Source organism: Tachyglossus aculeatus, chromosome 13 (genome assembly GCF_015852505.1).
Source record: "Tachyglossus aculeatus isolate mTacAcu1 chromosome 13, mTacAcu1.pri, whole genome shotgun sequence".
Classification (NCBI taxonomy): domain Eukaryota; kingdom Metazoa; phylum Chordata; class Mammalia; order Monotremata; family Tachyglossidae; genus Tachyglossus; species Tachyglossus aculeatus.
This window is the reverse complement of record NC_052078.1, coordinates 23,442,880-23,569,314: the sequence shown is the minus strand read 5'-3', so window position 1 is coordinate 23,569,314 and position 126,435 is coordinate 23,442,880. Positions and strand designations below refer to the sequence as shown.

The 126,435-nt window shown below is 46.3% G+C and overlaps 4 protein-coding genes across 6 annotated transcripts; 2 read left to right on the top strand and 2 right to left on the bottom strand.

Moving 5' to 3' along the window:
* The first annotated feature begins 16,128 nt into the window (after positions 1 to 16,128).
* On the top strand, positions 16,129 to 65,779 carry RUNDC3B (RUN domain containing 3B). Its single transcript, XM_038755555.1, has 11 exons — positions 16,129 to 16,229; positions 26,922 to 27,037; positions 31,870 to 32,003; positions 33,019 to 33,104; positions 37,364 to 37,453; positions 39,735 to 39,815; positions 47,372 to 47,540; positions 49,233 to 49,390; positions 53,680 to 53,826; positions 59,057 to 59,175; positions 63,566 to 65,779. Exons 1-11 carry the CDS (start codon positions 16,129 to 16,131, stop codon positions 63,709 to 63,711), a joined length of 1,347 nt encoding a protein of 448 aa, XP_038611483.1. The 3' UTR covers positions 63,712 to 65,779.
* Positions 65,780 to 66,742: 963 nt separating this feature from the next.
* On the bottom strand, positions 66,743 to 86,035 carry SLC25A40 (solute carrier family 25 member 40). Its single transcript, XM_038755556.1, has 11 exons — positions 85,932 to 86,035; positions 82,962 to 83,079; positions 81,324 to 81,383; positions 78,985 to 79,091; positions 77,481 to 77,548; positions 76,782 to 76,906; positions 73,550 to 73,723; positions 72,151 to 72,260; positions 71,150 to 71,222; positions 70,119 to 70,199; positions 66,743 to 68,186 (listed from the first exon to the last, which is right to left on the bottom strand). Exons 1-11 carry the CDS (start codon positions 85,932 to 85,934, stop codon positions 68,071 to 68,073), a joined length of 1,035 nt encoding a protein of 344 aa, XP_038611484.1. The 5' UTR covers positions 85,935 to 86,035; the 3' UTR covers positions 66,743 to 68,070.
* A 7,062-nt stretch (positions 86,036 to 93,097) lies between these two features.
* Positions 93,098 to 119,811, top strand: DBF4 (DBF4 zinc finger). 3 transcript variants are annotated; one of them, XM_038755964.1, is made up of 12 exons: positions 93,098 to 93,166; positions 100,799 to 100,977; positions 103,034 to 103,213; positions 107,890 to 107,940; positions 110,409 to 110,478; positions 110,607 to 110,683; positions 112,303 to 112,333; positions 112,638 to 112,683; positions 113,910 to 114,038; positions 116,078 to 116,180; positions 117,336 to 117,460; positions 118,552 to 119,811. In XM_038755964.1, exons 1-12 carry the CDS (start codon positions 93,136 to 93,138, stop codon positions 119,492 to 119,494), a joined length of 1,965 nt encoding a protein of 654 aa, XP_038611892.1. In that variant the 5' UTR covers positions 93,098 to 93,135; the 3' UTR covers positions 119,495 to 119,811. The 3 variants fall into 3 exon arrangements, with proteins under 3 accessions (XP_038611892.1, XP_038611891.1, XP_038611890.1); XM_038755963.1 differs by lacking the exons at positions 93,098 to 93,166; positions 100,799 to 100,977 and having other exon boundaries at positions 103,039 to 103,213; positions 112,641 to 112,683; XM_038755962.1 differs by lacking the exons at positions 93,098 to 93,166; positions 100,799 to 100,977 and having other exon boundaries at positions 103,039 to 103,213; positions 112,578 to 112,683.
* Positions 119,812 to 120,830: 1,019 nt separating this feature from the next.
* LOC119936196 (proline-rich protein 2-like) lies at positions 120,831 to 125,663 on the bottom strand. Its single transcript, XM_038755656.1, has 2 exons — positions 125,579 to 125,663; positions 120,831 to 121,438 (listed from the first exon to the last, which is right to left on the bottom strand). The coding sequence occupies exons 1-2, from the start codon at positions 125,661 to 125,663 to the stop codon at positions 120,831 to 120,833; spliced, it is 693 nt and encodes a 230-aa protein (XP_038611584.1).
* Positions 125,664 to 126,435: the final 772 nt, after the last annotated feature.

Sequence of the window (126,435 nt, the reverse complement as noted above, 5' to 3'; positions counted from 1 at the left end):
GCTAGGGGCCAGATCGGAGTGAGGAGGTACCCTGCTTCCCGACCCCCAATTCCCCTCAGCACTTCCATTCCCCGCTGCGAAATTGGCCTGGAAGCTCGCTGTGGGCTGGGAATGGGTCTGTTCTATTCTACTGTGCTCTCCCAGGCGCTCAGTACAGTACTCTGCACACAGCAAGCGCTCAATAAATGCGGCTGACCCAGTGGGCTGGCTGAAACTGCTGAACCCGTGAAAGCCGCCTCCTCTCTGACCAGGGAGAGAGAGGAAGTGGTGAGGTCCTACGACAGACTCTCTGAAACCCCTGGGCTCATTCATTTCAATCTTTCATTCAATCATTTGAGTGCTTACTGTGTGCAGAGCACTGTACTAAGCGCTAGGGAAGTACAAGATGGCAGCATATAGAGTCGGTCCCGACCCAACAACGGGCTCACAGTCTAGAAGGGGGGAGACAGACAACATAACATGTGGACGGTTGTCATCAGAATAAATAGAAATAAAACTAGATGCACATCATCAATAAATAGAATAGTAAATATGCACAAGTAAAATAAATAGAGTAATAAATCTGTACAAACATATATACAGGTGCTGTGAGGAGGAGAAGGAGGTAGGGCGGGGGGATGAGGAGGAGGAGAGGAAAAAGGGGGCTCAGTCTGGGAAGGCTTCCTGGAGGCTCAAGGCTTAAGGCCCCCTGACAGTGTTTGCAGAAGCAACAGAGGTTATCGTGCAGCCTGAGGCCGGAAAACCTCAGAGTAAAAGGAACAATCATTATGGTACCTGATAATGACGATGAGAGTAATAATATCTGCGAGAAGCAGCATGACTCAGAGGAAATACCACGGGCTTTGGAGTCAGAGGTCATGGGTTCAAATTCCTGCTCTGCCAAGTGTCAGCTGTGTGACTTTGTTAGTCAGTTAGCTCATCCGTAAAATGGGGATAAAGACTGTCTGCCCCCAGTGGGACAACCTGATCACCTTGTAACCTCTCCGGTGCTTAGAACAGTTTTTTGCACATAGTCAGCGCTTAATAAATGCCATCATTATTATTATTATTATTGTTAACTGTCAGCTGCGTGACTTTGGGCACGTCACTTAACTTCTCTGTGCCTCAGTTACCTCATCTGTACCTTCTAGACTGTGAGCCCACTGTTGGGTAGGGACCGTCTCTATATGTTGCCAACTTGTACTTCCCAAGCGCTGAAGTACAGTGCTTTGCACACAGTAAGCGCTCAATAAATACGATGGAATGAATGAATGAATCTGTAAAATGGGGATTTAAACTGTGAGGCCCCCCCGTGGGACAACCTGATCACCTTGTAACCTCCCCAGTGCTTTACACATAGTAAGCGCTTAAGAAATACCAGTATTATTATTAATAATGATGGTACTGGTTAAGCGCTTACTACCTGTTGTCCAAACTAGCATACTCCAGCAGAAGCGGCATTGACTGCATTTTCCCTAAAGGCTTAGCACAGTGCTTTGCATATAGTAAGAGCTTAATAAATGCCATTATTATTATTATTACTGGCATAACCGACTCCATTTTGTGCAGGGTATGGGAGGAATAGGCGCCGGCCTGGCGGAAGATCCTGTAATCGAAGAGGGCTGACACTGATCGAAGCGGCTAGGCCCTGTCTGAGACGACCCCATCCTGTGTGGGCGATGTCTCCTGCTAACATCTCCTGTTAACAGGGTGCCAAAGTTTCGAGCAAGCGGGAATCCTTTGTGTACCTCATCATCATCATCATCATCATCAATCGTATTTATTGAGCGCTTACTGTGTGCAGAGCACTGTACTAAGTGCTTGGGAAGTACAAGTTGGCAACATATAGAGACAGTCCCTGCCCAACAGTGGGCTCACAGTCTAAAAGGGGGAGACAGAGAACAAAACCAAACATAGTAACAAAATAAAATAAATAGAATAGATATGTACAAGTAAAATAAATAAATAGAGTAACAAATATGTACAAACATATATACATATATACAGGTGCTGTGGGGAAGGGAAGGAGGTAAGATGGGGGGGATGGAGAGGGGGACGAGGGGGAGAGGAAGGAAGGGGCTTAGTTTGGGAAGGCCTCCTGGAGGAGGTGAGCTCTCAGTAGGGCCTTGAAGGGAGGAAGAGAGCTAGCTTGGCGATGGGGAACCAAATTAAATGGGGTACCTCCGATGGGGAACCAAATTAAAGGGAAGAAGCGGCTGTGAACGGGCGAGCAGTCAGTTTTCCTACCTCTACTGCTCTATCTGAACTCATGTCTCTGGGTTTTATTTCCTATCTGTGTCACCACCTTGGGTTCTCGAACCCTGCGGCCGATTTACACCGGTTAACTTATGAATGTGTTGCCAACTTGTACTTCCCAAGCGCTTAGTGCAGTGCTCTGCACACAGTAAGCGCTCAATAAATACGATTGAATGAATGAATGAATGAATTTTGCACCCTACTTGTCGATAATAGGTATATACTATTATATACCTATATATATATATAGGGTGGAGGAGAAGGAGAATATGTTTATACGTATTTATTACTCTATTTTATTTGTACATATTTATTCTATTTATTTTATTTTGTTAATACGTTTTGTTTTGTTGTCTGTCTCCCTCTTCTAGACTGTGAGCCCGCTGTTGGGTAGGGACCGTCTCTATATGTTGCCAACTTGGACTTCCCAAGCGCTTAGTACAGTGCTCTGCACACAGTAAGCGCTCAATAAATGCGATTGAATGAATGAATGATAACTTTATGTGCCAAGCACTGTTCTGAGCACTGGGGTAGATACAAGGTAATCGGGTTGTCCCACGTGGGGCTCACAGTCTTCATCCCCGATTTACAGATGAGGGAACTGAGGGTCAGAAAACTGACATGACTTCCCCAAGTACACACAGCAGACAGGTGGTGGAGCGGGGATTAGAACCCAGGTCCTTCTGACTCTCAAGCCCATTCTCTATCCAATAGAGAAGCAGCGTGGCTCAGTGGAAAGAGCCCAGGCTTTGGAGTCAGAGGTCATGGGTTTGAATCCCAGCTCTGCCGCTTGCCAGCTGTGTGACCTTGGGCAAATCACTTAATTTCTCTGGGCCTCGGTTACCTCATCTGTAAAATTCATGCATTCACTCATTCAGTCATATTTACTGAGCGCTTACTGTGCAGAGCACTGTACTAAGCACTTAACTACAAGTCAGCAGCATATAGAGACGGTCCCTACCCACCAACGGGCTCACAGTCTAGAAGGGGGGGACAGACAATAAAACAAATCATGTAGACAGGTGTCAAACACGTCAGAACAAATAGAATTAAAGCTATATGCACATCATTAACAAAATTAATAGAATAGTAAATATGTACAAGTAAAATAGAGCAAAAAATCTGTACAAATATATATACAAGTGCTGTGGGGAGGGGAAGGAGGTAGGGCGGAGGGGGTAGGGCGGAGGAAAAGAAAAAGGTAAAATGGGGCTGAGGGCTGTGAGCCTCCGTGGGTCAGGGACTGTGTCCAATCCAACTACCTTGTATCTACCCCAGCGCTTAGTCCAGGGTCTGGCACATAGTAACTGCTTAACAAATGCCACAATCACTATTATTTATTTATTTTTTCATATTTATTGAGCGCTTACTGCGTGCAGAGCACTGTACTAAGCGCTTGGGAATTACAAGTTGGCAACACATAGAGACGGTCCCTACCCAACAGCGGGCTCACAGTCTAGAAGGGGGAGACAGACAGCAAAACAAAACATATTAACAAAATAAAATAAATAGAATAAATACGTACAAATAAAATAGAGTAATAAATACGTACAAACATATATACAGGTATATATATTATTATAGTGGGGTGTGAGTAGGGCTAGGCATAGCATTCATTCATATTTATTGAGTGCTTATTGTGTGCAAAGCATTGTGCTGAGCACTTAGCGCTGGGCTACTGGCCCAGGATCGTTGGTAGCCGGGCACTGAGCTCTGAAACTGAGTTCTGTCCCTGCTGCTATAGGAAGGACAGTGGAAAAGAACAGACATTTACTGACCTGAAGATGATGGGTGTGTTTCGTGGCAGGGAAATTCAGGGCATAAATTACTCACCAACATACCTTTGGTTTATAATCTGTTTTATTTTAGTATCAGATATGTTTCAAAGGCCCTGTAACTTTTTCTAATCACTAAACTTTTGTTATACCTATAACCCCAGGCCTAACCCTGGCCCTAACCTTCATCTTAAATCAAATGAAGAGGTCCCTGACAGGGAAATGCACATCCCAATCGATCAATCAAATTTACTGAATGCCTGCTGGGTCCAGAGAACAGTACTAAGTGCTCAGGAGAGTCTGAAGGACCTAAATAAACATAATTGCTGCCTTCTGACAGGAGAGACAGGTAAGATAACATATCTAGGAGGAAAAAGAGAATGGGAAGATTGATAAGATAACCAGTGCTTGGCTAGTGTAATACCCAACTTGATAGTTACTAAGTGCCACTGGTGGTTTTGAATACGATAATTATGGTACTTGTTAAGTGCTTATTATGTGCCAAGCACTGTGGTAGATACCAGGATAGACAAAGTCTCTGTTCCATGTGGTGTTCACACTTCAATCTCCATGTTACAGATGAGGTAACTGAGACCCAGAGACGGCAGGCGACTTGCCCAGGGTCACACAGCCGACATATGGCAGAGCTGGGATTAGAACCCAGGTCCTTCTGACTCCCAAGCCCGTGCTCTAGCCATGTTGCTTCTCAACTAATAATATTTGCAAATACTCAGTAGGCGGGAGAAGATGACATGGAGAGAAGAAATATCAATCAGGGAAGACCTCCTGGTGGAGCTGGGGTTTCGGGAGGATTTTTGTAGCTGGAGAGAGCTTGGGATCTGGTAAGGGAAGGGAGTCCCAGGCAAGGGGAAGGAATCCTCCTCAAATCCTACAGATAATTACTTTCCCCGGCTTCAAAGCCTATTGAAGGCACCTCTCCTCCAGGAGGCCTTCCCTGACTAAGCCCTCCTTTCCTCTTCTCCCACTCCCTTCTGCGTCCCCCTGATTTGCTCCCTTCACTCATCCCCCCTCCCAGCCCCACGGCACCTATGTCCATACCTGCCATTGATTTATTTCTATTAATGTCTGCCTTCCCCTCTAGACTGTAAGCTTGGTGAGGGTAGGGAATATGTCTAGTGTTATGTCGTACTCTCCCAACCGCTTAGTACAGTGCTCTGCACACAGTAAGCACTCAATAAATTCGATTGAATGAATGAATGAATGAAAAGTAGTAGCAAAGGTTAGAAAGGAGGCTTGCTTGGAAGAAGCACAGTGAGGAACTGAGAAGAGTGAGTGAAAAGGTAAAAAAAGTAAACATCGGGTGGGGGGGGGCTGAAAAAGCACATGTTGGATCCACAGTAATAATAAGTCTAGTATTTGTTAAGTGCTTACTATGTGCCAAGCCCTGTTCTAAGCGCTGGGTTAGATACAAGGTAATCAGGTTGTCCCACATAGGGCTCATAGCCTCAATCCCCAGGTTACAGAGGAGGTAACTGGGGCCCAGAGAAGTGAAGTGACTTGCCCAAGGTCACACAGCAGACAAGTGGCAGAGCCGGGACCACAGTACTGACCACAATGTGGACGTGAATAGACACGTCTTTCCCCATCCCGTCGCATTTGCTGTTTGCAGCCTGGGTATTGCTTTCACTTTTGACTCTTTCTCACGACCCTCTGACCGCTTCTGCTCATCCATTCTCTCATTTAATTGTATTTATGAGCGCTTACTGTGCGCAGGGCTCAGCGCTTGGGAGACTACAATAGATCATCAAACATATTCCCTGCCCACAACGAGCTCACAGACTAGAGGGAGGGACAGACATTAATATAAGTAGATGGATCAATAAATAAATAAATGACAGATATATACAGATATAGACATATGTGCCGTGGGGGAGGAGAGAGGATGAAAGAAGGAGCAAGTAAGAGCGGCGCAGAAGGGAGTGGGAGAAGCGGAGAGGAGGGCTCAGTCAGGGAAGGCTTCCTGGAGGAGATGAGCCTTCAAGAAGGCTTTGAAGTCGGGGAGAGGGCGGTCCAGGCCAGAGGTAGGATGTGGGTGAGAGGTTGAAGGTGAGATAGACAAGATCTCTACTCTCTGAAGTGCTCAGTACAGTAATAATGATGGCATTTGTTAAGTGCTTACTATGTGCAAAGCACTGTTCTAAGCACTGGGGGGATACAAGGTGATCAGGTTGTCCCATGCGGGGCTCACAGTCTTAATCCCCATTTTACAGATGAGGTAACTGTGGCTCAGAGAAGTTAAGTGACTTGCCGAAGGTCACACAGTAGACATGTGGCGGAGCCAGGATTAGAACCCACGACCTCTGACTCCAAAGCCCACGCTCTTTCCACGAAGTCACGCTACTTCACGCTCAATAAATCTGGTTGAATGAAGGAATTCAGTTCCCACGGCACCGCTTCCGTTCTCCTCTCTTGCCTTGCCCCACGAAGCCGGGTCGAGGGGAGCCAGACTTGGGAATGAGCACGCAGACTTCATTTCCAAGATTCTGTGGTTTGGGAGAGTTGAATCACCGAGATCTTCCTAGGATGGGACCACAAGGAAAACTGGCTGCTATTGAGCACACAGTAAGCGCTCAATAAATACGATTGAAGGAATTGTCTGTGTTGCTCCTGTGAAACCCTTTTAAGCATTGATTCGTTTCCTCTTGCGTTTGGCTTGCCCGATTTTTTCCACAGCTGTTATCCAACCTCTCCCTCTCCTAACTTTGCGAAATTGTGTCGCCGTGACGGCTGAGTTCAGTTTCTTAGTGGAGAGAGCGTGGGCCTGAGAGTCCGAAGACCTGGGTTCTAATCCTCACTCCGCCACTTGTCTGCTGTGTGACCGCGGGCAAGTCGCTTCACTTCTCTGGGCCTCAGTTACCTCATCTGGAAAATGGGAATTAAGACCTGCTTTGATGTGTAAATATCTGTAATTCCATTTATTTTCATTGATGCCTGCTTACTTGTTTTGATGTCTGTCTCCCAGCTTCTAGACTTTAAGCCCAGAGTGGGCAGGGATTGTCTCTCTTCATTGCTGAACTGCACTTTCCAAGCGTTTAGTACAGTGCTCTGCACATAGTAAGCGCTCAATAAATACGATTGATGATGATGATGATAAGCGCTGAATCAATACTATCGATTGAATGATAAGCAGCGTGGCCTAGTGGAAAGATCCCAGGCCTGGCAGTCAGAAGACCTGGGTTCTAATCCCACTTAATTTCCCTGTGCCTCAGTTACCTCATCTGCAAAAGGGGGATTAAGACTGTGAGCCCCATGTGGGACAACCTGATTACCTTGTATCTATCCCAGTGCTTAGAACAGTGCTTGGCACAGAGTAAGCACTTAACAAATACCATCATCATCATTATTATTATTATTATTATAAGTATGATTGATTGGTGTTCAATGAGTCAGAGTCATAAAGTTCCAATCACTCTCTCTCCCATCACAACTTAAGCCTATTCTGTCTTATTCCAACCAATCTGTGCATATAAAGCTTTCAGAGACTCAGCTTCAGGCTAAAGCCCCTTATTCCTTTCCTCAGAAGATGTATTTTCCTTCCTTTAATTGTTTCTGTTGCTTTTCTTTGGCCTCCCTCCAGTTTCTTGAAGTCCTTTGTGAAAGTGCACAAATCAAATCGGGTCCTTTCTTTTCTTGTTCCCCAAAGACACGCAAAGTAGCCTCGAGTAGCTCACCTTAGAAGGCTTTCCTCCTTCTGGGTCACCTACCATTTGCCCACGTCATCATCATCATCAATCGTATTTATTGAGCGCTTACTGTGTGCAGAGCACTGTACTAAGCGCTTGTAAAAACATTGGCAGATTCCAGAGGGGGCTGGACCCAGCCATGGATGAGTGGATCATGATGTGCCACATGAGAACATTTTTTTAAAAGTGGTATTTGTTAAGCACTTACTATGAGCCAGTCACTGTACTAAGTGCTGAGTAGATTCATTCATTCCTTCGGTCGTATTTATTGAGCACTTACTGTGTGCAAAGCACTGTATTTGAGAGAGTACGGCATAACAACGAACAGACACATTCCTGCCTACAAATCAATCGTATTTATTGAACGCTTACTGTGTGCAGAGCACTGTACTAAGCGCTTGGGAAGTACAAGTTGGCAACATATTGGCCTACAAAGAGCTTACAGTCTAGAGGGGGAGACAGACAGTAATGTAAATATATAAATAATAGATAAATAAATAAATTACAGGTATATACATACGTGCTCTGGGGAGGGAGGGTGAATAAAGGAGCAGAGTGGGAGAAGAGGAGTAGAGGGCTCAGTCAGGGAAGGCTTCCTGGAGGAGATGTGCCTTTGATAAGGTTTTGAAGGGGGGGACAGCAACTATCTGCCTGATACGATACACTCTAATCATCATCATCAATCGTATTTATTGAGCGCTTACTATGTGCAGAGCACTGTACTAAGCGCTTGGGAAGTACAAATTGGCAACATATTCTAATACTCGCTAATCAGATTGGACGCAGTCCTTATCCCACATGGGGCTCACGGGACTTATCCCTGTTTTACAGATGAGGAAACTGAGGCCCGGAGAAGTGAAGTGACTCACCTAAGGTCTCACAGCAGGCGAGTGGTGGAGCAGATATCAGAACCCGGGTTCTTCTGAATCCCAGTCCCGGGCTCCAATCCGCTAAGCCGCGAGAGGGACAACGATCCCTAAAATACGAGGAGCGGGGTCCAAGAGGACAGCCGGCTCAGAGTTTCCCTAGATTCATTCAATCATATTTATTGAGCGCTTACTGTGTGCAGAGCACTGTACTAAGCGCTTGGTTCTGCTCCCACAGGCACAATCCCGCCCAGGATGAATCTCTGAGCCAGGAAGAGCACCTGGAGGATAGAGCCCAGGCCTTGGAGTCAGAAGGACCTGGGTTCAATTCCCGGATCCTCCACTTGCCTGCTGTGTGACCTTGGGCAAGTCACTTCACTTCTCCGGGCCTCAGTTTCCTCAACTGCAAAATGGGAGTTCAGTAGCTGTTCTCCCTCCTACGTAGACCGTGTGCCCCATGTCGGGTAGGGACTGTATCTGTCCTAATTAATTTGTATCTATCTCAGTGCTTAGAACAGTGCTTTACACATAGTCTCTCCGTTCCCTAGACTGTAAGCTCATCGTGGGCAGGGAATGTGTCTGTTTATTATTTTGTACTCTCCCAAGCACTTAGTTCAGTGTTCTGCACCCTGTAAGCACTCAATAACAGTGCTTGGCACATAGTAAGTGCCATACAAATACCATAATCATTCATTATTAATAAATATGTTTAAATGAATGAAATAATGCTTAGCAAATATGAAAAAAAATGGAATGACACAAATTATGGTGTTATGTTCTTACATAATCCAAATAGGAATTAAATCCTTTTCCCTCCTACCTAGACTGTGAGCCCCATGTGGGACCTGATTATCTTATAGCTATCCCAGTGCTTAGCACATAGTAAGCACTTAACTAATACCATAATTACTATTATGACATGAAAATAATATTATAAAAAGAAAGATGACTAATTTTAGCCACACTTTGGGTTTTTTTTCATAAAAATATTAAAAACTTGGCTTTCGTTAAAACAGTCCACATAATTTGCCACCATCATGATATTGTTCAAATCCATGCTTATCAAGTCTCGATTCAAGAGTAGACTGCTTTTTAATTGCGTTAGCAACACGATGCTCCTGGATTAAATGTCCAAATGGCAGTGAAATTTGACCTCGGGGTCATAACTGATCAGAGTTGGTGGATCTGGAATTTTAGCCCAGTGTCTGGGGAAAGATTACGTGTCAAAGTTCAGGTCACAGAGAGTTTTAAGGCTGCAGGCTTATCAGGCAACAATAAAGGTTGTTACGTGATTTAGATCAGTGAAAAGAGAGGAGGAATTCAAGGTGCAGAGGGGACTCAGTTAAAGGAAAAAAAGGCCAGCGCTTTGATGAAAGATTATAAGTGTAAGAGTCACTTCATATTTAATAATGATGGTATTTGTTAGGTGCTTACTATGTGCCAAGCACTATTCTAAGCGCTGGGCACTGTTCTAAGGTGTAGACTGACTTGACAGATTTATGTCAGGGTGTCACTTAGGCTTCAGGGATGAGGTTTCCCACCCTAATCAATCGATAAGGTTAAGCAAGGAGCACTTAGGACAGTGCTCGGCACATAGTAAGCACTTAAATATCATAATTATTATTACTGTTATTATTACTATTAAATGTCTCATTCAATCGGATTTATTGAGCGCTTACTGCATGCAGAGCACTGTACTAAGCACTTGGAAAGTACAATTTGGCAACAAATAGAGGCCATCCCTACCCAATGAAGGGCTCATGGTCTAGAAATGGTTGACACATCCCAAAATTTACACTCATCGCCCTTGCTATCAAGTCATCTATTACTACCGCGGCCTTTGGACACTCTCTCCCATCTTCAAGGCCTTATTAAAAGCAGGTTTCCTTCAAGAGGCCTTCCCAAAATAGCCCGCATTTCCACTTCTTCCAATCCCTTGAGCTTGAATTTGCCCCCTTTATTGAACCCTCCCCTCAGCCCTTGTGTACGTACCCATAATTTATTTATTTATGCGAATGTCCATGGGTTCTAATCCCGCTCCCCAGTTTCTATGCTGTGTGACCATGGGCATGTCACTTAACTTCTCTGTGTCTTGGTCACCTCATCCGAAAAACAGGGATTGAGACAATGAGCCCCATGTGAGACATGGACTGTGCCCTTCTTGATTAGCTTCAATCTACTCCAGCACTTAGTACAGTCCCTGGCACATAGTAAGCGCTTAACAAATACCATTTAAAAAAAAGATTATGGGAAGAGCCTCAGCCACATTACAAAGACTTCAGGATAGATTATTTTTTAAAAAATTGGTATTTGTCAAGCACAATACCAAGCCATTCAGGTTGGACACAGTTCCTGTCCCACGTGGGGCTCACTGTCTTCACCCCCATTTTACAGATGAGGGAACCGAGGCACAGAGAAGTGAAGTGACTTATCCCAGGTCACACAGCGGACAAGTGGCTGAGCCAGGATTAGAACCCAGGTCCACTACCTCCCAGACCTGTGCTTTATCCACTGAGCCACGCTGTTTCAATATTTACTTCGGTGGTGGGCCCCAGCGGTGGTGAGAAGTTATTTCGTTGGGGAGTCCTAAGCAATTCATTCGTTGAATCATTCAATCGTATTTATTGAGCGCTTACTGTGTGCACAGCACTGTATGAAGCATTTGGGAAGTACAAGTTGGCAACATATAGAGATGGTCCTGACCCAACAACGGGCTCACAGTCTAGAAGGGGGAGACAGACAACAAAACAAAACATGTGGACAGGTGTTAAGTCATCAGAACAAACAGAAGTAAAGCTAGATGCACATCATTAACAAAATAAATAGAACAGTTAATATGTACAAGTAAAATAAACAGAGTAATAAATCTGTACAAACATATATACAGGTGTTGTGGGGAGGGGAAGGAGGTAGGGTGGGGGGGGGTGGGGAGGAGGAGAGGAAAAAGGGGGTTCAGACTGGGAAGGCCTCCTGGAGGAGGTGAGCTCTCAGTAGGGCTTTGAAGGGAGGAAGAGAGCTAGCTTGGCGGATGGGCAGAGGGAGGGCATTCCAGGCCCGGGGGAGGACGTGGGCCGGGGTCGATGGCGGGACAGGTGAGAACGAGGTACGGTGAGGAGATTAGCGGTGGAGGGTGCGGGCTGGGCTGGAGAAGGAGAGAAGGGAGGTGAGGTAGGAGGGGGCGAGGTGATGGACAGCCTTGAAGCCCAGGGTGAGGAGTTTTTGCTTGATGCGTAGGTTGACTGGCAGCCACTGGAGATTTTTGAGGAGGGGAGTAACATGCCCAGAGCGTTTCTGCACAAAGATGATCCGGTCAGCAGCGTGAAGTATAACTGAAGTGGGGAGAGACAGGCGGATGGGAGATCAGAGAGGAGGCTGATGCAGTAATCCAGTCGGGATAGGATGAGAGATTGAACCAGAAAGGTAGCGGTTTGGATGGAGAGGAAAGGGCGGATCTTGGCGATGTTGCGGAGGTGAGACCAGCAGGTTTCGGTGATGGATTGGATGTGAGGGGTGAACGAGAGAGCAGAGTTGAGGATGACACCAAGGTTGCAGGCTTGTGAGACAGGAAGGATGGTAGTGCCGTCTACAGTGATGGGAAAGTCAGGGAGAGGGCAGGGTTTGGGAGGGAAGATAAGGAGTTCAGTCTTGGACATATTGAGTTTTAGGTGGCGGGCAGACATCCAGATGGAGATGTCCTGAAGGCAGGAGGAGACACGAGCCTGAAGGGAGGGAGAGAGAGCAGGGGCAGAGATGTATTTTTGGGTATCATCAGCGTAGAGATGACAGTTGAAGCCGTGGGAGCGAATGAGTTCACCAAGGGAGTGAGTGTAGATAGAGAACAGGAGACCAAGAATTGACCCTTGAGGAACCCCTACAGTAAGGGGATGGGAGGGGGAGGAGGAGCCCGTGAAGGAGACTGAGAATGAACGGCCAGAGAGATAAGAGGAGGACCAGGAGAGGACGGAGTCTGTGAAGCCAAGGTTGGATAGCGTGTTGAGAAGGGGGTGGTCCACAGTCTCGAAGGCAGCTGTGAGGTTGAGGAGGATTAGGATAGAGTAGGAGCCATTGGATTTGGCAAGAAGGAGGTTATTGGTGACCTTTGAGAGGGCAGTTTCCATGGAGTGTAGGGGACGGAAGCCAGATTGGAGGGGGTCGAGGAGAGAGTTGGCGTTGAGGAAGTCGAGGCAGCGGGTGTAGACGACTCGTTCAAGGAGTTTGGAAAGGAATGGTAGGAGGGAGATAGGGCGATAACTACAAGGGGAGGTGGAGTCAAGAGAGGGTTTTTTTAGGATGGGGGAGACGTGGGCATGTTGGAAGGCAGAGGGGAAGGAACCAGTGGAGAGTGTGCGGTTGAAGTTGGAAGTTAAGGAGGGGATGAGGGAAGGGGCGAGAGATTTCATAAGATGAGAAGGAATGGGGTCAGAAGCACAGGTGACTGGAGTAACACTTGAGAGAAGGGAGGAGATATCTGAAGATACTACTGGGAAGGATGGGAGAGTAGCGGAGAGGGTTGAGAGCAGGAGGGTTGGAGAAGTGGCGTTGACTCATTCATTTCATGGAAAAGGTTGGAATAGTTTGAAAGGTCATGCGGGTTCTTATACCAGTCAGTCTCACCATCTCTGTAGATAAAAGAGGCCTTGTGGGGTTTTCTTTTTTGATCTGGAGGAAGCTATCTGATGGAAGGCTCTCCTCTGGAGTTAGGACACTCCCTGCTGCGTCATTATGAACCGGGCTGACAGTAGGGCTTTGAAATTGCATGATCTCACGGCAAGGTCTCAGCAGTCCCCCCTGGCCTAGTTTCTTGAGCAATCCAGGGCAAGGCCACATGAAGGCTGTTGGAAGGGCCCCAGAGGAAATTTCCCTTCTTTCCTCCTCCCCCTCTCTTCTCCCCTTTCAACTCTGGCTTCCCTAAGTCGTCATTTTCTCTTCTCCCTCTCCCTTTCTCCATCACCCTGATTTGCTCCTTTTCTTTCCCCCTCCACAGCCCCACGGCACTTGTGTCCATATCGGCAATTGATTTCTTTATATTAACGCCTGTCTCCCCCTCTAGACTCTAAGGTCACTGTGGGCAGGGAATGTGTCTACCAACTCTGTTACATTGTACTCTCCCAAGCGCTTGGTACAGTGCTTTGCACACAGTAAGTGCTCAATAAATATGACTGATTTGATTGATTGGCTCTGGTGAGGGGGTGCAACTGACAGGCTCCGTAATAATAATGGCATTTATTAAGCGCTTACTATATGCAAAGCACTGTTCTAAGCGCTGGGGAGGTTACAAGGTGATCAGGTTGTCCCACATGGGGCTCACAGTCAATCCCCATTTTACAGATGAGGTAACTGAGGCACAGAGAAGTGAAGTGGCTTACCCAAAGTCACACAGCTGGCAATTGGCGGAGCCGGGATTTGAACCCCTGACCTCTGACTCCAAAGCCCGGGCTCTTTCCACTGAGCCACGCTGCTTCTCTACCCTGTTCCCTGTTCTCCTTCACCCGCAGACTTTGAACCCTATATTTGTTTTTTTCTAGCCCAGCACTGATTGCAATACTGTCTTTTCACTAAGTATAAGTACTTACTATGAGTATTTAGTAAGTATGAGTACCTAGAGAAGCAGCGTGGCTCAGTGGAAAGAGCACGGGTTTTGGAGTCAGAGGTCATGGGTTCGAATCCTGACTCCGCGACATGTCTGCTGTGTGACCTTGGGCAACTCACTTAACTTCTCTGAGCCTATCTCATCTGTAAAATGGAGATTTTATAGAGCCCCACACGGGACAGCTTGATCACCTTGCATCCACCCCGAGCGCTTAGAACAGTGCTCTGCACATAGTAAGTGCTTAACAAGTGCCATTATAATTATTATTATTATTATTATTATTACGTGCTTACTACTACTTACTGTAGTAAGTAGTCTGCTTTTTTTGTTGTCTGTCTCCCTCCTTCTAGACCGTGAGCCCGTTGTTAGGTAGGGATTGTCTCTATCTGTTGCCGAACTGCACTTTCCAAGCGCTTAGTCCAGTGCTCTGCACACAGTAAGCGCTCAATAAATACGACTGAATGAATGAGTGGGGGGGGTCAGAGGGGGAGAGAGAGGACAGAGAGGGGGGACTGGGGGGAGGAAGGGTGGGGAGAGGGGGAGAAAAAGGGAAAGGAGGGACGGGGGGAAGAGAGAGGAAGAGAGGGGACAGAGGGGAGGGAGAGGGGGGAGAAAAGGGGAAAGGGGGGACAGGGGGAGATGGGGGGACAAAGGGGAAAGGGGGAGGGAGAGAGGGGGAGAAAAGGGGAAAGGGGGGCCGGAGGGGGAAGAGACAGGACAGAGGGGGAAGAGAGGGGGAAGAGGGGGAAGAGATGGGGACAAAAGGGGAAAGGGGGAAGAGGGGGGGAAGAGAGGGGGAAGAAAGGGGAAAAGGAGGACGGGGGGAGAGAGGGGACGGGGGAGAAAGGGGGAAGGGGGAGAAAGAAGGAAAGGGAGAAAGGGAGAAGGGGAGGGAGAGAAGGGGAGAAAAGGGGAAAGGGGAAAAGAGGGGGAAGAGAGGGGGAAAAGGAGGACGGGGGAAGAGAGGGGACGGGGGAGAAGAGGGAGAAAGGGAGACGGGGAAGGGAGAGAAGGGGGGAAAGGGGGAAGAGAGGGGACAGAGGGAGGGCAGAGGGGGAGGGGGGGGAGGGAGAGAGGGAGAAAAGGGGGAAGGGGGAACGGAGAGGGGACAGAGGGGGAGGGAGAGAAGGGAAGAAACGGGAAAAGGGGGGGGGGCCGGAGGGGGAAGAGAGGGGACAGAGGGGGAAGGGGGGGAAGAGAGGGGGAGGAAAGGGGGAACAGAGGGGGGAAGAGAGGGGGGAAAAGGAGGACGGGGGAAGAGAGGGGACAGAGGGGAGAGGGGGGAGGGGGAAAGGGGAAAGGGGAGAAAAGGGGAAAGGGGGAACAGAGGGGGAAAGAGGGGACAGAGGGAGGGCAGGGGGGGAAGGGGGAGGGAGGGAGAGGGAGAAAAGGGGGAACGGAGAGGGGACAGAGGGAGGGGGAGGGAGGGAGGGGAAGAAACGGGAAAAGGGGGGCCGGAGGGGGAAGAGAGGGGACAGAGGGGAAGGGGGTGGGAAGAGATGGGGAGGAAAGGGGAAAGGGAGGATGGGGGAAGAGAGGGGACAGAGGGGGGGGGAAAGGGGGGAGGGGGAGGGAGAGAAGGGGAGGAAAGGGGGGACAGAGGGGCAAAAGGGAGGACGGAGAGGGGACGGCCACCAGGGCATCGGGGACGGCGGCGCTCCGCCCAGCCCACTCGGCCCGTCTGACAGCGGACCACGAGGCCGCGCGGGCGCGAGCACCAGCGCGAGCGCGGCGCCGCCAGGCCCCGCCCCCGCCCCGCGCCATTGGCTGGGACGGGAAAGGGGGCGGGGACAGGCCCGGCCCCCCGCGCCGCGCCATTGGCTGGGACGGGAAGGGGCGGGGCCGGGGGCCGCGGCGCGCGCGCGCGCGACCCCGCACGAGACACAGACCCCCCCCACACACACACACACAGGCGGGGAGGGGAGGGGCGGGGCGAAGCGGGGCGCGCCGGGCAGGCCATGGCTTCGCCGGACGGGCCCCGCGGCGGCCGCGGCGCCAAGAAGAGCCTGGCCGCGCGCAACGCCGCCGTGGAGAGGAGGAACCTCATCACCGTCTGCAGGTAGGTACCGCCGCCCGGGCCGGGGGGAGGGGGAAAGGGGGACGCGCGCGGGGGGAAGGTGCGCGCGACCGATCGCCGGCCGGCCGGCCGGGCCGCGCATGCGCACGCTGGGAGTTGTGGCTGGGGGGGGTGGGAGCGAGCCAACGCCGGCCGGAGCGCGCATGCGCGCACGGAAGAGACCGGCGTGTGTGTGTGCGCGTGCCCGTCTGTCTCCCCTTTCTGGACTGTGAGCCCGTTGTTGGGGAGGGACCATCTCTATATGTTGCCGATTTGTACTTCCCAAGCGCTTAGTCCGGCGCTCTGCACACAGTGAGCGCTCTGTGAGCCCACCGTTGGGTAGGGGCCGTCTCCATATGCTGCCGACTTGTACCTCCCAAGCGCTTAGTCCAGTGCTCTGCACACAGTAAGCGCTCCATAAATACGATTGAGTGAATGAATGAAGTACGACTGAACGAACGACCGCCGGCGGCCGGAGGGCGCATGCGCGCACGGGGGTGGAAGGCGCGCGCATGCCCGCGCGGGGAAACGGGGGTGCGCGCGAGAGATCGCCGGCCGGCCGGAGCGCGCATGCGCGCACGGGCAGGGGGCTGCGAGCGAGATGCCGCAGGCCGGGTGCGCATGCGCACACGGGGGGCGTGGCCTGTAGCGCGACCGCGCGCTTGTTCTCATTCATTCATTCAATCGTATTTATTGAGCGCTTACTGTGTGCAGAGCACTGTACTAAGCGCTTGGGAAGCGCAAGTTGGCAACATACAGAGACGGTCCCTACCCAACAACGGGTTCACAGTCTACAAGGGGGAGACAGAGAACAAAACAAAACATATTAACAAAATAAGATAGAATCACTATGTACAAGTAAAATAAATAGAGTAATAAATATGTACAAACATATATACAGTAAAGCGGGGGGGATGGGGAGGAGGAGGAGGAGCACTCATTCAATCGTACTGAGCGCTTACTGTGTGCAGAGCACTGTACTAAGCGCTTGGGAAGTACAAGTTGGCAACATACAGAGACGGTCCCTACCCAACAACGGGTTCGCAGTCTACAAGGGGGAGACAGACAACAAAACAAAACATATTAACAAAATAAGATAGAATAAATATGTACAAGTAAAATAAATAAATCAATGGAGTAATAAATATGTTCAAACATATATACATATATACAGTAAGGCGGGGGGAGGAGGAGGCGGAGCATTCGTTCATTCAATCGTACTTATTGAGCGCTTACTGTGTGCAGAGCACTGTGCTAAGCGCTTGGGAAGCACAAGTTGGCAACATCTAGAGACGGTCCCTACCCAACAGCGGGTTCACAGTCTAGAATGGGGAGACAGGCAACAAAACGAAACATATTAACAAAATAATATAGAATAAATATGTACAAGTAAAATAAATAAATCAATAGAGTAATAAATATGTACAAGCATATATACATATATATAGGTGCTGTGGGGAGGGGAAGGAGGTAAGGCGGGGGGATGGGGAGGGGGAAGAGGGGGAGAGGAAGGAGGAAGGAGGGGGCTCAGTCTGTAACCGCCTCAGCGCTCAGAACAGTGCTCTGCACATAGCATGTGCTTAATAAATGCTATTATTATTATTATTATTATTATTATTATTATTATTATTATGGCGGAGCTGGGATTTGAACCCACAACCTCTGACTCCAAAACCTGTGCCCTTTCCCGTATATGCACATCATTAACAAAATAAATGCAATAGTAAATTCATAGAAGTAAATGCCATCATTATTAGCGTTAATACAGTAGAGTAATAAATGGGTAGAGGAAGACACAAGGGTTGGGGGGAGGAGAAGCAGGGCATCATGGAAACTCTCCCATCCCATCCCATCCCATCCCATCCTCAACCCAATGGATTGGTGGTCCAGCAGATGGTCCTGGTGGTCCAGGCCTGGGGGTGGGGTGGGATTGGAGCATGAGCGCTCCACCCCCACTCCTGTCAATGGGGGTGGGGGCGGGCAGGGGAAACCCAGCGCTTAGAACAGTGCTTGGCACTTAGTAGGCGTTTAACAAATACCATCATTATAATTATAATCCATCAATCGGTGCTATTTATTAGACGGTGACTGGGGGCAGAACACCGTCTTAAGCGCTCAGGAGAGTCGCAGAATTAGCAGACAAGGCCCACGATGAGCTTCCAGTCTAATAATAATAATGACAATGATGATGGTATCTGTTAAGCGCTTACTTTGTGCCGAGCCCTGTTGTAAGCACCGGGGTCATCAGGTTGTCCCACGTGGGGCTCGCAGTCTTCATCCCCATTTTCCAGATGGGGGAACTGAGGCCCAGAGAAGTGAAGTGACTTGCCCAAGGTCACACACAGCTGACAAGGGGTGGAGCCGGGATTAGGACCCATGACCTCTGACTCCCAAGCCCGGGCTCTTTCCACTGAGCCACGGGGCCGCAGACCACGGTGGGGGGGATAGGCCAGGGGTGGGTGGGGGCACAAGATGGCCACTGGAAAGGGACAGGCCAAGGGGGGGGGAACGACGACAGGGTGGCCACAGAAAGGGACGGCCAAGGGGGTCAGGGTGACTGCAGGGTGGCTATTGGAAGGGGACAGGTCAGGGGAGACAGGGGCAGACCACGGGGGTCAGACCACGGTGGCCACAGAAAGGGCCAGGCCAAGGGGGGGGAGCAGGGTGGCCACTGGAAGGGGACAGGTCAAGGGGGGACAGGGGCAGACCATGGGGGTCAGATCAGGGTGGCCACAGAAAGGACCAGGCCAAGGGGGACAGGGATAGGCCACGGAAAGGGACAGGACAAGGGGGGGTCAGGGTGGCCGTGGAGAGGGAGAGGCCAAAGGGAACAGGTGACTGGGAAAAGGGACAGGCCAAGTCGGGGGCGGGGTGGGGGGGGACAGGGCGGCTACGGAAAGGATCACAGCAGTTGTGAGCCCGTTGTTGAGTAGGGATGTCCAACATGTCCAAGACTGAACTCCTTGTCTTCCCTCCCAAACCCTGCCCTCTCCCTGACTTTCCCATCTCTGTTGACGGCACTACCATCCTTCCCGTCTCACAAGCCCGCACCCTTGGCATATCACTCCCCTCCTCAAAAATCTCCAGTGGCTACCAATCAATCGGCGCATCAGGCAGAAACTCCTCACCCTCGGCTTCAAGGCTGTCCATCCCCTCGCCCCCTCCTACCTCACCTCCCTTCTCTCCTTCTCCAGCCCAGCCCGCACCCTCCGCTCCTCCACCGCTGATCTCCTCACCGTACCTCGCTCTCGCCTGTCCCGCCATCAACCCCCGGCCCACGTCCTCCCCCGGGCCTGGAATGTCCTCCCTCTGCCCATCCGCCAAGCTCTCTCTTTTCCTCCCTTCAAGGCCCTACTGAGAGCTCACCTCCTCCAGGAGGCCTTCCCAGACTGAGCCCCTTCCTTCCTCTCCCCCTCGTCCCCCTCTCCATCCCCCACATCTTACCTCCTTCCCTTCCCCACAGCACCTGTATATATGTATATATGTTTGTACATATTTATTACTCTATTTATTTTACTTGTACATATCTATTCTATTTATTTTATTAGTATGTTTGGTTTTGTTCTCTATCTCCCCCTTTTAGACTATGAGCCCACTGTTGGGTAGGGACTGTCTCTATATGTTGCCAACTTGTACTTCCCAAGCGCTTAGTACAGTGCTCTGCACACAGTAAGCGCTCAATAAATACGATTGATGATGATGATGATGATGATGATGATGGTAGGGATTGTCTCTATTTGTTGCCAAATTGTACTTTCCAAGCTCTTAATACAGTGCTCTGCACACAGTAAGCGCTCGATAAATATGATTGAATGAATGAACTGTGGAGAAGGGACAGGGTGGCCATGGGACAGCCATAGGCTAAGGGGAGAGGGACGACTGTAGGAGAGAGCCACGGTCTGACCGCCAAAGAGGGAAACTGCGAAGCAGAGCGAGTCAGAGTGACCGGACAAGAACACGACCGAGCAACTGAGAGCCAACGTCAAAGCGACCCCTGAGACGGCAGTGGGAGACAGCGGCCGTGAAAGAAGGACCCGGGAACAGTGAGAAGTGATTAAGAGACAGAGACAGAGACAGATGTTGCCAACTTGTACTTCCCAAGCGCTTAGTACAGTGCTCTGCACATAGTAAGCGCTCAATAAATACGATTGATGATGACAGCAGTAGAGTGACTAGGACACAGTGAGCTAGAGCAAGAGAAACACAAAGCGACAGAGAAACCCCAACGTACAGCGAAAGGTTGTGAGAGAGCGTAACAGGGTGACGGGGCCACAAAGACCATGAGGTAGGAAGAACAAGTCACGGAGGGAGCCGCCATGCTCGTTCTCTAGACTGTAAGCTCGCTGTGGGCCAGGAATGCATCTGTTTATTGTTATCTTGGCCTCTCCCGAGCACTTAGTACAGTACTCTGCTCAGAGTAAGGGCTCAGAGTAAGGGCTCAGCCAGGATTAGAACCCACATCCAGTGATTCCCAGTCCAGGACTCTTTCCACTAGGCCAAACTGCACCTCCCTCCCTATCCCATCTTTTCTCATGTCTCCTCCTCTCTCACCTTTTCCCAATCAATCAGTCAGTCAAGGGTATTTATTGACTATTTGGTGTAGTACGTACTGAGTGCTTAGGAAGATTCCAGAAGAAGCCAAATACATAGTCGCCTCCCTCTAGGAGTTTACAATCTAGCGGATTGTGAATTTACAAATGGATGTGAATTATTTTCAGATACATATAGCAGGTGGTAGAAAAGGTTAAAGGGTACAGTGACCAGATAATGGAAACTGAAATAGATGAATAAGTGAATATGTGTATGTGGGAGTAATTCTTTCAGGGTGGCCGTTGGGCTGATGCAACTTGAAGGGTTGGGAAGTAATTGGGGAAGATTTCTTAGAGAAGATATTTGAGGACTGTGAGCCTGTTGTGGGGCAGGGATTGTCACTCTTTATCATTGCATTGTACTATCTCAAGCGCATAGTATAGTGCTCTGCACACAGTAAGTGCTTAATAAATACGATTGAATGAGTGAGGAGGGCCTTGAAACAGGGAAGGGCTGAAGTCTGGCAGATTTGAGGGCAGGAGGGAGATCTAGGAGGGTGACTGGCATGATTATGGAATGGCATGGTAAGAGTGAAGTAGTATTTAGATGGAGAGACGAGGGTGAGTCAGGGAGCCAATGTGGGTGAAGTGAAAAATATAAGATGGAGAAGATCGTTCGCAAGCTTCAAAGCCATTGATGAGGTGTGTTTGTTCATGGGGAGAGAAACGAGTAGCCCATTGGAGGATTTTGAGGAGAGAAGAGATTATTAACTAATTATGGTGTTTATTAAGCACCTACTCTGTGCCAGGCACTGTACTAAGTGTGGGGCCGTTACAAGCAAACAGGGTTGGACACAGTCCCTGTCCCTCGTGGGGCTCACAGTCTCAATCCCCGTTTTCCAGCGGAGGTAACTGAGGCCCAGAGAAGTGAAGTGACTTGCCCAAGGTCACAGAGCAGACAGGTGGTGGAGCAGGGATTAGAACCCGTGACCTTCCGAGGCTATCCGCTACACCATGCTGCCTCTCTGAGAGATGGGAGCTGAATGATGTTTTGGGGAGGCTGGGAGGCTGCTGAGAAGGCTGATTCACTAGTCTACACTGTCCGTTCTGCCCCCATTGACCGTAAACTCATCGTGGACGAGGAACATGTCTACCAACTCTATCGTACTCTCCCTAATAATAATGATGGCATTTATTAAGCGCCTACTACGTGCAAAGCACTGTTCTAAGCACTGGGGAGGTTACAAGGTGATCAGGTGGTCCCACGGGGGGCTCACAGTCTTAATCCCCATTTTACAGATGAGGTAACTGAGGCACAGAGCAGTTAAGTGACTTGCCCAAGCTGACAGTTGGCAGAGCTGGGATTTGAACCCATGACCTCTGACTCCAAAGCCCCTGCTCTTTCCGCCGAGCCACGCTGCTTCTTGCTCAGCAGAGTGCTGTGCACATCGTCATCATCATCAATCGTATTTATTGAGCGCTTACTATGTGCAGAGCACTGTACTAAGCGCTTGGGAAGTACAAATTGGCAACATATACACAGTAAGCACTCAATAAATACCATTGCTTGATTTTGCGCTGCCCGCAAAGCCCTGCGAAATCAATCGTATTTATTCAGCTCTTACTATGTGCAGAGTACTGCACTGAGCAAGAAGCAGCGTGGCTGCTTAGTATCATCATCAATCGTATTTATTGAGCGCTTACTGTGTGCAGAGCACTGTACTAAGCGCTTGGGAAGGACAAGTTGGCAACATATAGAGACGGTCCGTACCCAACAGTGGGCTCACAGTCTAAAAGTACTGAGTACTATACTAAGGACTTGGGAGAGTACAACACAACAGAATTAGCAAACCTCCACCTTGTGTTTGCCCCGGATCCAAAAAGGAAGGTGCATTCATTCAGTGGTATTTACTGAACACTTCCTGTATGCAGAGCACTGTACTAAGCTCTTGGGAGAGTACAACGGAACAATAAAAAGACACATTCCCTGCTCACAACAAGCAGAGCCCATTCCCTGGACTGAGAAGCTGGCCATGTGGGAAAAGGAAGTGGGGCGTTCCTATCAATCAATCAATCGTATTTATTGAGCGCTTACTGTGTGCAGAGCACTGTACTAAGCGCCTGGGAAGTCCAAGTTGGCAACATATAGAGGCAGTCCCTCCCTACAGTCTAAAAGGGGGAGACAGAGAACAAAACCAAACATACTAACAAAATAAAATAGGCAAAATAAAATAATGCCGCTGGTTGTCCTAAGGAATAGATTTCTTGTCGAGCCTTATAACTTCAAGACGCGGATCTTAACCGTAATGCTTTAAATTACTTCCTAAATCTTTTTTTCCACCCCCTTTTTCCTCTGCAACCTTCTGGAGCGTAAGCTCCCTAAAGCAGGGATCGGTGCGTCTTCGGTTTCTTCCATGTAATTCCCCAAGCAACTCGTACAGAGAAAAAAACAAACTAGAAAACTGGAAGGTAGTGACACAAGGCTAATTAGAGTGCACACAAAGGCTGAGGTGCTTTTAATAATGACATCGGAACAGCTGGTGCTCCCCATAAATTGGAGTTTTTAGTTGAATAGGGAAATGAATCACTGGTATTTAGGGTTTTTTTTTAAATGGTATTTTTTCTTCAATACTGTTTGTTATGCTTCAAGTATCAATTGTTCTAGAAATATTAGGGTGATGCCTTGTTAAGTAAATTCACTGCTAATTTTTCCTGCCTTCACGACTGTACTTGGAAGCCTTTTTTTCAGAGGTTTTTGTGGAGTGCTTACTGTGCGCCAGGCACTGGTTTAAGCAACGTGAAACAGCGTGACTTAGTGAAAAGAGCCCGGGTTTGGGAGTCAGAGGGCGTGGGTTCTAATCCCGGCACCGCCACTTACCAGCTGTGTGACTTTGGGCAAGTCACTTCACTTCTCTGTGCCTCAGTTGCCTCATCTGTAAAATGGGGATTAAGACCGTGCGTGGGACAACCTGATGACCTTGTGTCTACTCCAGCGCTTTGAACAGTGCTTGGCACATAGTAAGCGCTTAACAAATACCATCATCTTCATCTAAGCGCTGGGATAAATACTGGATAGAGCGTTGTTCTGGGAGTCAGAAGGTCATAGGTTCTAATCCTGGCTCTGCCATTTGTCTGCTGTGTGACCTTGGGCAAGTCACTTCACTTCTCTGGGCCTCAGTGACCTCTTCTGTAAAATGGAGATTGAGACTGTGAGCCCCACGTGGGACGGGGACCGTGTCCAACCTGATCGATCTGCCTCAGTGGTTAGTACAGTGCCTGGGACATAGTAAGCGCTTAACAAATACCGTAGTCCTGCGAGGTCGTCAAATTGGACACGGTCCCTGTCCCACATGGGGCTCACGGTCTTAATTCCCATTTTACAGATGAGGGAACTGAGGTATAGAGAATTGAATGACGAGGGCAAAAAATGCACTGAGGTTGGACCTAAACGGCCCGTCGAGAAATTGAACATGAGGCGTATGGGTCCTCATGTTGGCAAAGTGATGGATCATAAGTCTAGACTGTAGCTGTAGCTTCATTCATTCATTCAATCAATCGTATTTATTGAGCGCTTACTGTGTGCAGAGCACTGTACTAAACGCTTGGGAAGTACAAGTTGGCAGCATATAGAGACGGTCCCTACCCACCAGTGGGCTCACAGTCTAGATTGTGAACTTGTTGTATCGTGGCAGGGAATGTCACTTTTTACTGTTGTATTGTACTTTCCCAAGTGCTTAGTACAGTGCTCTGCACACCATAAACACTTAATACGATTGAATGAATAAGTCAGAGTGCCTGGCAGTCGCATCTCCATGGTCAGGGACTATTTGCAGTGGGCTTTTGCGAGGCTTGGAAAATGTTTTCTCAAAGCCAGTCAGTCAATCGTACTTATTGAGCGCTCACTGTGTGCAGAGCACTGTACTAAGCGCGTGGGAGAGTACTATATCACAATAAATAGACATTTCCTGCCCACATTTCTTCTGACCTTCCCTGCCCACAATGAGCTTACAGTCTAGAGGGGGAGACAGACATTAATAGAAATAATATAACAGGCACCCAGTAACCCCACTGATATATGGATTGACTGCCTGATTTTTTTTTTACCAGTATTTGTTAAGCGCTTACTATGGGCCAAGCACTGTACTGAGCACTGGGGTACATACCCATTAATCTGGGTGGACACAGTCCCTGTCCCACTTGGGGCTCTGAGTCTTAATCCCCATTTTACAAAGGAAGGAACTGAGGCACAAAGAAGTGAAGTGACTTACCCAAGGACACACAGCAGATGAGTGGCAGGGTCAGGATTCGAATCCAGGAGCAGGCCCATGCTCTTCCTACTAGGCTACTCTGCTCCTCCAGCTGTGTTGCGTTGTGCTCTCCCAACCGTAGTACAGTGCTCTGAGCACAGTAAGTGCTCAAGAATTACCACTTATTGGCTGATTGATTTGGCAGGTGATTTCTCACCTTTCCACGCCCAGAATGGGAGTGAACGGAGAGCAACAGAGCCGAGCGAAAGATCAGATCAGAGCGAGAGACACAGACACGAGGTACCTAGGGTAGTGACAGTACCTCAGCCTTGTTAGGAGAGCCATTCTGTGGATAATAAGGCGGTAAATAAAAGATGTCAAGTGTGGACACTCAAAATTATTTTAGGAAATGGAAAACTACAGAAGCAGAGTACCGACAAGTAACAGATTTTCAGAATGCCTTTCCTCTGGGTTCAGAGTTAACGCAGCTGAAAGTGAGCTGGTTTTTGATGTGTGCGCAACTGTGGCAGATCTGATCAATCAGTCAGGCAGCCGTATTTATGGAGTGCTTTCTAGGTGCAGAGCACTGTACTAAGCGCTTGGGAGAGTCCAAGAGATCCGGCCCTCAAAGAGCTTACGGTCTGGGGGAGGAGACAGTCATTTAAAGAAATCACAGCTAGAGGAAAGCAACGCAGTATAAAGATATGTTCAGAACTGTGGCTTCTGTGAAGCGCTTACCATGCGCCGAACACTGTATTAAGCGCTGGGATTGATACATGTCCCTGTCCCTAATGGGGAATAAATTCTGTGGGGGGTGAGGATTAAGGTACTTATCGGCCCGGGTGCACAGGTGACAGAGAAGGGAAGGTGAATAAGGCGGGGAATTGAAGGTTTAGTCAGGAAAGGCCTCTTGGAGGAGATATGATTTTAACAGGAGGGATTTTAAAGGGATTTTAAAGGGAGGGAGGGTAGTGGTCTGTCCGATATGAAAGGAGAGGGAATTCCAGGCCAGAGGCAGGACCCGTGAGAGGGGTCATCGGAGACAAAGACACAGATAAGATACAGTGAGGAGGTTGGTATTGGAAGAGTGAAGTGTTTAGGCTGGGTTGAGGGAGAAAATTAGCGAGGTAAGGTAGAGGGGAACAAAGTGATTGAGTTCTCAGACAGGGAATGTGTCTGTTTATGGTTGTATTCTCTCCTGAGCTCACAAAAGCAGGCCAGTGGCAGAGCTTAGACTAGAATCCAGGCCTCCTGATGTGCAGACCGGTGTGTACTACCCCGCCCCACCCCATTTTTGGTATTTATTAAGCACTCACTATGTGCCAGGCACTGTACTAAGCACTGGGACGTGTCCCCTCCCTTCCATCTCCCAGATTCTGCATTTTCATGAAACAGTCGAGTAGTGCTGTCTTATCGGTGTTCGCGCATTGACTCTTTTAAAGTTCGGTGACCGTATCGGCCAGAGGACTTGTCCGGGCTGAATATCATGGTTTCTTATGAGTGCTGCATGAGACCTGTTGTTGAGTCCATGCCCACTGGTGTTCACTTTTTTCCAGTCAGTCCTATTTACAGGGCACTTTGTGCAGAGCACTGTACTAAGCTCTTGGGAGAGTGCAATCTAACAATAAAACAGACGCATTCCCTGCTCACAGTCATGTGATGCAGCTGAAAATTCGTGGGTTATTCCTCTGGGGAGGTTTTGGATGGCGATGGGATGTTGTTTTATCAGTAACCTAGATGACGTTATTGAAAACGTATATCTGTAATACTTCCTAAAAAGGAAAAGTCCTTTAATATTTTTCAAAGCTGAGCTTGTTGAAAAGCACAAATCATTTTGTTCTTCCCACCACGTTCGTTCCTTTACAGAAAGTCAGTTTTGGGGAATGAAAGCTGAAAATGATTCCATTATTCTCTGCCAGGTTTTCTGTCAAGACTTTGATTGACCGGTCCTGTTTTGAGACTATTGATGACTCTTCTCCGGAATTCAACAATTTTGCAGCAATTTTGGAACAGATTTTAAGCCACCGATTGAAAGGTAATATTCATTCTCCATTTTTCAAAGCAACAGCTCTTTGTATTACCTCCGGATTTTCAGGAGCCAGCCCTGATTGGGTAGTTTAGGCAAAAAAGAGGAGCAGTGCGGCCTAGTGGAAAGAGCACCAGACTTGGGAGTCAGAGGACCTGGGTTCTAATTCTGCCTCCACCATGTACCTGCTGTGTGACCTTGACCAAGTTGCTTAACTTCTCTGTGCCTCAGTTTCCTCTCCTGTAGAATGAGGATTAAATACTTGTTCTCCCTCTTGTGAGACAGGGACCGTGTCTTATCTAAGCGCCCAGAAGAGTGCTTAACAGATATTTTAATATATACATATATATCGTACATTATATTATACATTAGTGTACATTAAAGTAGTATTTGTTAAGCGCTTACTACAACACTTGCACTGTTTTAAGTGCTGGGGTAGATACAAGATAATCAGATATCAGGAATGTGTATACACACTGGAACTTTTGAGAAGGGAGAAGTTAACAGTCAAAAAGGCTGAAATTTGGGGCCGTAGTTCACAGAATAAAAGTCAGAGAAGGCAGCTACTTACCAATTAATATTCTTGCATCCACCTAAGGAGAGTTGGATCTGTTTGCTTTCAACGTCCATCTGAGAATTCTGGACAACTCTAGTTTTTCCAAGCTCTGTGAAATGATTCGTGATCTCTCCCCTCTCCGGAGGGGATTTTTCACTGGCCTTCTGAATCCGCTTGCCTCTAAAGCACAATGGGTAGTCTACAGATATTGTTGTTTTTACCTTAGTAGCATTAGATAACAGGGAAGAGAAAAACATCTGCAAGGGCAGGGATTGACTCACCCTTAGTGGCTCCAAGCTAATTATCATGGGAGATTTCAGAGCACAGAGTGGCAGGTCATGCCAAAACGCAGAGACAAGTTATTGGATCTTGTGGAATTAGGAAACTAAATCGATAGCTCCCTTCATCCACACCAGTGGGCTCTGGCCAAATCCCGGTGGCCATCCCAGCCCCCACAGCCGGCCACGGGCCCAGTCCTCATCAACCACCACCGGTGGTGATTGAAGGGGATAAGGTCCTGATGAAAGTCATCCATCAGTCTTATTTATTGAGCACTTACTGTGTGGAGAGCACTGTACTGAGAGCTTGCCAGAGTACAGTAGAGTGAAGTTGGTAGATCCTCTCCATTCATTCATTCATTCAGTTGTATTTATTGAGCGCATACTGTGCACAACACACTGTACTAAGTGCTAGGGAGGATACACTAGAACAGTAAGCAGACACATTCCCTGCCCTATGTAGAGGGGGAGACACACATTCATGTCAATAAATTCATTACAGATATGGACATAAGTGTTGTGGGGCTGAGGGAGCGGTTAATAAAGGGGGCAAATCCGGGTGATGCAGAAGGGTTTGGGAGAAGAGGAAAGGGGGGCTTAGGGAAGGCCTCTTGGAGGGGATGGGCCTTTAATAAGGCTTTGAAGTTGGAGAGAGTCATTATAGGATATAAAGAGGGACAGCAGTTCAAGGCCAGAAGCAGGATGTGGGCGGGAGGTCGGCGGTGAGCAGGATGAGATTGAGGTACAGTGAGAAGGTTGGCAGTAATGATCGTCAGAAAACCACAAATCCAAAACAAAGCAATCGAGGGGTGATGCGTGGCTCTTTCTCCGTAATAAAAAATAATAGTAATAAATCGTGGTGTTTGTTAAGCGCTTACTACGTGCCAGGCTCTGTTCTAAGCGCTGAGGTAGATACAAGCCGTTCGGGTTGGAGGCTGTCCGTGTTCCACGTAGGGCTCACAGTCTTAATCCCCATTTAACAGATGAGGTAACTGCGACCCAGGAAAGTGAAGCGACCTGCCCACAGTCCCACAGCAGAAGGGTGTAATTTTATTTACGTGTAATTTTATTTATTTGTATTCATGACTGTTTATTTGTATTGGTGTCTGTCTCCCCCCCTCTAGACTGTGAGCTCGTTGTGGGCAGGGATTGTCACAGTTTATTGTTGTATTGTAATTTCCCAAGTGCTTACCACAGTGCTCAGCAAACAGTAAGCACTTAGTAAAAACGATCGAACGAATGAATGAAAGTGGCGAAGCCGGTATTAGAACCCAGGTCCTTCTGACTCAGTTTATTGTTGTATTGTAATTTCCCAAGTGCTTACCACAGTGCTCAGCAAACAGTAAGCACTTAGTAAAAATGATCGAATGAATGAATGAAAGTGGCGAAGCCGGTATTAGAACCCAGGTCCTTCTGACTCACGTCTGGGCTGTATCCGCTAGGCCTTGCTCCTCCTCCTCAGGAAAGGAAAGAAAAGCACCATTCCCACTCCCATTCCTCGGCTCTCCCTGAGACCAGGTCCAAAGCAGCCCCACAGCATCCCAGGCCACATTTCATCAACGGGGGGTCGGGAGGGATCCCATTCCTGGTTCCCCCAGCCCAGCCACCAAGTCAAACACTTCAGCTTCCTAGAGAGGTTCTGGAAAGCGGGCTGCCCAAGCGGTCTCCATCGACCCGGGGGTTTAGCAGCTCTGAACGGCAGGGCAGAAGTCCAAGAGTGCCAGGAACAACGGAGAAATGGGAAAAATATCAGCAGTCCCTGAAACTTGGCATTGCTAGCATCACCTTACCCACCACCGCTCCTGCAAGCTGTCTTTGAACCTCAAAGTCCTTCCTGATTTCAAGGGTAAATTGCTACCTCCCTCTGAGGTTATCTTTTGAAGTGCCGATAAACACTTTTAATCTCAGAAACAATGGGGAAGATAAATCTGTCCATTTAACTTTTGAATTCATGTTTATTTGAGGGTTTCTCGAAGTGTGCCCAACCCTTGTTTCTCTGAGTGCAAACAACAATGTAGTTTGCAGGAACAACAATAACCAAATCCACCGAACAAGTACCTGATAACTAATAATAATAATAATAATAATTAGGGTATTTGCTACTATGTTACCATGTGCCAAGTACTTTACTGAGCACTGGGATGCATACAATAATAATAATAATAGTATTTGTTAAGTGCTTACTATGTGCCAAGCACTGTTCTAAGCGCTGGGGTAAAATCACAAGGTAATCAGCTTGTCCCACGGGGGGCTCACAGTCTGTTATACCAGGCAAAGGCCCAGAAATAGTGGTCAGTGCTTTGCACATAGTAAGCGCTCAAAAAATACGATTGAATGAATGACTGTAAAAGGCATGAATTGTGCTGATGTAACATTGCCCCCAAAATACAAATCGTCAACTGTATGGTGTTTCCGGTGACAATGTATGGATCCGAAAGCTGGACGGTGGTGGAAAATCAGGATAGAAAATCAGGATAGAAAATCAGGATAGAATTGTGGTGTCGGAGAAGGCTTTCGCTAATACCATGGACTGCCCGGAAAGCAAACAAATGGATTTTAGAGCAAACTCAACACAATGGATTTTGGAAGGCCAAATGACTCGACTTAGATTAGCATATTTTGGACATATAATCAGAAGGACTGATTCTCTGGAGAAGATACTAACGCTAGGAAAAGTCCAGGGAAAATGAGAATGAGCCTGACGGGCGGCTAGATGGAGAGAGACCACAACAACAGTAACGGAAGAACCGTTAGAAAAGTTACGAATTACAGCAGAGGACAGGACGTTCTGGAGAAAGTACGTCCATAGAATCACCGTGAATTGGAAACGACTCGGCACTTAATAATTTAAGTGCTTACTATGTGCCAGGCACTGTACTAAACGCAGGGGTGGATACAAGCAAATCAGGTTGGACACTGTCCGGTCCCATGTGGGCTTCACAGTTTCAATTCCCATTTTACAGATGAGGGAACTGAGGCCCACCCAGAGAAGTTAAGTGACTTGAACAAGGTCTGGCAGCCGACAAGTGGCTGGAATTAGAACCCTGGTCTTCTGAGTTGTATCCACCCCAGCGCTTAGTACGGTGCCCCGCACATAGTAAGCGCTTAACAAATGCCACAATTATTATTATTATTATTATTATTATTATTAGGCGGTGAGACAGGTACAAAATTAAATTACAGGGTACAGGGGAGCACCAAAGTGTAAAGATATATATGAGGGTGTACACCCAAGCGCTTAGGTAACAGGAATGTCCTGAAGTGGCAGTAAGTGGGGAAGTGGGGTGGGGAGATGAGAAATCAGTCAGGGAAGGCCTCCCGGAGGAGATAATAATAATAATGATGGCATTTATTAAGCGCTTACTATGTGCAAAGGAGATGTGATCTCAAAAGAGCTTTGGAGATGGGGAAAGCAGTGGTTTCCCAGATGGGAAGGGAGAGGAATGCCACGGAGAAGAAGATTGAGCAAGAGGTCAGAGGGGAGATATGCATTGAGAATGACATCCACCGAGTCGTTTAGTTCCTTCCTCTGCCTTGGCTGTGCTTCCTATTCTTCTGAGAAGAGAGGGTGGAAGAGGGGAGGCAGAGGGGTCGAGGACAAAGTGGGATATTTCAGCTAAAACCTTGAGACTGCTGGAGTACAAATTCAAAATAACAAAAATAATAACTGTGGCATTTGCGAGGCAATGGACAAATTCCAAATAATAAAAGCCATTATTGGGGCATTTGCTAGGCACCATGTTCACACTGGGGTAGCTACAGGATAATCAGGTTGGACACGATCCCCCGTCTTACATGGAGACCACACTCTGAGGAGGACGAACAGGTATTGAATCCCCATTTTACAGATGAGGGAACTGAGGCACAGAGAAGTGACTTGCCCAGGGTCACACGGGAGGCAATTGGCGGACGGGGGTAGCCCTTCTTGATAAAGAGCCTTGGCATTTTTTCACTCTCCTTTTTAGTTTTCATTTACTGTTTTTCCCGTTGTCTTTTTTGGTATACAGGTCAAGTCACCTGGTTTGGCTACGAAAGCCCTCGTAGCTTCTGGGATTATATCAGAGTGGCCTGTCGAAAGGTTTCCCATAATTGTATTTGCAGCATTGAGAACATGGAAAATGTCAGCTCCTCCAGAGCCAAGGTAAGAAGAAAAATGTGTTTAATTTCAACAATTTACAGTATGTCCTCGATCTAACTCTAAACTCAAATGAACACTTTTGGCCAAATCATAACTTACAACTGTCTCATGTTTAGGTTATCTGAAGGTGATCAGTAATACGTCAGTATATAAATCAGTCAGCAATTTGTTGTTTAATGTAAAGTCTTCATTTTGTTTAAATTGTTATTGTTTAAAATTCCTTAAGATGGTCCCTGGTTTTTACTATCGCAATATGTTACTTATTGTTGATTCATTAGTGGGCAAAGGTTGTGAGTCAGCCACAGTGTTTCTTCTTCGAAGAAGAATGAAAAAACTTCCCTGTTGTTCAAAGCTATCACCATTATTATAGTGAATCCAAAATGCATTTTCTTAAAACCTAGGCATATTGATGTGGCATTTTAATTTGTTGGATGGAATTCATTAGAAATCTTTTTTTAAAAAACTGATGCTTCTCTTTGCTCCCAATTCCAGTCCTAAATCCCCTACTTTCCCCCTTCCATCAGTATGGCAGGCAGCATGGACCCAGTGGATAGAACACGGGCTTGAGCATCTGAAAGACCTGGGTTCTAATTCCAGCTCTGTCTCTTGTTTGCTGTGTGACCTTGGGCAAGTCACTTCATTTCTCCAGCCTCAGTTTCCTCATCTGTAAAATGGGAAGTAAGCCTGCGAGCCCCATATGGGACATAGACTCTGTCCAACCTGATTTGCTTGTACCTATCCCAGTGTTTGGTACAGTGCCTGATACATAGTAAGTGCTTAACAAATTCCATAAAAAAAAAATCTCTGTGGCTCAGTCACCTCATCTGTAAAATGGGATTAAGACTGTGAGTCCAACTTGATTTTCTTGTATCTACCCCTGGGCTTAATACAGTGCTTAACACATTAACAAATACTATAATTTTTTAAAATCAATTTGTTGGCTTTTAAAAGTTATAACTGGCAGAGTGTTTCATTGTTCATCATTAACATATTTACTGTTATTTCTTCTTCTTTTCAGGGCAGAGCCTGGATCAGAGTAGCCCTGATGGAAAAACATTTGTCGGAATATATCTCCACCGCTCTGAGAGACTTCAAAATAACAAGGTCTTAGAGTGTTTCGATATACTATATTGTCAAGTATTGTGTAGCAAGAGACCTAGAGTTAGAAGAAAGTTTGGCATCTATTCTTAATTCCCACCGTCCTAAGGGGTTGCTTGTAAAGGGGACTGATTTGTTGCGACTTGATGTGGAAATATTTATTCCTCGAGGCTGTGGAGAGAACTGTATTCTTTTTCCTGCCGATCAAAGAGGGGATTCAATCAGAAGTATTTATTGAGCACTTATGGTGTGCAGAGAACTGGATTAAGTGTTTAGTGTCCTGCTCATGAGCAGGGAACGTGTCTACTAACTCTGTTATATTGCACTCTCCCAAGCACTTAATACAGTGCTCTGCGTGCAGTAAGCCTTCAACAAATATGATTGATTGTACAAAATTGGGGCTTAAAAGGAAGAAGAATAAGACTGAATCTTTAGTGTTAGAGCTGCGCATTGCACTTTCTTAAATTCACCTACATATACACTAACAAGGCGGTACCTGGAGCCAAAAATTGGATGTAGTGGATTCCAATCACAATGCTTAACATGCTGGAGAGCAACAGAAGAAGCATCTTTCAAACGGATTTGTAGGGTACAGATACTAGACAGCTATATTTTTTTCTTGATTGGGTGACTCAGATTTAGGTTTGGGGAGCCTCCAAACAGAGAGCTTTTAAAGATCTCGAATTTGGTGGAATGTGAAGGAAAAGCTTCGCGTGTAGTAAATAGTGACTTCTGTAAGGTTTGAGAGAAAGCAGAGCTTCTAAGGAAGTTCTAAGTATCGCACTGCACAACTGTGATAACTTGGGGTGTTTTGAAAAGTGAATAATTATTAGGATCAAATGCAGAGGTGAAGAAGGTAAGCATGAAGATAGGCATTTGCCTTTGTCTAGAGAGGCGATTCTTTTCAGCTAAAATGTTGGCACAAAATATCAGTACACTTTGGTAATTTTGACTTGTTCCTAAGAGAAAATATTCCAAATTTCCAGCAAGATAGTTTGGAATCCTTTTTTTTATTAGAAATTAAAGTTTAATAAATCAGACCTAGGCGCTCTCGGTGGTGAAACCAAATCAAGTTACAGTAATCTTCAACTCTGCAGTACCTCTTTCTCATGAAACTGCTCACGTGTATTGATTTCCCGAATGAAGCTGGCAGAAAAGACTCTCTAATCACGAAATTAGTAGACAAAGTACACATGTTAGTTTAAAAGGAAGGGTTTGGGTGGGGTGGAAATGATTTGAAAAGGATATTTTTAGAGCCAATGGTTTAACTGTTCTTTTTAATAGTTGAACTGTTCTGTTTTGAGGTGTTAGCCAATCCGTTTTTTTTAATAAAGGAAATGATTCATCTAGAGAAAGATCCACAGAGTGAAAATATTTTCTTCCTGATGAAGAAACTTAAACCGCAAATTTAAGAGTGTGCCACATTTGTATCGCAGCAAAAGTTTTAGTCTGGACGTTTGGAAGATCACATTTTAATCTCCAGTCTTGGGCATTTGGTATACCATTTGTAAAAAGAAGGCTTCTCATGTGTGAAATGCGCCTTTGCTAGATTTAATCGTGATTTGCTGTAGAATATAGTTCCTGGGAAGGCATTCCATCATTTTATTTTAAAGAGCCCTGGGAGTCACAGGACTTGGGTTCTAATGCTGGCACTGCCATTTGTCTGCTGAGTGACCTCGGGCAAGTCACTTGACTTCTCTGGGCCTCAGTTACTTCATCTGTAAAATGGGGTTAAGACTGTGAGCCCCATGTGGGCCGTGGGCTGTGTCCAACCTGATTCGTTTGTATCCACTCCAGTGCTTAGTACAGTGTCTGGCGCATAGTAAGTACTTAACAAGCCCCAGAAAAAAACCCCAAAAGTGAAACCTTCTCCATTTATGGCAGAGCCCCAGCAGGTAGAACCTGGATGAAAACCCAGGTTTCCTAATTCCCAGACCCTCCCACGGGGCCACCAGCCGGGCACCAGAGCCAGGGGGTTTCAGGTTTTGCTGGACTCAGTTGCTGAGGACAAACCAACATGGTATATTGCTAGGAAAAAAGGGAATTGCTCTTTTCGAGCTAACATTTCTTAGCATCAATCAATCAGTGGTATCGATTGAGTGCTTACTAGGTGCAGAGCACTGTACTAAGTGCTTGGGAGAGTACAGTACAGTAGAGCTGGTAGACACGATCCCTGTCCTTCAACTGCTGACAGTCTAGAGGGGGAGACAGACATTCAGATAAATTATGAATAATATATCATATAATATATATAAATATATATAATATATATAATAATATATTATTATTATTATAATTCCCCCCAATTATGATTTGGGGGGAATAGCAAGTGCTTAAGGAGTCCAGATCTACATACAAAGGCGATGTAGAATAATAATAATAGTAATAATTATGATATTTGTTAAGCGTTTACTGTGTGCTGAACTCAGTTCTATTCACTGGGGTAGATACAGAGTAATTGGGTTGTCTCACGGGGGGCTCACAGTTTTAATCCCCATTTTTCAGATGAGGTAACTGAGGCACCGTGAAGTTAAATGGCTTGCCCAAGGTCACACAGCAGACAAGTGGCGGAGCCAGGATTAGAACCCGCGTAGAAGGGAGAGGGAGTTGGGGAGATGTGATTTTAATAAGGCTTTGAAGGTGGAGAAAGTGGTGGTCTGACGGTGTCAGATAAGAAGAAGGAAATCCCAAGCCAGAGGAAGGATGTGGGCAAGGCGATGGTGGTAAGAGAGATGAAATCAAAGTACAATGAGTAGGTTGGCATTCGAGGAGCCAAGTATGTGCTCCGGGTTTTCATACGAAATCTTTGAGGTGAGGTAGGAGGAGACAAGGCGATGGAGTGCTCTGAAGTCAGTGAGAAGGAGTTTCTGTTTGATGGGGGGTGTGGATGGGCAACCACTGGAGATTGTCGAGGACTGGGGTGATGTGGACTGACTCTTCTTTATGCAAAAATGATCTGGGCCCTGGAGTGAAGTAAGGATGAGATTGGGAGGAGGCCGGGAGGCCAGCGAGGAGGCCCATTCCTCATTTTTTAGATGAGTAACCAAGACCCAGAGACGTGAAATGACTGGCCCCAGGTCACCCTGCAGACAAGTGGTAGAGCCGGGATTAGAACCCACAACCTTCTGGCTTCCAGGCCTGGGCATGACCATCCAATAATCACAGGCTTTTTGAGTGCAGGGCATATGGATCCCACATGCACTCGTAGGTCAACTGTACCATCACGGGTGTCTTCTTTGAATACCTACTGTGACTATATACGCTGTGCCCCAAAGGGAACGTGGCTGAATGGGAGAAGAAAGAGAAAAACTACCATTGCACTGTCACACTGATCAATTCCGTCATGCAAGTTATCAATCCTGAAGCCTAGTGGAAAGAGCACGGGCCCGGGAGTCCGAGGATCTGGGTTCTAATCCACTTGTCTGTTGTGAGACCGTGGGCAAGTCACTTCACTTCTCTAGGCCCCGGTTACCTCATCTGTAAAGTGGGGATTAATTCCTACTCCCTTTTATTTAAGGCTGTGAGCCCCATGTGGGACAGCATGATTAGCCTGCATCTACTGCAGCGCTTAGAACAGTGCTTGACACACAGTAAGTGCTTAACAGGCACCATAAAAAAAAGGCTCAATGCTGAGGCTCTCCACTGTTCCCGAGAGGAAATTCCATCATCAAAGGACCATCATTTTTTTTGCCATTCCTTATTCAAAAAAGAAAATGCATGTGCTTCAAAGCAGCTTATGGTCTCAAATCTCAGGGTTGAGGAAGAAAAAAGTCCCCCATATTAGTGAAAATCCAGCCTCAGTTGAGATGAGGCAGAAATAGAATCAAATTTTAATTTGAGTGGTGAAATAAATTATTTTTCACAAATGGAATCCTTGGCAAGATATCTGTGCTAATACCTCAGTTAAGATAGAACACATTACTGAGATTGCATTTCTCCCTGGTCTTATTTTAATCATCATCACGTCAATGGTATTTATCGAGTGATTACTATGTGCTGAGCACTGTACTAAATGCTTGGGGCGGTACAGACAGTACAACAGAGTTGGCAGATATGCTTCCAATCTAAAAGGAGCTTCCAATCTAAAAAGGAAAACAAACATCAATTTCAAGGTTTAATTTAGAGGTGTACATAGATGCTGTGGGGTTGAGGCTGGGGTGAATATCAACCACCCAAAGGTCACAGATCCTTATAACTGAATGATCGTATCAATATTTGGTGTAGTTTGATGCGTTGGTCCCTAACCTCCGTTTCTTCCTTTGCAGGCGATTTTATGACGAAGGAGCGATCGTCCTGGGAGAGGAAGCAAATATGCTTTCCGGCATGCTACTTGGTCTCAATGCCATTGATTTCAGGTATTTCAGTAGGCTGAGACTTCTGTAGACCGATGATTTTTGTCCGTGCCCTTAAATACTAATGATGATGATGATAATCAGGGGACTTGCTAGGCGCTTACTATGTGCCGAGCACTGTTTTAAGCACTGGAATTGATAGACGTTCATCAGGTTGGACCCAGTCCCTGTCCCAAATGAGGCTCACGGTCTAAGGAGGAGGGAGGAGGATTTAATCCCCATTTTACAGGTGAGGTGATGAGGCTCGGAGGAGTTAAGTGACTTGCTGAAGGTGATACAGCAGATACCTGGCAGAGCCAGGATTTTTTTTTTTAATGGTATTTGTTAAGTGCTTACTCTGGGGCAGCCTCTGTATTAAGCGCTGGGGTTGATATAAAACAGTCAGGTTGGACACAGTCCATGTCCCACATGGAGCTCACCATTTTAATTCCCATTTTAGAGATGGGGGAACTGAGGCCAAGAGAAGTGAACTGACTTGCCCAGGGTCACACAGCAGAGATGTGGCAGAGCCGGGATTAGAACCCAGGTCCTCTGACTTCAAAGCCCGTGCTCTGGCCACTAGACCACACTGCCTTTTATGAAATGTCTCCATGTGCTGGGAAAACAATTGGGGAAGACTCTTTGGAGGATTTAGAGGAGCCATGAAACCAGTAGTCTGGCGTTTCTTCTGGATGCAGAGGGAAATGGGGAGCCACTGGAGAGTTGTGGGAACTGTCAGTCAGTCGAATTTATTGAGCACTTATTGTGGTCAGAGCACTGTACTAAGCGCTAGGGAGAGTTCAGGATAACCATTTAAAAGACATATTCCCTGCCCACAACAACCTTATGGTCTAGAAGGGGAGACAGACAGTAACATAAAGAAATAAAATTACAGATATGGACGTAAGTGCTGCGGGGTGGGAACGGGGAAGAATAATGGGAGTAAGTCGGGGCGATGCAGAAGGAAGCGGGAGAAGAGGGCTTAGTCAGGGAAGGCCTCTTGGAGGAGATGGGCCTTCAATAAGGCTTCGGAAGTCGGGAGGCCGTGTATGGACGCTGTCAGAAGACCTGGGTTCTAATCCTGTCTCGGCCCCTTCTCTGCTGTGTGACCATGGCCAAGTCGCTTCACTTCTGTGGGCCTCAGTCAGCTCGTCTGTGAAATGGGGATTAAGACTGTGAGCCCCAAATGGGTCAGGGACTATGTCCAACCTGATTGACTTAGGTCTACCTTGGCGCTTAGAACAGTGCTCGGCACATAGAGAGCACTTAACAAGTACCGTAATTATTCTTGATGTGGTAGAGCAATCGATCAGTACGCCAATCAGTGGGATTTTATTGAGTGTTTACTGTGTGCAGAGCAGTATACTAAGTACTTGGTAGAGTACAGTATAACAGAATTGGTAGATAGGCTCCCTGCTTACAGCCAGCTTGCAGACTACAGGGGAGTCAGACACAAATAAAAATAAATAAATTTTGTATATCATCATCATCAGTCGTATTTATTGAGCGCTTACTGTGTGCAGAGTACTGTACTAAGCACTTGGGAAGTACAAGTATATGTACATAAGGGCTGTGGGTCTGAAGGAGGGTTGGATAAATGGTGGAAATTCAAGTGCAAGGGTGAAGCAGAAGGGAGCGGGAGAAGAGAAAATGAGGGTTTAGTCAGGGAAGAGACACTATAAATTTAGATGGAATCCTTACTCTTGAATTATTCTGAAGACTATTCGAAATTATCATAATAGATGCAAAGATTATAAACCGGAGAAAATACCATGTTAAAATACATGCAGTTTGTAGAAAGTGGACAACTATACTGGGAAGAGGGGATGAGATTGAGCTTTTTCTGACCTAATAGTAGTTTATTATCTCCGTTGAAGAAACTAATAACCCTCAACTGAGAAATAATCTTCAAAATTAAGATCTTATTTTTCAATTTTTCACCAGCTTCCAAAAAGTGGCCGCAGATTTGGGGAATCCATTTTAAATTTATCCTTGGAAGCGAACTGGCGTTCTTGAACTAAATCCCATAGTAATGAGATGAGTGATTGGATTTTCTTGAGTTCAAAGTAGAAGGGGGACAGAGCCCTTAGTTGGGTCCTACGTATGGATTAGCCATAAGAGGTCAGGCCCCAGGCCTCGGGGAAGGATGAGAATTTTGAGGGGTTACAATTGGAAGTAATTTAATATCCACTTTAAAAAAGCTCATCCGTAATCAAATCAAAATGTTCTTTTCAATAAGACCGAGCTTCACTTTTTCTGTGTCCTTTCCTTAATGTAAAACACATGTTGTATATATATTTTTTAGCTTCTGCCTAAAAGGAGAGGGACTAAATGGCAGCTTTCCGGCCGTAATAGACTACACACCGTACTTGAAGTTCACCCAAAGGTACTTGACGTTTTGCAGTATGAGTTTTAAAACACGCGCTTCCATTTCGAACACCCTGACTTATGATTTCCTTTTAAGTTAATCTGGGTTTACATGGCAATTTCTAAGCATTTCTAGAGGCGTGTCGTCCTGTAGATAGTCAGGATATAGTAACCATCCTTATCCCTGGGAGAAATTTTTCCGTTGCACATTTAAAAGCAGTTAGCCTGGAAATTGGAAATTTCAGGCTGTGGGCATACAGTCCTTTCCGTTTGGTTTTAAGGACTTAATGGCTAAAATGCAGGGTTAGTTGGAATAGTGGAAACTGGTGGTCTTTTTCCTGTGCTGTATGTGTACTGCTCTCAAAGGAAGTGATAGGGCTTGTTACGACAGTGATTGGAAAGAAATTAAGCAAAACCTAAGAGTCATTCTGTAACATCAGTCAGGGCATTCTCCTTTCCTCACACTCCCAAGTATTTCTATTGAGGCTGTGTCTACACTGGCCACATGAAGAGTCTTATTGGAAGATTGATTTTTTTTCCACATTGGATTCACCGCAGCTATCATTTAAAGAATGCAGCTGAGCACCCATTTTCACAAGCACAGTGAAAGTGTTATGTTTCTGAAAGCAGATGGCAGGTAAGTGTAGAGGCAGGTCTTTTTAAAATGTCATTGCTTTTTTAATATTTCATCTGTCCCATAACTGCTTCATTTTATTTGCTTCATTTCAAGCTGCTATTCCAGTTTGAAACCGGCATTCTCCCTGTCCTATTGTAGGAAATACCATTTTCTGGGGCTTGTGGGGGTCGGGGCCGCTTAAACCAACTTCAGCTGACGACGGTCTCTTCGACGTTAGGCATTTCTCTTCTTCCCTATTTTCAGAAATTCTCTGATTTCTGCTCCTTTTTCATTTGTGCCGCGAGGGTAGTAAACGCCGATATTTCAGGACAGCTCTCTGGGAACGGAAGGAATGACTAAGGCACGTGAAGCCAGCACTGGCAGTTGAGCCGGGTGGCTCTCTCCTTCATCAACCGACCGCCTAGGGTAATGAAGTACGGGGAGCAAAATGGACTAGAACATTTTTATGAGGAAAATGAAAGAACCCTAAAGGGCCACGTGGTATTTGGTATAAATCGAAACACCTTGTGCCTGAGTGGATGGGCTTTATGCTTTACCTTGAAGCACGGGGGAGGGCTAATTATTTCCTCACCTGGGTACCTAGAAAGACAAGCCGCCCTCCATCCTACCTCTTACTTTCTCCCCTGGCGATACACTCGGGCCTGACTTCTGTCTGGCTCGATGGAGAAATGGATTCTTGGCTCCCAGGGGCTGAAGAGCTCAGCGACGTCCCTCTGAAGAAGCCAGATCGTCCCTGGGGAGTGTTTATTAGCAGCTCCTCTGAGTGATGAACTCACCTCTCCTCAAAATCCGTTGGCTGATCTGTCAGATCAGAATCTGACCTGCCCAAATCGGACCTGAGTTTCAGCCATCGCCGGAGCCTTAGATGGAAAAATGACCCCCTAGAACTTCTCTGCCAGGCAGAGGGGAGAGAGAAGGGGAGAGGGAACCAAGGAAGTGGTCCTTGATGCCCCTTCCCCAATTTTACACAACCGCTTCCTCGGGAGTGGGAATGGGAACGATCAGACCTGTTGTATTTCTACAAGAATAGCCAGAATGCTCCGTGTTTGTATCTGCTTGCGATCCCTAGTCTCTTTTTCCTTTTCCAACGGTCTCTCCCAAGACGCCGTGTCTTAGAAACTAGCCCCCACAGCTGACAAGCGTAGCTGACTTGTCAATAAGCTCATCACACGCTCCTAGGCGCAGAAGGCCCTATTTGGTTTGAATGGCACTATGTGCTCTTCTCCGCCCCTGCTTTCCCTTCTAAAAGGCAGGTAGGCTCGTAAAACGTCGACCGGGCTGTGGAGATGACAAAGGGGCTGAGAATTCATGTCTCCAAGATGAAATGGCCCAAGGCCCGGAGCGTGCTAATGACTCCAAGGAGTGCTAGCCCGCTTCTGGCCTGATTGCGTCTCCCAAATCTGAGCGGGAAGGACTGCCAACCGTCTCCTCTTCCTCAGCCTTCTTTTCCAAGCCCCAGTCTGCCCATCCCCTCTCCTGCCATCTTTCCCTTCCCCAAAACTCTGGCTGCTCCGTATCGCCCCTTGCTTCCCTTGCCCGGGGTCGGCATGCCCGCGGGGTAGTCCCCTGCCCCGTGGCAATGCCAGGCTGACAGCTGTGGCCTTCGGAATCCACCACCCCCCGATTGGGCGCTAGGCTCCTCCAGGGTGGGGACCGTGCCTTTTTAACCTTTATCGAGATACCCTCCCAAGGGTCTCGTTTTAAGCGCCCTAAGCACGCGTCCCAGCCAGCACGGCGCCCCACACCTGGTAGCAACCCAGTTCGATGGTCTGCTGTGTGACCTTGGGCAAGTCACTTCTCTGGACCTCAGTTCCCTCATCTGTAAAAGGGGGATTGAAACTGGAGGCCCCCTGTGGGACAGGGACTGCGTCCAACCCAATATGCTTGTATCCACCTCAGTGCTTAGTACAGTGCCTGGCACATAGTAAGTGCTCAATAAATACGATTGACTGACTACAGCACTCTGCAGACAGCAGGTACCAGGTGGGGCCCTCTGCAGGGGGTAGGCGTCTCTTTCAGCGCTCGACACGCATTAGGTGTCCAGTAAAGCTCTCCGTACACAGTAGGTGCCTACAGTCTCGTCCATTGCACAAATCGGGCATCCAGCAAAGCACTCTGCATAGATTTGGCTCTCAAGAAGTATCACTGAAGAGAACGTGGGCCTGAGGCAGAAGGTCCTGCGTTCTAGTCCTCACTCCACCTGTCTGCTGTGGGCCCGTGGTCAAGTCATTTTACTTTTCTGTGCCTCGGTTGCCTCACCTGTAAAATGGGGGTTAAGACTGTGAGCCCCATGTGGGACAGGGACTGTGTCCAGTCCAGAGCTTAGAACAGTGCCTGGCACAGAGTAAGCGCTTAACAAATACCACAAATATCATTATTATAATTATTATTAATGAATGAGTGTATGAAAATAATAACCTTGGGATCCATTAACAAGCTCCTCTGTGCCAAGCATCGTACTAAGCTCTGGGATAGATACAAGATCGTCGGGTCCCATGTGGGGTTCACAGTCGTAGCAGGAGAGAAAACAAACCCGGAACCCCCATTTTGCCGGTGATGGAACTGAGGCCCAGAGAAGTGAAGTGACTTGCCCAGGGTCACACAGCAGGCAAGCGGCAGAGCCGAGAGGAGAACCCAGGCTCTCTGACTCCCATCCCCGTGTTCCTAATACTAGGGCACTGCTAATTTTTCATGGAGGAACGCCCGTCAATGAGTAATGAACCTGGAATCGGGGAAGACAAGGAGCCACAATTTCTCTGCCGATCCTCACATCCTGTTGGAGATGGGATCACCTTACAAACTTGCCACTGTTGCCTGGAGTGGGGATGATAGACTGTGAGCCCACTGTTGGGTAGGGACTGTCTCTATATGTTGCCAACTTGTACTTCCCAAGTGCTTAGTACAGTGCTCTGCACACAGTAAGCGCTCAATAAATGCGATTGATGATGATGATGATGATAGGGAGTTATAAATTCGTACGCTCCTTGTGGGCAGGGAATGTGTCTGTCATATTACGTTGCCCTCTCCCAGGCACTTAGTACAGGGCTCTGCACACAGTGAGCGCTCAATAAATACCATTAATTGATCGATCGATTGATTGGCCATGAGACAGGGATGGTAAATAGCGGGCAGGAGTTGACTGGTTCTCTCGCCATCTTAAAGTTCCCTCATTCAAACCGTAAAAGATGGATCACATAAAACCCCCAACCGTTCCTTTGAATAAGAGAAGCAGCGTGGCTTAGTGGAAAGAGCCCGGACTTGGGAGTCGGAGGACCTGTGTTCTAATCTCGCCTCTGCCACTCGTCTGCTGTGTGACCGTGGGCAAGTCTCTTCCCTTCCTCTGCGCCTCAGTGACTTCAGGGGAAGCAGCGTGGCTCAGTGGAAAGAGCCCGGGCTTCAGAGTCACAGGGTTTGAATCCCGGCTCTGCCAATTGTCAGCTGTGTGACTGTGGGCAAGTCACTTCACTTCTCTGGGCCTCAGTTCCCTCATCTGGAAAATGGGGATTAAGACTGTGAGCCCCCCGTGGGATGACCTGATCGCCTTGTAACCTCCCCAGCGCTTAGAACAGAGCTTTATACATAACTTTGCTCATGTTTCAAAGGAAAAAAACCTTATTGTACCTTGGTTAGATTGTCCTTTGGGATGCCATCCTCTCAAAAATGTTAAATAGCAATGTGCTTGATAAGTTTTAGCAGATTGTCTTTTAAGTAAATTTGCCTCAGAACAAGCAGCTATTTTTAATAAAGTATTCTTGAAAGGATCACCTCTTTTGAAGATTACAAATAGAATTGGATCCGTGGGATAAATTTCTCTTTCAGAATTATTTTCATATTACGTCTGTTTCTCTTTCAAGAATTAATAAATTGCCGCCACTCAATTTAGTAAACCATTTTAGACCGTGAGCCCACTGTTGGGTAGGGACTGTCTCTATATGTTGCCAACTTGTACTTCCCAAGTGCTCTGCACACAGTAAGCGCTCAATAAATTACGATTGATTGATTGAATAAATGCCATTATTATTAGTATTCATCTGTCAGATGGGGATTAAGTCTGTGCCTTCCACTTAGTTATCTTGTATCTACCCCCAGCGCTCTGTACAGTGCCTAGCACGTTGTAAGCACTTAACAATTGCCATTAAAAAATAATAATGGCCCTTCTTGAGCCTTGTTAAAAGCTCTTCTCGGGTGTTTTAGTGTCTCCAATGTCCCTTCTATTAACGCATCCTGGACCTCTTGTCCACAAATTCATCCCACTGCCTCTTACGCCTTCTGATACATTCGGCTTGTTCCTGTGGTCACCAATTCCCTCACAAATTTCCAGTGCTTACCACCCTGTTCGGAAAGTGTTTCCTGTTGTTTGCTTGTATCTTCCACCTTCAGGCTCCCATGAGCGTCTCTCCCTGACTCTGGGCGAGTCGCTTCACTTCTCTGTGCTTCAGTTACCTCATCTGTAAATTGGGCATTAAGAGTGTGAGCCCCATGTGGGACAGGGACTGTGTCCAACCTGCTTAACTTGGATCTTGCGTCCAGCCCGATTTGCTTGTGTCCACCCCAGTGCTTAGTACAGTCCCTGGTATGTAGTAAGCGATTAATAAGCACCGCAATGACTATTATTATTATTACTTGCTGTGTGCAGAAGCACTGAACTGAGCGCTCGGGTTCCCTCCCCGGCCCCGGGTCTTGATAACCACTGTCAGGGAAAACACTGGACGTTACAGATGAAGTTGCCATTTTAAGAGCTTTAACCGAAAGGAAAACCAAATGGATCTTAGGGAAAATGCATTGGATTTTACCTGAAATTGCCAGGAACTGAGTCTCACGTCAGATTTAACCGAGGTGACTTTCTTAGCTGGTTTTGAGCCGATTCTACTGCATCCAAACACGATCACTCAGATAACACAGGTTAGCTGGGCGTCCGATATTTTCAGTCGAAACTATTTTTAGGTCAAACTCGAGTTATATAACTTATTGTCTTCCAAGGGCAATGTTCAAATAATAATTCAGGGCCCTCAAAGCTTGGTGGGTGAAATAATTATCGATAGGAAAAAGACCGTCTTTCACCTGGCACTATTTTGAAGATATTGGTGAATCTGTGATCATCATGTAGATTAAGGGGTGGAAATGAAAGGTGGTGCTCTGAGAAACGTTTACATAGAAATGTTTTCAAAAGTCCAATCAAGCTCTTTTCGTGGTCACTAGCTAACGCTCAGGGCCTGGTTTTCAGGGCGTCATGCCAGGGACAAGCCTTTATTTTAGCCCGTTGCTGATTGGTAGGAAAGAGTCCTGTAGAGAAAAGGAAGTCCCTGAAATCCTGGCTTTGTTTTCTTTGTTTTTGTGATTTTTCTATTATATCTCAGCCCAGAGGGTTTATTCCAGCTGAATTAGTAAAAGAAAAATAAAATCAGTGAATTTCATTTCTAATGTAATAGTGAAATTCTCCGTATTCCTCTATCCTATGCGTGACTATTCCCATCGAGGCAAGAGATTCCGTAGTCAGAGGTTCCTTAACCATCGACTTGAGCATCAGAGAGCTTTTAGAAAATGATTCTTGTATTTACTCCTTGTAGTAAAAGTCCGATAACCTTTATTCACAACTCTTTTGTTTCCTCCCAAGGACTTATTACCGTGCTCTACCCAGAAGCACTCAATCAATACTAATGATTGGTTGACCAAAAGAAATGGTCCTCTTTTCATTAAAGATATTAATGTTAACAATGGTGGTATATATTAAGCACTCATTCAGTGCCAAGCACTGTGCTAAGCACCGGGGCACATATAAGATCATCAGTCCGGACACAGCCCCTGTCCCACACGGGTCTCACGGCCTAAAAGGGAAGGAGAAAAGGTCTCGAATCTCCATTTTACAGATTAGGATACTGAGGCACGGATGGGAAAACTGAGGCACAGAGGAGTCAAATGGCGTGCTTAAAGTCACATAGAAGCAGCACATAGTAAGTGCTTATCAAGTACCATAATAATAACTTATTTTCTAAGGGCACAGGGATTATATTCTCTAAGAGTCTCACATTTTTTTAATGTTATTTAATGGTATAGTGGATAGAGCACGGGCCTGGGATTCAGGAGGGCCTGGGTTCAAATCCTGACTGCCACTTGTCTGCTGTTTGACTTTGCGCAAGTCACTGAACTGCACCTCAGTTACCTCCTCCTTAAAATGGGGGATTAAGACTGTGAGCCCCATGTGGGACAGGGCTGCGTCCATCCTGATTAGCTTGTATCTACCCCAGCACTTAGTACAGTGCCTGGCACATAGTAAGTGCTTAACAAATGCCATAAAAAAAGCAGAGTCGTCGGGATTAGTGCCCAGATCTCCTGAGATGAGTTGGTTAATGCAAGTTTTGGGAATTGGGCTGATTAGCAAATACTCCGGGGCCCAGGAAATCCAAGTATTAAAAGTCTCCCGGCACAAGTGATGTATTGCTTTCCAAGGAGACTAGGCATTGACCTGTTATTATTTCATTATTATCTTTACGCCCCAAATCAAGCATCACCCATTTGAACAGTCCCATCCTTCCTCCCCACTTACCCCTGGCTCTTCATTTAGAAATGGGGCAACAGCTTCAGTCGTTGGCAACTCCCTCTGCACGTCTGTTTGGAAGAGTTCACGGCGGGGAGACCCTCTCCCCGTCATTTCATTCCCATCAGTCAGCGCTCATCTTGCACCGACAGGGTTTCACGTGGCTACGTCCGACAAAGCGCACTAATCTCAGCTGCCTAACGCTGGTTTGGATCCTCTTCCAGCGCAGGTATCCAAACTCAAGAAACTTCCAGCAGCCACCGTTTTTAGGACGTTTAGCTCCTGCCCTCTGGATTTCACCTACCCCTCCGGTCTCAGCTTTGGGCGGGGGCGTTGACGGGGCCGTTCCACGGACGCTACTTGCCGGGGATGATTTTGGGGTTTCTAACTTGGATCTCTTCAGTTCTGATAGCATCAGCAGCGATGAAGAAGAATTAAGGACCCTGGGAAGTAGCGGTAGCGAAAGCAGCACTCCGGAGGCTATCGGGCCCCCGCTCCTCATGGATGAAAACCGCTGGTTCATTAAGTGCAAAAGAGTCGAGCAGAAGTATCGACTTATCCTAGAACAGAAGGTAAATATCATTTACTTCCTTTACTGAGGTGCTTCCCCATGCGCCTCAGTCCGCTAAAGCGCTGGATAAACACGGTTGAATGAGCGATTAAGCGAAGGGATGAAATTATTCCCTATGACTCCTGAGCTCCTGAGCCTAGCCTAGTATAAAGTGGTAAGTTTCATGGATACAGGCGGTTCTCTGGGAAGCAGCGGGGCTTGGTGGATAGAGCACTGGCCTGGGAGGGAGAACAGGAGTCCAATTCACTTTCACGTGGAACTGCAGAAGGGGGACAGGTTTTCGGAGCTGTGGAACTAACCGAGACCGAAGTAAGAAATGTGGGCAGGGAAAGTCTGTTTATTTTTAAATTGTACTCCCCCAAGTAGAGTCCTTTGCGCACAGTAAATGCTCAATAAATACGCCCGAATGAATGAAGAAATAAAATGTATATGCCTATCCTGTTCCAGAGTTACTTGCGTTGCTGTATTTCCACCCATACGCTTTCTCTCTCTGTCTCTCTCTCCCCTCCCTCTCTCTGACCTTCAAGTTTGAAGATGCCAATACCGATGGTTTCGTTTTATCCGACTGTAAGCTCATTGTGGTCAGGGAACGTGCCAACCCACCCCCACCCCCCACAAGCGTTTAGTACAGTGCTCTGCACACAGTGAGCATTCAGTAAGTAACGATCGATTGATTGATCCGTGAGAATGGCCGATGGGATGAACGGAACTGAGCCTGGCGTAAATTCTAGGCATATAAAGATTGCCCTCTTCTGTATTGTGGCAGTTATTACTTCCACAGCCCGGTGTCATTTCGATTTCTCCGTCTTCGTGTCAGACGCCGCCCAAGCCCATAGTCTAAGACAGTTTTGTTCCATTCCTTCTCTGTCTCCCCCTTTTAGACTGTGAGCCCGCTGTTGGGTAGGGGCTGTCTCTATATGTTGCCAACTTGTACTTCCCAAGCGCTTAGTACAGCGCTCTGCACACAGTAAGCGCTCAATAAATACGATTGATTGATTCCTGATTGTTGCACAACGAACTTACCCGTGTTCCGTGGCTGTCTCCCCAAAGTGCACTTCTCTGCTCCATTATTTGAGGTCTCGCTGTGGGCAGAGAACGTGTCTACCAACTCTGTGATATCGTACTCTCCCAAGCACTTCGTACAGTGCTCTGCATGCAGTAAGTGCTCAATAAATGCCACTGATTGTATATATGTTTGTACATATTTATTACTCTATTTTACTTGTACATATCTATTCTATTTAATTTTGTTAGTATGTTTGGTTTTGTTCTCTGTCCCCCCCTTTTAGACTGTGAGCCCACTGTTGGGTAGGGACTGTCTCTATATGTTGCCAATTTGTACTACCCAAGCGCTTAGTACAGTGCTCTGCACATAGTAAGCGCTCAGTAAATACGATTGATGATGATGATGATCTTTAGCACATATTTTTTAAAGTCATACCTGGGAGAAAGTTAGACACTAAAAGAGGCCTTGTGAGAGTGAAGTAATTGTCTTAAAACCATTTTAGCTATTGCCAGTTGCCTAAAGCCATTTTGCTTACTATTAGGGAGTGACTTTGGCAGTTGGGAGATTTGAGTCTCCCAATTACTTATGTGTTTTGATGAATTAAATAAAATACGTTGGAATGGTGCCACTGTAAATTTTAATTAACACTGTTTCTCTGAGTACTCTCTTGTGTTGCTCTATTTCCAGGGTTATCTTGAAGAGCTGGTAAGACTTCGGGAAAAGCAGCTATCGGAATCTGCGTCTCAAAACAAACTGTTATTCCAGAGGATAGAAGATTCTGATTTGGCCCATAAATTGGAAAAGGAGCAGCTGGAATACATAATTCTGGAATTGCAAGACCAGCTGTAAGTAAGATGCTAGTTGGGGAAACTTGGATAACACAGGAGTAGCAAAGAAATCACAATTCTTGTGTGAACACACATTTTGAGACAAGAACTAACCTTCTAGAAAAATAAGTGTCTAGACTTTGGGTTTATTTTTCACTTGACCAAGCACTTTGAAAATTCCCAGCCCTTAAGATGAGAAAACATGAAAAGAAATGTTTAGTCAGTAATTTATCATTATCATAAAATAACCTAATCCGGGTTCTGTCTCTTGTCTGCTGCGTGACCTTGGGGAAGTCATTTAACTTCTCTATATCTCAGTTTCCTCACCTGTAAAATGGGGATTCAATGCCTGTTCTCTCTCCTACTTAGATTTTGAGCCCCATGTGGGACAGGGACTGTGTATGACTTGAAACTGTATCTACCTCAGGGCTTAATAAAAGTGGTTGGCACCCAATAAGCGCTTATAAGTACCACAGTTATTACTATTATTTTTTATGGTATTTGTTAAGTGCCTGTTAAGTGCCAGGTGGGGTAGATACAAGCTAATCAGGTTGGATTCAGTCCATATCCCACGTAGGGCTCACGGTTTTACTCCCCACTTTGCAGATGAGAAAACTGAGTCACAGAGAAGTTAAGTGACTTGCCCAAGGACACACAGCAGATGAGTTGTGGAGCCGGGAAATAGAACACAGATCCTTTTGACTGCCAAGCCCATGCTCTATCTTTTAGGCCATGCTGCTTCTCATTATTATTATTATTATAATTGTTATTATTAGTAGTAATAGCATATGAGTAGGTGTAGCATATTCAGGGTGGCAAATGACTGACAATTCATTTAAACGGTATGAATCAAAAAGTACTAATTCCAAACAATTTTACTGACATAATAAGACATACATAGCTTTATACAGTACAGAGTTTTAAAATTAAACAATGCTTAATGATTTAGTACATCCACCAGCAGTTTCATTATGCTTACATAACCTAATTAGCAAATTAGGAGCCCTAACATCCTGTTGTTTGGGGTCATATGGTGTTACAGTCATATTATCAACCATTGATGTAGGCCTTTTTCCAGGACCATTTTTTGACAGCCAGTAAGCCTTCCAGGATAGGCATGCACGTTTTATTTCTTCAATTCATTCATTTGGTCATATTTATTGGGCACTTACTATATGCAGAACGCTGTACTAAGCGTTGGGGAGAGTACAGGATAACAATAAACAGACATTCACTCCCCACATTTCTTACTTCAGTCTTGGTTATTCCCCAGTTCTGAAAACCTGTTCCCTTTCTGCAGTTCCGTGTGAAAGTGAATTGGACTCCTGTTCTCCCTCCTATTTAGACCGTGAGGCCCGTGTGGGACGGGGGCTGTGCCCGACCTGACCTGATGATCTTGAATCTACCCCAGTGCTTAGAACAGTGCTTGATACATAGTAAGCGCTTAACAAATACTATAAAAACAAACAAAAAATGTTTTTTTTTCCACTGGATTGAAATTAGGGCCGCTTAGCTATAGTCAGTGAGTCGATTGTATTTATTGAGTGCTTACTGTTTGCAGAGCACTGAACTAAGAGCTTGGGAGAGGACAATATAATATAGCAGACACGTTCTCTGCCCACAGCGTGCTTACAGTCTAGAGGGCGAGACAGCCATTAATAAGAGATAAATACAATTACAGATATGTACAAAAGTGCTGTGGGGTTGGGGCAGGGGTGAAGAAAGGGAGCAAGTCAGGGTGATGTAGAAGGGAGTGGGAGAAGAGGAAAGGAGGGCTTAGTCAGGGAAGGCCTCTTGGAGGAGATGGGCCTCCGATAAGGCTTTTAAGGAGGGGAGAGCAATAGTCTGTTGGATATTATATGAGGAGGGAGGGCATACCAGGCCAGAGGCAGGACATCTTCTTGAGCAAGGGAAACAGACGTTAATGTAAATAATTAAGGGGGACAGACATTTAAATAAATGAAGTACAGCTATGGTCACAAGTGCTGTGGGGCTGGGAGGGGGGATGAATAAAGGGAGTGATGCAAAAGGGTGTGGAAGAAAAGGAAAAGAGGGCTTAGGGAAGGCATGTTGGAGAAGCAGCTTCAATAAGGCTTTGAAGGCGGGGAGAACAATTGTCCATCGGATGTGAGCGGGGAGGGCATTCCAGGCCACAGGCAGCCATCTTCTGGATCAAGGGAAACAGTTCTTCTAGAGAATGCAGAGGTTCAGTTTCCCTGAGCAGGCTGGGAAGAAGGGGATCTGGAATTCCCACTCAGCCTCACCCGGGTCTGGTCCACCTCCTGACCCAGCACTCCATAAGAAGGCCCAGTTCGATTTTTTGCTTTGGCCTGTCCTCCTGTGGCTCTTCCCGGTGTTGGCGACCCTCCTGTCCGGAAGCCTCTTCCACAGATCTGACGTTAGATTGGCTCGTCCCTTCCCTCCGCCGTTGGGATTGCCAGAGAATGCGCATTAATCTCCATCTCTCCTGTCTCGGGCTTTTCCCAGTCAAATCTCTTTCTGGATCTAGCCCAGGATTTCTTGAAGCCAAATGGATTTTGACCTCGGGGGTTTCTTCTGCCTCTTTCCTTCCGCAGCCGCTCCTGAACGTCAGTCATTATGCCCCAAAGTGCTAGCCTTGGCTGCGTGTTGTGGTAATAGTCGGGCGGATAGGGAGAAGGAAGTTAGTCAAGAATCTCCTCCTGGAGGAGGTGGGATTTTAAGGAGGGCTCGGAAGAAGGGGAGAAATGGGTTTCTGGCAGCTCTGAAACGGGAGGGGAGTCCAGGCTGGAGGCAGGGTCAGAGGTGGATTTTTGAGACCGGGGCCCTGAGGAAGGGAGGAGCGTGCGAGAGAGGATGGACTAAGAGAACTGAAAGATAAGAGGAGCGAGCTGGTAGTCAGGAGTTTCTGCTAGATGCGGAGAGGAATCCAAAACCACTGGAGGTGGTTGAGGACTGGAGAGGCACAGGCAGGGCGATGTTTTGGAAAAAGGAACCGGGGAGAAAGCGGGGATATCAGTCGCGCGGGGGTCCAGCCGGGGGAAATACGGCAAGGACCTAGACCAGAGTGGCGGTCTTGCGGACAGAGAGGAAGCAAACGCTTCACATCAGGTTATCTGAAGCAACGAAAAATACGTTTCTAAGATTAAAGTATTTTGGGGTGAACTTTCGCAGGATTCTCCTGCAAAGGTTTAATGCAAAGTCCTGACCAGTGAGCTCACACCAAAATTGTCCCTTCAGACATCCAGGCCCTGAGTGATATTTATCGAGCGCATGCCGTCATGTTTGTAGTGCCTCTTGCTGGTTTCACTTTTCGTTTCCTTCCCACTTCTCAAGAGGTTCCTGCTTGAAAGTAACTGCTCCTTCCTTGGATGCAGTGAGCCTTGCCTTGCTGGTTTTGCTTACCCGCAGCCGTGGATTCCCAGCTTCTAACTGGGAGGTGATATCACCCGGGGCTTCGTTTTACTGAGTCCTGGAAACCTTTCCTCTGTTCTCCTTGCTTTCATTGTCCCAATTTCACCAGACAGTGGAGCGGAGCATTTCTGCTTCATTAGTAGCTTCTGCGCTCTTGGAAATCTGGACTGCAGGAAGGAGAAGATGGGAATTCTCTTAATGCATCTTGCCTGTACGGTTTTCAGTTTTGTCTATATACGGCGGACCCTTTCTGTCATAGATAGGTATACCTGACGTGTCTGGGATCTGTGGTGACTTCTCTTGCTGCTATTTTCCGATTTAGGTTTTGCTGTATTTTTTTACCCACTCCAATCCTTTAACCAGTTGCTCACTTTGAAATAGGACAATTGCCTCTACACCCCCTACTTTGTCCCTGGCTTTTCCCTCCCCTCTCTGCTATTCCCGAGGTGACTGACTGATTCTAAGCAGTTGGTAGGAGAAATCTGTTGTTACTGGAGGGTTGTGAGTTGGAGTTCCCGGGAGAGGATTCTTCAGAAATAGCCTCAGAGCACGAGACCCTTAGACTTTGGGCAGCCAGCAAGGAAAGAATGAAAGAACACACCCCTCAAGGCTAATGTTCTTGTTCAAACCAGTCGGGGGCCTGGCATCGACCAGTGGTATTTATTGAGCGCGTACTATGTGTACAGCACTGTACTAGGCACTTGAGGAGAGTCCGGTATAAGAGAGGAGGTAGACACATTCCCTGCCCACAGACAGCTTACAACTGGCTTATCTGGGGTGGGCTGTCAGGTGTTTTTTGTTGTTGTTGGTTTTTTTTTCCCTGTATCAATGGTGTGGGCGTTCTTTGATCCATCAGCTTCTCTTCCGTTTCTGAGCAGGGGCTGCCAAAGCACTCACCATTTTAATGTTCACAGGACTGTGCTAAAGAATAATGATTTAAGATCAAGACAAGAGTTAACTACTCACCTCACCAACCAGTGGCCTTCCCCAGGAGCCTCGGATGGCAATGCTGTAGCCCTGGACACATTGCTTTACCGAAAGCACAGTAAACAGTGGGATGAGTAAGTGGAATGCCTTTTTCAACCTCCATTTTCTTTTTCGTAATGGCAATAATAATAATAATAATGACATTTGTTAAGTGCTTCCTATGTGCAAAGCACTGTTCTAAGTACCAGGCACTGTACTAAGCGCCGGGGTAGATACAGGCGAATCAGCTTCGACGTGGTCCACGTCCCTCGATGAGGTAACCGAGGCCCAGAGAAGTGAAGCAGACTGGTGGCGGAATCAGGATTAGAACTCAGGCCCCCTGACTCCCAGACTGGATGCGGTCACTTGTGCCGTACGGGTAGATTTTCCGATTTCTTCAGGGGTGTTTTTGGTCGATTTCGGGTCAGACCCCTGTGCTGGTTCTAGAGCTTAAGAATGGAGAGTTGAGACGCTTAAATGCGTTAATGCCGTGAAAGAAGGCCGAGGCTGTGGAATTGGGAAGAAATGACGCTCCGCTTCCCCTCGAAGCCACTCGGTTCCTTTCAGGCGTGGGCTCGTGAGGTATTGTTTTAAACTCTAGATCTCAGGTCCTGTTTGCCTCAGCATTCAGTTTTCTGTCTCAGTTTGGCAACACCGAATTGCCCCGTCTGAGGGCATGGACGCCGTAGGAAGCCTGCCAGGTCAGTCTAGTACGGAGTTCATTTTATTAGCGTATCTGCTTTCGGAGGCGCTCAGAGAGTAAACCCACTGCCCTTCCTTCCCCCCGCCGCCCTGTCTCCCCACCGCCAAAATCAGCCTTCAGTTCAAATTCACCTCCCTCCTCCTTTCTCCTCCCTTTCTACCTGATTTGGAGTGGCCGGGCCGGGTCTCAGAGCTGCGGCCCAGTGAGTTATTGTACTAGCCCCAGAGGTTGGCATCTCCTTGACAGTCACTTGTTTTCTTTGTCTTCACCTCACTTTGCCACTTCCCCTTTGTCATGCAACTCTTCCTTTCACCTCTGTAACATCAGTCTTCTTCATTCCCGTATTCCCGCCGCACCCTCACTCGGAACGTCTCCCGGAAGCTCCGCTCTGCTCTGTGCTTTGAAGGCCAGAGCCGGGATCCCCAGTCTGTACCGGGGCACCTTCACGAGATTCCTCTTTCTGCCCAGAATTGCTTCCCCACAGCATGGTCCGTTTGTCAGCCGGGGCAAGATCTGTTGCTTAAAGTGGTCGCCAGACGATCAGCCTCTGCCTGTCCCTCACTCAGCAATGGAACAGAGACAATTCGGGGTTGGGCCTGGCCTGAGGGAGAATAGTCCAGAAGAAAACCGTGGGATCGGAAGGTAGCGGAGACTGGCCGGGCTCCTAAACTGTCCCTGGGGGCTCTTTGGGCCCGGATTTAGCACTGAAAACCCCCGCTAAAGTCACATTCGCAGCTAAGGGCCGTCACTTTATGGGTTGACTGATGATGATGGTATTTGTCAAGTGCTCACTTTGTGTCAACCACTCTTCCGAGCACCTGGATAGATACGAAGCTCATCAGGTTGGACAAAGTCTCTGTCCCCCATGGGGCTCACAGTCCTAATCCGCATCTTACAGAGGAGGTCACTGAGGCACAGAGAAAGGCAGCGACTTGCCCAAGAGCACATCAGACAAGTGGCAGAGCCGGGATAAGAACCCAGGTCTTTCTGATTGCCAAGCCCGTGTTCTGTCCATTAGGTCACGCTCGTTTGGGCCGGGTTATTTGAGACGGAGCTTTCTGCTCTTTTGTGCACTGATCACCTGGGGTTACTCTCCTTTTCAGAGTTCCCAACCCCAATATTGGGAAGCCAGAGGCAGGAATTTCCCACAGAGGGAAACAAAGAAATGTCTTTCTGATCGGCCCCGTTCAAGAGAAGCAGCGTGGCTTAGTGTAAAGAGAGTCAGAGGATGTGAGTTCTAATCCCGGCTCCTCCACTTGTCTGCTGTGCGACAATTATTGCACTAAAAGGTGGGATGGATGCCAGATAATCCAGTCTCGTACGGGGCTTGGAGTCTAAGTAGGAGGGAGAACAGGTATTGAATCCCCATTTTGCAGATGAGGAAACTGAGGCACAGAGAGCCTAAGTGCATTGCCCAAGGTCACACAGCAGATGAGTGGTGGAGCTGGGAATAGACCCCAGAACCTCTGATTTCCAGGCCTATGCCCTTTCCACTGGGCCAGGCTGTTCCCCTGATTTTAGACAGACTCAATAATTGAAGAGTATTTAAGAATGTCTGTGGGGTCATCAGTCAACAAGTACAAAACAGGTCACAAGTTAATCGATCAGTGGTATTGTTGTAGTACTTAGTGCGTACCGAACCCTGTGCTAAGCACCTAGGAGAGTATAATAGAGTTGGTAGAGAAGATCCCTGCCCTCAAGGAGTGTATAGTTGGAACAGAATGCTGATCTTTTGTTTTTTTTCTTTTTATGGTATTTGTTAAGCACCTACTATGTGCTTAGAACAATGCTTTGCCCATAGTAAGTGCTTAACAAATGCCAACATTATTATTATGATGATGATGATGATGATGATGATGATGATGCTGTGCCAGGCACTGTACTAAGCACTGGGGTAGATACAAGTTAATCAGTTTGGCCACATTCCCTGTCCCACATAGAGCTCGCAGTCTTATTCCTCATTTTACAGATGAGCGAACTGAGGCCCAGAGAAGTGAAGTGACTTGCCCAGGGTCATTCATTCGTTCAATCAGCCGTATTTATTGAGTGCTTACTATTTGCAGAGCACTCTACTAAGGGCTTGGGAAAGTACAATACGGCAATAAAGTGGAATCCCTGCCCACAGCGAGCTCACAGTCTAGTCACACAGCGGACAAGTGGCGGAGCCCAGGATTAGAATCCAGGTCCTTCTGACTCCCAGCCCCAAGCTCTATCCATTAGGCCACACTGCTTCTCTTCTGCTTCTTGGCAGATTCATTCATTCAATCGTATTTATTGAGCGCTTACCGCGTGCAGAACATTGTCCTTTCCTAGAGTGAACTGCCGTATTGTGTGGCGTCCCAGTGAAGGCTGAACGCTTTCTTCGACGAGTTCACGTCAGTTCTACTTTGGTGTCTGTTTGCAAAATCCAGACTTTTCTCCTTCATCCATCAGCGCGGGTTTTTTTCTGTGCACTTTAATAATAATAATAATAATAATAATGGCATTTCTAGGGGGCTTTGTATACATATTGATGAGTTCTTTACTTGAGATAAAACTTTTTAAGCAACCCCGCTACAAGAATAAGGTGGCTTGCATGGAGGCAGGGCAAGAGCAATGCTTCTGTTTGTGGCAGTAGGGTTAAGTGCCCTTTTAGGGGCCAGTAAAGGGAGCTTAGGAAAAAAGTCATCTGGAGAGAGAGAAGAGCCTCCTGCTATAGTCATTGCCTGCTGTTCAGACCCCCTTCCTACCAGCCTCCAAAATCAGCTGAGACCAGCAGTTTTTTGTTTGTTTTTTTTTTATGGTAAATGTTAAGCGCTTACTATGTGCCAGGCACTGTACTAAGCAGTAGATAATCAGGTTGGACACAGTCTGTGTCCCATATGGGGCTCACAGTCTCATTCCTCATTTTACAGACGAGGAAGCTGAGGCACGGAGAAGCTAAGTGACTTGTCCAAGGTCACACAGCTGACATGGCGGAGCCGGGATTAGAACCCTGATCTTCCGACTCCCAGGGCCGTGCTTAAAAATCCATTAGGCCACGCGGTAGTTTTGAGAACACCACCTCCTGCCATCTCCACACCACACCCAGGCCCGGAAGCCCGCAATCCCAGCTGGTAATTTTCTGTGATCCATGAGCTTTCTCGATAGGCACAGGAAAGCAGCTCGTAAAGAAATGGACCCAATGTAGTGGTGGTTGTTTTAAGCCACTATTCGCTCGTCTCCCCATGCCGTCAGGGCTGATGTGCAACTTCAGAATTACTGCTAGGGAATGCCAAGTGGCAGGGTTCGCCCGAAAACTCCAGTGGAATTTCCAGTGGCCCCTGCTCACGCAAACTACCGGGGAAATAGAAAATCTCCACAAAAGCACAGCAGTGGGGTAGTCCGTTTGAAGGAATTGTCTCTCAGGTGACTCTTTCCAGTCTTTGACGTTGGAAAAATAAGTACACTAGAAAAGGGAAGCCAGCTTTACGTCACAGTTTGGTTGTACCATCTCAGGACAATGTTCTGAAATTCATTTCTCCCAAGCCTGGGGGGACAGAACGTTATTTCTCTCCTCTTATCATCAATGGTGTTTATTGGGCACTTTCTATGTGCAGGGCACTGTTCTAAACACTTGGGAACGGTCAATACAATGGAGTTTTTTTATGGTATTTATGTGCAAAGCATTGGGGTAGATGCAAGCTAGTCCCTGTCCCACACGGGGCTCACAGTCTTAATCCCCATTTTACAGCTGGAGTAGCTGAGGCACAGAGAAGTGAAGTGACTTGCCCAAGGGCAGCCAGCAGACAAGTGGCAGAGCGGAGATTAGAACCCAGATCCTCTGAGTCCCAGGCTTGGGCTCCATCCACTAGGCCACACTGTTTCTGCAGACATGCTCCCTGCCCACCATGAGCTTACAGTCTAGAGACGAGTTTACGGACAAATCATTTAGTTCTTCTTACCGAAGACAATCCGGAGGCAATTCTCAGGGCATCTTTTAAATGTCTTTAACCACGTGATTTGAGAGGGAATACTGTGTTTCTGTTTATTCATTCTTGGAATCGCCCCTGCTTGACATGGGTCTCTGAGGCTTGTGCTAAACTTCACCTTGCATTCATTTGGTACTTGCTAAATTAAGCCAACTCTAGGGGATGAGATAGTCGGTTACGACCAGATGGAAAAATCCAAGGCCGTGCTTTTTCGCAAAACACTTCGTATGAAATCCCCCCCAGTGCTTACTAAGAAACGGGAAGGGGGTTGGTTATTTTTAATAGGGGCTTAGACCTAAAAATCGATGACTCTTCTACCATCTGAAATATTTAGACTTCGCCACAGAAGTAACAAAGAAAACGAATGGGCGTACGTACAAAGTCTAAAAAAAAAAAATCTAAGCTTTTTCCGTTCCTGCCGTAGAACTCAGACTTACGGAGCAGATCCGAACTTGTCAATCAGTCAGTCGGTGAGACCCATTTATTGACTCACGGAGTTGCCATTTTCCCTTTTTCTGCGGGTTCAGCAGGCCTTCCCAAAGTAGAGCAGAACTTGGATAAATTGGGGAGGAGGCAATCGGAGGCAGAAGTAAGGAAAGGGAAAGAGTCTGAGGAAAAAAATAAGACCCGGATCGCAGTAAACTGAAGAATGATGTCATTTTTATTTTCCAGGAAAAGTTTTCAAAGTCTGGACCAATTAGGAGAAGGGAACCTTTCTCAGTCATCTCTGGACCCAGGCCATTCGCAGGATGGAGATGAAAAAGAAGGGATATTAAACCTACTAAGTGAAGGTAAAATTACCTGCCTCAAAGCAATTTTTTTTCCACTGTTTTCCATAGAAGCTACACGTGAACGATATTCCCAGAGAGCTACTCGAGGGTTGTGAGGTTGCGAGGTCACCAGGTCAGCAAGCCACTAGCTTGGGTTTGATTCCATTCGGCTGCTGGGTGACCGTGGGTAAGTCACTTCACTTCTCTGTGCCTCCGTTCCCTCATCTGTAAAAATGGGGATCGAGGCCGTGAGCCCCACGTGGGACAGGGACTGTGTCCAACCCGATTTTCCTGCATCCACCCCAGCGCTTAGTACAGGGCCGGGCACATAGTGAGCGCTTAACAAATACCATCATTATTATTATGGTGATGATGGAGTGGGCTGTTGAGCTTGGGGGATGCGCATGTACCCTGAAAGCAACCATGATGGCCCTCTGATATTTTGGGGGCCCCCTCGAGAGGTCCCTGAGTTGCCTCCATGTGTTGGTTAGAAACCATTAGCCCAGTGGCTGTGACCCCCTGCCTTCCTAGCTCACTGCCAGGGAGTGTATTAAGCCCCCTTGGCACCTGGGGGGGGTCTCAGGACGAAAGTAATTGTGAATTTGACTGTGAAAAAGCTGCTTTTCATCCACCCTCCACACCAAATATTCCAATCAGTCAGTCGTATTTATTCAGCACTTCCTGTGAGCGGAGCACTGTGCCAAGCGCTGGGGAGAGCACAAGAGAACAAAAAGAGAAGCAGCGTGGCTCAGTGGAAAGAGTGAGGGCTTGGGAGGCAGAGGTCATGGGTTCTAATCCCGGCTCTGCCGCTTATCAGCTGTGTGACTTCGGGCAAGTCACTTCACTTCTCTGTGCCTCAGTTCCCTCATCTGGAAAATGGGGATTAAGACTGTGAGCCCCATGTGGGACAACCTGATTACCTTGTATCTCCCCCATCACTTAGAACAGTGCCTGGTACGTAGTAAGCGCTTAACATATACCAAAATTATTATTAAAAACAGACACATTCCCTGCCCACAATGAACTTAACGGTCTAGAGAAATGGAAACTGAGTCTTCATTTTTTTCAAAATATAACAGCCCCATTTAAGAAGTACTAAAATAACACTCCTTTCTGCTATCTTTTTTTTTTTTTTGGTTTTTGTTAAGGGCTTACTGTGTGCCAGGCACTGAACTAAGCACTGGACTAATAATAATAATAATAATAATAATAATAATAATAATAATAGTAATGGCATTTATTAAGCAATTACTATGTGCAAAGCACTGTTCTAAGTGCTGGGGAGGTTACAAGGTGATCAGGTTGTCCCACAGAGGGGGGGCTCACAGGTTGGACACAGTCCCTGTCCCACAGAGGGCTCTCAGTCTTAATCCCCATTCTCCAGATGAGGTAACTGAGGCCCAGAGAAGTGAAGCGACTTGCCCAAGGTCACACAGCCGACAAGGGGCAGAGCCGGAATTAGAACTCAGGTCCTCCTGGCTCCCAGGCCTGTGCTGTATCCACTAGGCCACCCAATCATCTGTTGCCCTCCCAGCCCTATCTCCAGATTTCTTAGCCGTGCTCAGCTGTCGTCTCTGTTTCTCCTCCCGTCCGCTGATCCTCAGGGACTTCAACATTCATCCTCCGTCGCACTCGTCAGCTCTGCTGACCTTCTGCTCCACCTCACCCATCCACCAAGTGAGACACTGAAACTCACCCGCACCAATTCTCGCCCCACCTCCGAAGCTGTATTCAAATCCCACCTCCCCAACGAAGCCTTCACTTCCTCTACTTCTCTTTCACTGACACACTGCGATATGCACCCTGTGCCTTGTCTTAGGCCGTGGAGTCGTCTCCGACCCATAGCAACTCCACGGATGCACCTCTTCCAGCCCGCCCCACCTCCATCTACAGTCGTTCCGATAGGGTATCTGTCGAGTTATCCCGGTAAAAATCCGGACGCGGTTTACCCTTTCTGCCTTCCGCGCGGTAAACCGGAGTCTCCGCCCTCGACTTTCTCCCGTGACGCTGCCGCCCAGCATGGGCGAGTTTTGACCTGTAGCATCATCATCATCATCATCAATCGTATTTATTGAGTGCTTACTATGTGCAAGCACTGTGCTAAGCGCTTGGGAAGTACAAATTGGCAACATATAGAGACAGTCCCTACCCAACAGTGGGCTCACGGTCTAAAAGGGGGAGACAGAGAACAAAACCAAACATACAAACAAAATAAAATAAACGGAATAGAAATGTACAAGTAAAATAAATAAATAAATAGATAGAGTAATAAATATGTACAAACATATATACATATATACAGGTGCTGTGGGGAAGGGAAGGAGGTAAGATGGGGGGGTGGAGAGGGGGACGAGGGGGAGAAATGAAGTGACTTGCCCAAAGTCACCCAGCTGACAAGAGGCGGAGCCGGGATTTGAACCCATGACCTCTGACTCCAAAGCCCGGGCTCTTTCCACTGTGCCACGCTGCTTCCTTCCACTCGCTAGCCACCGCCCAAGCTAAGAATGGAACGGACAGGCTTGACTCTCCCTCCCGTAGCCGAGACTGGTAGAGTCCAGGAAACTTTCCAGGTGCCATCCTGAGTGATAGTCACCCAAAGGAAACAGAATGGCCTAGTGGATAGAGCACGGGCCTGGAAATCAGAAGGACCTGGGTTCTAATTTGCATCTCCTCTTTTCTCCCCGATGATCATTTTCAAACCCTCACTCTCCGGTGGCTCATCCCCCTGCTTCAAACAGGCTCATGTTTCCCTTATCTTAAAAAGATCCTCCTCCAGACCCCACTGCAACATTCAGCTACCGCCCCACCTCCCTCCTACTGTTCCCGTCTAAACTCCTCAAGTCCATTTCCTGCACTTCTTCTTTTTCCAACTCCTGTCCTGACCCTTTACTGTCCAATTTTTGTTCCCTCCTCTCCCCTGAGATTGCTATTATACCAGGTCACCAAGGACGCCCTTTCTTACCAAATGTAATGGAAAATACTCCGTCCTGATCCTTCTTGTCCTCTCAGTTCCCCTCTCCTGGAAACACTATCATGGTTTTCCTGACAGAGCCCACGTCTGGCTCTCCTCTTCCCTCTGTGGCCAGATCTTCCTGCCTCCAAGGCGTCTCTGAATGGATATACCACCAACATCATCATCAATCATCATCATCAATCGTATTTATTGAGCGCTTACTGTGTGCAGAGCACTGTACTAAGCGCTTGGGAAGTACAAGTTGGCAACATATAGAGACGGTCCCTACCCAACAGCGGGTTCACAGTCTAGAAGGGGGAGACAGACAACAAAACGAAACATATTAACAAAATAGAATAAATATGTACAAGCAAAATAGAGTAATAAATATGTACAAACATATATACAGGTGCTGTGGGGAAGGGAAGGAGGTAAGACGAGGGGGATGGAGGGGGGAAGAGGGGGAGATTCATTCAATCATTCATTCAATCGTGAGCAATTCATTTGCTCAGTTGTATTGATAATAATCAACCGTATTGAGCGCTTACTGTGTGCAGAGCACTGTACTAAGTGCTTGGGAAGTACAAGTTGGCGACATATACAGTCCCTACCCAACAGTGGGCTCACAGTCTAGAAGGAGGAGACAGAGAACAAAACAAAACATACTAACAATCATCCTCATCTTCCCTCCCAAATCCTCTCCTTCACTTTTGTTTTTGAGGGGTGATTGTGCCCAGCACTGTACTAAGCACTGGGGTAGGGCTGGAAGCTCATTGTGGGCTGGAAACGTGTCTGTTTATTCTTGCATTGTACTCTCCCAAGCGCTTATTGTGTGCAGAGCACTGCACTAAGTGCTCAATAAATACAATTGAAATAATGAAAACAAGGTAATTAGGTTGGACACGGTGCAGGCCCCATGGGGCTCACGGTCTTAACCCCCGATTTCCAGAGACTGAGCCCCAGAGAAGTGAAGTGACTTGCCCGAGGTCACACAGCAGGCAAGTGGCAGAGCGGGCATTAGAACCCAGGTCCTTTTGATTCTCAGGTCCATGCTCTATCCATTAGGCCACAGTCCTTTTCAATAATAATAATAATAATGGCATTTGTTAAGCGCTTACTACGTGCAAAGCACTGTTCTAAGCGCTTTCTCATGTCTGCTTGTCTTTAATGTTTGTCTGGACTGTAAGCTTTTTGTGTGTAACAACTCAATTATATTGTACGCTCCCAAGCACTTAATACAGAGCTCTGCGCACTGAAAATGCTCACTAAGTACCAGTGACGGATGGATTGTTATAAACCCTGACGGGTTTGGCAGGCTTATGTTTCTTCCTCTGTGGGGCGATTATTGTACTCTCCCAAGCGCTTAGTACAGCGCACTACACCCAGGAAGCGCTCGATAAATACGACTGAACGAATGCATCGCGATTTCGGTTTTCCCGTCTGATCTCCCTTCTCCAGGGCAGGAGGGGACCCCTTCCATGCTTGGGCTCTGTGGCTCGCTCACCTCGGTAGCGAGTTACAAATCTCTGACCAGCCCGAGATCCACCGACTATCTGGCAAGTCCTACCACCGAGATGACCAGCCCGGGCCTCACTCCATCTTGAGACAGTGTCGGGGGCAGCGAGCTCCGTGTCGGATCGCGTCTCGCGGCTTTCCATCGGGCCGACCCCCGGGAAGACGTTTTGGTTTGAAACCCCGTGCGGGGGACTGAACGACAGCCGCAGGAAACACGGAATCACCTCTCCTCTCCTCCCTGAGGCTGATGGCCGCGGGGTCCCCTCTGGGTGCATCTTTCTCGTCTTAATTTCTCTCATGCCCTCATCACCCACGAATGGGGCGTTTTCCCCAGGTGAACGGGGACCCTTCCGAAGAGTTCCCCTGAAATAGGAACCTCGAGCGAACGTTTGCGGCTTAGGAAAGTCCTTCCGGCACGCCGGAGTTGCAAGGAGTCTCCGCGGCTGCGATCTGCGGGCCCTGGTTCTGGCGCGAGAACGCCAACCAGCGCAGTTTTGCTCGATTAAAAGGGATCGGGATCGAACGTCCGCAGGAGAAATGACTCCCTTCCACCTGCTTCCACCCTTTTCACACGGCGTCTCGGAGCACGGAAGCATATTTCCTTTATTTTTTAAGCGCTCTTCAGTTGTCAATTACCAGCGACTAGGGATTTGTTTCCACTTAACCATTTTATAACTTTTGTAGGAACTTGCCCTTCTGGACAGTTGCTCTCACCAACAGATTTCGGATAAGGCCTTGAAGACGGCATTTCCCACAGCTCAGACGCACTTAAGGGAACTGACGTACCGACACCCCGCCCCGCGGCCCCCACAAAACCCGACCCCAATCCAGATTTCCCCACTATTTGAAGAAAGGCCAATTGAGAAATGCCCAGGATAACCCTCCCTCGCACCTCAAAACAATCCAGCCGTTTCAAACGCTTCCCAAAAAGGGACAAATGGGAGAAGACCAGTCTAAAAGGGAGAAGTTGAGCCAGAAGTAGTGCTGGGAATTGCGGAGGCTCTCGGGTAAGGGTAAACGGAGTCACCACCGGAAGAATAAACCCTTGATAAAAACAAGTCTCTCAATAAGGGTCTTTCCGGGGGCTAGGCTTTGTGGTGAAATGCCCACCCACACCACCCGCTCTTTAACTCCAGTTAGCGTTTCCCCAAACCCCCATGAACTCTTCTGTCTCTTTACCTTTTTAACGGGAACGGTTTCCAGAGAGATTTAAAAGTGACGTCTCCCGAGGCCGCACGTGATCTCTCTTCCAAAAGGGCCGCGTTTTAAACTCGGCATGAAACCCTCCAAAGCCACCGTGTCTCGCGGAGTAGCCGCCGTCTTCGTTCTTGCGGGTGGGGGAGAGGCTCTGTCACGCCAAAGAAGTTTCACAAACTGTTTACAAGAAGCGAAGCGGCTGCCCCGGGGGTAGGGGAAATCATCCTCATGACAGCTTCCAGCGGAATCTGTCCCTGGTGCACTCGGAGGTGGTGCGGGTGTTTCGTTTCGCCCCCCTTTCCCACCTGGCCGGGCGGAGGGAGGGAGAGATCAGAAGCGGGGGGCTTCAATTGGCCTTTTTTAGGGGGAGAGAACGGTTTGGGGAGCCCCCAGTGACTTCAGCCTCTTCCTCTGCCACTCTGAGGGGAGACTGAGGCCCAATTCGGAGGATTTGAGCCGGGCTTCTAGAAAGACTGCCGGGACAGCCCGGGCACCAGCAGAGAGGGGGTCAGGATCCCTCCTTCTCCCCTCCCGCCCCGGTTTTCGGCTTGGGGTTACACAAAACGGAATCCCCGCTCCATCACTGGTCAATTTCCAGGATCGGTTTATTCAGCAGACGCGCACGGAAACTCCCGCTTTGACCACGTCGCCACTACCTTCACGTTTACATCCTTTCCCCCGGCGAGTCACGGTACTTCAGAGCTCTCTGACTCGGATCAGGGCGTCTAACCGGGCCTACGGACGGCTCCGCCTCTCGGAGCGACGGGTGGAAAGTTGATCTTTTCATGGAATTTCAGCTCCCCGCGTAATCGTCGTAGAGTAAGTGTCCGACTGTGCATGAGGAAACTGTTTTAGGTGTCGTCAGCGTAAAGGAAAACAGACTGCGGCATTAATGGCAAAATGTGTGTGTTGTATCGATGTGTTTCTGTTGCACGTAAATTAAACATTTTGTACCATTCAGTCTTAGTTTTTTTTTTCCTCTGTTGTTGCCAACATGAGCAAGCATTTACACTGAATTTACTCTTTACTAAGGACTAGAAGAAGTTACCCCAAAATCCACTGAGGCTCACTGCCAGCCACAATGGGTTCACCACCTAGTGAGAGAGGACAGACACACAGAACACAACACGATGATGAGGGTATTTATTAGGCACTTACTATGTGCCAAGCGCTGGGCTAGAAACACGATAATTAGATTGGACACAGTCCGCTTCCCACCCGAGGATGTGGTCTAAGAAGGAGGGAGAACAGGTATTTCTTCCCCACGTTACAAATGAGGAAACTGAGGCACAGAGTAGTTAAGGGACTTGCCCAAGGTGGCAGGTGGTAGAGCTGGGCCTCCTGATGCCCATTACCATCCTCTTTCCTCTGGGCCACACAGCTTCTCAAAATGAAGGGAACAAAAGAAATGAAAATGAATGAAAACCAAAAAACTCATCAATCAAAAGTATCGACCGGAAAACCAGCAGGTGATAAACAGTCCTTGGAGGGGGTGAGTCATTCAGTCAATCATATCGAGCGCGGACTGTGTGCAGAACACTGTACTGAGCGCTTGGGAGAGTCCGATATAACAATAAACAGACACATTCCTTGCCCATAACGAGCTTCAGTGTTTCGGGGGAAAAGGCGTTGATGAGAATTCCCACCCCCGTCCCCACATTTTGATTTTCTGCAAGGGGCTTCAGGCCTCCCTCTGTACCTGGATTCGATCCCGGGGGAGGCTGCCCCAGACATCCAGGAGACCCCAGGGATGTGGAGGAAGTGCTTAGTACAGTGCTCTGCACATAATAAGCACTGAATACCATTGATTGATGGTAAAATACTAAAATTCTATATTAAAAATGGCATACTACACCTTAGAGATTAGGTTAAGACAGCAGTCAGTTTTGCATAATGAAGTTGACAGAGCACAAAAAGATTACATACAGGTTTATCTTCTAAAATATAAAAAAAATTTATTTTCATATTAAAACTAAAGATTTTTCAGGAGAAGATTCAACACAAGCCTCTTCAACCACAAAATTGGGTTTCACATTTGATCTTAGAACAAAATAAAGTGCAGCGTCGTATAATCTACCATAAAGTGTTAATTACTCTGAGAAAATGAAGTCCTTTTCTTTAGGTTAGTGCTATCTGTTGTCCTGTTATATCTAGCCCATGGCTGTATCTTCCCTTCATTGCACACTTGCATCTCGCCTTCAACTTACCCCGTCATTTTAAAATGCTAGCTCCTCATGACACCGAACCTTTCCCTTCAGAAAGTGGCTTTTAGTTCATTTAAAAATCACGCATGGGACTGGGTAATAAGTCAACCCCAGAGGCATTCAGATCCAGCGCTTGTTTCTTTTGGCACAAATCAAGATTAACAGGAGCTTTTTGGAAGTAAGCGTGTTACCCCCTCTCCTTAATCTCAACAAGACATGCTCCAAACGGAATGAAAATGAATGCAGTTAAACGTGAGCCTTATTCATCCCACACCGCTACTTGTAAAAGATACTAATTTGTTCCCAATAAGAAGTTAAACTGATTCTCTTTCCAAACATAAGGGTAAACTGACCAGCTGGCTTCTATTAGCTGAAATCCTGATTATAAAAGAAAGCTATAAGGCACCAAAGAAAATCAAATTAAAAAAAAAAAATCTACGGAACAGTGAGTTAAGACCTGGAAAATAACAATTATTCAATTGTTGCCTTTCAGAGTCTGCTTCATTAAAATATATAAGTCCTATGCATTATTTTTCCTTACAAGGGCCTTTGCTTTCAAGACAAAATCCTTTTTCAGGATCAGAGAAGGTATCCATAGTTAGTCACTGATTTTCACGATTAATAATTCCCCCAGGATTCAACCTTCGTTCCTTCTGAACACTGAACTCCCGCTGGGAGTTTCACAACAGTGTCTCGGGGAGACGAAAATTTTGAGAACGGAAACAAAATTCCACCTGGGAAAAGATCGAACCAGATTGCCATCCATCTTGCTTGTCAAAAATACAAACTTTCTTTACTATGCTACAAGAGTTACCAATACTCGTTGCAGAAACACTTTGGGCACTGCTGAGGTTGAGCTAAAACAGAAAACTGGCTTTTTCGAGTTCACATTTGGAGGGAGAGTAGAAAGTGGCAGTCCGTTGGATCGTGGCAAACTTCAGGAAAGGAAAAGATATTTCAGATACTTTTAATGCGGACGTCACGTTCCACTCCGGCACTGAAAATCCGCCATCTCGGAACCTGTCCTTCAGAGTCGAAGCGGATGAGTTAATGATGCTGCTGCTTCCTTAAGTTCTGTTTGTAGAAAAAAGTCTTCCCAAATTCGTATGTGCTAATCATGATGGCACACGCCGGAGCGACTTTAATTAAACGGGGAATGAACCCTGAAAAGAGGAAGAAAATTAAGCGACCTGCATGGCCTTCTGTGCCTCACCTGGGGCCGAGTGCTTAGTACAGTGCTCTGCACACAGTACGCTCTCGATAAATACCATTGATTTATGTCGATGGCATCCCGAATGAGTGGGAGAAAGGTGAGCTATCTACAACCTTTTTAACCAGAAAATTCTGGTCACTGCCATTTCTGGTGACTTTCCACAATACTAATGGTGCTTGTTTAAGTGCTTGGCATGTGCCAGGCACTGTACTAAGCACTGGGGTAGATACAAGAAAATCAGGATATCAGTCAATCGTATTTTTTGAGTGCTTACTGTGTGCAGAGCATTATACTAAGCACTTGGGAGAGTACAATATGACAATAAACAGACATTCCCTGTCCATAACGAGCTTACAGTCTAGAGGAGGAGGCAGATATTAATATAAATAAATTAAAGATGTGTGCATGAGTGCTGTGGGGCTGGGAGGGGGGAAGAATAAAGGGAGTGAGTCAGCGATGCACAAGGGAGTGGGAGAAGAGGAAAGGAGGGCTTAGGCAGGGAAGGCCTCTTGGAAGAGACGGGCCTTCGATAAGGCTTTGAAGGAGGGGAGAGTCATTGCCCGTCAGAAATAAGGAGGGAGGGGGTTCCCGGCCAGAGGCGGGCCGTGGATGAGAGGACGGACAGAGTCCCTGTCCCACACGGGGCTCACAGTCTCCTTGCAGGTCGGCCCCCGTCACCAGGATGAGTAATCAACAGGGATGTGTCCAAGTTGGGCCTGTCAGGAGGCAAGCGCTTCTCTGAGACCTGTCACCCAACACCTTTCCGTGGGTGGGGGGGTCCTAGCCTGGCTCTTTGGACGTGGGGCGGGGAAAAGCCAGCCAAAGCACCTGCTCATCGGACTGGCAACTCATCAGCTGGGGACAACTCTTTGCGACCTCACTTTTTTTTGATGGAATTTGTTAAGCGCTGGGTTCGATTCCCGGCTCCGCCACTTGTCTGCTGTGTGACCGTGGGCCAGTCGCTTCCCTTCTCTGAGCCTCAGTTCCCTCATCTGGAAATGGGGATTGAGACTGTGAGCCTCATGCGGGGCAGGGATTGTGTCCAACCCGATTAACTTCAGTCTACCCCAGGGCTTAGGACAGTGCCCTACACATAGTAAGCACTTAACAGTACCATCATCAGCATTATTATGAGGTGACAAGCGCTGGGGAAGGTAGACATTAACTAGGTTGGACACAGCCCCTGTCCCACACGGGGCTCACAGTCTAGGAAGGAGGGAGAGTACATATTCCCAATTTAGGGTTGAGGACGAGGACACACACTCATCCCTGTTGGTTACTCGTCCTGCTGAAGAGAGGCCAGCCCACGTGGGGGCCCGGCCTGGCATGGGGGCCGAAGGGCCAGGGCTGTGGGACAATCCCGAGGGGTGAAGGGGTCCGAGGAGCCGTCCAGAATCCAACAGAAAGACACGTTCCCTGCCCACAATGAGTTCACAGTCTAGAGGGGGAGACAGACATGAATATAAATAAATTACAGATATGTACATAAGTGCTATGGGGCTGAGGGGAGGGAGCGAATAAGGGGAGCAAGTCAGGATGACGCAGAAAGGAGTTGGAGAAGAGGAAATGGGGGCTTAGTCAGGGAAGGCCTCCTGGAAATTGACCTTCAATTGTACTCTCCTAAGCACTTAGTACAGTGCTTGGCACACTGTAAGCGCTCAATAAATACAACTAAATGAATGAATGAATCTTTGATGGTTGGAACTGAGACTAATTCATCTTCTCTACTTATCCCCCAGGGCCTAATTTGTCTCTGAACAATGCAGGCATGCAGTCGATCGTTCGATGAAGAACAATGAATAATTTTGATATTTAACCTATTTTAGGCCAGCACACTTAATTGGTGGCACTCTGGTTGCTAGAAAGTGGATGAAATACTTACCTGCAAATAACCCTGTAAACCCGCTTTCCTTAACGATGCTCTTCATTATTTTCCACGTGGAAGATGGAGACTTCCGGGAAACTGGTAAGAATAAAACAGAAATTAGAATGCGTTGCTAAGAAAAACTTGCCTCTAATTGGGCAAGTACGTTTTTCCTTGAATATTAAGGATTGAGGCATTCGGTTCATCAAAATGCAACCCACCTGGTGATTTCAAAGAGCCACTTCAAAACTCTTTTGGGATACAGGATGTTTGGTTTTGTTCTCTGTCTCCCCCTTTTAGACTGTGAGCCCACTGTTGGGTAGGGACTGTCTCTATATGTTGCCAATTTGTCCCAAGCGCTTAGTACAGTGCTCTGCACATAGTAAGCGCTCAATAAATACGATTGATGATGATGATGATGCTCTGAAAACAGTGTGGCCTGGCAGAGAGAAGATGGGGCTGGAAGTCAGAGGACCTGGGTTCAAGTGCCAGCTCTGCCAATTGCTTGCTGTGGGACCTTGGGGAGGTCACTTAACTTCTCTGGGCCTCGGTTCCCTCATTTGAAAAATGGGGATTCAATGTCTGTTCTCCCGACTACTTAGACTGTGAACCCTATGTGGACAGGGCATGTAACCGGTCTAATTAACTGGTATTTACCTCAGTGCTTAGAATGGTGGTTGACCTATCGTAAGTGCTTAAATACCATTATCAATAATAATAACAATAATGTGAACCCATCTCTAAGAGTATAAAGAAAATGACTGTTTGGGGGACTCCTTCCAAATGACTCTCAATCAAACACAGTTCTCCTTCCAAGTCTGGTCCTGGACCCTGGGACATAAAAATTGCTTCACTGTGTTGGCTTACTCTGGACCCAGAAGAGGAGATGAAGAAGGAAAAAGCCCTAAGAACACAACAAAAAGTTATGCTCCTTACTGGAAACATCTCCCAGAGACAAGAAATGTTTATGGAAAGAATGGAGGCAAATAAAGAAAAGCCGCTGGGAAAATCCAAACGGAAAATATCAATTCAGTTTCAAAAAGCATTACCATCGTGCTCCCAAAGCAGTGTCTGTCTTTTGGTTTTGACCACATCAAAGGGTAAGGTTGCAATAGAAGCAATCTAGAAGAAAATCAAATCATAGGGTTTATCCAACTGGAAATACCAGGCCGACTTAAAATACCAGCAATGTTTTCTGGAATTCCAACTGCTAATTTATTGTTTACAATGGGCTTATACAGTAATTCACAACTATATCTGGCAGTTCCGTGGGAAAATCTGGTAGCTACAAGATCAACGAACCCATCCACGCGCTTACTTCTGAAATCTGGGGAGTATTGCTATTTTGCAAAAATGGAGAAGCAGCATGGCCTAGTGGATAGAGTAGGGGCCTGGGAGTAAGAAGGAACTGGGTTCTAATCCTGGCTCCTCCACTTGTCTGCTGTGTGACCTTGGGCAAGTCACTTAACTTCCCTAGGCTTCAGGTTCCTTATCTGTAAAATGGGATTTCAATACCTGTTCATCCTCCTGAATTGGACTGTGTCCCACCTGATTAATTTGTATCTACCCCAGGGCTTAGAACACTGCTTGGCACACAGAAAGCACTTAAATGCCATAATAATAATAATTTATCAATGAATTAATAGCATTTATTCAGCACCTACTGTGTGCCGAGTGCTTGTATTAAGCACCTGGGAGAGCACAATGCAACAGAGTTGGGAGACACGATCCCTGCTCGCAATCTGTGGGGTGGCCTTGGGCAAGTCACTTCACTTCCCTGAGCCTCCGGGCTCTACCCACTACCCCATGCTGCGTCTCTAAAATTGTTCTAACGTATCTAGGCTCTAAGCCTAGGTACATAACTATTTTTCAAACAGGTTCTGATTAATTTCAAAATGCAAGTAACTTGGCGTGGCTGCATTTCAATCCTGGAATGCTCCCATTTTACCTGGTCTAACTACCGCTTGGTAAGCTAGGAACTGACCAAACGAGCCAGAAACGTCCCAACCAGCGCCAGTCTGAAACAGCTGGGACAAAACCGTCAACTTACGGAGCCCGATGCTGCTCCCGAAGTAAAATTGATGCCGAAAGTGGGTTCCTGGGAGCCAGATTTCTTGCAGAGCCACTTCTTAAAGATTTCAAAGTTATACCAGTAGAGTGCTGTAAGAGGACAGGGCAGTCTCTGAATCCAAAATGCGGAATTACGTAGCCGCGGTGGCAGCCACCCGTGGAAAGCAATAAAATCAATCTCACCGGCCCGATCACCTCTGCCTCGCTGTAAATCACGTTTGTTAGACACTTTTATTAGTCCAGGAAGACAAGTGGAAGTAAGGTTTCTGGAACACTCTGTTCATTCATTCAATCGTATTTATTGAGCGCTTACTGTGTGCAGAGCACTGTACTAAGCGCTTGGGAAGTACAAGTCGGCAACATAGAGAGACAGTCCCTACCCAACAACAGGCTCACTCTGTCGTACTGTACTCTCCCAGGCGCTTAGTACAGTGCTCTGTATACAGTGCTCTCCCTGCCTAGTAGATAGACTACAGGCCTGGGGGGCAGGACTTGGGTTCTAATCCCAGCTCCGCCACTTGTCTGCTGTGAGACCTTGGGCAAGTCAGCATAGCATAGCGGATACAGCACAGGCCTTGTTGTCAGAAGGTCATGGGTTCTAATCCCAGCTCTGCTATTTGTCTGCTGGATGACCTTGGACAAGTCACTTCACTTCTCTGGGCCTCAGTTACCTCACCTGGAAAATGGGGACTGAGACTGTGAGCCCCCCCCCACGTGGAACAGGGACTGTGATCAACCCCATTTGCTCCTTTCCACCCCAGTGCTTAGTACAGTGCCTGGCACATAGTCAGTACTTAATAATAGTAATAATCATAGTATTTGTTAAGTGCTTACTATGTGCCAGGCACTGTTTTAAGCGCTGAGGTAGATACAAGATAGTTGCGCTGGACACAGTCCCTGTCCCACATGGGGCTCACAGTCTTCACCCCCATTTTACAGCTGAGGTCACTGAGGTGCAGAGAAATTAAGTGACTTACCCAAGGTCACACTGCAGACAAGCGGTGGAGCCGGGATTAGAACCCAGGTCCTTCTGACTCCCAAGCCTGGGCTCTATCCATTATTCAGTCATTCAATAGTATTTATTGAGAGCTTACTGTGTGCAAAGGGCTGTACTAAGCTCTACGGAGAGTACAATGTAACAACCGACAGACGCATTCCTGCCCACATCGAGCTCACAGCTCATTAGGCCATGCTGCTTCCCAAGCGCTGTACTAAGCGCCTAAGAGAACACGATACAATATAACAGAGTTGGTAGACACATTCCCCGCCCACCGTGAGCTTACAGTCTAGAGGGAATTTGCTGGACGGTCCACAAAATATCACCCAACGGAGACAATTCTACCCGGTTAGGAACGGCAGCGAGGAGGGAGACGACCTACCTGAGAAGGGGACGTCTCTGAGGACCGTCGGACCCCAGCCTCTCCACAGGGAAATCCAGCCTCCAGTGGATAATGTCTTGTTCATAAACAGAAGCAGGTCCCTGTAAGACAACTTCTTAGACTGCATCTTGGTTCTAATTAACTCTAATGGACTTATTACTGTTACTGAACCAACTGAAAAATAAGAAAACGTGAATACGCACAGATATTAATAAGATGGATTCTACACGTGTAGTCTTACATGATAAATTTCTTTATTTGGACACCTCAAACCCTGTTTCGGAAGCAAGCGAATGACTGCTTCCAACACTCTCACCTGCTCCCTTTATTCATCTCCCCTTCCGGCCCCACAGCACTTATGCCCCTATCTGCAATTTATTTATTTGTTTTAATGTCTGTCTCCCCCTCTAGACCGTTAGCTCTGTGGGCAGAAAATGTGTCCGTTTATCGTCGTAATGTACTCTCCCAAGCACTTAGTACAGTGCTCTGCACCCAGTAAGCACTCGATAAATACGACTGACTCACTGACTGATCGTGGGACACTTAATATTCCTTTCCAACTTGGGACACACGCTCTTCTTTCCCCTGTCACTCATGCCTTCAGAACATTCCTCCCAGAAATCAAATGACTATCCTGCTGAGCATCTATATCCCTCATCAGGGGCATGGCTCCTACCCGTTCAATCAATCAATCAATTAACGGTATTTATTCAGCACTTACTGTGTGCAGAGCACTTGGGGGAGTACAATAAAGTTGGTAGATCTGATCCCTGCCCACAAGGACCTTATAGTCTACAGTGGGAGACAGATATTAAAATAAATTGCAGATATGGGATGAAGTAGAATATGAAGCTACGGATGTAAGTATGATAAGTCTATCAAAGTGCTTAAGGGGTACAAAGCCAAATGCCCAGGTTCACTCAATTCGTACACTAATCCAACTGTACTTACTGAACTTACTGTACTGTACTAAGCGCTTGGGAGAGTATGATACAGCAAGAGACACATTCCCGGCCCACAGCGAGCTCACAGTTACAAGGGGGCCCAGAAGGGAGGGTGGGAAGAGGAGATGCCGGCGTGGTCAGGGAGGAGATCCCATTTTAGGAGGGTTTATGAAAGAGGAGAGAGTGAAGGACTGGGAAGGGGAGGAAGGGAGATTCAGGTTTGAAGAAGGACATCTCCAAATTCATACCCCATCCCTTCAAAAACTCCTTTGCCTGGGACAGACACCAACTCAAGGCTCCCATCAAAAAATCATTTTCCTACCCGAGAGAAACCTCTGCTCTTCAGAGACTCTCTCTCAATTCCTAGAGACAACTCCCAGTTCCCATTCCAGGTAGACCTGGGCTCTATTCCCAGCTCCTCCGCTTGTCAGCTGTGTGACCTAGGATGAGTCACTTCACTTCTCTGGGCCTACGCTCCCTCATCTGCCAAATGGGGATTCAATACCTGTTAGCTCTCTGATTTAGCCTGGGAGCCCCCTGAGGGACCTGATTAACTTCTGGCTACGCCAGGGCTTAGTACAGTGCTTGACACATAGTAAGCGCTCAACGAATACCACAATTATTATTATTAGGTGATACTTCCCACCCCGGGATATTTATTACTCTATTTCAGTTGTACATATTTACTATTCTATTTATTTTGTTAATGATGTGCACACAGCTTTAATTCTATCTGTTCTGACGATTTTGACACCTGTCTACATGTTTTGTTTTGTTGTCTGTCTCCCCCTTCTGAGCCCATTGTTGGGTAGGGACCGTCTCTATATGTCGCCAACTTGTACTTCCCAAGCGCTTAGGATGGTGCTCTGCACACAGGAAGTGCTCAATAAATACGACAATGTATCAAGGGGGTCTTAGCCTAAGGCATTCATAACAAAAGACATCTCCCAATCCCCTAGTGGAAAGAGCCCGGGCCTAAGAGTCAGAGGACCTGGGTTCTTATCTCGGCTGTGCTAAGTACTTGCTGTGTGACCTTGGCCAAGTCACTGATCTACTCTATGCCTTTGCTCTCCTGTTCTCCCTTCTACTTAGACTGCGAGCCCCAAGCAGGACAGGGACAGTGTCCAACCTGATTAATTTATATCTAACACATAGCAAGCACTTATCAAATATCATTTAAAAAAAAAGTCCAAACAGACGGGGGCTAACTCCTGGATTCTCATCCCTCTTCTACCACACTTCCCTCCCCACTACCTTCCCTTTTAGAAAAATCCTGTCCTTTGGAGTTGTCACTTGATCTAAAAAGGCAATTTGCTTTGCTTTGCTCTTTGCCAGCAAGAGTCAGATGGAACTGGATTCTAATCCGGGCTCCGCCACTTGTCTGCTGTGTGACCTTGGGCAAGTCACTTCACTTCTCTGTGCCTCAGTTTCCACATATGCAAAATGGAGACTAAGACTGTGGGCCTCATGTGGGACAAGGATTGGGTTCAACCGAATTTGCTTGTATCTGCCCTGCTACTTAGTACGGTGCCTAGCACATAGTAAGTGCTTAACAAAGAACACAATTATTATTATTTGCTCTACTGGCCTCAACCCAGCTGAACCCCATCACCCCTGATTCTAACCTAGCTCAATTTGGGGACATTACGTTGATATTTTATATGAAAAGGAACTCCAAAGGGTTGGCTGATCCAGAACCACCCCGCTGAACTCCCTGACTGCACAAGGCAGATGAAAGCTGAAAGATGAAAGCTATTTTCAAATTCTTCAGGGATGGAGACACTTCAATTTACTTGGAAGTCTATTCCATGTGTTAGACTTACTGTCCAAAAAAATTCTTCCAATTTCTTCAGTCTTTTTCTTCTAAAATAGGCAGAATTAGCTGCAGTTCATCAGGAATATGGCAACCTCCACACCCTTATTTCCTTGCTGCTTTCACTGATGACCAAAAAAAATTTACACCTACCAGTTTCCCCCATTAGACTGTAAGCTCTATGAAGGAAGGGCCCTGTGTTTTGCTTCTGCTGTATTCTTCCAAGCAATTAACTCTACACTCGGTGCTCAATATGACTAATTGCTCAAGATGTGTACCTCAGTCTGACACACACACACACAGACAGGCAAGTCCCGATTAATGCAGCCATATCTAATGCCAGCGACTTCTAATCTGCCATCACAAAATGCCAGCAAATACAATACCAGCACGCCATAAGTACACAAGAGCAAACTGTGTTAAAAATAAAAGAGGAACAGAGATGAAAAAGAAATGGAGAAAATGTAGAACTCACGTCGAGCTGTAACTCCGGCAATAATGGGTATGTGAGCATCATCTTCTCCTAGTTTAGATCTCAAAAAAGCTGAGAGTTCATCATAACATGAAAAATAAATAACTGTGGCAGGAACCGCCATCACCCTGAAGTAGAAAAGGAATAAAAACGGACATTACCCGACGGCCTAGAATGCATCTCCGACCCAGTTTAAATTTTCATCCTTGTGCACAGGCTGTTGGGTTACAATTGAAAAAATGGTCTTCGGCAGGGTAGAAATTAAAATCACCTCGCCTGCCCCTTACTTTTCCAATACTCTCTAAATATTCACATGGTATTTAGTAAATAGTTGATGAGATTCTTTAGAGTGAATGACATCTAAATTACAATGGAAAAAACAGTTTGGGGCCTTTTAGAAGGAAATCAAATCTCCTGGTCTGCCCCTTTCTTTACCAAAACTCTGAAAATTCACATGGTGTTCAGAAAACAGTTGCTGAGCTTCTTTAGCGTGAACGTTATCTAACGGAGAATGTATATATAAATCATAAACTTCTCCTGATTTAATCACTTGTCAATTTTTCAGTGACAGGAAGGAGAGTTGATATATATATGAATAGAAATCACAGAATCTTCATGGTTACAGTAACATTTAGTAAGTCCCAATTTCATTCACTGCTAAGGCACCACCATTAGTTGGCTAAAGTTTACATTTCAACTTACAGTGTTGGAGGAAGGCCACTCCACAGGGACTTAATACCCTCATTTCGAATAATTTTCAAAAAAGCATCCTGAAAATGAATCAGAAAAGACTGATTAGAGATGCATGCCTGAACTTGATGCCACAATAATCTATTTTGTCTTTTATTATTCACTTTCTTTTTGTCCCAAGTTAAAATGCACCCACTTATTTAGTGTCTTGATTCATGAGGTGTTTGTGTGTACGTGAGCATGTGCATTACAGACTGTCTTCGGCACGTGAAGAAATTGCCACCGAGGACAGAATTCACCTTCGTGTATATTTGTTGGTGAAAAGGCCTACGTGAACCACAATAATACAGTCAATGCCTGACCCTTGTTGTGTGGCTGTGCATGTTTTTTGCTGCGTTTGCCATCTTCTCTCATTTTCTCAACATCAACCCCAATAACAATAACAATGTTCGTTAAGTGCTATGTGCCAAGAACTTTGCTAAGCGCTGGGGTAGATACGAGTTACTTAGGTTGGACTTAGTCCCCTTCTCAGACGGGGCTAACGGTCTTACGGATGAGGTAACTGAGGCTTGAAGTGACTTGCTCAAGGTCACCCAGCAGACATGTGGTGGAGCTGGGATTAGAACCCAGGTCCTTCTGACTCCCAGCCTGCACCCTTTTGCTACTCTTCTACTGCCAACTTGTACTTCCCAAGCGCTTAGTACAGTGCTCTGCACACAGTAAGCGCTCAATAAATACAATTGATTGATTGATTGCTACCCAGCCCACAAAGTTTGCTCCTCTAGTGCTAACCTTCTCACCATGTCTCAACTTCATCTAATGCTAAACACTAGGCAATGTTGACTGTGCCCGCTGTGAGGTGTGGCCCTGGGCAAGTTACTTCACTTCTCTGGGCCTCAGTGACCTCATCTGTAAAATGGGGATTGAGACTGTGAGCCCCACTTGGGACTGGGTCCAACCCGATTTGCTTGTATCCACCCCAGAGCTTACTACAGTGTCTGGCATTCAGTAAGCGCTTAACAAATGATAACGATGGTATTTGTTAAATGCTTACTATTTGCCAAGCACTGTTCTAAATGCTGGAGTAGACACAAGGTGAAGAAGTTGTCCCATGTGGGGCTCACAATCTTAATCCCCACTTTATAGATGAGGTAACTGAGGCACAGAGAAGTGAAGGGACTTTCCCAAAGTCACACAGCTGACAAGGGGCGGAGCTGGGATTAGAACCCACGACTTCTGACTCCCAAGCAGCCACGCTGCTTCTCAAATACCATCAATCATCATCATCATGGAGAAAGTGACCTGTGTCACTCCTCTCCCTTCTAGGCCTCTAAAAATATCACTTGTCTACATCCAACAGGGTTTGTTTTCCAGGGATTGATTTTCCTCAGAACCCAGCCCTAAAGCAAAGTATATGGCTTTTTGCACTAGGAAATCCATCGCGGGTAGGAAACGAGATAGAGAGAGAATTTACTGTGGTCTATTAAGGAGAATTGTGGGTCACGAATATCCTCACCCATGTTCCTCTGAAATGGCCCGGCTTTTTATACCATGCTCTGCCGCTTCCATCCTCACAGATGTACATATGATCCATGAGGCCATTACAGTACACAAAACATTTTCCTGAAAAAAAACAACCACAAGGTTATTTCAGACGGTGGTCTTTGTGCAAATGAGAAAAACATGCCGACTGGAGTGGAAAGCGATGGAAGAACTTGGGAAACCTGACAAAGCTGATTCCTAAAAATGCTGAGCTTGATTCTAAGGGAGGAATGACAATGAGTTTGAGTGTGTGTGTGTGTGCGTGCGTGTTTGGGGTGGGGGGACCATTTCTGCTACTCTGGGCCTGTGGCAAATCACAACCAGGTCAGCCACCTGAGGTGAGGCCATTCTCAGCCTAGACTTTAAATGCCACTTAGTGAGTGAGAACAAAGAAATTCAGAATCCTAAGGACAGTGCAGAAAGGTGAGAAATCATCTTCCTCTCCCCTCTTAACTCTCACGAAAAATCCCTGCAGTATTTCAAATGATGGGTAGGGTAAAAGAAAGGAAGCAGTGACTCTTGACAATCTGGAAGGTTCCCTTGATAGTCTGTTAATTCTAATTAATGCTAACTAATGTTAATGCTAATTTTGTTGTATTGTGCTCTTCCAAGCTCTGCACATAGTAAGCGCTCAATAAATGCGATTGACTGATAGTCAAAAAGAACTTTCTACTTGACTCTGTACCCTTTATTCACCCCACCTTCAGCCCCACAGCGATTACATACATATCTGTAATAGATATTGCTGTCTGTCTCCACCTCTAGACTCTAAGCTCCGGGTGGGCAGGGGACATGTCTACCAACTCTGGAATAGTGAATTCTCCCAAGCACTTAGTGCAGTGCAGTGCGCACAGTAAGTGCTCAGTTAATATGAGTGATTGACTGAAATTGCTTAAGCTCCTTTCTTTAAACTGTGGAAATAGTTTTGGATTATTAGTTTTTCAACGTATACTGTAGAAGGTCTTTCAATGTAGACAATGTGGAAATCATTTTATACATCAGTATTAAATAAGGTCCTTGAGGGCGGAAATCGTATTACCAACTCTGTTGGATTTTATTGTACTCCCCCAAGAGCACGGGCCCGGGAATCAGAAAGACCTGGGTTCTGATCCCCGCTCCGCTACTTGTCTGCTGTGTGACCCTGGGCAAGTCACTCCATTTCTCTGTGCCTCACTCACTTCGTCTGTAAAATGGGAATGAACACTATGAGCCCCAAGTGGCACCGGGACTGTGTCCAAACTGATTAGCTTGGAGGGACGGTGAACAGTCTTGGAATTTCCATTTTGCAGATGAGGGAACTGAGGCAACGAGACGTGAAGCGGTGGAGCTGGACTACAACCCAAGTCCTCGGGCTCCCCCCTCTCTGCTAGGCCACGCTGCTTCTCTGGAACCTTTCGCAAACGCTTAGTACAGTGCTTTGTCCACAGTAAATGCTTAATAAATGCTGTTACTACTACTGCTGCCCAGAAGCTTGGGGAAGCTACCTCTGCAGCTGAGGGCAAATGCCAGGAGGCAATCAGATAGGAAGCTGAGTGGTGGGGGGGGGTGCCAGTGAGGTCTTCGGCGACCCAGGTGTCAGCAGGGCTCAGGCTCGTGGACCTCGAGGGGTGTGGAGAGTCAGGACCGTCTCGGAGGAAGCCAGGCTGGGGGACTGTGTCCTGGGCATCGATGGATCTGTGGGAGGGGGGCCGGGACACCCCAAAGTTGGCAGACCTGGCTACTGTCACCAGCTCGACTCCCCTACGAAGGAAACACGCCGCTGCTCCAAGAACATGAGGCCAGCAGGAGACATCCAGTCCCGCGCTGGATGACTTTCCTTCCTCTGCTTGTGACATTTTTGGAGAAGCAGCGTGGCCTAGTGGCTAGAGTCCGGAGTCAGAAGGATCTGAGTTCTAATCCTGGCTCTGCTACATGTCTGCTGTGTGACCTCAGGCAAGTCACTTCACTTCTCTGGGCCTCAGTTACCTCATCTGGAAAATGGGGATTAGGAGTGTGCTCCCCAGGTGGGACAGGGCCTGTATCGAACCTGACTTGTAGCTACCTTACTGCTTAGAACAGTGTTAGGCACACAGTAAGCACTTAACAAGTACTATAATTACTATCCCTAGTATTATTATTTCAGGATCCCAAAGCATGCTGAGGCTCCTGAGCCTGGAAAGTCCTCTTCCTGAAAACGATCCCAGCTTTACCTTACGTTCTTCGAAAAGGAAAATCCACCGGGAGCAATCTGACATACAAGGATGCAAACCGAAGCAGAGAGAGGAAAAACTTCAAGTGCACAATTTCCAGGATAATTTTAAAACTGTAGAGTACCTTTGGGGAATGGACATTTTTGGGCTTGAAGTCGGATTTTAACAACATCCAGGGGGGTCACTAAAATATAAAGATAAGATGGCAATTAGACAGGAATATTACTTTGAAATACCTAAAGCTCTTCCCAAGGGGCACAGAGAGCTAGGCATACATTATTTTTCCTGACAAAATCCCTACCACAGAAAACAGGATCATTCTTCTCCCTGTTTTATGGATATAGTGTCTGATCTCTTACACAGCTTCACCTCAATCAAATTATGGAATAAATTTATAATGTTATTAATTCTCTGACATGCTCAAAATGGTTTTCTACAAGTCTTTCTACAAATATTACATCAGTTGCAAGTAATAAAATACTGGCAAGTAAAAAAAAAGTAGAAAGTCCTCCAATAACAAATGAAAGAAGAAAATCAGTTCTAATGTAGCGCTTTATTTAGAAGTCAATAACCTAATTATAGATGAACAGCTTGTCCTCATCTGCAAATTTCACCTGGAAACGGAACTAAAACTTATGCATAAACTGCAAAATAGCTTTGTCAACATCAGTGGCATTTACTGAGCACTTAATGTGGGCAGAGCACTGTACTAAGCGAGACTGGAAAAATGTTTCCTAGTGTTAAGGATTTTATCTAAGCCCCCCAATACTGTTTTTACCCTGTTTGTCCCATCCCGGGGAGACAAACGGGACAATTACTATCCTGCTCTTACAGTTAGAGAAGTTAATCTGACTAGTCCAAAACTACACAATAGCCATATCTGCACTGGGTTAGCTTCTTTTATGGGTTTGTTTGGTTTTTTTTGGGGGGGGGGTGGCAGGAGGGGCAGTCTGGGATTAATCGATGGCATTCTCTGAGAGCTTACTGTACTAAATGCTTGGGAGAGTGAAATACAACAAAGTTGGGGAACACATTCCTTGCATAAGACCTATATAATGTTTTGCCCCCTTATCATTGATTGAAACAGCAGAAGCTATATGAGGCCATCACAGCAAAAAGAACTGTCCCCCCAACCCCTAAAAAAAGGGTGGGATAGAAAACAAATTTCCCTTCCCTTAAACCATGTAGTTCTCCTTTTCTAGGGTGTTCTGACCGCTGTGCTGAAAAACTGATTTAAATCGCAAATCCTTCCAAATCTTTAGTTGCTAAGAGTAAAGTTAGTCCATTTTTCAGATTCAAAGGCCCTCTGTGAGGAACAGTTAATTAAAGGCTCACTCTCTAGCTTCAACCACCCTATCCTAAGTGATCACATAATTACAGCACTATAAGGGACCTCAGGGGATCATCTGTCCCAGAATGTCAGCTGCTTGGGACAATGCTTTGCACACAGTAAGTGCTCAATAAATATGACTGACTGAATGAATGAATGAGGAAGTCCTTCCTTTGAAAATTTGCTTTCAGTTCCCTTTCCTCAGAATTCTGAATACAGTCTCGTTCTCTGGTTGGTACAGTAAGTCTCATTACATTAGGAACAGTCCAATTTGAATTCCACCATTAAAAAGAATCCCCCCCATAACCAAACAGCTTTCCCTTGTGTCAATGGGAAAAGCAGAAATATAATTAAAGCTTCTTGGCATCATTTTGCGTTCTTTCTAGAAGATTACCCTCAAGGAATGGCATGGCATGATTTTTTTTTTTTTACCCATTAATGATGTAAGAAGAGCTCCGGTACAAGAAGCAATCATCTTCTGAACGACTGTAACTTTTTTATGCACTAGGGATGTCTGTTCAGTATCCATAATTCTCAATTCACTGAAAACCTGTTAAAAAAGAATTGAATAAAAAAATGCTATTAAAAACAATCATGAAACATTGAATATTTAATTGGTAAGTGGCAGTTTGCAATAACAAAACTCCCTGAATATTACAAAGCTTCTGAGCAAACCTAATACAGCTCATAACTAGCATGTCCTAGTGGATACAGCATGGGCATGGGAATCAGGACGTGTATTCTAATCCCAGTTCCACCACTTGTCTGCTGTGACCTTGGGCAAGTCCCTTCACTTCTTTGGACCTCAGTTCCCTCATTACTACTATTACTAGCTGTAAAACTGGGATGTAAATGGAGAATCTGTAAACTGTAAAAGCTGTGAGCCCTCTGTGGGCCACAGACTGTACCCGATTATCTTGTATCTAATCCAGCGCTTAGAACAGTGCTTGGTACATAGCAAGCGTTTAACAAATACTATTACTATTGTCATTACTATTAAATCCAATAGAGACAGGAAAGAGATCACTGGATCAGCCCCCTGATTACAGGCAAGAGAACAGGAGAGAGATGGCTTTCCCATTCCTGATGAGGCGATAGCATGAGGGTTTTTTTTGTTATTTACTACGTGGGCAGGGAACATATCTACACAGTTCTTGTGTACTGTACTCTCCCAATCACTTAATACAGTGCTCCGCACAGAATAACCACTCCATTAATACCACTGATTAAGTGACTACTATGTGTCAGACACTTTACTAAGTGCTGGGATAGATACAAGCCAGTCAGGATGGACACAGTCCACGTCCCACATGGGGCTCACTGTCTTATTCCCCGTTTTCCAGATGAGGGACCTGAGGCCCAGAGAAGTGAAGTGACTTGCCCGAGGTCACACAGCTGACAAGAGGCAGGGTCGTTTGCTGTGGAACAGTAAGAGTTTAACAGTTCAAAGTGCAGAAAAGGCAGCTTGAATCCCCACTCTCGTCCAAAGAGGGCCACTCTAATGAAAGAGGCACAGAAGAAATAGCCACCTACTTCACATGCTATCATCCTTTTTTCCTCTATAATCCTGCTGCCAGCCCAATGAACGCAGTGGGGCTCACTGGCTCTTCCCCCATTGCAAAACTCCGGTCTCTGTCCTCTCATCTCACCCTCTTGAAACCCCACTCTTGTCCAAAGAGGGCCCCTCAGCCCAAGAAGCACAACCGAAACCACCACCTACTTCACATAGTATCATCCTGTTTTCCTAACTCTGTTCCCACTCCGCTCTAATGCAGTGGGGCTCTCTGGCTCTTCCCCCATTTCCTAACTCCAGGTTCTGCCCTCTAATCACAACCTCTTGAATTCCCATTCCCATCCCAAGTGAGCCACTCTCAAAGGAAGAGGCACAACAGAAATCACAACCTACTTCGAAGAGTGTCATCCTTCTTTCCCTACATATTTATTCTATTTATTTTATGTTGTTAATATGTTTTGTTTTGTTGACTGTCTCCCCCTTCTAGACTGTGAGCCCGCTGTTGGGTAGGGACCGTCTCTATATGTTGCCAACTTGTACTTCCCAAGCGCTTAGTACAGTGCTCTGCACACAGTAAGCGCTCAATAAATACGATTGAATGAATGAATGAATAACCTGGCTCCCGCTCCTCCCGGACTAGCAAGGCGGAGCTCCCTGGCTCTTCCCCCAACCCAGAACTCCAGTCTCTGTCCTGCAATCCCACCCGACCCAAACTCCGGTCTCCATCCTCGAATCCCATCCTCCTCAGGGAATTGGCCCAGCTGTGTCTGAGCTGATTATGAGCTGATCCCAGCAAATGTTTTCCCTGACTAGCTCCTCTCCTGGCTCACTGCCCAGTCTCGAAGTGTCCTGGTTCCTTTAACCCCAAGGAAGGCCTTATTTGTGCCAACAAGGAGATCTAAGATGGATGCTCTAGTCATCCACATTGTGCTTAAAGTCTTCTGCCTCAGGTTCCATTAACCCCGTATCTGTGTCAGTCACGTCCATCATCGGTACTGGTCCGTCATTCCAGGCAATACACAGTTGACAGGGTAGGAAATTCCACAACTTCTCTTCTGGCCTAGTGGACAGAGCCCAGGCCTGGGAGTGAGAAGGAACTGGGTTTGAGTCCTGGCTCTGCCACATGTCTGCTGTATGACCTTGGGCAAGTCACTTCACTTAATCTGGGTCTCAGTTACCTCAGCTGTAGAATGGGGATTAAGACTGTAAGCCCCACGTGAGACACGGACTGTGTCCAACGTGATTAACTTGATCTACCCTGGTACTTAGTGCTTGGCACACAGTAAGTGCTCAACAAGTACCATTATCATTATGATAATAATAATAATATCGTCTTATGCCAAAGGGCTACATAGAATTCAATACACGTTCTCCTTCCTACTTAGACTGTGAACTCTGTGTGGGACAAGGACTGTGTCCAACCTGATTATCTTGTATCTTCCCCAGTGCTCAGAACTGGGCTTGATATATGGGAAGCGTTTAACAAAGACGGCAATTATTAGAATAGAAACAAGTGACTTCTCTACCACAGGAAAATCTACTTCGTGTTACTTGGTGCTGGGCCTTGGGTTTGGTTCTTTGAAATACAAAAACTTTCAAGTCCTCCCTTTCTGAAAACTACTGGATAGTCAAAATTTTGTAACTGGAAAAAAAATATATGTAATAGGAATAAAAATTTGCTCTGTGTAACAATGATAAAATGTTAAAATATGAGATCCCACTACTCTCTTGTGAACTATCTGCATTTAAAAAAGGTTCATTCATTCAATCGTATTTATTGAGTGCTTACTGTGTGCAGAGCACTGTACTAAGCGCTTGGGAAGTACAAGTTGGCAACATATAGAGACGGTCCCTACCCAACAGCGGGTATATACTAGTTTTCTCCATACCATGATATGCTTCTGGGCCAGAATGCAATTAGGGAATCACAGGCTGTCCATCCAATCAAAGAAGTCTACTCGTGTTGGGCAAGTCACGTAGCATTGGAATGAGTTCCTGAAACAAGAAAAGAAACAAGACTGCATCAGAAAAGAATCATTATTTCAATGCAATTGAAAATGGTTTTGATGACTGATTATCAGCCTTGCCTGACAAAATAAAAATATTTTAGCTTTCTGATACCATCTTTCTATTTGTAGAGTTGGGACCACTGTATTTGAAGAATGCAATTATATATTATATGTCATTTATTCATATTAACATCTGTCTCCCCCGCTAGACTGTAAGCTCATTACGGGCAGGGAATTTGTCTGCTAATTGTACTGTACTCTCCCAAGAGCTCAGTACAGTGCTCTTCACATTGTAAGCGCTCAATTAATTCCATTGATTGACTGAGGCTCAACTGATGTAGAAATTCAGCTATGAGTACATGTGTGAAGAAAAAGGCCAGTGTAGGATTCAGAGTATTGGCCACCTACACTTAGAAAAACAAATTGGTTCTTCAAAGCATTTCAAAATGAATCGCAAACTAAATCACAACCTTTTAAACCTCAATTTCTTTTACACTGCATTACATGAGCCAACGATATGTAAAGGAAGGAAATTTTTCCAAAGTTAAAAGAACATAAACTCACAAGGCAAGCCTCCCGGCAGCTCTTAAGCTCCATTACAAATGTCTCAGAGAGAATCTGACAGGACTAATACTTCGACAAGTCAATCGACAACACTTCAGTTCGATCATTCAATGAATCATTTTTAATAATTTAGTTGTAGAGTCATTCTTGGTACTATATAACAGCTGTCATTCTGGATAGACTAGTAGTAATTGTGTTTGGTAAGCACTTGCTACGTGCCAAGCCCTGTACTAAACACTGGGGAAGATACAAGTTAATCAGGCGAAAGTCAGTGCATAAGACAAGGAAGTTTCGTGACAGTGTGTTAATATGTATACCTTAGGTAACCTCTCCCTTACCTAAAGAGGGACATGGCTTTACACCAATATACAATTCCAAGATTTCCTCTTCACTGGCCATTAAATAAGGACAGTTGGGCTGGGCAAGGGTGGAGTGGGGAGGGGAGGCGGGAGTGGTGACCTAGGGAAAGGATCTTTGTCCCTTTCTCACTGCTCAGGGGCCTCCTCTGCAGACATTACACCCTCAACAAGTACTAAAGACAGATTGGTTACTTATTCGTTGCTGCCGACATCAAATTAAATCAACCAACACTAACCACTTGGGTCAGGCAGGTGATAGGGTTAGAGTTACTAGCCTGACTCCCTTAGCCCTACAGCCAGACTCAAAAGCTCCAGAAACAAAGCTTCCAGTCTAAGTTTATTATTATTACTGACCAATAATAATAATAGTATTTGTTAAGCACTAAGTGCCCATTGCTAGGGTAGATATAAGATTATCATGTTCCGCACGGGCCCCACATTCTACATAGGAGGGAGCATGGGTATTGAATCACCATTCTGTAGATGAGGGAACTGAAGCACAGAGAATCAATCGATCAGTTGTATTTATCAAGCGTTTACTGTGTGCAGAGCACTATATTAAGCAACTGGGAGAGTACAATCTAACAGGCACATTCCCTGCCCACAACGAGTTTACAATCTAAAGGGGAAGACAGACATTAATAATGGATAAGTACTTACAGAGAAATGAAGTGCCTTGCCAGAGGTCACCCAGCAGACCAGTGGGACCCCTGTCCTTTGACTCCCAAGCCCCTGCTCTTTCCACTAGGCCACGCTGCTAGTGAAAGTTAACTTTCATTCTTTTCAGAGCTTTTCCTGGAAACACGTAAACACTGCCCTCAGGGGAATCTGCTGCAGAGAGCTTGGGGGAGGATCACTTTCAGGAGGGAAAAGGAAATAATACAGTCTCTTCTTCGATGCTTCTGGATACATTTACGAAAGACAATAGATACAATACGATGAATAGGCTTTCATCCTTTCCTCTACCAACCTGGTGTAAATACCTCAATTCATTTCCCAAGGCTTAGTTGCTTCTGTAAAGAAAAGTGGGGGAGGCAATGTCCTTTTTACAGAAAGGGGCACTGAACTAAAAATTCAATTACCAAACCAACTTTTCAGGCTTTAGTTCTAGGTTGTTATTAATGGTGGGGGTTTTTTCCTAAACGTATTGGTTATGTGTTTACCAAAAGCTCCTCACCATTGGCTTTAGAGCTGTAAATCACCTCAGCTTCTCCCCTACCTCACCTCACTACTCTTCTACTACTACTAATAATGTTGCATTTGTTAAGCGCTTACTATGTGCAGAGCACTGCTCTACAACCCAGCCCACTCACTTGGCTCCTCTAATGCCAACCTTCTCACGGTGCCTCCATCTCGTCTGTCTCAATGTTGACTTCTTCCCCACGTTCTGCCTCTGGCCTGGGATGCCCTCCCTCTTCATATGTGACAGACAATTATTCTCCCCACCTTCAAGGCCTCATTGAAGGCCCATCTCCTCCAAGAGGCCTTCCTTGACTAAGCCCTCCTTTCCTCATCTCCCACTCCCTTCAGCATCACCTTGACTTGTTCCTTTTATTCAGCCCCCACTCCCAGCCCAACAGTCTTTATGTCCATATCTGTCATTTATTTATTATTTACATTAATGTCAGTTTTCCCCTCTAGACTGTAAGCTCATTGGGGGTAAGGAATGAATCTGTTATATCATACTCTCCCAAGCACTCAGTAAAGTGCTCTGCACACGGTAAGCACTCAGTAAATACGACTGACTGCCCGATTGTCAGGCACTGTACTAAGCTCTGGGGTAGATATAAACTAATCAGGTTGGACACAGTCCATGTCCCAACGGTGTGCAGGAGTTAAAGGGGAGCGATCCCCTAAACGGCCAGCCCATCCCTTCCATCTGCAGGCTTCAGATAAGGAACCAACCACCCTAATGGGAGTAGGTTCCTTTTCACCTATTTTTTTTTAATGTGAAGTGCTTACTCAATGCCACTGCTCTAAGTGCTGGGGTGGATTCAAGCAAATCAGGCTGGATACAGTCCCTGTCCCACATGGGACTCACAGTCTTAATCCCTGTTTTACAGATGAGGGAACTGAGGCCCAGAGAAATGAAGTGACTTGCCCAAGGTCACACAGCGGAAGAGTGGCAGAACTGGGATTAGAACCCAGGTCCTTCTGACTCCGGGACGTGCTCTAGCCACTAAGGCATGCTTCTTCTAAGTACTATGTGCTTGAGCTTGATCGATTGATTGAATTGTCCTAAGTGCTTAGTACAGCCCTCTGCACATAGTAAGTGCCCAATAAATACCACTGATTACGACTAACGAAACAAATATAATAGAACAGTGCTTGGCACATAGTAAGCGCTTAACAAGTACCATCATTATTAATATTAAATACCACAGGTAAAAGTTGGTAGGCACTTAGTACATAGTACTGGCACATAGTAAGCGCTTAACAAATACCACAGTTATTATTATTAGACACGGTCCCTGCCTAAGAGGTGCTCAGGATTTAGTGGTGGAGAAGGATAATTTGATCAATTAGAGCTGGGGGAAGCCGTGGAGGGAACAGCTTGTGCCTACCCCAGTGTTTAGGGGAAAAAACATTTGGTATTTGTTAAGAACTTACTGTGTGCCCGGCACTGTACTGAGCGCTGGGGTGGATACAAGCAAATCGGTTTGGACACAGTCCCTGACCCACCCTGGGCTCAGTCTCAATCCCCATTTTCCAGATGAGGGAACTGAGGCCCAGAGAAATGAAGCGACCCACCCAAGGGCACACAGCAGATAAGTGGCACAGCCAGGATTAGAACCCACGACCTTCTGCCTCCCAAGCCCGGGCTCTACCCATTAGGCCATGTTGCTTCCCTAGAACTGTGCTTGTCATACAGTGAGTGCTTAACAAATAGCACAATTGTTAGTGTTATTTACGGGGCACTTACTATGTGCAAAGCACTGCACTGAGCGAAAGCTCACCTCCTCCAGGATGCCTTCCCAGACTGAGCCCCCTTTTTCCTCTGCTCCTCCTCATCGCCCCCACTCCCTCCTTCTGCTCTACCCCCCCTCCCTGCCCCACAGCAATTGTGTATATTTGTACCTATCTATTATTCCATTTATTTTACTAATGATGTGCCTATATCTATAATTCTATTTATCTATTTTGATGGTATTGACACCTCTCTACTTGTTGTCTGCCTCCCCACCCATTGAGACTGTGAGCCCATCGTGGGCAAGGACCGTTTCTGTTGCTGAACTATCCTTCCCAGTGCTTAGTCCAGTGCTCTGCACACAGTAAGCGCTCAACAAATACAATTGAATCAATGAATTATTATTATTAATGGTAATAATAATAATAAAGTGGGGGCAGGAGCCCCCCTTTTTCTGTCTCCCCCTTCTAGACTGTGAGCCCGGTGCTGGGTAGGGATTGTCTCTCTCTGTTGCCGAACTGTACTTTCCAACCGCTTAGCACAGTGCTGTGCACCTAGGAAGTGCTCAATAAATATAACTGAATGAATTATTATTATTATTAATGGTGATAATAATAAAGTGGGCACTGGAGCCCCCCTTTTTCTGTCTCACCCCCTTCTCGGCTGTGAGCCCATTGTGGGCAGGGACTGTCTCTCTTTGCTGCTGAATTGTCCTCTCCCAAGCGCTTGGTCCAGTGCTCTGCACACAGTAAGTGCTGAAATACAGTTGAATGATGATGATTATTATTATTATTAACCGTAATAATAATAATAACATGGGGGGCGGGAGCCCCTCTTTTCTGCCTTCCCCCTTTTAGACTGTGAGCCCGATGTTGGGTAGGGATTGCCTGTTGCCGAACTGTCCTCTCCCAAGCGCTTAGTCCAGTGCTCTGCACACAGTCAGCGCTCAATAAATACAATTGAATGAATGTATTATTATTAATGATAACAATAATAATAAAGTGGAGGCGGAAGCCCCCTTTTTCTGTCTCCCCCCTTCTCGACTGTGAACCCGTTGTGGGCAGGGACTGTCTCTCTTTGCTGCTGAATTGTCCTCTCCCAAGCGCTTAGTCCAGTGCTCTGCACACAGTCAGCATTCAATAAATACAAGTGAATGAATGATTGTTATTAATGATGATAATAATAATAATAATAATAAAGTGAAGGCAGAAGCCCCCCTTTTCTGTCCCCCCCCCAACTGTGAGCCCATTGTGCGTAGGGACTGTCTCTCTTTGCTGTTGAACTGTCCTCTCCCAAGTGCTCAGTCCAGTGCTCTGCACACAGCAAGCGCTCAATAAATACAATTGAGTGAATTATTATTACTAATGACAATAATAATAACAAAGTGGAGGCGGAAGCCCCCTTTTTCTGTCTCCCCCCCCTTGTCGACTGTGAGCCCGTTGTGGGCAGGGACTGTCTCTGCTGCTGAATTGTCCTCTCCCAAGTGCTTAGTCCAGTGCTCTGCACACAGTCAGCGTTCAATAAATACAAGTGAATGAATGAATGATTGTTATTAATGATGATAATAATAATAATAAAGTGGAGGCGGAAGTCCCCCTTTTTCTGTCTCCCCCCTTCTCGACTGTGAGCCCGTGGTGGGCAGGGACTGTCTCTGCTGATGAACTGTCCTCTCCCAAGCGCTCAGTCCAGTGCTCCGCACACAGCAAGCGCTCAATAAATACAATTGAGTGAATTATTATTACTAATGATAATAATAGTAACAAAGTGGAGGTGGAAGCCCCCTTTTTCTGTCTCCCCCCTTCTCGACTGTGAGCCCGTGGTGGGCAGGGACTGTCTCTGCTGCTGAACTGCCCTCTCCCAAGTGCTCAGTCCAGTGCTCTGCACACAGCAAGCGCTCAATAAATACAACTGAGTGAATTATTATTACTAATGATAATAACAGTAACAAAGTGGAGGTGGAAGCCCCCTTTTTCTGTTTCCCCCCCTCTCGACTGTAAGCCCGTGGTGGGCAGGGACTGTCTCTCTCTGCTGCTGAACTGTCCTCTCCCAAGCGCTCAGCCCAGTGCTCTGCACACAGCAAGCGCTCAATAAATACAACCGAATGAATCATTATTATTAATGATAATAATAATAATATTAATAATAAAGTGGAGGCGGAAGCCCCCCTTTTCTGTCTCCCCCTTGTAGACTGTGAGGCCTGTGTTGGCAGGGCTCACAGTCTCTATGTGTTGCCGAACTGTCCTCTCCACAGCGCTTCGTCCAGGGCTCTGCACACAGTCGGCGCTCGATAAATACGATTGAACGAATGGCTGAGGGTGATTATTGATGGCAATAGTAGTAATAATAGTAATAATAATAGCAATAATAATTAATGATAAAGTAATAACGAATAATTTATTTATATTTAATTTATAATAATAAATAATTGAAAGTAATAAAATAATAATAATAAATAAATAATGAATAATAATAATAAAGTAATAATAGTAATAATAGTAGTAATTGAGAAGCAGCGTGGCTCAGTGGAAAGAGCCCGGGCTTTGGAGTCAGAGGTCATGAGTTCGAATCCCGACTCCGCCACATGTCTGCTGTGTGATCTTGGGCAAGTCACTTAACTTCTCTGGGCCTCAGTTCCCCCATCTGTAAAATGGGGATTAAGGCTGTGAGCCCCCTGTGGGACAACCTGATCACCCTGTATCCTCCCCAGCGCCTAGAACAATGCTTTGCACATAGTAAGCGCTTAACAAATGCCAATTATTATTATTATTATTAGTAATAATAATAATGGCGGGGGCGGCCGACAGGACGGAGTCACCTGAGGGAGGCTGCGGCCTGGGCGGGGGCGGTGGAGGCCCCCTTGTCCGGGTCCGATGGATGGATGGATGGGGGTCCGATGGGTGGAGGGGTCCACGCCGCCACATTTACCTCAGGCCGCCACATTTACCTCAGGCCGCCACAGACGACGACGAAGACGACGACGACGCCTGCCCGCCAACCGCCGCCGCTTCTGATTGGCTGATGGGGCGCCGGAGGGCGGGGCGCTGGGCGACGTGCCGGTCGCGCGCGGCGCGTGACGTCAGGACGCCCGACGCACGGGCGGCGCGTGACGTCAGGGCGGCGCGTGACGCCGTTCAAATCGCCAACCGCCATTGCGGGGAAGGCGTCGTCGCCTCAGCCTCAGGACCGCTCGTCGCCTCAGGACCGGCCCCGGTCCCGCCATGGACGACACGACCAGACGCTGACAACCGGCGCCATGAGGATACGCCCGGGAAGCCAGTTCCCCGGTGAGAGACCCGTCTGTCCGTCAGTCAGTCAGTCAGTCAGTCAGTCATCCATCCATCCAGTCAGTCAGTCATTCATTCAATCGTATTTATTGAGTCCCTTCTAATAATAATAATAATAATGATTCATTCATTCAGTCGTATCTATTGAGCTATTACTGTGCGCAGAGCACTGGACTAAGCGCTTGGGAAGTCATTCAGTCATCTTCCATTTGATCAATAAGTCCCCTTCTAATAATAAGAATGATTTATTCATTCATTCATTCGAATCTATTGAGCGCTTACTGTGTGCAGAGCACTGGACTAAGCGCTTGGGAAGTCATTCAGTCGTCTTCCATTCGATCAATAAGTTCCTTCTAATAATAATAATGTTCATTCATTCTTCCAGTCGTATTTATTGAGCACTTACTGTGTGCAGAGCACTGGACTAAGCGCTTGGGAAGTCATTCAGTCGTCTTCCATTCGATCAATAAGTCCCTTCTAATAATAATAATGATTTATTCATTCAGTCGTATCTATTGAGCGCTTACTGTGTGCAGAGCACTGGACTAAGCGCTTGGGAAGTCATTCAGTCGTCTTCCATTTGATCAATAAGTCCTTTCTAATAATAGTAATGATTTGTTCATTCATTGTCGTATCTATTGAGCGCTTACTGTGTGCAGATCACTGGACTAAGCGCTTGGGAAGTCTTCAGTCATCTTCCATTCGATCAATAAGTTCCTTGTAATAATAACAATGATTCATTCATTCAGTCGTATCTATTTAGCGCTTACTGTGTGCAGAGCACTGGACTAAGCGCTTGGGAAGTCATTCAGTCATCTTCCATTCGATCAATAAGTTCCTTGTAATAATAACAATGATTCATTCATTCATTCAGTCGTATCTATTTAGCGCTTACTGTGTGCAGAGCACTGGACTAAGCACTTGAGAAGTCATTCAGTCATATTCCATTCGATCAATAAGTCCCTTCTAATAATGATAATAATGATGATTCATTCATTCATTCAGTCGTATCCATTGAGCGCTTACTGTGTGCAGAGCACTGGACTAAGTGCTTGGGAAGTCATTCAGTCATCTTCCATTTGATCAATAAGTCCCTTCTAATAATAATAATGATCCATTCATTCATTCAGTCGAATCTATTGAGCACCTACTGTGTGCAGAGCACTGGACTAAGTGCTTGGGAAGTCATTCAGTCGTATCTATTGAGCGCTTACTGTGTGCAGAGCACTGGACTAAGCGCTTGGGAAGTCATTCAGTTGTCTTTCATTCGATCAATAAGTCCCTTCTAATAATAATAATGATTCATTCATTCAGTCGAATCTATTGAGCACCTACTGTGTGCAGAGCACTGGACTAAGTGCTTGGGAAGTCATTCAGTCGTATCTATTGAGCGCTTACTGTGTGCAGAGCACTGGACTAAGCGCTTGGGAAGTCATTCAGTCGTCTTTCATTCGATCAATAAGTCCCTTCTAATGATGATAGTAATGATGAATCATTCATTCAGTCGTATCTATTGAGTGCTTACTGTGTGCAGAGCACTGGACTAAGCGCTTGGGAAGTCATTCAGTCGTCTTCCATTCGATCAATAAGTCCCTTCTAATAATAATAATGATTCATTCATTCATTCGTATCTATTGAGCGCTTACTGTGTGCAGAGCACTGGACTAAGCGCTTGGGAGGTCATTCAGTCGTCTTCCATTCGATCAATAAGTCCCTTCTAATAATAACAATGATTCATTCATTCATTCAATCGTATTTCTTGAGCGCGTACTGTGAGCAGAACACTGGACTAAGCGCTTGGGAAGTCATTCAGTCGTCTTCCATTCGATCAATAAGTCCCTTCTAATAATAACAATGATTCATTCATTCATTCAATCGTATTTCTTGAGCGCGTACTGTGAGCAGAGCACTGGACTAAGCGCTTGGGAAGTCATTCAGTCGTCTTCCATTCGATCAATAAGTCCCTTCTAATAATAATAATGATTCATTCATTCATTCAATCGTATTTCTTGAGCGCGTACTGTGAGCAGCGCACTGGACTAAGCGCTTGGGAAGTCATTCAGTCGTCTTCCATTCGATCAATAAGTCCCTTCTAATAATAATAATGATTCATTCATTCAGTTGAATCTATTGAGCGCTTACTGTGTGCAGCGCACTGGACTAAGCGCTTGGGAAGTCATTCAGTCGTCTTCCATTCAATCAGTAAGTCCCTTCTAATAATAATAATGATTCGTTCATTCAGTCAGTCGTATCTATTGAGCGCTTACTGTGTGCAGAGCACTGGACTAAGCACTTGGGAAGTCATTCAGTCGTCTTCCATTCGATCAGTAAGTCCCCTTCTAAATAAGAATGATTCATTTATTCGTTCAGTCGTATCTACTGAGCACTTACTGTGTGCAGAATACTGGACTAAGCGCTTGGAAAGTCATTCAGTCATCTTCCGTTCGATCAATAAGTCCCCTTCTAATAATAAGAATGATTCATTCATCCATTCAATCGTATCTATTGAGCGCTTACTGTGTGCAGAGCACTGGACTAAGCGCGTGGGAAGTCATTCAGTCGTCTTCCATTCGATCAATAAGTCCCTTCTAATAATAACAATGATTCATTCATTCAGTCGTATTTCTTGAGCGCGTACTGTGAGCAGAGCACTGTACTAAGCGCTTGGGAAGTCATTCAGTCGTCTTCCATTCGATCAATAAGTCCCTTCTAATAATAATAATGATTCATTCATTCAGTTGAATCTATTGAGCGCTTACTGTGTGTAGAGCACTGGACTAAGCGCTTGGGAAGTCATTCAGTCATATTCCATTCGATCAATAAGTCCTTTCTAATAATAGTAATGATTCGTTCATTCATTGTCGTATCTATTGAGCGCTTACTGTGTGCAGATCACTGGACTAAGCGCTTGGGAAGTCATTCAGTCTTCCATTCGATCAGTAAGTTCCTTCTAATAATAACAATGATTCATTCATTCAATCGTATTTCTTGAGCGCTTACTGTGACCAGAGCACTGGACTAAGCGCTTGGGAAGTCAGTTGTATTCCATTCGACCAATAAGTTCCTTCTAATAATAACAATGATTCATTCATTCATTCAATCGTATTTCTTGAGCACTTACTGTGAGCGGAGCACTGGACTAAGCGCTTGGGAAGTCATTCAATCATATTCCATTCGATCAGTAAGTCCCTTATAATAATAACGATTTATTCAGCCATTCAGTCGAATCTATGGAGCGCTTACTGTGTGCAGAGCACTGGACTAAGCGCTTGGGAAGTCATTCAGTCGTCTTCCATTCGATCAATAAGTCCCTTCTAATAATGATAATAATGATGATTCATTCATTCATTCAGTCGTATCTATTGAGCACTTACTGTGTGCAGAGCACTGGACTAAACGCTTGGGAAGTCATTCAGTCATATTCCATTCGATCAATAAGTCCATTCTAATAATAATAATGATTTATTCATTCATTCAGTCGTATCTATTGAGCGCTTACTGTGTGCAGAGCACTGGACTAAGCGCTTGGGAAGTCATTCAGTCGTCTTCCATTCGATCAGTAAGTCCCTTCTAATAATAATAACGATTTATTCAGCCATTCAGTCGAATCTATGGAGCGCTTACTGTGTGCAGAGCACTGGACTAAGCGCTTGGGAAGTCATTCAGTCGTCTTCCATTCGATCAATAAGTCCCTTCTAATAATGATAATAATGATGATTCATTCATTCATTCAGTCGTATCTATTGAGCGCTTACTGTGTGCAGAGCACTGGACTAAGCGCTTGGGAAGTCATTCAGTCATATTCCATTCGATCAATAAGTCCCTTCTAATAATGATAATAATGATGATTCATTCAGTCATTCAGTCGTATCTATTGAGCACTTACTGTGTGCAGAGCACTGGACTAGGTGCTTGGGAAGTCATTCAGTCATCTTCCATTCGATCAATAAGTCCCTTCTAATAATAATAATGATTCATTCATTCATTCAGTCGAATCTATTGAGCACCTACTGTGTGCAGAGCAGTGGACTAAGTGCTTGGGAAGTCATTCAGTCGTATCTATTGAGCGCTTACTGTGTGCAGAGCACTGGACTAAGTGCTTGGGAAGTCATTGTCGTCTTCCATTCGATCAATAAGTCCCTTCTAATAATAAGAATGATTTATTCATTCAGTCGTATCTATTGAGCGCTTACCGTGTGCAGAGCACTGGACTAAGCACTTGGGAAGTCATTCAGTCATCTTCCATTCGATCAATAAGTCCCTTCTAATAATAAGAATCATTCATTCATTCATTCAGTAGTATCTGTTGAGCGCTTACTGTGTGCAGAGCACTGGACTAAGCGCTTGGGAAGTCATTGTCGTCTTTCATTCGATCAGTAAGTCCCTTCTAATAATAATAATGATGATTCATTCATTCAGTCGTATCTATTGAGCGCTTACTGTGTGCAGAGCACTGGACTAAGCGCTTGGGAAGTCATTCAGTCGTCCTCCATTCAATCAATAAGTCCCTTCTAATAATAAGAATGATTCATTCATTCAGTCGTATCTATTGAGCGCTTACTGTGTGCAGCGCACTGGACTAAGCGCTTGGGAAGTCATTGTCATCTTCCATTCGATCAATAAGTCCCTTCTAATAATAATAATGATTTATTCATTCATTCAGTCATATCTATTGAGCGCTTACTGTGTGCAGAGCACTGGACTAAGCACTTGGGAAGTCATTCATTCGTCTTCCATTCTATCAATAAGTCCCTTCTAATAATAATAATGATTCATTCATTCATTCAGTCGTATCTATTGAGCGCTTACTGTGTGCAGAGCACTGGACTAAGCGCTTGGGAAGTCATTCAGTCATATTCCATTCAATCAATAAGTCCCTTCTAATAATAATAATGATTCATTCATTCAGTCGAATCTTTTGAGCACTTACTGTGTGCAGAGCACTGGACTAAGTGCTTGGGAAGTCATTCAGTCGTATCTATTGAGCGCTTACTGTGTGCAGAGCACTGGACTAAGCGCTTGGGAAGTCATTCAGTCATCTTCTATTCGATCAATAAGTCCCTTCTAATAATACTAATGATTCATTCATTCAGTCGTATCTATTGAGCGCTTACTGTGTGCAGAGCACTGGACTAAGCTCTTGGGAAGTCATTCAGTCATATTCCTTTCGATCAATAAGTCCCTTCTAATAGTAATAATGATTCATTCATTCAGTCATATTTCTTGAGCACTTACTGTGTGCAGAGCACTGTACTAAGCGCTTGGGAAGTAGAAGTTGGCAACATCTAGAGATGGTCCCTACCCAACAGCGGGCTCACAGTCTAGAAGGGGGAGACAGACAACAAAACCAATTAACAAAATAAATAGAATAAATATGTACAAGTAAAATAAATAAGTAGAGTAATAAATACATACAGACATATATACACATACAAATACATATATATACATATATAAATGATGGCATTTATTAAGCACTTACTATGTGCCAAGCACTGTTCTAAGCGCTGGGGAGGTTACATGGTGATCAGGTTGTCCCATGGGGGGCTCACAGTCTTCCCTCATCTGTAAAATGGGGATTAACTGAGGCCCAGAGAATAATAATAATAATGATGATGGCATTTGTTAAGCGCTTACTATGTGCAAAGCACTGTTCTAAGCGCTGGGGAGGTTACAAGATGATCAGGTTGTCCCACGGGGGACTCCCAGTCTTCATCCCCATTTTACAGATGAGGGAACTGAGGCACAGAGAATAATAATAATGGTATTTGTTAAGCGCTTACTATGTGCAAAGCACTGTTCTAAGCGCTTGGGAGGTTACAAGGTGATGAGATTGTCCCTCGGGGGACTCACAGTCTTCATCCCCATTTTACAGATAAGGGAACTGAGGCCCAGAGAATAGTAATAATAATGATAATGATGGCATTTGTTAAGCGCTTACTATGTGCGAAGCACTGTTCTAAGCGCTGAGGAGGATACAAGATGATCAGATTGTCCCGCTGGAGGCTCCCAGTCTTCATCCCCGTTTTACAGATGAGGGAACTGAGGCACAGAGAAGTTAACTGGCTTGCCCAAAGTCACACAGCAGACAAGTGGTGGAGCCGGGATTCGAACCCATGACCTCTGACTCCAAAGCCCGGGCTTTTTCCACTAAGCCATGCTGCTTCATCCATCCATCATTCATTCAATCGTATTCCATTCAATAAATACGATTGAATGAATGAATGGGTGAATTTCTGGAGCACTGTCCTAAGCGCTTGGGAGAGTACACTACAACAACAGACACCTTCATGTAATCATATTTATTGAACGCTCACTGTATGCAGAGCACTGGACTAAGTGCTTGGGAGGGTATACTATAACAGACACATTCATTCACTCATTCAGTTGTGTTGAACGCTTATTTTGTGCAGAGCACTGGACTAAGCACTTGGGAGGGTACACTACAACAACAGACACATTTACTTAGCCGTATTTATTGAGCACTTACTCTGTGCAGAGCACTACTAAGCACTTGGGAGAGTACACTATAACAACAGACACATTCATTCAGTTGTATTTCTGGAGCGCTTATTGTGTGCAGAGCACTGCCCTATGCGCTTGGGAGAGTACACTATAATCAGACAATTGTACTTTCCAAGCACTTAGTACAGTGCTCTGCACACAGCACTCAATAAATAAAATTGAATGAATGAATTCATCGGTATTTAGTGAGCGTTTATTGGGTGCAAATCACTGTATTAAGGGCTTGGGAGAGGACACTAGAACAACAAACAGACACATTCATTCATTCAGTCATATTTATTGAGCGTTTACTGTGTGCAAAGCACTTTACTGAGCGCTTGGGAGAGTACGATATAACAACAAACACATTCCTGCCCATAACGAGCTCACAGTCTAGAGGAGGAGACAGACGTCAATCCACATAAATAAAGTGACAGATATGGACGCAAGTGCTTTGGGGCAGGGTGGGGGAAGACCAAAGGGAGAGCGCTCACTGTGTGCAGAGCACTGTACTAAGCACTTGGGAGCGTACAATAGAACAACAGACACAGTCTCTGCCCACAACGAGCTTACAGACCACAGTACTGTACTAAACACCCAGGAGAGTCCAATACAACAGTACTCGTTGTGGCCAGTGGACTCTGTTGTATTGTGCTCTCCCAAGCACTTAGTTCATACTAAGCACTCTGTGCATGCCATACTCTTTAGACTGAAAGCTTGTTCTGGGCAGGGGATGTGTTCACCAACTCGGTTAGGCTGTACTTTGCCAAGTGCCAAGTGCTCTGCACATAGTGAGAACTCAGTAATAGTAATAATAGTGTTAAGCGCTTACTATGTGCCAAGCACTGTTCTAAGTACACATATCATACCCTCTATACTGTACATTTGTTGTGAGCAGAGTGTCTACCAACTCTGTCATATTGGACTCTCCCAACTGCTTAGTAAGGCACTCTGCACACAGTAAGTGCTCAATAAATACCAGTTATTGATTGATTGATTGATTGATTGAAGAGAGTCTGTAGTCAAGCTCCTTGCCCATGATGAGCATACAGCGCCGTCCTTCACTTCCCGCACCCCGCCCCCGGCTCCGGGATTCCCTTCGAAGGTTTCTGTTTTGTTCCTTTCCAGCCCGCACGGTGCAAGGGAAAAATGAGAAAAACAAACCGTTTCTGAAAACGGTGAAAAATGATGCCAATAAACAAGAAAAGCTGAAGTACAAGCCACTCTGGGGGAAAGTGTTCTATCTGGATCTACCCTCGATTGGGACTGCCGAGAAACTAGAAATGGACCTTAAGGAACTGGGCGGGGTAAGTTGTCTCTTAAACGGGCCCCATTTGGGGTTAAATGTTTACTTTACATTTTAATAGCCTAATAACTAGATTGTCCTGTAGAATTTACTGCAGACGGCACCACAAGCCCTCAACCTTGGCGTTATCCTTGAGTCCTCTCTTTCATTCAATCTATCACTAAATCCTGTGGGTTTAACCTTCACAACATGGCTAAAATCCTCCCTTTCCTCTCCATCCAAACCGCTATCACGTTAACTGAGCTCTTATCCTATCCCCCCTTGATTACTTGCTGACCTCCATCTCTCCTATCTCACCTCATTCCAGTCCATACTTCATTCTGCTGCCCAGGTCATTTCTCTACAGAATCGTACAGTTCGTGATTCCCCATCCTCAAGACCTCCAGTGGTTGCCCAACCACCTCTATATCAAAAAGAAACTCCTTACCACCTAATTTCAAGCACTCAATCTCCTTGCCCCCTCACTGCCCTCTAACTACAACCCAGCCCACACACTTAGCTCCTCTGATGCCAGCCTACTCACTGTACCTCGATCACGTCTGTCTCGCCTCCGACCCCTGGCTTGGAACACCCTCCCTCTTCATATCCTCCGGACAATGACTCGCCCCACCTTCAAAGCTTTATTGAAGCCACATCTCTTCCAAGAGGCCTTCCTTGACTAAGCCCTCTTTTCCTTTTCTCCCATTCCCTTCTGGGTCACCCTGATTTGCTCCCTTTATTCACACTCTCCCCAAACCCAAAGCACTTATGGACGTATCTGTAATTTATTTTAATGTCCATCTCCCCATCCAGGCTGTAAGGTCATTGAGTGCATGGAAAGTGTCTGTTTTGCTGTTATCCTCTCTCAAGTGCCTAGCACAGTGCTTTGCGCTCAGCAAGGGCTTAAGAAATACATTTGAAGATGGCAGTTAGGGAGGGAAGAAGAGAGGGGGCAAGTGTCTTGATAAGGTGCAAAGAGACGGGGTCAGATATGCAGTTGGAGGGGGGGATTTTGAGAGAAGGCGGGAGATCTCTTCTTGAGATACTGCTGGGAAAGATGGGTGAGTTAAAAAAGGGGCAGGAGGAGGGTGGAACTGGAGAGGAGATGGGGAGATTTTAGGCAGGTCAGGCCTGATAGTTTCAATTTTTTTCAATAAAGTAGGTAGCCAGGTCAGTGGGGGCAAGGGATCCGGGGCAGGGGGTTTGAGGAGGGAATTAAATATCTGAAACAGCTGGCGAGACCTATGGGATTGGGGGTTATAATAATAAAATAATAATAAATGTCAAATATCTGAATGTATGATGATGAATGTATCTGAGCCCTTTTTGAGTCTCTTGAACATATCCGTTATTTCCCTCACGGGTCCAGAACTTTCTGTGCTTATCACTACTTTGAGGCTGTGGTAACAGAGCCCATAGGCCTAACTTTGGCTGGCTGAAGAGCAGTTTGGAATAATTTGGCTTGACCCTCCTGTCTGTGACCTTCAGGAAATGCCCCTGCATCCTGGTACCAGGGAATTTGTCAGCAAAGATTCCGTGTTCATTCAAGTCACTTCTTTGGTGATACAGCCTTCTGTATTACTATTTATCTTAAGTGCTGTCCTGTCACATCCGGTTAAGTTAGCATTCAGAAACCATGACAATGGGGCAGATATCAAAATGAGGAATAAGTGAGAAGCAACTTGGCCTAGGGAAAAGAGCAAGAACCTGAGAATCAGGGGACCTGGGATCTGTGCCGGCCCTGCCACTTGTCTGCTGTGTGATCTTGGGCAAGTCACTTCACTTCTCTGTGGCTGTTACCTCATCTGTAAAGTGGGGATTAAGAATGAGAACCCTAGGTGGAACAGGTTCTGTGTCCACCCCAGCATTTAGCACAGTGATTGGCACATAGTAAGCGCTTCACAACACCATTAAAAAAAGAGATGGCATTCAAATTTCAAGTAATTTGACAGCTTATACTTTTTGAGGTGGTCGTCACTCACAAATGAAAAGTATAATTTCCCTAGTAAAGTACTAATTCAGAGTTTGCTCTGTGGAGTTTTGTCATCTTAAAAAATATATTTTTTTTTTCATTTTAGCGAGTCGAAGAATTTCTCAGCAGAGATATCAGTTACCTCATTTCCAGTAAAAAGGAAGCAAAATTTGCCCAGATGTTTGGCCGCATTTCTCCAGTCCCAAGTCCGGAGTCTGCTTATACTGGAGGAAACAGTTCCCCTAATCCCAGCCATGATGGAAACTCAGTTAAGACTTTGGATGCGGTAAGTTTCATGCTTAAACTTAATGCTTAGGTTTCATGCTTAGAAACTGTCATGTAGAGCTTTACCCTGTGGAATGTAAATACGATTTAATAATAAATACGACTGAATTGAATCGAAACTGTCATGTGGAGCTTTGCATTGTGAAGTTCAAGCAGAACTAGAACCTAACGAGGTTGTGTCTGACTTTTTATGGCGACAAGTTTTCAAAGGATTTTTGTTTAAATTCCCTTATTCATTCATTCGTTCATTCAATCGTATTTATTGAGTGCTTACTATGTGCAGAGCACTGTACTAAGCACTTGGGAAGTACAAATCGGCAACATATAGAGACGGTCCGTACCCGGCAACGGGCTCACGGTCTAGAAGGGGGAGACAGACAACAAAACAAGACAAGTAGGCAGGTGTCAATACCATCAGAATAGATAAATAGAATTATAGCTATATACACATCATTAGTAAAATAGAGTAATAAATATGTACAAATGTACACCAGTGCTGTAGGGAGGGGAAGGGGGTAGAACAGAGGGAGGGAGTACGGGTGATGGGGTGGGGAGGAGGAGTAGAGGAAGAGAGGGGGCTCAGTCTGGGAGAATTATTTTAGAATGAGGGCATTCAATCCCAGCACGTCTTGGATCTCACCTTGATTCTGTGCCACTTTTGGGTGAAGAAGAAAACCTCCCCCTTTCCCCCGACCCCGCCACGGTGGAGGCGGAGGAGGTGGACGACATTTGTCGTGGCGACCACTGAGACTGGAGTCTTAGCTCCACCACCACCGGAGGTGTTTGACTATTTAAACCTTGCTTCAATTGTGAAAGCTGATGAACTTTTAAGAAGGACTTTTAAAAAGGAGAGGAGTTGAAAGGTGGCAGAGTCGCCTAGTACTGGGTGCTTTATTAAGAAAGAGAAGCAGCTCCACCTGATGGAAAGAGGCAGAGGGCCGGGTTCCTCTCCCAGATCTATCACTTGTCTGCTGTGTGACCTTGGGTAAGTCACTTTACGTCTCTGGGCCTCAGTTCCCTCACCTCCAATACCCGTTCTTCCTCCTACTTCGTCTGTGAGCCCCATGTTGGGACTTGATTATCTTGTATCTTCCTCAGCGCTTAGTACAGTGTTTGGCACTTTGAAGTTGGAAAAAACCACTAAACAGTCAGCCGGGCAAGCTTCTCTATCTCTAGTCACCTGTAAAGATTGAGAAGCAGCGTGGCGTAATGGATAGAGCACGGGCCTCGGAGTCAAAAGGTCATAGGTTTTAATCCTGGCTTCGTCACTTGTCTGCTTGTGTGACCTTGGGCAAGTCACTTCACTTCTTTGGGCCTCGGTTGCCTCATCTGACAAATGGGGATGAAATCTGTGAGCCCAGTGTGGAGCAGGGACTGTGTCCAACCAATATACCTCGTATCCACCCCAGAGATTAGTACGGTGCCTGGTACAATATAAGCACTTGAACAAATAATTGTCATTAATATTATTATTATTTTTATAATCATGCTTTTTATTTACTGAGTGCGATTTTGTGCTTCAGATTCCTGCAGTGATAGTTTAATGTTCCCAAATGTTTCTTGTAGTAGGATTTTATCTCATTTTTCCAGAGGTTCTGGAATAGATTCGAATTAATAACCTGTAAGTCTGTGGGAAAACATAGCTCACAGTAGGACTACTGATCATATAGTCCCAGTTTTTCATAATAATGACAACTGGCATATGTTAACTGATTTCTACATGCCAGGCACCATACTAAGCGCTGCAGGAGATAGAAGCTAGTCAGGTTAGACACAGTCCATGTTCCACTAGCCCCCTCCACCCCCCTGTTTTTTGTTTTGTTTTTAATGGTATCTAAGTCCTTACTTTATGCCAGGTACTGTTCTAAGCAGTGGGGTAGATACAAGATAATTAGGTCCGCCACAGTCCATGTCCCACTTGGGGCTCTGAGTTTTAATCCCCATTTTACAGATGGGGTAACTGAGGCCCAGAGTAGGGAAGTGATTAACCCAAATTATCCCAGCAGGCAAGTGACGAAGATGGGATTAGAACCCAAGTCCTTCGACTCCCAGGCCTGTGCTCTATCCACTAGGCTGCACTCATTTAGGAGAGTAATGCTGTTGACTCATGGGGTGTGCTTGTAGTAAGTTATTAGGACACTGCAGTAAAGATTAAAGACATGGCCGCTACCCTTAGTTAAATTCCAGTAGCTAAAGTACTCTAACATCCCCTTTCTGGGTCTCCATGTTGCCAGTATGTATTCTTCCTGAATTACAGCTGCATTTATCATTCAATCAATCCTATTTATTGAGTGCTTACTTTGAGCAGAGCACTGTACTAAGGACATGGGAGAATACAAAGCTGAATTAGCAGACGTGTTCCCTGCTTATAACGAGCTTAGAGTCTAGAGGGGGAGAAAGACATTAATATAAGTAATTTATAATATAAAGTCTAAAGGTAGCTACATAAATACTTCAGGGTTGGGGTGAATAGCAAATGTCTAAAGGTCACAGATCTAAGGAAAATGCGTAGATGACCCAGAAGAGCAAGTTGGGGAAAAGAGGGCTTAATCGGGGAAGGCCTCTTGGAGGATATGTGACCTTTATGATGTTTTGAAAGTGGAGAGAGTGGCATATATGGAGGAGGCAGGAGTTCCAGGCCAGGGGAGGATGTGGGAAAAGAGTAGGTGAATAGATGAGATTGAGGCCAAGTAAGCTGGCTCTAGAGGAGTGGAGTGTGCAGGCTGGACTGTCATAGGAGGTTTGGTGAGGTAGGATGGGGCGAGCTGATGAGTACTTTTAAAGCCAATGGTTAGGCGTTTCTATTTGATGTGGAGGTGGATGGGCAGCCACGGAGGTTCTTGAGGAGCAGGGAGACAGGCTGAAATGTTCTTGTTGATTAATGACCCATGCAGTAGAGTGAAGTATGGACTGGAGTCGGGGGAATCAGGAAGCCGGGAAGTCAGCAAGGAGGCTGATGCAGTAATCCAGGCGGTATAGGATAAGGTCTTGGATCGATGGCAGCAGTCAGGATGGAGAGGAAAGGCCGGATGGGAGCTGTGTTGTGAAGGTAGGACTGACAGGATTTGGTGACAGATTAAATATGTGAGTGAAGTGAGGCGGATGAGTCAAGGACCATACCAAAGTTACTGGCTTGTAAAAGAGGGAGGGTAATGGTATTGTCTACAGTGATGGGAAAGACAGGGAGGATAGGGTTTGAGTGGGAAGATAAGGAGTTCAGTTTGGGACATGTTTTGTTTGAGGTATTTGGGATGTCCAGGTACAGATGTCCTGAAAGCAGGAGGAAATGCGAATCTGCAGGGAAGGAGAGAGGTCAGGGCTGGAGATGTAGATTTGGGAATCATCTGCATAGAGATGGTAACTGAAACCATGGGAGCAAATAATAATAATTGTGGTATCTGTTAAGTGCTTAATACGGGTCAGGCACTGTGCTAAGCCCCGGGGTGAATACAAGCAAATAGGGTTGGACACAGGCCCTGTCCCATGTGGGGCTCACCATTTCAATACCCATTTTACACATGAGGTCAATGAGGCCCAGAGAAGTGAAGTGACTTGCCCAGGACCACACAGCAGACAAGTGGCAAAGCCGGGATCAGAACCTGTGACTTTCTGGTTCCCAGGCCTGTGCTCTATCCACTGTGCCTTGCGGGTTCCCCCAGATATATTCTCCAAGGAAGCGGGTGTAGAGGGAGAACAGAAGAGGACTTAGGGACCCCCACTGACAGAGGAAGAGCCAGCAAAAGAGATTGAGAAGAAGCAGACAGATAGGAGAAGAACCAAGAAAGGGACAGTGTCAGTGAATCCAAGGTTGGATAAAGTGTCGAAGGCAGCTGATCGGTCTCGGAGGATTGGGATACAGTAAATGCCATCAGATTTGGCTAGAAGAAGGTCAGTGGTTACCTTAGGGCTGTTTCTGTGGACTGAAGAGGGCCAAAGCCAGATTGGAGGGCACTTAGGAGAGAACTGGAGGAGAAACGGGCCGGGCGGGGAGGAAGACTCTCTCAAGAAGTTTGGAGAGAAATGGTAGGAGAGAGATGAAGTGATGACTGGAAGGAGTTGTGGGGTCACGGGAGGGTTTTTTTTAGGATAGGGGAGACATAAACATGTTTGAAAGCAGTGGGGAACAAGCCGCGGGAAAGTGAACGGTTGAAGGTGGCAGTCAAGGAGGGAAGAAAAGAGATCACTCGCAATCCCTCCCCTCCTTAAAAATCACCAGGCTTCTCACAGAAAACCCCAAATTTCCCAGCCAGTTACGTCGTCACTCTCTCAGCTGGAGCCTTCATACTTCATACTTAGCGCTGTGGTAGAGTCATTCATAGGTAGAAGACAATCAATCAGGTTGGACAGAGTCTGTCTCCCACCTGGGGCTCACAGTCTTAATTTCTATTTTGCAGATAAAGTAACTGAGAGGCACAGAGAACTTAACTGACTTGCCTGAGGTCACCCAGCAGACGGGGAATAGTTGGGTTTAGAATCACCTACCTGCAGGTGTATGTTCTTTCCACGTTTGATGAGCCCTATTTATAAACAAAACCTTATTCAAAAGATTACAAATGCCTTTGCTAGTGTGGACTATACATACTAAAGTGATTGGCAATGTGGAAATCTTGGAAAAAATACTTCCTAAAAGTTGAACAGCCTTCTCTAGAAAATATAAAACAAATTTTTCTCTTCTAGGTGTGCGTGAGCCGAGGAAAATTGCTAGTTGAAAAAGCTATCAAGGAACAGGTAAGTTGGAGAGCGAGATTTTGTTCTCGAGCGTTTAGCGGCTTTTGTCGTCACTGACTATGCCCTTCAGCAAATGCTGTCCAACCTTGGTTTCGCCCAAACCGTACTTATTTGATTCTTCTTCTTTGACTCACTGTTACCATCTTTGTAGGGGTGAAGCACTGTTCTCTCACCTCTTCTGCAGTCTCGAATTTACTCTTGCTCGCAGCACACCTCCATAAGGATAGCTCACTGGCACCTAAAATTTGATGGCTAAAATGGAATTCCTCATTTTCTTTTCTGAACCCAATCTTCCTCCTAACTTTCCCACCCCGCTCAACACTTGTACCATCCCCCCATCTCCGAAACTTGCATTCCTGCAGGGTAGTGGCAGGGGGTCCATGGGGGTCTGGGATGATGGGATAGTGATAGGCAGGAAAGGAAGAGGGTAGCTTTTTTTTTTAATAGTATTTATTAAGCACAAGCCACCTGCCAGACACTACTAAGTGCTGGGTAGATGCAGGGTAATCAGATTGGACACAGTCCCTGTCCCATATGGGGCTCACAGTCTTAATCCCAGTTTTACAGAGGAGGTAATAGAGTCCCAGTGAAGTGACTTACCCAAGGTCACACATCAGATGAGCCGGAATTAGAACCCTTGTCCTTCTGACTCCAGGCCCGGATTCTGTTCACTAGGCCACGCTCCTTCTCTGCGCTTGTCTGTCTCTTTCCCTTCCAAGTACCCAGTGTGTTCGCTTTTCCTACTTGAGGGAGTTAGGCTTCTGAGGAAGTTTTGGGTTCTGGTCCTCACATCTTGACCTGTGCTCTGCCCAGGCAAATCATGGCTTCTTCCTTCTAGCCAAAACTTGGGCCCAAAGCATGAGTTCACTCAATTCATTCATTGTCGTATTTATTGAGTGCTTACTGTGTGCAAAGCTCTGTACTAAGTGGGAAAGTACAGTCGGACAGTATAACAGACACATTCCCTGCCCACAACGAGCTTACAGTCTAAAAGGGGAGGTGGGCATTAATAGATTAATAAATTCCAGAGTTCTGGAAGAATCGGCGGCGTCCACAGGTGATATGTGGCCACCCGTCTCTCCGCAGTTCAGCTGCCACGGACATTGCTGTGGTTTACTTCTGTTAATGTCGGTCTCCCCCTCTAGATTGTCAGCTCACTGTGGGCAGGGAACGTGTTTACCAACTCTGTTCCATTGGACTCTCCCGAGTGCCTAGTTCAGTGCTCTGCGCATAGTAAGCGCTCAATAAGTACCACTGATCGATTGAAGAGCGAAAGAGGGAGTCCAGATTATCACTTCTCGTTGTGGGCAGGGAATGTTTCTGTTATATTGTTGGGTTGGACTTTTTAAAGCGCCCAAGTACAGTGCTCTTCTCACAGTAAGGGCTCAGTAAATATGAATGAATGAATGAAATACCACTATGATTATTATTATTATTATCATCATGTGGGAAATGGACTGTGGCCAACCTGATTATCTTCTATCTCTTATAGAACGGTGCCTGGCATATAATAAGGGCTTAACAAGTACCACAGTTATTATTATTTTGTGGGATATGGACTGTGTCCAACCTGATTAGCTTATATCTCTTTTAGAACAGTGTCTGGAATATAGTAAGCGCTTAAAAATACCATTTTAAAGAAGCAAAACTTGGAGAATCAGCCTTAATTGGCAGTAGCCTCCCGCCTGTCTGTCCAGGAGCAGGATCCAAGGGACTGGATTGCCTTCAGAGGCCATTGACTAAGGAGCTTATGTGTGGCTCTCATTCATTCATTGTCGTATTTAGTGAGCGCTTATTGTGTGCAAACCACTGTACTAAGCGCTTGGGAGAGTACAGTAGAACAACAAATAGACATAGTCCTGCTCACAATGAGCTCACAGTCTAGAGGGGGAGACAGGCGTTAATATAAATAAATAGATAAATGAGTATATTACAGGTATATACAAATATATGTGCTGCTTTTCTCCTGGCTACGAGCCATAACAGCGTGATCTAGTGGATAAAGAACAGGCCCAAGAATCAGAGGACCTGGGTTCTAAACTCAGCGCCACCACTTGTCTGCTGTGTGACCTTGGGCAAGTCACTTCACTTTTCCATGCCTCAAGTTACTTCATCTGTAAAATAGGGGATTGAAGCTGGGAGCCTCCTGTGGGACATGAATTGCCTCCAACCTGATTAGCTTGGATCTACCCCAGTGCTTAGCACAGTGTCTGGCCCAGGGTAAGTCTTCAGCAATACAAAAAAAAAGAGAAAGAAAAACCACCTCCAGTGGGCAGGAAGTCTGGTTGCTTGGACTATAGAATCCCAAAATTATTCCTTAGTGGGACAGGAGGCAAATGAATTAAATTATTCCTTAGTGGGACGGGAGGCAAATGAATTACTCTCTTCTCATACTTCGTTTTGGAAAGGGTTGTGTACTGTAGTTAATTGTATATAAAAAAAATATTAATTAACTTAACATTTTACAGGATTTCATTACTCCAAATAGTATATTATCAAATGCCTTATCCTGGGGAGTGAAAATTCTCCATCTTGATGGTAAGTTGTTTTTATTTTCTTTATAGTTAATTTTGAGAGTTAAGCAGATCTGTTATTTTGACTGGAAAGAAAATATTGAACTGTAAAGAAAGGCAGTTTGCTAATCACACTTTTCTCTGTTGCTAAAGATATTAAATGTTACATTGAGCAAAAGAAGAAAGAATTGTGTTTGATCAAGAAATCAAGTTCCTCTGTTAGAGAAGAGGTAAGTGAGGCATTTGGAAAAATTAAAAATAGCAAACCTGACGTTCAAGTAAGTTTGTCTGTGAGCATTTGCTTGTTTTTCAGTAACTTAGAAATTCTAGCTCTGCGCAGTTCATCAGTAGTAGTTTCTGAGCACTTTTTGCAGAAAGGTTTGGAAGAGAATAATAATTTGTAAATGTAATCCCTGCCCTCAAGAGGCTTACGGTTGTGATAATAAATTCCCAGTAGTGGGGAAGATAGGACTCCTGAAACCATCCGTACGGGAGAGCTGTTGTAAAAGTTGGTAGCATCTTTAGTAGATTAGATCTTATAGTCAAAAAAAGCATTGAACATTGCAGTTGCCCTATTTACTTTGAGTTTAGTCCATCTTGATCAATCAGGGGTATTTATTGAGTGCTCACTATGTGCAGAGCACTGTACTAGGCTCTTGGGAGAGTCCAGTACAGCCGAATTAGCAGACAGAATGCCATTTTGGGTCGTATTTGGTTTTGCCCAAAGGACTCGTGAGTCTTCTTGATTCCGTTTTCTTCCTCCTCTGTTTCCGTGTCCTTGGCCAATATGAGGCCATGGAGTAGGTTTAAGAGACATCCCTCAGACCTTTCATCGATGGAGGTTCTCGTTTGTGTCTAGCGTTGGCCAGGAGCCATGTGGTACATCCTTGGTAGTCCTCATAATAAGTAATCTATAACAGTTTGCTGGTTCCTGAATACCGCTAATCAGTGTAGTTAATCAGTCATATTTTTTGGGTACTTATCGTATGCAGAGCACTGTATTAAGCACTTGGGAGAGTACAAAATAACGTTTGTAGGCATGTTTCCTACAGACAGGAAAGACACATGAGGCCCAGAGAAGCAAAATGACTTGCCCAAGGTCACACACATCTTGATGGTGTCCTCTGCCTTTCTTCTCGATCTGACAGGCAGCAGAAGTTAGAGTTGCTTGTGTCTGACTCTGGTTTACAGCTTCTTTTTGATTCGAAGAGAGTAAGGACTAGTGGTATCATCATCATCATCAATCGTATTTATTGAGCGCTTACTATGTGCAGAGCACTGTAGTAAGCGCTTGGGAAGTACAAATTGGCAACATATAGAGACAGTCCCTACCCAACAGTGGGCTCACAGTCTAAAAGGGGGAGACAGAGAACAAAACCAAACATACTAACAAAATAAAATAAATAGAATAGATATGTACAAATAAAATAAATAAATAAATAGAGTAATAAATATGTACAAACATATATACATATGTACAGGTGCTGTGGGGAAGGGAAGGAGGTAAGATGCGGGGGATGCTGAAGAATCTAGAATTTTCCCAGCTAAAGAGATAATGAGATTCCACTAGGAAGTCTGTGTTCCAAATATCACTACATGAAGGTGGGTTCTAGGCTTCGAGAAACAACTTAGGCCAGTGACGGGGTGGCAACAGTGCCAGCGTTTAGAACAGTGCATAGCACATAGCGCTTGACAAATACCATAATTTTTATTATTATAATCCCTCACTGTTTGTAAAATCACCCTTAATTCGCCAGCACATTCCCTCTTGTTAATGGACACTGCAGCATACAGTATCTTCAAAATGAGGCTCCCGATTCTTGATGTTGTTTTTTCCTTCCCGTTACAGGTCAGACTGCCTAGTTATCGGAAAACAAAAAGTAAGTAGACTGTTCTGTTTTTATGAGAGACCTAAGCAACAATGCATATATGGGGGAATTCACATGGAAGTTCCACATACTCTTTATTGGGGGTGGAATTTTCTATTTGGCACGCGTCTTTACTCTGAGGGTTTACCCGGGGACGGTGTCCTTCTCTTGCTGCGTGAGATAGGAGCCAAACTACACCGTGAAGATAATGCAGAACTGTTATTTTCTAAAGCATCTCTGCCTAAAAATGTACCAGTTGTTTTCTGCCAGAATTTCAAGTGTTCAAATTATAAGAAAAATGTTTTCTGTGCTCAAGCAGGAAGACTCAAAAAGCCATTTGTGAAAGTGGAAGATGTGAAACGGTGAGTCGTAGCTCTGAATTGTGTATTTGAAACACACAATGAAAAACCCTGTAGATTCAGAGGAAGGCATTATATTCCAGATACTGAAAGAATTAGGAGTATTTCTAGACTCAGGGGTAGATGCTTATGTAGTAGAAATAGTATTGATTAGGAACCTACTGTGTGCAGAACACCATACTAAATGCTGGGAGAGACTACATGGCTGGGAATTAGACACTGTCCCTGCCTAAAGCTATTTTTATATGATTTTTTAACCCAAAGTGAGTTTTACAGGCACAAAATTGCATTGATTACAGAACATGTTTTTCCTTCTACCAGTCACTTAGGTGAATTCCTGAATCACTTTTCCCTGGGGAAGAACAGAAGTACCGGGAAAGGGAATGCAATATTTATATGCAAACTCACCAGTGTGGTCCAGCCAACTGTGGAAAAATTTAGCGAGAGCCAATGCTTTCACTGAAATTGGTTGGGAGAGCTCCTTCTCTTCGTAGTGTTCACCGACCCAGAAACACTATTACTACGACTTCTAGGAGGATATTTTTGGGCAGTTTTAAAAAATTTGTTTGGAAACATTGCCCCCTCTTCCCTCCGCTTTGGGGGCCCTTTTAGGGAGGGCAGTCAATTAATGGTATTTATTCAGTGCTTACTCTGTGCAGAACACCGTATTAAGTGTTTGGGAGAGTGCAGTACAATAGCGTTGATAGAAATGATCCCAGCCCACGAGAAGCTTCCGATCTAGAGGTGGAGCCCAGCATTAAAAGAGATTCCAGGTAGGGGAAATGGCAGAGAATGTGAGGATCTGAGCCTAAATCCGTGTGAGTCGACAGTAGGGATGCTGAGGCGAAGGAAAGAAGGGAAGATGCGTTATCGTCCCATCTCACGGTGACACCTTCTCTTGGAGGCAGGTTTATAAAAAAAAAAAAAATAGGTTTAACGAAGGTTTGTTCTTATGAAACCAGCTCCCTGGGTAATTCTTCATTTTTCCTCCACCTAATTTTCAGGGTTATAGCCTGAAACACTTGCCAATGCTAATGTAGTCTTTTCATTTGGAACCCAGACTTGGAGCCAAGTCGAGCAACTGGCCCAAAATAGATGAAAGGCAAGTTCCGAGTAAAATCTGTGCTTCGTAAAATTCCAAAGGCACACTTTGGTTGCTGTGCGTCACAAATTCATAAAGTTCACTTGAGCGAGAATTCAGAATTGTAATGACTTTTTTCTTCTTCTAGCCATTACAGGCCATTTTACCTTCAGTTAGCTGATACACCTCTCCTAAATTATTCCACTTCTAAGCCCTGCAGTCCATTCGATGCGGATAAAACTACTTGTGTTCAAAAGCCGACTCAAGCAAAATTGAGGTTTGTTAAAGAAATTCTTCCATAGCAAAAATGATCTGTATTAACTAGTGTACTCTACCTCCTCCTCTCTTCTTGCCCTTATCCTTTCCCTGTTTTCTGTCTTCCATCTTCTCGCCTGTGTTCCCTACTGTTGAGTTGTCTCTCTCCTTCTACCTATTCGTTTTTCTGCTCTCACCTCTTCAGTCCCTTTGATTTCTTTGCCCCCTTTCATTATGCCTCTCCATTTATCTTTCTGTTTGCCAGTTTTCCCCCTCAATGGATATTCCTCCCTGCCTGTCACTATCATCTTCGTCTCTTTCATCTATTTCTTTCATTGCCTTACTTGGATTTTGTGCGCCCCACCCTGCCCAAACACAAACACGTACACAAACACACACACACAACTCTGCCTGGCTCTCTGCCACTTTTTCAATTTTCCTCTCTGATAATTTTTTATCTGCATGAGCAGCTATAAATAGGAATGTAGGAAGAGAAGCAGCCTAGCGGATAGAGCACAGGCTTGGGAGTCAGAAGGACCTGGGTTCCAATCCCAGCTCCTCTACCTGCCTGTCGTGGGTTCTTGGGCAAGTCGCTTCACTTCTCCGCTTCAGTTCCCTCATCTGCAAAAGGGGGATTAGGACTGTGAGCTCCTTGCGGAACATGGGCTGTGTTCAACCTGATTAGCTTGTCTCTTCCCCAGTGCTTAGTACAGTGCCTGGCACACAGTAAGGACTTAGCACGTAGGACTTAGCCATTTAAAAAAATGTTTGAAAAGTACTTGACAGAAGGATAACGATAGTGTGTATCCAGCGCTTACCGTATGCCTTGCGCTGAAGTAGCTATGAGATAATATTCACTCATTCATTCAGTCTGTTTATTGTGTGCAGAGCACTGTACTAAGCGTTTGGAAAGTACAATTCAGCAACAAATAGAGACAGTCCCTACCCAACAATGGGCTCACAGTCTAGAAGGGGGAGGCAGACAAAACAAAACAAGTAGATGGGCATCAATAGCATCAAAATAGGTAAATAGAATTATAGACACATCATTAATAAAATAAATAGAATAGTAAATATGTACAAATATACACAAGTGCTGTGGGGCAGGGAAGGGGGTAGAGTAGAGGGAGGGAGTTGGGACGATGGGGAGGGGTGGAGGAGCAGAGGATAAGGGGGGTGCTCAGTCTGTGAAGGCCTCCTGGAGGAGGTGAGCTCTCATTAGGGCTTTGAAGTGGGGAAGAGAGCTAGTTTGGTGGATGTGTGGAGGGAGGGCATTCCAGGCCAGGAGAAGGACGTGGGCCAGGGGTCGACGGCGGGACGGGCGAGAACGAGGCACAGTGAGGAGGTTAGCGGCAGAGGAGCGGAGGGTGTGGGCTGGGCTGGAGAAGGAGAGAAGGAAGGTGAGGTAGGAGGAGGCGAGGTGATGGACAGCCTTGAAGCCAAGAGTGAGGAGTTTTCGCTTGATATGAAGGTTGATAGGCAACCGCTGGAGATTTTTGAGGCGGGGGGGGGGGGGGTGTGACATGCCCAGAACGTTTCTGTAGAAAGATAATCCGGGCAGCAGAGCGAGGTATAGACTGAAGCGGGGAGAGACAGGAAGTTGGGAGATCAGAAAGGAGGCTGATGCAGTAATCCCTTAATCAGATCGGACAGAGTCCTTGGCCTACTTGGGGTTCGGAGCTTAGGAGTAATTGATTAATATCGCACTCATTCACCTCATTTGAGATTCTGTGATTTCTGCCTTCTTAGTGATTAAATTTAACGGGCAGTTTTGTTCATTCAGTCGTATTTGTGGAGCGCTTACTGTGTGCGGAGCACTGTGCTAAGTGCTTGGAAAAGTGGTAAACAGCAACAAACAGGCACATTCCCTGCCCACAATGAGCTTTCAGTCTAGAGGGGGATAGGAGGGCTTTAATAGACTAGAAATGGCTCCGTATATGTTGCAAGACTTGGACAAACCATAGAAAGCAGTGCTTAGCATAACATTTTAGCCTTTTTTATAAATCTGACACTTTAAAACAGTGAACCTATTCCCATACTTTAACTGATACTCTGCTACAGAAACAAAGCAGACGGTGGACTTCTAGCTCCAGTTCCTCTGAAAGAGAAGAAAAAGAAAGGCTATTGTGAATGCTGTTTACAGAAATATGAAGATCTTCAAACTGTGAGCTTATTTTTGTTTGTGTGGTAGAAGTAGTGGTATCGCATATTCAACAATTTTAAATTTAAGGGTAATAGTACTAGTAATGGTCCTTACTGAGTACAGAAGCCTGTATGAATTAAGCTTTGCAGTCAACCACTGCATTCCATTGCTCTCTTACATTATCTTTCTCTTTCCTCAGCAAAAAGACAGCTGGGCACTGTTTTATGTGGAGTAATTTTTCATAGACTGAGATCTATTAAGTTATTCTCTTTAAACTCTAATCATTTTAGCTGGCCTATTTTATGTTACCATAAGTATTTTTATTATTATCCTATGGATTACCTCTGAATGTGCACGTCCCTTGCATGGTCATGGTATCTAGGAAGACTTAGACCTAGCAGTCTTGTCTCCTGGATGATTTGGGGCAAGTCATTTAACTTCTCTGTGCCTCAGTTACCTCATTTGTAAAATGGGGATTAAGACTGGGAGCCTCATGCGGGACAGGGACTCTGTCCAAACTGACAATCTCGCATCTACCCCAGTGCTTAGTACAGTGCCTGGCACGTAGTAAGTGCTTAGCAAATATATATATATATATTTTTAAAAAAAGACCTAGGGTAGGGTATGATAGGAAACCACCATCCTGGTTCTTAAATAGCGAAGCCTGGGACATGTAGGATTGCCTCCACTCAACTCCCTACAGTAAAAGAATATGAGCAACTGCTCAGAAATACCCTTGGGCGGCTCAGTAGAATCATCTGTAATGCCCCTTTTGTATCAAAATACAAATGGTCTTAAAAAAACTAACCTTGCAGCAATGAAACTGACAGCCTATAAACTTTGAAACCTAAGTAAATAAGTGAATTCAGTTTTAATCCATCATAGTTATTTATTGAGCGCTTCCTGTATGCAGAGTACTGTCCTGGGCACTCGGGAGAGTACAATATAACAGAGTTTGCCGACAAAGGCCCACAATAAAGTGTTTTCTCTTAGAAAACTTGGCAGAGTGACAACATTTTAACTGCCCCAACTTTAAGCGCCACGTGATTTAATCTAGCCTTTGTGTTTTCTGGGCAGGATAAAGTGCTTAGGAGAGAAAACATCCAGAGAGTGCATATTTTTTGTTTATAAAAAAAGGCCTTAATATGTCTCGTGAATGTGCTTTTTTAATTTTAGCATCTTGTAAGCGAGCAGCACCGAAAATTTGCCCAAAGTACCTGTTACCAAGTTGTCGATGATATGATATCCAAATTAGTTTACGATTTTGTGGAATTCAGAAGTGATGAACCAAGGAGGGAAAGGTAATTTTCATTCCAAGTTACCTGAATCTCTTAAAAGCATGACGTAGACAGAAATTTAGTGGTTTTGGAGCTCATTTTGGAGTTATAAATGTAGCCAAGAACTGTTTGATCATTTTTTCCAAAGAAGAGTAACCCTATCAGATTAACATTTTGGAAGCTGTTCGCTACCTTGTGGATCCAGAAATACTACTCTTAAAGACTGCCTGGAAGCAAGGCAGTAATTTTCCAGTCACCGTCTTTTTAGCTGTCCCCAGCTTCCCGTTTCCCAAACTGTTCCCTGAAGTCGTCGGAATAATAGGATACAGTGCCTGTTATTAGCCAGATTACAAGTCGGTTGAATCCAGAAGTACCCACCCCACCACCCCCCACGCACCTTTTTAGGTGTCCTGGGCAGGTCTGCAGCCTGAGAGTTGATTCAGCGGTGGGCAGTTTGCCTCCTGCCACCAATTCTGGTCAAGCCAATCCATTCTTTTAGACTGTGAGCCCACTGTTGGGTAGGGACTGTCTCTATATGTTGCCAACTTGTACTTCCCAAGTGCTTAGTACAGTGCTGTGCACACAGTAAGCGCTCCATAAATACGATTGTTGATGATGATGATGATTCTGTAGATGAGCACAGTGGGTTTGGCACCCTACGTCTTTTCTTCAAGACTCTGGTCAGGTGGAATAAAATTCTTCCGAGATGCAGCCCCCGGGGTCACTCATTTGCGTGGTCTGTCATTCTGTGAAGTAAATTTCGTAGTCGACAGTTTCTTTTCAAGGTCAACCTACTTGTGGCCCTCAGCTGTATTTACTTCCAAATGATTTTAAATGTCTTCACGGTTGAGATCGGGCCTTTCGTGGTTCGGCATGAACCCTGAAAGATTTCAGGTAATGCCAAAATACCGCTCAGTATAACAGTGATCCGTATTTAATCCCATCCCACCCTCTTGCTGCCGGGATGTAGGATTGAAAATAGTTCAGAAGGTATTTTTCTTGGTTAAATTCTGTCTCGTTGCTTAGAAACCTGTTGTGACATTTGTCTTAAACATTTCCCTTCTAAAGTTCATTCTCTCTGACTGTCTTTCTGTCTCTTTCTCCATTAATTTTAGACTACAACCGAGTCTCAAATACTTTGTCCCTACCCTCGGAAACCTCCTCAGAAAAGGTGAGGGTCAAGTAGAATCTCCAAAGGTTTTCCAGTCAGGCCTCTGGAGACCCGTTCCGGCACCCTTGAGGAAACAGGACTTTGGGGGTACAGAAGACGCACCGAGTTCTTCCGTAAAGTTTGGGGTTACGGCGGAACCTTCGAGCTCCGCGGCTAAACTCAGGGGAAATCTTGACAATAGCCAAGCTCGCCTAGTCAGAGCAGCACAGACCGCTATTGTGCCCAAATTTGTGTGGCTTCACCCCCCTGAGGAGAATCCGGCTTGTAAAGGAACCTCTTTTGAGGGTGCTGAACGGAAAGACTGTGAGAGCCTAGACAGAGGGCTCTGTGCAAGCACTGTGAATACGTCCACCTTGAACGAAAACCATCTAATCCTGTCGCAGGTGAAACGGAAATCCGGCGAGGTACTCTTTCCCGGGAAAACATCGAAGAAGACGAACCTTCATTCGAGCTTTACCCTACGCCACGTGGAGAAGAATGATTTACGAGAAGAGCGTCAGAGGCCTCCAACGGCAAGCGCGACCCCCGGCATGAGGAACCAAGACCCCGAAGAACACGGCTTCCCAAGTACGGACAGTTTGCCTTTTGAAGAGCGGTGGGAGACAGCGGAAGGGCACTTAGGAAAAAGTAAAAAGACACAGAGACAAAGAAAGATGTTGTCATCACACCGAGCCGACCAGCTTCCCAGAGCAGGAGAAAAGATTACCCTTAGTTCAAAAAATCAGTCTTTACCGGAATTATTTCAGACCAGCGAGAAGAATTCAGATTTTGGGGGTTTCACGGATTTTTCCAAAAACACTGACTCGTGTGTCTGGGAAAGAGAAAATACAAATAGTCTGGTGCCAGTGTTTCTCTCTTCTTCTACCTCCACGTTTCCTGGATTTTAGTGGTTTTACAGTTTTACAACAGTGGCTTCTGGAACAAATTGCATCACATTTTTAAAAGTATTTTTTTAACGATGATACTGGGTAAAAATTTCCTTAAAGTTTGATGTTTAAAGACACCCACCCCTCCCCACCTGCCCACCCTCAGTGTTAAAAGATTCCAGTATCTTTCATAAAGAACCGTATTACCTTTAAAAAGATAAATTTGGTTGTCAGGTGAAGGCAGTAGCCAGTTATAACGTCTTAGCTGGCAACTAAAGTGCCTATTACATAGAAAATTACATTCTAAGAGAAATGTTTCTGAATAAATGGTTAAAACCATTTTGCTCTGGAAGAATTTTACTTTGTCATTGAAAAACTCATTTTTCCTTGGAATTGCAGAAAGATTTTGAATGTCATGTGATGGCCTCACGTTCATAATTTGCACATTTTAGTGGCATTTGTTTCACCGGTCTTTTCCCCAGAACCCTTTATGTTGTGGAAAAGCAAATTGGCTCCTTTTACTAGGAAATTCAATTTACAAATCCAGGGACGCAGGGTAAAGTCATCTTTGTCAGTCATGTTCAACACATTTAGAAAAGCTCGTGAAGGTTTGCAAACAGGTGGTATTTAGTGAGTGCTTATCGTGTGCATTCATTCGTACTGAGCACTTACTGTGTGCAAAGCACTTTGCTAAGCGCTTGGGATAGTACAGAATAATTAGTGGACATGTTCCCTGTCCACATTGAGCTCAAATCCAGTGAGTTCATCTGGCTTCTCTTATTGGAGTTGGGTTTTGTTTTTAATTTTTAATTTTATGGTTTGGTTTTAGGAATGTTTCAGTCCCCCAGTAAGATTTTTCCTAACTTCACCCAGTCACCATTCTTTCTGGCAATCAACCACGCACTTCAGCCCATCCATTGTAGGAAAAACTCTTCTTTTCGAGATTCCGGTGAGGGAGGAGGATGGAGGGACTGAGCCCGGGCTTGGGAGTCAGAGGTCGTGGGTTCAAATGCCGACTCCGCCAGTTGTCAGCTGTGTGACTTGGGGTAAGTCACTTCACTTCTCTGTGCCTCCGTTACCTCATCTGGAAAATGGGGATTAAGACTGTGAGCCCCACGTGGGACAACCTGATCACCTTGTATCCTCCCCCAGCGCTTACAACGGTGCTTTGCGCGTAGTAAGCGCGCTTACCAAATGCCATCGTTATTATTAATATTATTATTTATTTATCTGCGGGAGAGGGGCGTATCCTCGGCCGGTAGGGGGCGTGTCCCTGCGGGTGGGGGCGAGTCCTCGAACGGTAGGGGGCGTTTTCCTGTGGGTGTAGGCGTGTCTCTGTCCGGTAGGGGGCGTGCCTCTACGGGGGGCTCCTGCGGGTGTGGGCGTGTCCTCGTCCGGTAGGGGGAGTGTTTCTGCGGGTGTGGGCGTGTCCCCAAGCGGCAGGGGGCGTGTGCCCAAACGGTAGGGGGCGTGTCCCCAAACGGTAGGGGGCGTGTCCACGGTCGGTAGGGGTCTTGCCTATACGGGGGACGGGGGGGGTTGCGGGTGTGGGCGTGTCCTCGTCCGGTAGGGGGAGTGTTCTTACGGGTGTAGGCGTGTCCACGTTCGGTAGGGGGCGTGCCTCTGCGGGGGGGGGTCTCCTGCGGGTGTGGGCGTGTCCCCAAGCGGCAGGGGGCGTGTGCCTGCGGGTGGGGCGTGTCCCCATCCGGTAGGGGGCGTGTCCACGGTCGGTAGGGGGCGTGCCTCTACGGGGGAGGGGGTTTTCGGGTGTGGGCGTGTCCTCGTCCGGTAGGGGGAGTGTTCCCGCGGGTGCAGGCGTGTCCCTGCGGCTGTGGGCGTGTCCACGACCGGTAGGGGGCGTGTCCCCGTCCGACAGGGGGCGTGTCCCCGCGGGTGTGGGCGTGTCCCCGTCCGGCAGGGGGCGTGTGCGGGGCCCCTCCAGTGCCGCAGCGGCAGCGGCCGGGGCTGCGGCAGGCCGGGCCGGATCCCGGATCCCGGATCCCGGGCCATGTGGCGGCCGCCGCCGCCGCTCCTCCCTCTCCTCCTCTTCCTCGTCCTCCTCCTCCTCCTCGTCCTGCTGCCCTTCCTGCCGCCCCCGCCGGGAGCCCTGGGCGGCGGCGGGGGGCCCGACCACCCCCGCCCCGCTCCTCCCCGCGCCCGGCCCGGCCTGACGGAGCCGTTGCAGCGGTTGCAGCGGTTGCAGCAGCAGCAGCGGTTGCAGCAGCAGCGGGAGCAGCAGCAGCAGCGGTTGCAGCAGCAGCAGGAGCAGCAGCAGCAGCAGCGGCTCGTGGTCCCGCTCCGCCTGGGGTCCGGGGGCCCTCCCCGCCGTCAGCCGGCCGACACCCGCACCCGCGGAGACCCGCCCGGGACAAAGGTCAGGCGACCCCCCAGGCCCCCCTGTCTGGCCCCCCCGGGTCACTCACTCAGACCCATTTATTGAGCGCCCACTGCCTGCACAGCCCCGCGCTAACCACTTGGGAAGCCCAGGGCATTCAGTCATTCGGTCAATCGTATTTATTGAGCGCTCACTGTGCGCAGAGCACTGGGCTAAGCGCTTGGGAAGGACAAGTCGGCACCAGCTAGAGCCGGTCCCTACCCCTTCATTCATTCATTCATTCAGTCGTATTTATTGAGCGCTCACTGTGTGCAGAGCACTGGACTAAGCGCTTGGGAAGGACAAGTCGGCAACAGCTAGAGCCGGTCCCTACCCCTTCATTCATTCATTCATTCATTCATTCGTATTGAGCGCTCACTGTGTGCAGAGCACTGGACTAAGCGCTTGGGAAGGACAAGTCGGCAACAGCTAGAGCCGGTCCCTACCCCTTCATTCATTCATTCAATCGTATTTATTGAGCGCTCACTGTGTGCAGAGCACTGGACTAAGCGCTTGGGAAGGACAAGTCGGCAACAGCTAGAGCCGGTCCCTACCCCTTCATTCATTCATTCAATCGTATTTATTGAGCGCTCACTGTGTGCAGAGCACTGGACTAAGCGCTTGGGAAGCACAAGTAGGCAACAGCTAGAGCCGGTCCCTACCCCTTCATTCATTCATTCATTCAATCGTATTTATTGAGCTCTCACTGTGTGCAGAGCACTGGGCTAAGCGCTTGGGAAGGACAAGTTGGCAACAGCTAGAGCCGGTCCCTACCCCTTCATTCATTCATTCAATCGTATTTATTGAGCGCTCACTGTGTGCAGAGCGCTGGACTAAGCGCTTGGGAAGGACAAGTCGGCAACAGCTAGAGCCGGTCCCTACCTCTTCATTCATTCATTCATTCAGTCGTATTTATTGAGCGCTCACTGTGCGCAGAGCGCTGGGCTAAGCGCTTGGGAAGGACAAGTCGGCAACAGCTAGAGCCGGTCCCTACCCCATCATTCATTCATTCAATCGTATTTATTGAGCGCTCACTGTGTGCAGAGCACTGGACTAAGCGCTTGGGAAGGACAAGTTGGCAACAGCTAGAGCCGGTCCCTACCCCTTCATTCATTCATTCATTCATTCATTCATTCAATCGTATTTATTGAACGCTCACTGTGTGCAGAGCACTGGGCTAAGCGCTTGGGAAGGACAAGTCGGTAACACTAGAGCTGGTCCCTACCCCTTCATTCATTCATTCAATCGTATTTATTGAGCGCTCACTGTGTGCAGAGCACTGGACTAAGCGCTTGGGAAGTACAAGTCGGCAACAGCTAGAGCCGGTCCCTACCCCTTCATTCATTCATTCATTCGTATTGAGCGCTCACTGTGTGCAGAGCACTGGACTAAGCTCTTGGGAAGTAGAAGTCGGCAACAGCTAGAGCCGGTCCCTACTCCTTCATTCATTCATTAATTCATTCAATCGTATTTATTGAGCGCTTACTGTGTGCAGAGCACTGGACTAAGCGCTTGGGAAGGACAAGTCGGTAACACTAGAGCCGGTCCCTACCCCTTCATTCATTCATTCAATCGTATTTATTGAGCGCTCACTGTGTGCAGAGCACTGGACTAAGCGCTTGGGAAGGACAAGTCGGCAACAGCTAGAGCCGGTCCCTACCCCTTCATTCATTCATTCATTCGTATTGAGCGCTCACTGTGTGCAGAGCACTGGACTAAGCTCTTGGGAAGTAGAAGTCGGCAACAGCTAGAGCCGGTCCCTACTCCTTCATTCATTCATTAATTCATTCAATCGTATTTATTGAGCGCTTACTGTGTGCAGAGCACTGGGCTAAGCGCTTGGGAAGTACAAGTAGGCAACAGCTAGAGCCGGTCCCTACCCCTTCATTCATTCATTCATTCAATCGTATTTATTGAGCGTTTACTGTGTGCAGAGCACTGTGCTAAGCGCCTGGGAAGCCCAAGTCGGCAACAGCTAGAGCTGGTCCCTCCCCAACAGCGGGCCCACAGTCTAGAAGGGGGAGACAGACGACAAACGCATATTAACAAAATAGAATAGGAAATCTGTACGAGTAAAATAAATACTTGTACGTCCCAAGCGCTTAGTACAGTGCTCTGCACACGCTAAGCGTTCAATAATAATAATGGCATTTATCAAGCGCTTACTATGTGCAAAGCAGTGTTCTAAGCGCTGGGGAGGTTACAAGGTGATCAGGTTGTCCCACGGGGGGCTCACAGTCTTCATCCCCATTTTCCAGATGAGGGAACTGAGGCACAGAGAAGTCAAGCGACTTGCCCAAAGTCCCACAGCTGACTAGTGGCGGAGTCGGGATTTGAACCCATGACCTCTGACTCCAAAGCCCGGGCTTTTTCCACTGAGCCACGCTGCTTCTCTATGAATGAATGAAATAATAGAGTAGTAAATCCGTACAAACATATATGGCTCAGTGGGAAGAGTCCGGGCTTTGGAGTCGGAGGTCACGGGTTCAAATCCTGCCTCCACCAATTGACAGCTGTGTGACTTGGGCAAGTCACTTCACTTCTCTGGGCCTCAGTTACCTCATCTGGAAAATGGGGATTAAGACTGTGAGCACCCCCCGGGGACAACCTGATCACCTTGTAACCTCCCCAACGCTTAGAACAGTCCTCTCCCTCTCCCCCTCCTCCCCCTCCCCACCCCCCCGCCTTACCTCCTTCCCCTCCCCACAGCACCTGTGTATATGTACATATGTTTGTACGTATTTATTACTCTATTTTATTTGTACATATTTATTCTATTTATTTTATTTTGTTTATATGTTTTTTTTTTGTTTGTCTCCCCCTTCTAGACTGTGAGTCCACTGTTGGGTAGGGACCGTCTCTGTATGTTGCCAACTTGGACTTCCCAAGCGCTTAGTACAGTGCTCTGCACACAGTAAGCGCTCAATAAATACGATTGAATGAATGAATGCTTTGCACATAGTAAGCACTTAATAAATGCCATTATTATCTTCTAGACTGTGAGCCCACCGTTGGGTAGGGACCGTCTCTATATGTTGCCAATTTGTACTTCCCAAGCGCTTAGTACAGTGCTCTGCACACAGTAAGCACTCAATAAATACGATTGAATGAATATATATATAGGTGCTGGGGGCGGGGGAGAGGAAGGAGGGGGCTCAGTCTGGGAAGGCCTCCTGGAGGAGGTGAGCTCTCAGTAGGGCTTTGAAGGGAGGAAGAGCGCTAGCTTGGCGGATGTGCGGAGGGAGGGCGTTCCAGGCCAGGGGGAGGACGTGGGCCGGGGCGTCGATGGTGGGACAGGCCTCTCCCCTGTGCCTGGACCCTTGGTGACCCCCCTCCCCATGCTTGGACCCCTGGTGACCCCCTCTCCCCCATGAATGGACTTTTGGTGACCCTTCCCCCCATAACTGGACCCCGGTGACCCTCCTCCCCCATAACTGGACCCCTGGTGACCCCCCTCCCCCATAGCTGGACCCTTGGTGACCCTTCCCTCTCCCATAGCTGGACCCCTGTTGACCCCCTTCCCCCACAGCTGAACCCCTGGTGACCTCCTTCCCCATAACTGGACCCCTGGTGACCCCCCTCCCCCATAGCTGGACCCTTGGTGACCCTTCCCTCCCCTATAGTTGGACCCCTGTTGACCCCCTTCCCCCACAGCTGAACCCCTGGTGACCTCCCTCCCCATAGCTGGACCCCTGGTGATCCTTCCCCCCCGTAGCTGGACCCCTGGTTACCCCCGTCCCCTTGGTGACCCCTCTCCCCATAGCTGGACCCTTGGCGACCCTCCCCCCCCATGGCTGGACCCTTGGTGACTGTCATCTCTCCCCTACCATGTCTGGACCCAACCACCCCCCAAAAAAATGGCTGAGTCCTTGGTGACCACTATCCCTCCCTCCAATACTGGACCCTTGATGACCATCATCTCACTGCCCCCGTGGCCGACTCCTTGGACAGACGACAGAGGAATCCCGGTAGGAGCTAGCTCAGGAAAAGAACGAGAACGGTGGGGATGGAGAGGGCCTAGTTTTAGCTTCACAGGTGAAACTCTTCCTCTTAACTACCAGCAAGTTGGAATTACTAGAGCAAAATCCATTTGACTACAGGTTCCCTACTTCCCAACTGCACGTGGGGTTGCGGGGAGGACAGGATGGAACTCTCCAACTTTCTCCTTAGGAAGCCTCTCCCAGCGTTTCCTTGGCATTTTTAAGGTTTTTCCCAAGTCCCTCGATAGCCACTCCCTGCCTCGTAGTCATTTGGCATCCACCCAAGTCCAGAGAAATTCATTTGGAGTTGTATATAGTTTGTATATATTCATACGCATCAACTCGGTTAGTGGGGAAACACCGCTAAACCTTCTCTACATGATATTTATCTTTAAAAGCGTGCGTTGATCCGACTGGAACAGAGCTAGATGGAATAGTGACGAGCCATTATTCAGGACATGAAATAGAATGTTTAGGTTACTGTCGCATCAATTTAATTTTCTCGTTAAGAAAGACCAGATAAGACTCGTCAAGGAACAATGTTACCCTTATTCTTTTGCATTCCTTTTGGTGGCCGAACAGTTCCTCTCTTAAATATTAGTGCGTGG

Bases quoted from the DNA above. Each gene is read 5' to 3' on its own strand.
- DBF4 (XM_038755964.1), top strand. From the start codon at position 93,136: ATGAGGATACGCCCGGGAAGCCAGTTCCCCG. The intron at 110,479-110,606 runs GTAAGTTGTTTT...CTGTTGCTAAAG, and splicing joins GAAAATTCTCCATCTTGATG to ATATTAAATGTTACATTGAG. The intron at 117,461-118,551 runs GTAATTTTCATT...CATTAATTTTAG, and splicing joins GATGAACCAAGGAGGGAAAG to ACTACAACCGAGTCTCAAAT.
- LOC119936196 (XM_038755656.1), bottom strand. From the start codon at position 125,663: ATGACAGTCACCAAGGGTCCAGCCATGGGGGGGGAGGGTCGCCAAGGG. The intron at 121,439-125,578 runs GTAACCAGGGGT...GGCCTGCCGCAG, and splicing joins GGGTCACCAAGGGGACGGGG to CCCCGGCCGCTGCCGCTGCG.
- SLC25A40 (XM_038755556.1), bottom strand. The intron at 79,092-81,323 runs GTACTCTACAGT...GTTTTTTTTCAG, and splicing joins AAAATGTCCATTCCCCAAAG to GAAAATGTTTTGTGTACTGT. The intron at 71,223-72,150 runs GTAAGTTGACGG...ATTTTCTTCTAG, and splicing joins CGGGAGCAGCATCGGGCTCC to ATTGCTTCTATTGCAACCTT.
- RUNDC3B (XM_038755555.1), top strand. From the start codon at position 16,129: ATGGCTTCGCCGGACGGGCCCCGCGGCGGCCGCGGCGCCAAGAAGAGC. The intron at 16,230-26,921 runs GTAGGTACCGCC...ATTCTCTGCCAG, and splicing joins AACCTCATCACCGTCTGCAG to GTTTTCTGTCAAGACTTTGA. The intron at 49,391-53,679 runs GTAAGTAAGATG...TAATGTTCACAG, and splicing joins CTGGAATTGCAAGACCAGCT to GACTGTGCTAAAGAATAATG.